This window comes from Manis pentadactyla, chromosome 4 (assembly GCF_030020395.1).
Source record: "Manis pentadactyla isolate mManPen7 chromosome 4, mManPen7.hap1, whole genome shotgun sequence".
In the NCBI taxonomy this organism is placed as follows: domain Eukaryota; kingdom Metazoa; phylum Chordata; class Mammalia; order Pholidota; family Manidae; genus Manis; species Manis pentadactyla.
In genome coordinates this window covers 120,345,926-120,487,552 of record NC_080022.1, presented here as the reverse complement: position 1 = coordinate 120,487,552, position 141,627 = coordinate 120,345,926, and the positions used below count along the sequence as shown (strand labels likewise).

The window sequence follows — 141,627 nt, the reverse complement described above, 5'->3', positions numbered from 1 at the left end:
GACCCTGCAGGCTGTGGTGGGGCAGTGGGAGGGCTGGTGGGCTTGGTTGGAGGGGGTGCCACAGGAGCCTGGGCTGGGGCTGGGGGCCGAGCCATGCGAGTCCAACGCTCCAACAGGCTGCGGTCATTGTCACTGAGCACCAGCCCAGCCAAGGGATCAGTGGAGGGGCCCCCAGAGGCCCCAGCCCCCCGCTCCTTGCGGCCCCGCTCCTGCCGCCGCCTCTCCCGCTCCTTGGCGCGCTCCTGCCGCCGCCGCCGCTTCTCCTCCCGCTCCCGCTGGCGCTCCTGGGCCGTCACTGGCTTTCGAGGCTCAGGGGCTTCCAGGGGGGCACTAGGGCCATCTGCAGCAAAGTCAGGCAGGGGGAAGGTAAGAGCCTGCAGCTCTGTCCAGGCCAGGATCCCCCATTTGCCACCCACTCCCTAGCCAGCCATTGCCTCCGCAAGGCACCTCTGAGCCGGCTCCGCAGGGACTTGAGCAGGGCGGCTTTGAGGGCAGCTTTGGTGTTGTCAGAGATGGCACCCTCCCTCTTTGGAGGAGCTGGTTCACTGGTCGGCGGGGGTAGCTGCAGGGTCAGATCAATGGTGTCAGGTGAAGGGCCAGGGCATGGGGGAGGGGCTGGTGGGGGTGATTCCATGACACAGTCTCCACTGGGAGCCCAGGGACTGGGCATCTCCACATCGGGGCAGCCAGGCTCACTGGCCACAGGCTGAAGGGAAGGCTGGAAGCGGATCTGCTGGCGGATGCCCTCACGCCGCGCATGGAAGTCCTCAATCTCAGCCACAATGGCCTCCTTAATGCGCTCCCGAGTGAGGGCTTCACGGTCAAAGGCGAAGTCAAAGGGTGGGGCACAGTCAGGCTCATCGTCAGGATCATGGTACTTGGCCAGGAAGGGGTGCCGAAGGGCAGCAGCTGCTGAGATGCGGGCACTGGGCTCAAAACGCAGCATGCGCCCCAGCAGTGACAGGGCCTGGCGGTCAGCACCTGGATACACTGTCTCCCAGGGCACAGGCTGGCGCGGAGGCAGGCTCTGGATGTACGCCCGCACCCTCTCAGCCCCCACAGCCTGAATCATAGCCGGCGATGGAGTACCCAGCACCATCATGATCAGCTGCAGCTGGTGCACATAATTTTTGCCTGGGAAGAGCTGGCGCCGGGCCAGCATCTCACCAAAGATGCAACCTACGGACCACAGGTCAATAGCCTGTGTGTACTCATGAAGTGAGAGCATGAGCTCGGGGGCGCGATACCAGCGTGTGGCCACATACTCAGTCATGAAGTATTGGTGCTCAGCAGGCGAGGTGCACAGGCCCCGGGCCATGCCAAAGTCACCGATCTTGAGCTCGCAGTTCTCATTCACCAACAGGTTGGAGGGCTTGAGGTCTCGGTGGATGACCTGAGCTGAGTGCATGTATTTCAGGCCCCGCAGCAGTTGGTACAGGAAGTAGCGCACGTGCTCCAGCGTGAGTGGCTGCGAGGAGTGAATGATCTGGTGCAGGTCACTCTCCATCAGGTCGAGAACAACATAGCTAGAAGGCGCAAGAGGAGAGAGGAAGGAGCAGGGGAGAGAGGTATGGGCTGTCTCAGTCATACTCCAGGTATTCACCAGGCCCTCCTGGCTCCAGACAGGTAATGGCCTTATATTCTGAGACTCGGTAGGGGCCAATGGCATGGTATGAAGATCTAGATTCTCTACCTTTCCCATGAACTTATTATGTAAAGTTAAATTACTTTCCTCTCCAAAGTTGCCTCATCAGGGAAAAGATAGGGGTTGGACTAAACCAGAGCTAGCCAACAGGTTTAGTTCTGGGGCCATCTCCATTGTTTGGTGGAGACTATGATAAAAATCGTGAAGGCCTATCCATTTTTTGTAGGAAAGTATTCTGTGATTGATTAACGTCTGCTGTAGAGAAGGGTACAGTTATAATACTAATGTCCTATGTCCCACATACCAAGATTCTATAAAATTGTAACATCTGTACTCTTCTTGAAGAATCACAGTTGTCCCTGGCAAAGCCCTAAGAGAGCACTGGTCCTGAAATCATGGGAATTTTCCCAGCCTGCCTTACATTAGGCTCAACTCCCCTTCCAGAACTTCACAATATCCTAACTCCACTTCCGTCTCCCATCCCTGCTCCTTACACAGATTTGAACTCGCCATAGGGCACTGTAGGTCTCAGGATGTCCTTGATGGCAATGATGTTGTCATGCTTGAAGTGTTTGAGGATCTTCAGCTCCCTGAGAGTCCGCTTGGCATTGGTCACCACATCAAAAGCATTAGGGATCTTCTTAATGGCCACCTGCTGGCCTGGGGAGCAGGGAAAGGCAGGTACCTTAGGGTGGCTGCTAAGTGGCACAAGAGCCCTTTCAACACCTCCCCTCTAGGATGCAAATAACAACAACAAGCACACATTAAGTACCTAATATGTGCTAGCCCTGTGCTAAACACTTAACATAATCAGATTTTCCCTGCCCATCTATCCTGCAGCATGTGCTAACAGCTCCAAGTTAAGACCGTGGCTCCACTGACTTGTTGGGGGTTGCACAGCTAGTCAGTGGTAAGGGTCTAGACTCTTGGTGCTTGTGCTCATTCTACCTCCCTTCACTTTCTCTCCATCTCAGACCTCACGCCTCCCACCACTAATCCTTCACACCAGTCTCTGGCTCCGGAATACCTTTTTCTTTTAGAAACCAAGGACAAGATCTCCATTCTGGCCTATCTGGGGCTGTCATTTTTCTAAGGAGAAAGTAGGCTGATGAGCTGGCAAAGCCACCACACCAGAGTCTCAGACGACTGTGTCCAACAAAGCCTGGTACCCAGACGGCACCTAACCAATACCTGTTGAGGTAAACGGAATTTACACCCCAGCTTTCCTTCCTGGCTGTTTGAGAGGCGCAGGTTTTTCACTGCGAACCGGGTTCCACCCCTGTGAGGGGTGCAGGATAGGGAATCTCACCGGTGAGGCGGCGGCGCGCAGACGACACCACCCCGTAGGCCCCATTGCCTATGGTCTCGATGATCTCGTACTCGTCCCCCACGTCGAAGGTCACATCGAAGGAGCGGGCTTTGAGCAAGGCCAGGTTCTTCGCTGCTACAGAGGCGGCTGTGTGGGCGGGCTCCGCCTTCGCCGGCCCGGGGGGCTCCCCAGAGCCGTCCTCGCCGTCTTCTTCCTTCAGGGGCTCGGCCATGGCGTCTGCGTGAAGCTGGTGAGGCCCCCCAAAAACAACTCCGCCCGGCCTCAGTTTCCCCTGGGAGGCTGGGGAGAGGAACCGGGAATTTCCAAATTCGCTTAAGCCCCCGGGGGCCGGGTAAGGAGCGAAAGCGGACGGCTGGCGCGCAGCAGCCGCCCCACAGCCGGGCTCGGGACCCGGCGCTCAGGTCCGAGCGGAACGCAGGGTCAGAGGTGGAGTAGGCGCCGCGAGGCGCGGTCCAGGAAGAAAGGGAGGGGCGGCGCGCTGCGCCCCTCTCGGTCAGCACTCACCCAGCGGCGTCTCACCCCGCCGCCTCCTCCAGGCTTCCGGAGGCCCCGCGCCCCCGGCCTTCAATCCCCAGGGCAGGGGGATTCCAAGTGCCGCTTGTTCACTCTTTCAACGCCGCCGCCACCACCTCCGCGCCGCGTTAAGCCCCGCCAGGCCCCCCGCCCCGCCTCCCAAGACCACGCTCCCTTCAGCATCTGGCCAATCGCTGGACGGCCTTTAGGGAGTTCCCACCCTTTCAGCTTGCTGCCTCCAATCCGAGCCCGCCTGTAGGAGAAGCCACGCCTCCTCACGCGCGCGCGCCGCTGTCCTGCTCGAGGGCGGGAGCCGCCCAAAGGGCTCTAAGGCCCTTCTCTGGGGTGCGCTCGGGACCAGGCACCTTCTTCTAACGCATGCGCCTTGGCAGTCCCGGGTGGCGGGTGAATGGAAGGAAACGCCCCCGTGCGTTGCGCGCGCGCGCATCCTTGCGCTGCTGTGTGTCGAGTCAAAGCAGGACCCGGGAGCTCGGAGGCTTTGACGTGCCTGGCGCTGTTACCTTGGCAGCTGGCTCACGAAATCCCCTCCTTTAGGCTCCTCTTCCCTTGCTAGTACCGATCGCCCAGGGTAGTGTGACCCGATTGGTCCCGGGAGCCCGTCATCCCTGAAGAGAGTGACCTGTCACGTCTGAGCACAGAGATCCTCGTTCCCCAGGATTCTAGAGCGTCCGACCTGAAGCCGTCACTGACTTCCGGTGACTGGTCCTTTCCTTTACAGCTTCTGGCGCCCCTAGGCCTCAGCTTGGAATTTTCTATCCGTGTGGTCGGTCTCTCCCACGACTAACCACACTTTGGGCTGTGGCGGAGCTGAGGGGGCAGCAGGCTATGCCTTCCAACCTCTACCCCTCTGCGGAGCCCTCGGGTCAGCTGAGCCCAGAGGGGTCAGAGCTTCCCCTGGAACACACGTACCCTGATCCACTCCAGCTCCTATAGTTCATTCATTCATTTATCAAATATTTATCCACCACCTCTCAAAGGCCTGGTGCTAGGGAGGTAGAGGTGACTCGGTGGGCAGTGTTAGCTGGAAGAAAAGGTTTTCAGCAGGGAGATCGAGGTAGGGCTATAAGGAGGAAGGTTTTGAGTTAGGACTGCAAAGATGACTGTGTTTCACCCAGGTGAGAAGTGAAGGAAGGGCCCCGGAGCTGGACAGAAACGCAGGCTCTGCAGGTTCTTCCTTTGCCCTGAATAATGACCGGTGTGTGGAACCCAGTTGTTTGAGTGCCAGATTGAGGGTTGCAAACTAGTGGCCAAAGAGTGGGTCCAGACTAGAATTTTGGTAAGTTTAAAACATTTTTTTAAAGTTTTTAATTTTTTTAAACATTTTTAAAATTTGTTTTGTTTATATCTCCCAATGTGGTGTTTTTGTTTTTAAACTTTTTACTAAAACATTTAAGTTCTACATAAGTGTACAGCTCAGTTTTCACAAACTTAATGCATCAGTGTATTGAATTAAGATGGGAAAAAAACATTACCAGCTTCTCCCAAGCTCCTTGCTTTTCTAGTAGTGACAGGTTCTTTTCTTCCTGTACTTTTTTTTTTTTTGCATTGAATTTTAAGAGGTATATTGGGATCCATATATTTAGAATGGTAGATACTGCATTCCAAAAAAAAATAAGAAAAAATACATTTAGGAGTTTCAGGTCTGCCCCAGGACAAGTAGCATCTAGTAATTCAACATATAAAGATATATGGGCCTCCTAAGTTAAGGTTAAACTGTAATTTTGTTTTTTATTTTCCTAACAGCATAGCAAAAAGCCAAATTACTGGTTACACGATTTGCATTGAACATTAATAAAGAAACCATACTCATGAAGAGGACATTTTCTGTCACTGAGGTCTGGAAATATTTCTTTGATGGCCTTTCTTTAGGTGATACAGTAAAAAATCTTTCCTAACTCTAAAGTGAGCAATACAAGGCCTGTGGTATCCCTCAGTGTAGGTAGAGGGCATACGAAAACACGACACATAAACACATCTTTTCAAAGAACGGAGTAGACAGCTATATGATGGGCAAGTCTGACTCAGGAATAAAGCACAAAATATGGGAAGAGACTTACAAACTGTGTATCCTTTAAGTACTTCTTCATAAATATTTCAACTAGGCTAGGTCTACAAGTCACAGATGTTCTCATTCAACATTCTCTGGCAAAAACTCCCAGATTCTCATTTGCTTATCAATCCACTATGAGCTGCTTTGCCTATACCCCCAGTAGGCCCTAACTCTGTTCTGAAAAAGTCATCAATTGCAGAGCTCCCCAGTTCATCACAGTCCGCACCATTCCCTAATGCCTCCCCAGCACAGTCCAAATATCAGATACCATTTATCATTGTATTCACACCACTGTTTTCTACATACTATTAAAAGCAGGAAAACTAAAGAGGCTGAAGGCCATGTATCTCAAAGAGAGAGAAAGAGAGACCAACCATATCTCTTTGTGGGAATGATGACTATCATACACATTACATACAAATGTTCAACTCTCTTGGCTTATGTCTCCTACCTGGCCACTGTGGGCATTTGAGTTCACAATTTCTGGTTTAGGCTACTGGGAGCCTCTGAAGAGTTTTGAGGAGGAAAATTCCCTTCAGAATTGCCTTCCCAAAAGAGTACTTTTGGCAAACAGCATTTTGTTTATCCATTCAACGAGACTGGAGGCAAGGAGGTGATTTTTGTGACAGTCCAGGTGAAAGCCACAATAGAATCTGGACTAGACAGTGGGAATACAGAACACGGATCTCAGAGAGGTATGTGGAGGGAGCTCAGTGCAGGAGGCAGGGGCGGCATCAGGGTTTTCTAGGTAGATGGTGGAGCTATCGCCAAGATGGGGACCCTGAAAGTGGAACAGTGTGGAGGTGAGTGATGAACTCTGTGGTGGGTGCTCTGAGGGTCCTTTAGTCACATCCCATGGCATGGTGGTCCCCATCTCTGATCCAAGCCTGAGGCCTCTGAGTTTCAAATCCTTAAGCCCATCATTCTGGGAGCATTGGGGTGCTCTCCATGTCCTACTCCTTCCAACAGCCTCCAGGACCCTTCTGTCAGTAGTCCCAGCAGAGGTTCAGGGCGGCCTCTCACTGGACAGGCTCAGCCAGGGAGGGAATTTGCTAACTGGTCAGACTTGAGTCACCCGTCTGCCTCTGGAAGGGGAGGGGATCCCAGCCCCAACCAAATACCTCAAACTGAGCAGCTGAGGGCAGTTTCCCCAAAGGAAACCTGGGCTTTAAGGAAGGTGGATGGATGCTGGGCCAGTAGGAATAGCAGATGCGCCCTGCCCTTCCACACCCTCTTCTGCCTGAGGAGTTTGAGGAGCACAGGGTGGATCTCCATCTGGGAAGCTACTATACCAATGTCATGACCTCCTCCAATCCCAACACCTTTTAGCCTTAAGAAGACATGCCGTGGGATCAGAAACCCCTGGGTTTGAATCCTGCTCTGGCCCACCATGGTCAAGGCATTCTTTATCATCTGTGCTATGTGCTGGGGTCTTAACTGGAAGCTTGCAGTTCTAGCCCACTCTTCACAGAGAGACCAGTTCTCATCCAGGCAGCTACTGTCCCTCATGATATAGGCCAAGGTGGTGCTCAGGCACTGGGGAGGCAGGAGATGGACACCCACCTGCGGAAGTTGGGGATGGACCTCTCAGTTGGGGCCTGTCTTGCCTAAGGGGGATTGCCCCAAGGCAAGTTCACTCTGGATTCAGTGAGACTAAATAACAATAATGGAACGTTAGGGATAAAAGGGTTTATACCAAGCTTTATTCTCATGGTGGCAGATCAAGTGCTGGAATCACATCTGTCTCTGGGTGGAACTCTTTATATATAGTCACACCAACAGTAATGGCTCATTGCTAATGGGTGTGTGAGCATTAGCCTGCCCAGTAGGCTAATTATTACTCCATCAAGTAGCTTAGTCAGGTGAGGAACTTTCATTATCCCTACAGGGCTGAAGCACAAGCATGTGTCAGCCAGGCAAAAGTCCAGCAGAAAGGCAGGAGGGAAGGAGGCAGAAGAGGTAGGTCTGACTGTGGAGGGCCCCAAGGCCATGGGGAGGGCCAGGACAGGACAACCCTGACCTCAATGTCTTCACGTATAAAGAGCATGTTCACACCTCCTGTCTCACAGGAGAGTTTCAGCCCCTGGCAAGTTCACTCTGGATTCAGTGAGACCAAGAAAGGGCAGCGGAATATTCTTGGGGTAAAAGGGTTTATACCCAGCTTTATTATCATGGCAGAAGGTCAAACAGTAGAATCACATCTGCATCCAGAAGTCTGCAAGTCATCTAAGTTGGACATCTAAGTTGGGGCCTGTCTTACCTGAGGGGAATTGCCCCCAGGCAAGTTCACTCTGGATTCGGTGAGACTAAATAACAAACCACCTCTGTCTCTGCCTCCACCCAGAGCACTGGGCAGAGTTCTTTATATAGTGACTCAGTCAATAATAGCTAATTGCCTACAGGTGTGGAAGCAGTGGCTTAGCAGTAGGCCGATTACTTCATCAAGTAGTTTAGGGTCAGGTGAGGATCCTGGCCATAGGAACTTCCATTTTCCCCACACTCCAACCCTCCAGGATTCTTACACAATCTACACACCCTCAATCTTCCCCAATGGTCCATGTTGGGAAAGCTGGAGCATTGCAACCAGATTCCACAACAGCAACAGAGGAAAACAACACAGAGATAATAACAAAAATTATGATAAAGGTAAAAAAATTATAATAATCCTCAAGCCTGAGGAGAACAATTGCCACCAACTGGTAATTCCAGCTGTATTCACACCAGTTCCACTCAGATGAGTTCATGACTTGCACTTTCTGTGGGAGAAATCAATCTTCTACAATGGTCCCTGTGCAAGAAAGCTGAAACCTTGTAACAAATAATAATAGTTGTCCTCAAGCCCACGGAGAATGATTGGCACCAAGTAGTCATCCCAGCTATATTCAAACTAGTCCAAGTTCATAATTTGCACTTTACATGGGAGGCCAGTATAGGTACTGATAGGGAAATCTGTGCACCCCAACAAGTAGCAGCTTTTTGCTAGGGTGGATTGGGTGCCCAATCCACAAAGGCATTAGAAGAGATTAACCTTAAGGGCAATAAGACATGTTTTAATGACACCAACACAGGAAAATCTTGTCCATCAGGTAAGATGCATGCAAGAGAGTGGTCCTGTGACAGGACAGTGGCAGGAAGGGGTGTCCTGTCTAGGTCTAATAAAAGTCTGTACCATACCTTTACCCCTCTCCCTGTGGGGGTTACTGAGGGGTCTGTATATAGTGCTACTGGACATGCATGCACTGACCATAATGATAAAACAAAACTCCTCCCTAAGATGCTCCTATCTTCTGTCTGTTTAGAATGTACTGTCATGGTCTTTGGGGGCCATTCTGCTGTTACTTCAGAAATACACAAGAGGCCAGCTTCCCCATCTCTGATCCAGACAGAACAAGTCCATCCCCCACTACATCCCAAAGATGCAGGAGCCAAGCTGACAGCGACTCTGAGGGCTTCTGCCAAAGCCAGGAGCCCAAATCCACCAGCTCAGCCTGAGTATAGGGGCGGAGCATAGAGTGCTCCATGACTTGGGGAGGGGCCTGCACCTCTCCCAAAGGAATCCGCAGTTACTGTGTCTTTATTTTCTTGACTACATCCAGGTGGGCTTTCAATAGAAGAGGGTCAGTGCCTCAGCACCACCCCTTCATTCTTCCCCGGCTCCTCCTCCATTTCCCAGGCTTTCTCTCCATTCCCCTGAGTGCCTCCTCTGTGCCTTTTCTACAGTGCTTCACGGCAATGCTAGCTCAGTCTACAACAGCTCTCTTACCTCAGTATTTTGCAGCTGGCATTCTTGTGCTGTCTCTTGCTGTGCTTCCCTCAGGAGTATGTCCTTCTCCACATCCTTTGCCTCCTTCAGAGCACCTGGCAGCACTGCTGTCTCATTCTGTAAGGAAAGTTTTACCTCCTCCACTAGACCTCGCAGCTCATGTTTTCAGACTGCCTCTCCTTGTGCTTTTTTCAGGGGGTATGTCCTTCTCTCTCACAGCTTTTACCTCTTCCACAGTGCCTCACGGCAATACCATTTCATTTTTCAACAAATCTTTTACTTCATGGCATCTTGTAGCTCATGTTCTTGTGCTGCCTCCTTTCATATCAACACAATTTCATTCTTCAATGAATCCACAGCACTTTGCAGCTCACATTCTCATGCTGCCATTTCTTGTGTCTCTCCCAGGAGCATGTTCTTCTCAGCTGTAGCCTTTTTTAATACTGTGAGAAAAAATCAACCCATGGTTCCCGCTGCCTCCCAGGCAATCTTTTTCTCAAAGGACCTCCTTGTTATGCTGAGGGCCAGACACCTCTACTGCCTCAGGTGTCACCTCCACCTTCCCCCAGTCCTGGGGGCATGGCCCAGTCCTCTAGGAGGCAAGCCATCTCAGACCATGTGCCCACTGGGGAACACTTGAATGTCTCCCATTCACAGGGGCAGCCTGCTGAAACACCCCTCCCATGAGGGCAGCCTGTTCCATTCTTCAATCTACAGTGAATCCTACTGACTACACCAACTACCACACCTAAGGATTTCACCCCCAGGCAAGTTCGCTTATGGATTCAGTGAGACCAAGAAATGGCAGTGGAACATTCTTGGGATAAAAGCATTTATACCCAGCTTTATTCTCATGGTGGTAGGTTGAGCACTAGGATCCCATCTGCATCCAGCAGTCTGCAGGTCCATAATCCACCCCCATCTCTGCCTCCACCCCTGCCCAGAGCACTGAATAGAGCTCTCTATATAGTGACTCAGTCAATAATAGCTCATTGCCTATAGGTGTGGAAGCAGTAGCCTAGCAGTAGGCCAATTACATCATCAAGTAGTTTAAGGTCAGGTGAGGATCCTGGCCATAGGAACTTCCATTTTCCCTACACCGCCCTAGCTGAGTTTTATGGATTCAAAAAATGATAGGAAAGCACCTGGCACAGAGCTTGGCCCTTCAGAGGTGCTGTCATTGCTGGTCACGACTGTCATTAGTGCAGTCATTGTCATGGTTCACAGCTGAGAAAATGAGCTCAGTGGGGGAGAGGGAGTGAGTGACCAAGGCCAAAAAGCATGGATGTAGGAGTGTGGGGACAGGCTGCCTCTGCCTCCGGGACTCCTGTACCCAGTTTCCATTCTTTGCACGCAGACACACCTCTCTGCCTAATATTGAAAGCTTTGAGTAATCTGGTTCAGTCACTCAGTGAGTGGCTGGGAGCCCATGTGACCAGGGCCCAGCTAACACCTATACCTACAGAGGCTAGTGGGAGCTGCTCCTGAGGCCCCACTCTTTCAAGGACAGGCAGTTGTTGGTCTGTGGGACCTCCTCCCCCTCTCCGTCCCTGCTTTCCTCAGCCAGCCCTCCTGCTCCTGGAGCCACCTATGGACAGGGTGGCCTGTGGACATTGCAGACAGAATGTCCTTCCCAAGAAGGAGCCAGTTTAGCAGATGAAACTGTTATGAATATGGCCTGCTCTCAATAGGTGTCAGTGTGCAGGCTGGTGAGGGGATTTTGAGAACTCCCTCCCTGAGATCAGAGAACCCTCCATGGAGGTAAAGACTGAGGTGTGACCTAGGCTGGTGACCTTAGAAACCTCAGCCCTCTCTGAACCTCAGTTTCCTCTTCTGTGTAATGAGGCTAGTGATCTGTTCCCCCAGCACACAGGGAGTCTCCCCAGGGATGAAAACTGGGAGTTGATCTAAATTATAACATTCCAGGCCTGATTTGAACATGGATTCTGGTGTTAACTGCACAAATGGCAGGTGCTGGGAGTGAGCAGAACTGTGAGCAGGCTAGAGGGAGGTGCCTAAGGTAAGAATTGGGGGAAAAGCAAGGCAAGCCAGGGCAGCTCATTCTCTCAGCCTTTATCCTGGAAGTTAAGATTGCATCAGGATGCAAGGAACAGAAACCCACTAACTATGAAGATTTATTCTTTTTTCCATCACAAGACATCCAAAGGGCTTTATTGACCTTGATTTAGTGCCTCAATAATACTTGTCAGGGACTAAGGCTCTACCTTTTTGCTTTGCCACCATCCTCATGACATTTTGCCTGTCTTAATTCGTGACCACAAGATGACTGCTGCACTCCAGCCATCACATTCATGCTCCACTCAGGAGAAAAGAGAGAGAAAGACATGGTGCTACATCTGTCCCTCATTATCACAAGAGCAAATGATAGCCCCCAACAGATGTTTACAACTTCTTGGTAGCCCCCAACAGACATTTATAGCTCCTTAGACAGAACTATATAACAAGGCCACCCCAGCTGCAAGGAAGGCTCAGAAATCAAGTGCTTGGATAGGCATGTGCAGCCCCCCAAACCAGGGTTTATTAGAAAGGAAGAAGTGGAGAACAGATATTGAGTACATAGCTCCCAGGTGAAAGGAACAAAGCCAGATCTAATGTTCAAGAGGGCAGGTGGGAGCCACCCTAGAGCCCACGACTAAGATGAGCCTCTCCAAGGGGACCCTTGGCAGTGATAGGTGGAGATCAGGGGGGCAGGCCAAAGCTGCCAGCCTACAGTGGGGGGCTAGATATCCCTACTCAGGGTCCATGGTCTCCCCAGTGCAACCACCCTCATCTCTTCCAGCCCTGGGGGTCCCATCCTCTTTCTAAAAGGTAGAAGGCACCAAGGCCTCACTTGGCCTGAGCCTAGTGTCTCCCAGGTGACAAGCAGTAATGGCCATGGGTGGGTGTGAGGCAGGGGCTGGCTGGCAGCTTTGGCCTGCCCCCCTGATCTCCACCTATCACTGCCAAGCCCGAGAGGCCATACACTGTGACACATGTGCACACTGGCAGTTACATGGCCGTGTCCACATGTGCACACAGTCTGCTTAGGTTCACAGAAACACAGACACGCTCATACCCACACGGGGAGGGTCTCACAAGGTACAGGGACACTACTATACACATACATGCACAGGGATTCAGGGACACACAGACAGCACTATTACATTCACTCTTACCTTCATACCTGCACAGAGGTTTGCATGGCCAGGGGCGCACATACACACAAGGACACACACTGGGACACACCCTCTGGGAACACACACATGCAAGGACACACACACATGCACACCCCTTTGTTCTTCCAATCCTTCTACTTGGTCTGTTACTGACTCAGCACACAGTGTCCAGGACAAGCTGCCTCTATCCCCATACGTTGTAAGGAAAATAGGAACATGTTCTGCCTGAAGTGCCTTGCATGCCAGACATCAGATGAGCAATGCTTAACCCAGCCAGGAAAGGCCTGCATGGGGGGCGGGGCTTACATACTCCCCAGCTCTGGAAGCAGAGAGGGGGCTGATCAGCAACCAGGCAGTGTGGCTGGACTGCAGGACACAGGACAGGGCAGAGCTGGACCTCAGTTCAGCCAATATTTGCATGCCAGCATCCCTGCAGGAAAAGGGCTACCCCAAGACCAGCCTGTGTGTTGAGAGGTTTTGGTGGCAGGGAGAGCAGAAGCCTGCAGGGAAGTCGCTGTCCCTGGCTTGCAGAGACCTGGGTGGGTGGGCTGACCTCGTGGCCAGATGCCTTCAGCTTAGGGCCATTTGCAGTTTCTCAGCACCTCTCCTCTTCACCCCTGCTTCTGCCAGCGGGCACACCCAAGCTGATCACAGATCTTGGGGTGGGGGTGGGGTTGGTCACATCTGTCACTGTGCCTGGAGTTCCACAGTAGTCACTGCAATCATGTGTCATCTCAAGAGAACTCTATAGTGGGCAAACACAGAGGCAGACAGTCCCCATCCCAGAATGTTCCTGAGACCGGCCTGTGCTTGCCCTGGGTCTGGGATGGAAAATTGTATCTTTTCTGTCCTCAGAAAGATCGACACAGGATGGATGTCCTCAGGGTTGCCAACCTTAGGGCCACATGCCCCTCCCGAGTCCCCTCCTCCTGGTCTTCTGCCCCTGTCTGGCCTGCCGGTGTCTAGAAGCTCAGCCTGGGCCCCTGTCCTCTCCTCACCTTGCTCCTCCCTGAGGGCTGCATTGACACTTTTAGCCCTGCTCCAGCCCAGCCTCTCCCCTGAGCTCCAGATCCAGCACCCAGGGCTCCCCAGGCATCTCCCGCAGACACCGGCAAGCCCTCCCATTCCTGTGACTAATACTGCACACACCCATTCCCCTCCCTTCCCCTCAATGCAGCCAATGGCACCTTTGTCCAGGCCAGGTGCCCAGGAGTCACGTGTGACCCCTCCCTCTCCCTCACCTTCACCCTCACCGTCACCCCCACAACTGATGTACCGCTTCCAATACAGGCCCAAATCCAAAACTTTAGTCACTCCTATGACAATACTGAGCACCTACTGTGTGCCTGACTGTGGGGACTCAGCAGTGAACAAAGCAGATGCGAATCTCTGCACTGGAGGAGCTCAGATTTTGGTTGGGAGAGAGCAACAAATAAATTGACTCAGTTGCATAGTGTCTTTGAAGGTGATTAGCGCCATGCAGGAAAATAAAGCAGGGGCTGGAGGCGGGAAGTGCTGATGCGGAGAGGTGGTTATGACTTTAAGTAGCATGGTCAGGGAAGGCTGACACAGATGGTGACAATGGAGCAAGGACTGGAAGGAGGAGAGGGAGTGAGCCCTGTGCAGACATGAGGGAAGAGCATTCCTGGCAGAGGAAACAGCAAGTGCCAAAGCCCTGAGGCAGGGGTGGGCCTGGCCTGCGTGTGAAACTGTGAGGAAGCTGGAGCTGCGGCACAGCAAGGAGGGGAGGCGGGGCAGGAGAAGTATCATTTTTACCACTGGCTAGTCCCAGCCATTGTCATTTCTCGCCTGGGCTGTTGCAGTCGCCTCCTGCTGTCCCCTTCGCTCCTTCTCTTGCTCCTGGAACCCATTCTGTGCACAGCAGCCTGAGGGCTCTTTCGAAAAACACAGATCAGCTTGCGCCCCTGCAATGCCTCCCCACTCCTAGGAATAAAGGGAGATAGAGGGGGTGGCGGTGGCGAAGGGTGCGGCCTCTCCAAGGCCTGCAGCCGAGTCCAGGGTGTGGCGGCAGTGGCAGCTCGCCTGGTTTCCTGTGAGGTCACCCCTTTCACCGTCTGTGACCTGCCCCCTGCCCAGCTTCCTCACAGATCTGCTGGGCAGGGCTGGAGGAAATGGCCAAGGGGGGGTGCAGGTCCAGGGGCAGCTAGGGTGTGGTCTGGGCAGGGGGCTGCTGGTAGGGATCCGGCCCTGAGCACCCCCGGGGGAGGAAATGGCCAGGGGGGCGGCACCCTCTGGGGACTGGAACAGAGCCTTCCAGAAGCAGTCGTGGTCCTCCACCCTCCCCATCCTAGTCCCTGTAGGCATGGTTGTCAGATAAACTACACGATGCCCAGTTAAGTTTAAATTTCCAATAAACAACGAATCGTTCTTTAGGTATGGATGTTCCAAATACTGAGCGCATCTTGTATTGTCATCTGCTAAATATGGCGCCCTACTTGGATGGCCACGTCTGCCTCGACCCTGGGCTCCCGGCTCTCTCCAGCCCCACAGTCCCTTCCCCACGCAGTGCCAGGGCCCCTCACCTCCTTCCTCAGCTCGAAATCCTCCAGCCATTCTGAGCTCTGGTGGCCTGGCCTGGCACTCTCTAAACCCATCTCCTATGCCCTGTGGTATTCTGGCAAAGTGGCATTTGCCAATTTCCTGGTGTAACCACTGCATCTATGGCTGATTTCAAGCTACCAATCCCTGAAGGCAGAGTTGTGCAAAATTGTCTCTCGTGAGTCAGTGCAAGCCAGGCTGGTCCGCCTCTCGCTCTCCGCAGGCCATCTCCGTGTGTGATTCATCCCTCCACTTCTTTCTGGACTTTGCTCAAAATCTCCTCCTCAGAGGGGACATCTCGGAAACCCCCATCACTCTCAAGTCCTTTATCCTGCTTTACTCTTTGCTTCATAGCTCTTAGCACTGTTTTGAATTATTTTGAACATCTGTTTTCTTGTTTGTCTCTCACCGCAATGTCAACTCATTGAGGGCAGGGGCTCTGTCTGTCTTGTTTTCAATTTTTTCCCAAGCACCTAACAGAGTGGCTTCTTAGCAAATACCTGTTGAGTGAAAGATAACTCTGGGCTCAGCAGCTTGGCTCACGTGACCTTGAAGTTCATGTTTTATGCTTTGTCAAAGCAACCTGATATGCCTACAGCAGTCCCACCTGAGCAGCTCGTTCCTTATGCCCCCACTGAGGCCACCCCCTGCAGGAGCCAGCCAGACACAGGGATTCTATTCCTGCTCTATCCCCCTTGCTGTGCAACATTGGTGAGGCTCTGTCCATCTCTGGGCCTCTGGTTTTGTCCTCTGTAAGGGAGCCATTAACTCCGACCTCCTGGGTTATTGTGCGGGCCGTGTGGCTGGCCGGCTGGGACAGCACTCTACAATGTCTGCAGCCCCTGAGTGCAGCACCAGGAACTCCACCCACCCTGCCATTTCTCCGAGGGGAAAATAACTTGTAGTTGTTAGAAAGAAACACCCTAGAACTATCAAAAGTACTTGTAATTAGCGATACAAGATGTAAAAATATAAACAGTGATCCTTTTTTTACATGTTAAGATGTAATTTTATATGCTATGATGTAAAAACATAACTCACAGGGTTTTGGGGTTTTTTCCCCTTTCAAGTCATTTAACCTCAATAATCTGTCAAAAAGAGTCAATAAACAAATATCAAATTACATTTTGGGGGTTTATTCTGTCACCCCATTTTTAAAAATTGCAAATTTTCACCAAGTAGAAAAGAGCACTGAAGAAGCCACTTAGCCATGCATCCTCCACTTAGAGGGGTCCCTCCACCGAGTGGAGGCCTTTGCACGGCTTTGTCTCATCCAGGATACTTCGTTTCTTTTGTTTTGAATCATGTGTCCAGTGTCCCTTTTCCCAGCCTTGGTGACTTCAGTCCATTTAAAAATTACGTCACTCTAAAGTCTCCTAGTTCTCAACAGCATCTCTTCCCAGAGAGCCTCTCCCAGTACCACCTGGCCCCTTTCTCCCTTCCCTTCACTCCTTGTCTCTCTCCTGGGCTGGAATTCCGGAGAGACTGGGAGGGGTGATGTCTCTGAGGGGGAAAATATCCCCACCTGTCCAGGACCATGGAGAGGGACCAGCACCTGCTGTCCCTCCCACAAGCGGGTCAGGCCACCCCTGCGCCACCACGGGACCCAGAGCTGAGGGCTTAAACATCAACAGCCACAAATGGGCTTCCTTTGACCTACACAGTGTCATCTTAAAACACCCAAGATGAAATTACTACATATGGAGATTTCCCAGCTGTCTTTTAAGAAGCAAAAGTTCAGACAACTGTGGACCCCAACACCTACAACCAGGGCTGATTCTCTGCGGGCACGTGGCAGGTGTCCATGAGGATTGTGGGGCATACATTTTGGTCACATTTGATCATATTCTGATTAGATTGGTCCGTGTCCTGCCACATGAGTTATTCAATATTTTAAATGCCACCACCGCCCTCCAGTTGCCTGGAGCTAAGTACACTCTATTCTTCCCTTGATTATTGCCATGCTTAACTGTTGTGCTTTTTCTTAAAGCAAAAAAATACTCCTGGTAGCCATGTCTTCCAACAGAGGAAGACAACAAAAGCTGGATGTGGAGATGTGCTTGTTAAGATCAGTAGAAGAAAGCATGGTTCTTCATGGCAGGGAAGAATTAGCTAACTCACCACGCACTGTAACTGCCTAACCTGTCCTGTGGAGGCTGGAAAAATAAATTCCCATGTTCCCAGCCTCCCTTGCAGCTAGAAGTTGTCCTGTGACTCAGTTCTGGTTAATGGGTTTTGGATGAGATCAGCAATGTGTATAGGATGTCCCATCCTACATAAAGTCTTGCTGGGAATCCCCTTGTCTTCTCCCACCTTCTTCTCTCTAGAACATGGCACTAGACCTGGAGCTGAATAAGCTATCCTGTGGTCATGAGGAAAAAGCCACATACAAAGAAGGTGGTGTGGGAAGACAGAGGGAACCTGGATCCCTGATGGCACAGTCAAGCCACCCAGTCAGTTCTGGATGGTCTTGATGTTTGAGATAAATGACCCTTATGTATTTAAGCCCCAAATGCAACCTAACTGCCACACCATGTGCCCAACATGTGAACTCCTGGTATGCTTCACTTATCTGCCTGGATTTGGCTGACATTGAGTTTGTGTCCACTGGATTAATGATGAAAGTTTTTTAAATACCTACAGTGTTTCCCAGAATTTGGCCAGCAATTTTTCTATCTACAAGTAAGCTGAACTCCAATTACATTCTCATCTTCTTGGTGGAGACTGTTGCTACCAATTGCTGAGCCCTGCTAGGTAGTGTTGTCAGGCAATCTAATCTGAGGAGATCTCACTACACAATGAGACCTCAACCTGGGAGACGGTTCTTGACTCTGACCAAGGAAGAATTTGTGAACAGGTTTGATGAGTGTAGGTAAGGAAGGAATTCATTAAAGCAAGAGTGGTAAGAAGGGTGACAGCCATGCAGGCAGCAGAGAGAGCAAGGAAGAACATAGGGAGGGAAGGGAAGTTCATTGAATGCCTGCTTGGCATAGGACAGATCCCTTGCCAACTCCTAAAGCCAGGGTCACCTGGCACCCTGTGTCCCTTGAATCTGCATGGTTTGGGAACTAAGCTCCTACAGCCCCAGGATTTGGGGGAGCTGCAGAGCATTAGGTGGAGTGAGATGATGTTCTGAGAACTTCCCAAAGTAGAGAGACCTTTGGGCAGGCTACCAAAGAGCATAACTGTACAGCTGCCATCCTGTCTGGGTCACCAAGGTGATGGAAACCTCCAAAGCCAAATCAGAGATCTCAGCAGCCCTTCCCTACTTGTCTGAAGCAGAAGAGGGAGAGGGAAGACTTGTGCTTAAGTCTAGAGACCTGAATGAAGTAACAGAGTAACAAAGGAGCTTGGGTAGGCTTGGAAGAGCATGAAGACAAAACATAAGTTGAACAGCAACAAGGCTTTATTTAAGGCAAAGTACACACTCAAAGATAGGGGAGTGCGGTTGAGAGAAGGTGCACTTAAAGGCTTCAGATTTGACTTTTTAAGGATTTCAAGAATGGGATGAATGGCCAAGGGAATGTAGGCTGTTGTGTGGCTGCCTGATGTCCATCCCTGGTGAGAGACATTAACATAATCAGCTCTCCAGATATTCTGTAAGATAAACTTAACACAAGGAATTTATTGATCCTGTTCTTCTCCAAGATACTGGTTGTCCTCAAGCAGTGAGAACATATCATTTAGGACTACTTGCCCTGCCTTAAGTTAGGGTCAGTTGCTAGCTGATCACCATAAAGTATGTTAGGAATCTTACCTCCTAACTCCTGGTTTTTAAAATGGGATCTTACTTAAGATGGGGTCCCTCCTGTTCTTACTATACTATTTATATTTAGGCATTTTTCATCATAGGCAGGAAAAATTAATCATGACGCTTGTCCCATGTCCCTGCTCTACTTCAGTAGGAGTTTATGGTACCCATTTTCCTGGCAACTGAGACGCAGAAGTTAGGCACTCAGCCCAAGGTCACGGAGTTAGTGAAGGGCAGAGACTGGATTGGAATGCAGGGCTGTCTGACTCACTTCTATACAATTCCCTCTGCTGATTAACTCCTGGAAGAAACTGCTCCAGGCACTTCCTCCCTTGAACCTCAGAGTTAAAGAGAGCACACTTGCTCAAGGCCAGTTTGGAGACACCAGGGATTCCCCAGCTCTTCAAATGACTTAAAGGGAGAATGAGACAGTCCAGGCATTGCCTTCTCACTAATGTAGACGCTGAGGCCCAGAGTAAGGCAATGACGTGCCCAGTATCACACTGAAATGGGAGATGGACTGGAGATGGAAACCGAGGGCTCTGCACCGTACCTTGGGCTCTGCACCAGACTCAGATCTGCCTATTTTATTGGGCTGGTGGAGGCCAGGGTTCCTGAGTCTCCTCCTTCTCCCCAGCTCTAGCCTCTGGCTGGAACCTGAGAGTTCTGCCCTAGCCCATAAGGCCCCAGGGCCCCCCACCAAGTGCCCCTCAAAGACCTGCACTCCCTTGTTTACTTACTCGTGCTGTCACTTGACAAGCATTCAGTCAGTGTCTCCGATGTGCCCACCTTCCACGGGGTTCCTGAGTATGGGCAGGCAGAATGAGTCAGACCACAGCCTCTTTGTGGTAGGACTGTGACTGGGGGGCTGAGGGGCCCAGAGCAGGCCTCTGGACTAACACAGGGGTCAGAAAAAAGCAGTGGGGACAAGGGGACATTTATCTGGATCTTGAAATCCAGTAAGAAGCCTTCAGGCAGAAAAGGTGGAAGGGATGTTCCAGGTGTGGAGAAACAGCATGTGCAAAGACAGTGTGATGTACTGACTGCCACTGAATTGTACACTTAGAATTGGTTAGTTTTAGGTTATGTGAATTATGCCTCAATAAGAAGTAAGTACACAAAATTTTTAAGAAGGTACGTGTGCAAGCATTGTGAACGTAGTTTTGCCCTTTTTTAGAAATCAAGATGGAGTCACATTTGTCAGACAATCAAAAGGGGGTGGGGTGGACCTTGTGCAGACAGGGCCAAACACATCCTCCCTCTAATGCAGACTTGAACTTTAAACTATGTTAACCCAGTGTCTCAAGGACCAACGTGACTGAATTCTGCTGACTGCGATCTTGTGGCTTTTCAAAATACCAGCCACAGACTATAACCTCGTAGTTCTAAGATTCCCCCTATCAATCCTTAATTAGCAGCAGCATCACTTTTCACAAACAACTTACATGATTCCTTAACCTTGCAGTTTTTGCCTTTATATGCTTCCTCCAATTTGTCACCGGATGGAACACAATTCAAGTGCACCCTGCATCTTTGCCTACCAGGCTGCAGCCCTGACAAGCCCTGAATAAAACACTGTCTGGTTAGCCTGACCAGAATCTTCACTTCTTAGTGGGCAGCATCCAGGACTGGAGCTGAGGGGCAGGAGGAGGCAGGGCAGCTGCCAGAGGTTCCAGAGGGACCCAACAGGTCACAGAGGGCTTTGTCATTGCATCACTTGAGAAACCCAGCCTTGGGCCTGGCCTGGGCCCCACTGCACAGGGAGCCACAGGCCAACTGGTGTGGCTGCCCTGCCCCCCAACCCCGCTGAAGAGCTGAGAGGCTGAGCTGGAGCACAGACAGTCGGGGTTGTGAGAGGAACAATTGGGGGACTTGGAGTCACCAAGACCCTGATTCGAATCCAGCTCTGCTTCCCACACACTGTGGATTTGGGAAGTCACTGTAAGTCCGGGGAGAGGAAATCCTGGGGCAAAATACTTTTAAACACCAAAATCAGTCAAAGGGAGAAATTAAGTTTAAAACCTGTTTATTGATTACAAACTGGAGTCCAGGGCCATCTCTCTCCTCTGCTCCTGAAGAAGCCAGCAAGCAAGCTAGCCCAATATACTCTATTTGCCACCTGACAAGAGGTATTGGCCCCCTTACTATTGTCCCATGTTGCTACAGAACTCGGTGTAAGTCCCTCTCAGAGCACACAAGGCACTCCTTCCAGGCTCTGCTGACTTCTTCAAAGGTCAATGGCAAGCTGCACTGACAGATGACAGCCCACATTGTCTTTTGCCCCACATGCAACAAACGCTGGTGCAGCCATTGGGCCACATCAGAGGCAGGCTTTCCTTGTAGCCAGCACACCTGGGCCAGTGCGTCTGCTTCATTGTTCCCTGGGGATGCCAAAGGCAAATGGCCAGTCACATAATGTATGGTAACTGCCTCAGTCTGACCAGAGGCCCATAGGTCTTGCCACAACTCTTGCCCCCAAAGGGGCCGGTGACCAACCATCCAGTTGGCATGGAACCATGTCAGTAGCCACAGGGTCAAGCCCCAATAGACAGCCCAGCTGTCAGTGCAGACAGCTATGGGGGAGGGTTCCTGGGTGATCAGGAGCCACACTGCCTGCAACTCAGCCCATTGGCTGCTCTTCCCCTCTCCATCCTCCATCCGTATTGTCTCAGTCTTAGGATGGAAAGCCACAGCCCTCCACGTTGGGGGCTGCCCATGACTGGAGCCATCTGTGTACCAAGCATCTTAAGGTATAGGGGCTTTTCCTCCTAATAAGGAGTCTCGGTTATCAAGGGCTGAAAAGCAAGTTCTTCCTGCTTCCCACTGGTATAGCTCACTGGTGCCAATAATCATTGGAGTTCTCCATTTGAGGGGCTAGCAGAGAGGGTGCTGCACTGCTGTAAATATGCACCCCATTTGGCTAGTGTAGGTGTCTGTGCTACACCACTCCATGGCCTTTGGGTCCAGTCTCGCACCCACCCTGCAATGGAATAGGTGGTTATTACCTTGGTCAGAGCTGTTCCAGTGATGGGCTCTGTAGCCAGCAAGGTGCGGTACACAGCAGCCAGTTGCTTCTCCATCAAGGTGTACTGGACCTCTGCTCCTTTCCTTAGTTGTGACCAGAATCCAATAGGTCTGCGTGTCCGTTCAAGCTGCTGCCAAAGACTCCATCCATAACCATCTTTGGTTACATGAATATCCAGCTCACAGGGCCTTGATGAGTCCGTTACATTCAAGGCCTGTACAGCCTTGACTGCCTGCTTGGCAGCAGTAAAAGCAGCTGCACATGTCTCATCCCAGTCCCACCTGATGCCCTTTCATACTAACTGGTATAAGAGCTTCAGAATTTGTGCCAAGTTCGGGATAAACACTGTCCAGTAGCTCTAAAGACCCTAAAGCTCTTGTAATCTGCCACAGTTTTAGGGGTGGGGAAAGCCTGGACCTTGTCTGTAACTGCTTCAGGAATAATTTTAGTTTTACCCAACCAGACAACCCCAAGGAATTTCACAGACAAAGCAGGTCCCTGAAACTTGGTGCTTCTAAAAACTGCCCCTTCTAAATCTGCAGAGAATCAGATGTGAGCATAATATCATCAATGCAGTTATACAACTGCAAGGTTTGCGGTTTCCTCCATGTGGCCAAGTCCTGGGCTACAGGTCCATGACAGATGGTGAGACTGTGGAGATATTCCTGTGAAAGAACAGTGAATGTCCACTGCCGGCCTTCCCATGTGAAGGCAAACTGTTCCTGGCTTTCCTGTGCTATGTCAATAGAAAGGAAAGCATTAGCAAGGTCTACTATGTAATGATATGTTCCCAGTTCATGGCTGAGGGTGTCCTTTGCATGTCTGCTATAGAGAGGACAGCAGCATGCAAAGGTGGTGTGACTTTATTCAATTCCCTGTAGTCTACAGTCATACACCAGGAGCCGTCTGACTTTCTCACTGGCCACACTGGGGAATTAAAAGGACTATGAGTGGGCTTTATGATGCCCACCCTCTCCAACTCCTGTAGAGTTTCTCCGATTTCCTTGTGACCCCCAGGTAATTTATACTGCTTAATATTTGTCACCCACTGAGGTACAGGCAGAGCTACAGGTGGGTGCTTAGCATATCCCCTCAGAACTGCCTTTACCACACGTACCCTTGGTCTGACCTCACCTGCAGTGGTCTGTAACCACAGGCCCTGCAGGATATTTACTCCCAAAATATATTCAGGGATGGGAGAAATGTACACAGTATACTGCTTTGGGGGCAAACGCCCTATCGCCAGAGGGATTTGGGCTTTCTTCACTCTAATTCCCTTCCCCCCATAGCCATCTATCACAGCAGGGGTCCTGGGAAAATGCTCAGGGTTGCCATGAATCAGAGAACACTCAGCTCCTGTGTCCACCAGCGCCAGGACACGTTGTACATTCACAGGAGACCAATGAATTGCTAATTCTACATGTGGCCTCTGTCCTCACCATGTCCCCCAAGGTGGGGACTTTGAACCCCCCTCAGCTGAACCATGATGCCCAATCATCCTCCTGTGGGGGTGAGGGCCCAGGCGAATCCTGAGTGCTGTCTCCCATGAAGTTTTACAAGGACACAGGCCTGGCATGAGGCCTTGACTCTGGTTTCCTGGACCTCACTGGCTGGAACTGCTGCTCTGGCTTTAATTGGTGCCACAGTTCTAAGATTCTATTGGGCTTCCCATTGAGTTTTTCTTTCACTACCCCAGCCTTTATCAAATCAACCCACATCTGGGTCCTCGAGACCTTCCCAGGGCCCTTTGCACCTCTCCTTTCAGTCATGGCCCATACTTCCCTCTGTGCCCTTGTTGTTTCAACCTCACCCAGACCTGCTAAAGTACGAGTAGCCTCTCTTATGGGTTGCCTAGGTGGGGAGCAAGAGTATTCACTAGGGACCCAAAGAGAGATGTGGGAGCTGTATGCAGCACCAGGTTTCTCATTCCTACAGTGAACACCTCCTCATCAGGGCCCTGGGGGTCCATATTATAGATGATATTTTTCATACCCAGTTCCCACAGTACCTGTTGGAGCTCTGCATATGTTTTCCAACTACTGGGGAAATATAGTAAATCACCCTGATCAGGCCAAACTATCCTGATGGCAGCCGTCAGTTATTCCAGGAGTGTCTGATTCCCTGAGGTGAGACAGGCATCTGCAACAGCTGCCGGAGGGAAGGGTGAGTCGTCAGGGAAGCCATTCTGCTCATCTCTGTACCTGACACAACAATGTTTTCCACCCCCATATCCCAGAGATGTAAAAGCCATGTAGGCAGAGATGCCAATGGCCTCTGCCTATACCAGACGCTCATGTCCACCAGCTCATCCTGGGTATAGGGGCAGAGCATGGAGTGCTCCCCAACCTGGGGAGGGGGCTGCTCCTCCCCCTGAGGAGCCCGCAGTTGTTTTGTTTTTATTTTCTTAATTAGAGCTGTGTGGGCCTTTAAAACAGGAGAAGATGGTACCTCCAGTGGTGGCCTGGGTAGCAGATCCACCAACGGCCCCGCCTCCTCCTCTTCTCCCTCGGGCTTCTCCACCAACAGCTCCTCCACCATTTCCAGGGCTGAGGGCACTACTCTTTCCTCCCCTGACCCCCACGGCCTCCTGCAACGCGGCTTTTCCTGCTGCCTCCCCCATCACAGCTGCTAAGGAATCTTCTAGGAGCGTGACCTGCCTTTTCAGTAACTGTCTCTCCTCTTTAACAGCATCCCATACGTTATCGCCCAGCTCCTCCAAGTGATACTGAAGTGTGTCTCTCTCCTGCCTGAGTCCCGCGATAATCTTTTCTCCTGTATGACATTTTCCACTATCTCCATGAAAAGAGACCCTACAATGCCAGCCACTACATGGCTCCCTAAGGTCTCCAAGCAGTCTTTCAACTCACAGAGGGCTAATTCTGCAGCTTCCGGGGTTTCCACCCTTCCCCAGTTCTGGGGAAGGCCCCACCCCTCTAGGAGGTACTTTCCTAGACCAATTCCCCACTAGGGGTTCCCAAGTTGGAAGCCCCACAGTTGGGGGGATAATAACAGGTGAAGCGGCACCCTCTGCCACTGCATCCACTGGGGCCTCCCCACCATCCACAGGAGCAGCCCTCCCAAAGGTCACACCCATTATGACAGTTTTCAGGTTCAGAGGCACCCTGCCAACCGCCGCCAGATGTAAGTCCAGATAGAGGAAATCCCAGGGCTAAATAACTCTAAAAACTGAAATCAGTCAAAGGGGGAAATAAAGTTTAAAATTCATTTATTGCTTACAAACTGCAGTCCAGGGCCTGCTCTCTCCTCTGCTCCTGAAGAAGTAAGCAAACCAGCAAGCCGGCCCCTCCCTTTAACCTCTCAGGTTCAGACACACTGCACATCAGTGCCTGCGGAGATACCTTTCACCTCTAAACTGACTGTCCTGACCTGAGGGTCAGCCTGTCAGAGGGCTCCCAGTGTGCCAGGCCCCCCTGCCAGCCCACGTGAACTGCTGTTGGGATTTCAGCTAGCCAATGAGGCCCAGAGATGCCCCTTCCACACAGTCCCTCTTTTTTTTTTTTTTTTTGTAGATAATTATTTTTTAATTGAAGGGTAGTTGACACACAGTATTACATTACATTAGTTTCAGGTGTACAACATAGTGATTCAACATTTATATACATGACAATTCTAGGTACCAGCTATCACCATACCAAGCTGTTACAATATCTTGACTATATTCATTACATCCCGGTTACTTATTATTTTACCATTGGAAGTGTGTACTTTTTTTTTTTTTTTGGGAGGGCATCTCTCATATTTATTGATCAAATGGTTGTTAACAACAATAAAATTCTGTATAGGGGAGTCAATGCTCAATGCACAATCATTAATCCACCCCAAGCCTAATTTTCGTCAGTCTCCAGTCTTCTGAAGCATAACGAACAAGTTCTTACATGGAGAACAAATTCTTACATAGTGAATAAGTTCTTACATGGTGAACAGTACAAGGGCAGCCATCACAGAAACCTTCGGTTTTGCTCATGCATTATGAACTATAAACAGTCAGTTCAAATATGAATATTCATTTGATTTTATACTTGATTTATATGTGGATACCACATTTCTCTCTTTATTATTATTATTTTTAATAAAATGCTGAAGTGGTAGGTAGATAAAAGATAAAGGTAGAAAACATAGTTTAGTGTTGTAAGAGAGCAAATGTAGATGATCAAGTGTGTGCCTGTAGACTATGTGTTAATCCAAGCTAGACAAGGGCAATAAACATCCATGTATGCAGAATATTTCTCTCAGAATGGGAGGGGTGAGGTTCTAAGCCTCACCTCTGTTGATCCCCAATTTCTCACCTGATGACCCCCCTGCGACTGTGCCTGTCTTAGGTTGTTCCTCCCTTGAGGAATCTTACCCGTCTCTGGCTAACCAGTCATCTTCCGGGGCCATACAGGGAAATGTAAAGTTGGTAAGTGAGAGAGAAGCCTTATTGTTTGAAATGGTTAGCTTTTTATTTCTTTGCATATTTATGCCCTGTAGCTTCTATGCCCAGCATTTGTCTTGAGGTATCTTTACCACTTGGAAGAATTATGATACTCCGTAAATTTGATATGAGGCACAAACTCTATTTAAGGGTTGTAATTAGGAAGGAAGAAGAAAAGCTATAGAAGTAGCAAGCGGCAGAAAACATGGGAAGATTGATTATTTCTTTGACATATCTTCTTGTAGAGTAACTTCAGCATGTATAGGTTTTAAGCTACTACTTAAATTGCACACACACATTAACATAATAGGAGTATAGTTACATAACCAAAGCATACCTGTAATTACCAGCCATCTCCAGTGAAACCAAGAAAACCAGTTAGGCACCTTAGGCATTTGTGAAAACTTATCTATGATATGGTGGATATTGTCCAACTGAACTTGAACAGTCTGAGAGAAATCAGACAAATTAAAACAACCCATTCCTGGGGAATGTTCACATCCCTTATGTTCTTTTAACAGTAAATAGTCTGTAGTTGTAAGATTTTGGAGTGCTACAATTTGCCCTTCTCCTAATTCTCGATTGAGTTCCAACAGTATAGATCCAGTCAAATTTGTTGTTTTACTGTATGCACAGGCCAGCTTAGATATCTCCCTCCTCATTCCCATGGCAAGTCCAGGAACTGGTGGGATGAGTGCATCTACAGCTGTAGCAGTGCGTGGATCTTTGTTGGGGTTTTTTGATGATCATCTTCTGGCATGAGTCTTCCAGAGAGTGCTGATGTTCGAAGTTGTTTTTCATATCGTATCTTAGTTCATTTTCGGGGTAGCCCAATTAGACTTTGATCCTCTGTATAAACACAAACAGACCCTTTGCCTACACTTTTATATGCCCTTTACACTCTTGTGTAGAACTCATTGGAGGATACCACACAGGAACTGCCCTTTTTTTTTTTTTTGATATCACTAATCTACACTTACATGATTAATATTATGTTTACTAGGCTCTCCCCTATACCAGGTACCCCCTATAAACCCCTTTACAGTCACTGTCCATCAGCATAGCAAAATGTTGTAGAATCCCTACTTGCCTTCTCTGTGTTGTACAGCCCTCCCTTTTCTCCTACCCCCCCATGCATGCTAATCTTAATACCCCCCTATTTCTCCCCCCCTTAACCCTCCCTACCCACCCATCCTCCCCAGTCCCTTTCCCTTTGGTACCTGTTAGTCCATTCTTGAGTTCTGTGATTCTGCTGCTGTTTTGTTCCTTCAGTTTTTTCTTTGTTCTTATATTCCACAGATGAGTGAAATCATTTGGTATTTCTCTTTCTCTGCTTGGCTTGTTTCACTGAGCATAATACCCTCCAGCTCCATTCATGTTGCTGCAAATGGTTGGATTTGCCCTTTTCTTATGGCTGAGTAGTATTCCATTGTGTATATGTACCACATCTTCTTTATCCATTCATCTATCGATGGACATTTAGGTTGCTTCCAATTCTTGGCTATTGTAAATAGTGCTGCGATAAACATAGGGGTGCACTGATCTTTCTCATACTTGATTGCTGCATTCTTAGGGTAAATTCCTAGGAGTGCAATTCCGGGGTCAAATGGTAAGTCTGTTTTGAGCATTTTGATGTACCTCCATACTGCTTTCCACAATGGTTGAACTAACTTACATTCCCACCAGCAGTGTAGGAGGGTTCCCCTTTCTCCACAGCCTCGCCAACATTTGTTGTTGTTTGTCTTTTGGATGGCAGCCATCCTTACTGGTGTGAGGTGATACCTCATTGTAGTTTTAATTTGCATTTCTCTGATAATTAGCGATGTGGAGCATCTTTTCATGTGTCTGTTGGCCATCTGTATTTCTTTTTTGGAGAACTGTTCAGTTCCTCTGCCCATTTTTTAATTGGGTTATTTGTTTTTTGTTTGTTGAGGCGTGTGAGCTCTTTATATATTCTGGACGTCAAGCCTTTATCAGATGTGTCATTTTCATATATATTCTCCCATACTGTAGGGTTCCTTTTTGTTCTATTGATGGTGTCTTTTGCTGTACAGAAGCTTTTCAGTTTAATATAGTCCCACTTGTTCATTTTTGCTGTTGTTTTCCTTGCCTGGGGAGATATGTTCAAGAAGAGGTCACTCATGTTTATGTCTAAGAGGTTTTTGCCTATGTTTTCTTCCTAGAGTTTAATGGTTTCATGACTTACATTCAGGTCTTTGATCCATTTTGAGTTTACTTTTGTATATGGGGTTAGACAATGGTCCAGTTTCATTCTCCTACATGTAGCTGTCCAGTTTTGCCAGCACCACCTGTTGAAGAGACTGTCATTTCACCATTGTATGTCCATGGCTCCTTTATCAAATATTAATTGACCATATATGTCTGGGTAAATGTCTGGATTCTCTAGTCTGTTCCATTGGTCTGTGGCTCTGCTCTTGTGCCAGTACCAAATTGTCTTGATTACTATGGCTTTATAGTAGAGCTTGAAGTTGGGGAGTGAGATCCCCCCTACTTTATTCTTCTTTCTCAGGATTGCTTTGGCTATTCGGGGTCTTTGGTGCTTCCATATGAATTTTTGAATTATTTGTTCCAGTTCATTGAAGAATGTTGCTGGTAGTTTCATAGGGATTGCATCAAATCTGTATATTGCTTTGGGCAGGATGGCCATTTTGACGATATTAATTCTTCCTAGCCACGAGCATGGGATGAGTTTCCATCTGTTAGTGTCCCCTTTAATTTCTCTTAAGAGTGACTTGTAGTTTTCAGAGTATAAGTCTTTCACTTCCTTGGTTAGGTTTATTCCTAGGTATTTTATTTTTTTTGATGCAATTGTGAGTGGAGTTGTTTTCCTGATTTCTCTTTCTGTTGGTTCATTGTTAGTGTATAGGAAAGCCACAGATTTCTGTGTGTTGATTTTGTATCCTGCAACTTTGCTGTATTCTGATATCAGTTCTAGTAGTTTTGGTGTGGAGTCTTTAGGGTTTTTTATGTACAGTATCATGTCATCTGCAAATAGTGACAGTTTAACTTCTTCTTTACCAATCTGGATTCCTTGTATTTCTTTGTTTTGTCTGATTGCTGAGGCTAGGACCTCCAGTACTATGTCAAATAACAGTGGAGAGAGTAGGCATCCCTGTCTAGTTCCCGATCTCAGAGGAAATGCTTTCAGCTTCTCGCTGTTCAGTATAATGTTGGCTGTGGGTTTATCATAGATGGCCTTTATTATGTTGAGGTACTTGCCCTCTATTCCCATTTTGCTGAGAGTTTTTAACATGAATGGATGTTGAACTTTGTCAAATGCTTTTTCAGCATCTATGGAGATGATCATGTGGTTTTTGTCTTTCTTTTTGTTGATGTGGTGGATGATGTTGATGGACTTTCGAATGTTGTACCATCCTTGCATCCCTGGGATGAATCCCACTTGGTCATGGTGTATGATCCTTTTGATGTATTTTTGAATTCGGTTTGCTAATATTTTGTTGAGTATTTTTGCATCTACGTTCATCAGGGATATTGGTCTGTAGTTTTCTTTTTTGGTGGTGTCTTTGCCTGGTTTTGGTATTAGGGTGATGTTAGCTTCATAGAATGAGTTTGGGAGTATCCCCTCCTCCTCTATTTTTTGGAAAACTCTAAGGAGAATGGGTATTATGTCTTCCCTGTAAGTCTGATAAAATTCCAAGTAAATCCATCTGGCCCGGGGGTTTTGTTCTTTGGTAGTTTTTTATTACCGCTTCAATTTCGTTGCTGGTAATTGGTCTGTTTAGATTCTCTGTTTCTTTCTGGGTCAATCATGGAAGGTTGTATTTTTCTAGGAAGTTGTCCATTTCTCCTAGGTTTCCCAGCTTGTTAGCATAAAGGTTTTCATAGTATTCTCTAATAATTCTTTGTATTTCTGTGGGGTCCTTCGTGATTTTTCCTTTCTCGTTTCTGATACTGTTGATTTGTGTTGCCTCTCTTTTCTTCTTAATAAGTCTGGCTAGAGGCTTATCTATTTTGTTTATTTTCTCGAAGAACCAGCTCTTGGTTTCATTGATTTTTGCTATTGTTTTATTCTTCTCAATTTTATTTATTTCTTCTCTGATCTTTATTATGTCCCTCCTTCTGCTGACCTTAGGCCTCATTTGTTCTTCTTTTTCCAATTTCGATAATTGTGACATTAGATCATTCATTTGGAATTGTTCTTCCTTTTTTAAATATGCTTGGATTGCTATATACTTTCCTCTTAAGACTGCTTTTGCTGTGTCCCACAGAAGTTGGGGCTTAGTGTTGTTGTTGTCATTTGTTTCCATATATTGCTGGATCTCCATTTTGATTTGGTCATTGATCCATTGATTATTTAGGAGCACGTTGTTAAGCCTCCATGTGTTTGTGAGCCTCTTTGCTTTATTTGTACAGTTTATTTCTAGTTTTATGCCTTTGTGGTCTGAAAAGTTGGTTGGTAGGATTTCAATCTTTTGGAATTTTCTGAGGCTCTTTTTGTGGCCTAGTATGTGGTCTATTCTGGAGAATGTTCCATGTGCACTTGAGAAGAATGTGTATCCTGTTGCTTTTGGATGTAGAGTTCTATAGATGTCTATTAGGTCCATCTGCTCTACTGTGTTGTTCAGTGCTTCCATGTCCTTACTTATTTTCTACCCAGTGGATCTACCCTTTGGGGTGAGTGGTGTGTTGAAGTCTCCTAGAATGAATGCATTGCAGTCTGTTTCCCCCTTTAGTTCTGTTAGTATTTGTTTCACATATGCTGGTGCTCCTGTGTTGGGTGTATATATATTTAGAATGGTTATATCCTCTTGTTGGACTGAGCCCTTTACCATTATGTAGTGTCCTTCTTTATCTCTTGTTACTTTCTTTGTTTTGAAGTCTATTTTGTCTGATATTAGTACTGCAACCCCTGCTTTCTTCTCACTGTTGTTTGCTTGAAATATGTTTTTCCATCCCTTGACTTTTAGTCTGTACATGTCTTTGGATTTGAGGTGAGTTTCTTGTAAGCAGCATATAGATGGATCTTGCTTTTTTATCCATTCTATTACTGTATGTCTTTTGATTGGTGCATTCAGCCCATTAACATTTAGGGTGACTATTGAAAGACATGTACTTATTGCCATTGCAGGCTTTAAATTTGTGGTTACCAAAGGTTCAAGGTTAGCCTCTTTAGTATCTTACTGCCTAACTTAGCTCGCTTATTGAGCTGTTATATACACTGTCTGGAGATTCTTTTCTTCTCTCCCTTCTTATTGCTCCTCCTCGATTCTTCATATGTTGGGTGTTTTGTGCTGTGCTCTTTCTAGGAGTGCTCCCATCTAGAGCAGTCCCTGTAAGATGTTCTGTAGAGGTGGTTTGTGGGAAGCAAATTCCCTCAGCTTTTGTTTGTCTGGGAATTGTTTAATCCCACCGTCATATTTGAATGATAGTCGTGCTGGATACAGTATCCTTGGTTCAAGGCCCTTCTGTTTCATTGTATTAAAGATATCATGCCATTCTCTTCTGGCCTGTAAGGTTTCTGTCGAGAAGTCTGATGTTAGCCTGATGGGTTTTCCTTTATAGGTGACCTTTTTCTCTCTAGCTGCCTTTAAAATTCTTTCTTTGTCCTTGATCTTTGCCATTTTAATTATTATGTGTCTTGGTGTTGTCCTCCTTGGATCCTTTCTGTTGGGGGTTCTATGTATTTCCGTGGTCTGTTTGATTATTTCCTCCCCCAGTTTGGGGAAGTTTTCAGCAATTATTTCTTCTAAGATACTTTCCATCTCTTTTCCTCTCTCTTCTTCTTCTGGAACCCCTATAATATGGATATTGTTCCTTTTGGATTGGTCACACAGTTCTCTTAACATTGTTTCATTCCTGGAGATCCTTTTATCTCTCTCTATGTCAGCTTCTATGCGTTCCTGTTCTCTGGTTTCAGTTCCATCAATGGCCTCTTGCATCCTATCCATTCTGCTTATAAACCCTTCCAGAGTTTGTTTCATTTCTGCAATCTCCTTTCTGGCATCTGTGATCTCCCTCCGGACTTCATCCCATTTCTCTTGCGTATTTCTCTGCATCTCTGTCAGCATGTTTATGATTCTTATTTTGAATTCTTTGTCAGGAAGACTGGTTAGGTCTGTCTCCTTCTCTGGTTTTGTCTCTGTGATCTTGGTTTGCCTGTAATTTTGCCTTTTCATGGTGATAGGAATAGTTTGCAGAGCTGGGACGAGTGACGCCTGGAAGAACTTCCCTTCTTGTTGGTTTGTGGCCCTCCTCTCCTGGGAGAACAGCGACCTCTAGTGGCTTGTGCTGGGCAGCTGCGCGCAGACAGGGTTTCTGCTTCCTGCCCGGCTGCTATGGAGTTTATCTCCGCTGTTGCTGTGGGTGTGGCCTGGTTCGGGCCTCTGCTCCAAAGTGGTGGAGTCGCGTTGGGGGGCGAGCGGCCCCCTTCACGATGCGCTGGGTTCTCTCAGGTGCAGATGTGGTCTGGATATTGTCCTGTGTCCTCTGGTCTTTATTCTAGGAAGGGTTGTCTTTGTTATATTTTCATAGATATATGTGGTTTTGGGAGGAGATTTCCGCTGCTCTACTCACGCCGCCATCTTGCACACAGTCCCTCCTAATGCCACTAGACTTGGTAAAGCTGGGCCTGGTCACCGTTCCACCCTCTTTGCGGCCTCCCATTCCACAGCAGGGAACTGGCTAATCTGCACCCCTGACAGCCACCCCAGAGCTTCTCACCCTTGGCGGAAAACCTGTTTAGGTCCTGTTTGAATGTGGGGCAGCCTTTGACACAATCACATTTTAAACTACTGGGAGCCCCCTGGTTATTTGATGATCACAAGCTTTTGTTGAAAGGACTGACTTTTGTATAAAACCGCCTCAAAAGCCACAAGGAGGAAAGAGTTGGACGAGAGTGGTGGACTGTGTGGGAGAAAGCTTTAACTGGGCAGAAAGCGGGCTGGTGGTGGGGTCAGAGGGCACGACAAAGGCACTGGGAGGGCAGACAACACCCCCGAGGCTTGTCTTGCATTCAGCCCCCACCCATATGGCCTCTCAGCCTCAGGCTCCCTGTCATAGGCATGAGCCCTGGCTGCCAGAGCCCCCTATCCCAGTCAGGTGTCTTTGTCCCCTTGCAGGGGTGGTCTGTGGTCAGGGCTGGCTGTGAGCACTCCATCTATCCTGCACAGGTGTCTGATGGGACCCCCTTACTTACGAGCTGGCATCTGGCTGCTGCTCAGTGTGATGACCAGGTTTCCTGCTTTGGGCCTGGCCTCCCTGAGGTCTATTATGCCTGTGCATCCCTGCATCCTTGATTTGGGATAAGGTCCCTAACGTCACTTTCAACACGTTGGCCAGGAGGTCCTCTTGGACTCGGCCCAAAACCAGGAAGAGGGCTCAGTGAGGGTTTCCGTCTGTGAAGTCCTGGGTGTGAATCCTGACTCAGTTACTCGTGTGCTGCTGTGACTGCTCCAGTCGTCCCCACCCTCTGAATCTGCTTCTTCTGTCGTGTAGTGGAGGTGCACCCAATTATGCGTTCATCCAACAAGCTATCACCAGGGCTCTCTGTGTGCCAGGCAACCAGAAGAGATTGGCACTGCCCCTGAGCTCCTGGCATCTCCTGGCTGTCTAGGGCAGCAGAGAGGCAAGCATTAGTCTGAGTCACAGCAGTAATAAATGTGCAAATAAAACCACAGTGAATGCTAAGAGGAACCCGATCGATGTGTTAATGTGACCTACTCAGGTGACCAGCGAGTCACTGTCATTTGAACAGTGACATGAGAGCCGTGGGTTCTGGCTGATTGAGATGCCAGGTGCTGCCCCTAGTGGGCCTCAGTTTCCCCGCTTCATACTGAGGCTTGCATTGAAGGATTGAGGTTCCTCTCAAATCTGTTTAATAAACTTTTGGGAGAGCCAGCGTCTCTAAAGCCACAAGGCAGCAATCCCTCGACCTGACACAGGAAGCTTCTCGGCCCCCCTGGGGATTCTGACCCTCCTCTAAGCTCGCGGCCTTTCCGCTTTAACCCGACCTGCCCGCACCCCATAGGCTCCGGCCGCCGTCCTCCCAGCAGCGCCACAGCGACATCGTGTGGCTTGAGGGCTTAACTGTACCACTTGGTTTCAGGGCCGCGCCTCCGCGGGCCGCGTGGGCACACACTCCCTGCGGGTGTGACTGGACAGGGCGGGAGAGCTGGGGCTACGCCGCGGTTAGACACTCCCACCACAGACTCTCCCCGCATCCCGGGGAAGAGGGTGGGATCGCGGAGCCCTGCCCCAAAGTCCCGCCCCTCCGACAGCCGCCGCTAGACTGCGCACGCGCGCCGCCGCCGCCGAGCACTTGCCTTCGCGAAGGCCCAGTTTCCAATAAATGTGTCCTGCACGCCACGCCGTCTGTTTCCAGGACAACCCCGGTGCCTCTTAGCAACTGTCTTAGCGCGGCTGTCTGGGTCCTTTCCTGGCGCCCCCAGTCCTGCCATGGCGGCCCCGGGTCCCAGTGTCTTCCTGCTTATGGTCAACGGGCAGGTGGAGAGCGCCCAGGTGAGTGGCCTTGGAACCCGCTGGGGACCGTCCCCCAGACTCCCGCGGAGGCCAGTCCCCCCACCTCGGGAGGCTTGTCATTCCTCCGAGCCTCTCTCCTCCGTTAGACGGGGTAGGGGAACCAGCATTTGAGAGGCTTGGCCCGAGGTTGCTGAGAATCCTCAGCCCCGGTGTGCGGCTGTGGGAACAGACCTTGAGAGGCTGAGCTAGTACCGAGGTCACATCAGCCAAGCCTGAGGCCCCTGGCCCGGGTCGTGTCCCCTCTGTTGAGTCACGGGCAGGATCCTAACGCGGGTGTAACGGGAGGAGCCGAGGCTCGACCGGCACCCAGGGCCCGGCGATTACGTCTGTGGCGGGAGTGTCCACCCGCGGCGTAGCCCCAGCCTCCCGCCCTGCCCAGGCACACCCGCAGGGACTGAGTCCGGAGCGTCTGCGCCGCTCCCGGTGCGCAGTGAGTACTCTGCACTCTGAATCCTCAGATCTTTGAACTTGGGTTAGAATGGAGATGACTTGTTTAATCTGGTCCAGCGATGATGGTCCAGGGAGTGTGTCCATCAGACGGAAGGGAACCCTACTGTCCATCCCACACGCTTTATAAGAACTGTTTGTTACGTGTGTATATAATTTTTTTTAAGTTCACCAAGTATTCACTGTGTGACAAACTCAGCACTGCTCATGCAAAATTCATGCCCCTGTGAAGTACATATTACTAGCACCCCCATTTTACAGATGTGAAAACTTGCCCAAAAGAAGTGGCAAAGCTGGGATTTGGACCAACGTCTGTCTGATGCCAAAGCTCTGCTGCTGGGCACTTTCTGGTTGTTGGACTTGGCATTTATTATCATACTGCTGTGAGGATTAACTGAGATGGTTTAAGTAAAGCCAGGGCCTCTTGGTAGGTGTCTGCTGCCTTCCTGTTTTCTTACTCCCACCCTGTCCACCTTTCCCTTGGCCTAGTGCCCGACTGTCTTGCCCTCTTCTGTTCTGCCTCATATGGGGCCCTCAGCTGGGCTGGGTCACCTGTGTCTGTGCTCTCAGCACCCACCCCATCCTAACTCTGCCTCCCCGTCTGCCCTGGGCCCCTCCCTGTCTTCAGTCCTCCACCTCCAGCCATGCTTCTGCCCCTGTGTCCTGTTAGCACTCTGCGTTCTCAGACCTTTCACTTCAGCACCATTCCCACAGACTTTCTCTGTGCCCACCTGTGAGCCAGGCACTGGGGACACAAAAAGGCATCAGACTTGTTCACTGCTCACAGTCAAATGGGGTTGGCAGAAATAAACAGAGGCAATCAATGCTTTGATAGAGGGAAGCACCACAACCTGCAGGAGCCAGGAGATAGCCCTTAAACAGCCTGGAGAGAAGGGCAGGCTCCCTGATGGGTAAGTTTTGAAGGATGTGCAGGAGTCTGCCAAGTGAAGGAATGGGAAGGGCATGCCAGAAGAGGCAGGGCTTGAGCAAAGCCCAGGGGCATAGCAGCCTAGGACTGTCCCTTGGACCCCCACATTTCAGGCCCAGCTCCTCTGCTGAATTCTTTGGCCTCATCCCCAGTTGTCTCATAGGTACCCCAGATGCCTCATATTCAGAATTCCTGTTGTCTGTCCCTGCCTGTTCAGCACGGAGGCCTCTGCATGAGGCCCTGTAAACAGAACCATGTGCTTATTTCCAGTTTCCTGAGTACGATGACCTCTACTGCAAGTACTGCTTTGTGTATGGCCAGGACTGGGCTCCCACAGCGGTAAGCTGGACTCCTGGGCCCTTTTTACTCCCAGCCTTCTTAACTCTTAGGGCTTCGGAAGGTGTCTGTCACACCCCTTCCCCACCAGCTTGGAACCAGCTGAGTTCAGGAGGGACCCAAACCTGACTGTGTTCCTGGTTAAGATGGAGTAGAGAACAAAGCCACCCCTGGGCTCCCCGGGCAAGGCTGTGCTCACTCACGTACCTTATCTCGGGAACTTGTCCATGGCGGCAAAGCGGAATTGTGGGCAGTGCAGGCAGGCCAGCCCCAAGAACCAGCCTGGGAGCAGCTGAGCTGTAGGCATTCTGGGCCAGTCTCCTCATTTGGCTTCTTGTCCTGTGGGGAGGGCTCTGGAGAGTCAGAGGGCAGAGCAGAAGCTCTCCTTCCCAGACTGCCCAGGGAACAGTGTCTCCACCAGCAGGGGACTTTGATGATGACTTTAGCCTGCAACCCCTTTCCTGTTTACAGAGCACTTGGTTTGATCTTCAACATGAGGAAATGGAGCTCAGGTTACTCAGCCTCTCTGAGCCTGTTTCCTCTTCTGTACAAGTGAGATGACAGTATTTATTTCCATTCACCTATGGACTGAATAACTGTTGATAGTCCTCTTGGGTGATGGGGAAACAGTGGTGAACAAAGCCAGACTCAACTCCCCATCTTCCTGGCCTGCACATCCTTGGGGGGGTGAGACAGACTTTAAACATTAGAATTGTAGCATGTTAGCTAGTAATAAATAGAAGCGAAAACAGTCAGAAAGGGATGTATGGAGGATAATAGAAGCTGTATATTCTTGCTAAGGTTCCCAGGAAGAGCTCACTGAGAGGTAACTTTGAGTAAAAACCTGAAGGAAGTGAGGGAACAAGCCATGTGGAAGAAGGTGCAAAGAACTTTCTAGGCAGAAGGAGTAGAGAAGGCACAGGCCCTTAGGCAGGAATGAGCCTGGCATGTTTGAGGAACAGCAAGGAGACCACTGTGGCCAGTGAACAGAATGAGCATGGGGGAGAGTGGTTGGGGATGAAGCAGGGGCTCGTGCAGGGGCCACGGGAGGTGAGGGTAAGGACCACGGCCTTCATGGAAGTGGAGCTCCCATTCAGTGAGAAGACTGTGGATAGAGCAGATATGGGCCTGGGCTGGCAGGGTTCCCACAAATGTCCAAGAGGACCTGCAGAGCAAGCAGTGAAGACAGCGACGCTGGTCTGGAGTTCAGAGATGAGGACCAGGCTAGAGGCACAAGTTGGGGAATCAACACACAGACTGCACTGGAAGCTTTTGAAACCAGCGAGGTCACAAGTGAGGCTGAGGGGTGTCCAAGGACTGAGCCTGGGGACACTCCTGCACAGAGGAGGAAGTGGCAAGCATGTCAGAGCAGGGGCCGTGGAGAGGAGGGAAGACCCAGAGATGCATATGGCATCCCAGAAACCAAGCAGAGGAAGCGTGGCAAGTGATCAGCTGTGTCCCATGCTGCTGGTGGGTCAAGTGCAATGAGGACAGAGAAATGACCCCAATAGGCAAAGCTGGGGTCACTAGGGTTACTTGACAGGAACACCCTGGTAGAGCAGGGGCCAGGAGTCAGATTGCAACGGGTCCATGAAAGCAAAGCAGAGGAGGAAGGGGAGCCAGTGAGCAGTGACAACTCTTTCAAGGTGCTTTGCTTGGAAGGGGAGCAAAGAGTGGGTTGATGGGTGGAGAAGCAGTAAGAGTCAAGAGAGTATCTTTTGTGATGCAGGAAACAACGCATGTTTGCTGAGGGGAGTGAGGTGGGTAAAACCAATGACGTGGGGACAGCAGCGTCCTGCTGCAGAGGCTCCCCCGGTCAGTCAGGAGGGCACGGGAACTCGTGCACAGTGGGAGATTGGCTCTTGAGGTTGTCAAGGTCAAATGAGATAAAACACTGGAGTACCTGGGAGCTCCATTATCTCTTAGTTCCCTTGGTGTGGAAGATAGGGTCTTGGCAGAACATAGTGAAGAGAACAGCAATCCAGCTGCCTGCTCAGATTATGGGAGGGGCGTGGCAGCCTGCAGCCTGAACACTAGCCGTCTCTGTCATTGTCTTCACAGGGTCTGGAGGAGGGCATTTCCCAGATCACATCCAAGAGCCAAGATGTGCGGCAAGCGCTGGTGTGGAACTTCCCCATCGACGTCACCTTCAAAAGCACCAACCCATATGGCTGTGAGTCTGCAGGGCCCCTGCAGGGCCGGGAATGGGGAGGTGCCCACAGGGCGATCTTGGCCTCCTGTCCACACTCAGATCCTCACTGCTCACCACCTAGGCCACCCGCTGTTTACTTCAACTTCTTCCTCTTCCCCATCCCAGTTCATCCACATGCCTGGCTTTGCACTTGGCCTTTTGGAAGTTCAGAGCTGGTCATTGAGGCCCAGCCTGAGCTCTGGGCTGGCTCCGTGCCTGTGAAAGGCAGAGCCTGGTGTCTGGGGCTGCCATGACCTGGCCTGGTGAGCTGACCCTGCAGTCTCCCAGCTCTCCATCACAGGTGTGCTCCAGTGAGGCTTAGACCACTGCTCCTCCTGGGAAAGTCCCTCTAGTCCCCTCTTTTGAGTCTTGGTCCATGCCATTCCCTTTGCCCAGGGCACCCTTCCCACCCCCTACCTCTGATCTCCTAACAAAGCCTTCCCTGCTTTCAGTATTTCCTTTCCACCTTGTCTGGTAGTTCTTGCTTACCCTCACTTAATAAATGCCTACTGTGTGCAAAGCCTGGGGTTTGGCTCCACAGGGGCTCTGAATGCCCTCCCTATGTGCACTTCTCCAAGTTTCTAAATCGTATCTGGTGGATAGATTTCTCTCTGTCTCTTTCCCCATAGTAGGAAACTGAGACTCAGCAAAACAAGGTCACTTGCCTTCAGCTTTACATCTCATAGCTGAGCATGGATTTGATTTTGGGTGCATCTGATTTCATAGTCTGGGCTTTCCTGTGGCACGTGGCCGGGAGCCAAGCTTACTGGGTGCAGAGCATCTGCTGTCCTGTCATTCGTGAGTGCAAACACTTCCATAGGCTTCCGGAATGGGGCAGTAGGTAATAAGACCAGCCTCCTCCTGCTGAGGATGGCTAGGAGAGGTGAATAAAATATTAAGAAGCAAAACAAAACACAATTTGAGGGCATCAGGAAGCTGGCAGAGTAGTGGAGATTTCCAGGCTAAGATCCAGGAGAAAAACAGAACCTTGAGATGTGATTCCAGTCACATTGCCTCTGGGAGTATTTGCTGATTTCAGCAGAGGATCAAGACTCTGACAGCCATTCTGGGCTGGGGGCACAGAACCAGGAAAACCTCTGCCCCCCGGGCTGAGCCCTTGAAGTGCTGTGCCCTTGAGGAAGGGAAGAAGGGAGTCAGACTAATGCTCCCAGGGCTGCAGCCTTGCTCCTGAGCTTTCCAGGCCTGGGACACAGTCGTAAGCCTCCCAAACAAATATTCACAGACTGAATCTAGCAGGATATAGAAAGGATAATATATCATAAGCAAGTGGGGTTTATCCCAGAAATACAAAGCTTGTATATTGCCTAAACTCAACCAATGCAATGCACTGCATTAAAGAGAAGGAAAGTTATGATCATCCCCATAAATGAAGAAAATGTGATAGAATTCAAATCCATTCATAGTAGTGAATTAAGAGTAGAGGGAACTTTCTTAATCTGATAAAGGCTGCCTATAAAAAGCTTAGAGCAAGCATCACCTGGGAAGTTCCCTGTGAGAACAGGATGTTTATCGCCACCAGCACTGTACAATAAAAAGAGTGCGTTAGAAAGGAAGAACAAGACTGCCTTATTCACAGGTGATGCAATTACATATGTGGAATTTTCAAAATAATGTACAGGTAAATTACTAGAATTAATAAATTGGCATGAATGCCAGATGTAAGATCAATATACAAAAACCAGTTGGCTTTCTATATGAAAATAGAATATTTATGTATCCTAATCTGTATAAAAAGTAGAGTGATTTTTAAAATAAATTATTTACAATAATCTTAATATGTAACTTGTTCTACTAGACATCAAGCTTTAACTATAAAGCACAATAAGTGTGGTCTGGGCCCAAGGCCAGACAAACGGATCCATGGAGGGCCCTAAGATGGACCTATGCTTATGTAGACAATTGATTTGTGACAAAAGGTGCTGCAGAGCAGGTGGGAGGGAGGGTCATTTCAAGAAGCTGGGATGGGGTAGTCAGATACACACGGGGACAATGAACCTGACCCCTCCTTCGTGCCACGTGTACACAAAAAGTCAGTGCCAGGTGGTTGTGTAAGTGCAAGTGTGAAAAGCAAAATAATGAAGCTTCAGAAAGTTGGCAGGGGAGATGGAGCCATGACATCAGAGAAGGGAAGACTTTAGGACTCCTTAAAGGACAAGATCAGATTTGACCATATTAAAATGAAGGGCTTCTGTTCATCAAAAGATGACATTAGGACAGAAAAGACAAGACACAGAACACACACACACACATACACTACAAATCAGTGAGAAAGACTCAAGGAGGCACTTCACAAAAGACAAAGTGACCAAGAAATAGGACAAGTCCTCAACTTTATTTAAGGAAGAAAAATGACAATTAAGGAAAATGCAGATTAAAGCTATGGTTATCTGCCACCTTCCACTCACCAGAATAGCTCAAATCAGAAAGATTGGGAATGCCAGGCTTTGAGGGGGAGCAGAGGACAGGGATGAAGCTCGCACTCTGGTGGGAGTGTGGGGGTCTGACCCCTGTGGAAACAGCTTGGTGTCATCTTCTGAAACTGAGTGTGTGCTTAGCTGTGCACTTCCCTTCGTGGGTGTGTGCCCAACACAAATGTGTGTGCATGTGTGACAAGAGCTTGTCCAAGACTAGCAGAGAGCTCACAGCCTCACCATCTGTGAGAGCCCCCTGAGAAGAAACACCCATATGCTGTTGGCACTGGAGTGAACCACATTTTTGTGGTCTATCCAGAGGTAGAATATAACCAGCATTAGAAAGGAGCAGACCCTTGTACATGATGAAATCTGAAAGGGTCTCACAAACATGTTGAATTAAGCTGGATACAAAAATATACATACTATTTGATTCCACGTATATAAAGTTAAAACAGATGGGTAAAATGGTGAAAACACAAAGTACCATGTGTGAACTGCACATTCTGGTGGTGAACCCTTACAGGAAAGAAGGGGTTTCATAAAATTGGAATAGTGGTTACCTTTGTGGGGGTTGGGTGGTGATGGGAAGGGTCCAAACCTCTCCCTAAAACTGAGCACTCACCCTGCCTCTGGTGCTATTCCACGTGGCTTAGAGATGAGAAAGTGAGGGGCACGGAGGTGGGGTCACTGCCCACGGCTGTCTGGGGGATGCAGGATCAGAGCTTGGCAGGCTGCTTCCTGATCCCTCCCTGCCACTCCTGTCACCAAGGGCAGTGGTTACTCCCCTTCCCTTGGAGAACCAGCATACCAACCCAAGTGAAAGAACCTAACATACCTTGATGTTAGCAGGGAACAGGTGTAACTGCTGGTATTTTAAAGGAAGGTGCAAGGAAGGCCTTTGCTTTACATCTGATTTCTCTCATAGATACGCCAAAACCAGCCCCTCTCTGGCCCATGAGCCCCTGCAGTACGTGCTTGACAGCCTCCATCCGAAAGGAAGCTGCCTGGGCCGGCCCTGCGCTCCTTTCACAGCGGCCTCCTCCCAGAAGCACTTCCTGCATTTGTCAGATTACAGAATCGGAGCAGTCTCCTGGCTCTGTGACTGCCCAGGTGTCCAGGCCGAAAAAGGGCCTGGCCAGCACGTTCTTGTTCCCTGCTGTCTCCACCTGTTCTCCAGATTCCAGGTCAGCAAGAGACCTTGGAGCAGAGGGAGTCCCACGTCCACTCCTACCCTCCGTCAAGACTGCCACCCCTTCGAGTGCCACCCTCCCTGTTCTCTGCCCCCCACCTTCCCTTGTGTTTCCCCACCTGCTGACCACTGCCTGTCTTATCCTCCCCAAGGGCCACAGATTGTGCTCAGCGTGTACGGACCGGACATGTTCGGGAATGATGTGGTCCGAGGCTACGGGGCAGTGCATGTGCCTTTCTCACCTGGCAGGTAGGTCCTCCTTCTGACCTACTTCCAGGGCTGGGCCATGCTGGCTTTTCCTGGGACAGACTTCCCCTCTAGGCTAGGAATGCACTGGGGTCCCCAAGGGCCTGGGCAGCCCAGCTTGGAAGCTAGGGGTGCAGCCCATGTTTGGGAGGAGACCTATGTGGGTGAGGCTAATTCTGCCTCCCAAACAGGTTGGCTGGGGTTGGGAGAGTGTCAGGACCCAACAGGGAACCCTGGGCATCATGAGAGGACACTGGGCCCAGCTAGAGAGTTCCTGGGCAGGTGGGGTCTGCAGTTCAGACAGTCAGTCCATTCCTTCATTTCTTCCCTCCCTCAGTGTCCTTCGAGCTTTCACTGACACCCGTTCTGTGTCTGGCTCTGCTGGCATCAGAGGACACAGATGTGTCAGACATGTGCGACTGCATGGGCCCTCCTCAGGACCCCCCAGTGTAGTAGACACAGATGGAGAGACAAAACTCTCTTTCATTAAGCACAGTGCAAGGGTACAGACAAGGGCATTCTGGGGTGCAGAGGAGGGCCAGGGTCAGCTGCCCTTGAAGGACCAGGAATTTGCCTGGAGAAGGTGGGAGAGGGACAGGGTGTGTGTGCACAGTGCTGTGGGAGGGCTGCTGCTGAGACAGAGGGCTAGGTGCCTGGGGTGTGGGGGAGAGGAGGGGCAGGAGGCGGGCAGGACACAGGCTCTGAGGGCAGGACTGGGGCAGGTGCCCACGGGGTGGGGGAGGTGCAGGGAACTGTCAGAGTTCCTGGAGGAAGAGCTTCCAAACTGGGCCTTGCTGGCAGAGCCTTTGGACTTCTGGAAGACAAGGGCTCTCGGGCAGTGTGAGCTGGGACCCCAGGCCAGCTTTTTACAAACCTTGGCATCCTCCTGGTGCTTGGAAACAAACAAGACTCTCATGGGACTCTGGGTTCTGCAAGTGGTGTCCCCTCGACCCCGCCCCAGGCACAGTGGGCACAGTCAGCGGGGCTGGGCTGGTGGGCCACCGCTCTCATGGTGCTCCTCTCATGGGAGGCTCGGAGAGCTCCTGCACTTCCTGTTACTCAGCACATCTGTCTGAAAATATCTGTTTCAGGCACAAAAAGACCATCCCCATGTTTGTCCCAGAATCCACGTCTAAATTGCAGAAGTTTACAAGGTGAGTTTTCTACCCATCACCCATCACCTCTTCTGACCTTGGTGGTCAAAGTGGGGGAGGGATGCCACATTCCACCACTGCCTGGGCCAGGTCACCTTGCCAGACTTCAAACTGCTGTCTTTTGGGGACAAATGGAAACAGTTCTATGGGATTGCTGAGGGTCACTGAGCTCCCTTCAGCCACTGTTCCAGCTGCATAAGGTCGTAAGCCTTTACCCTGTGCCCTGTGAGAAGTCTTTATGTCAGAGCAGAGGAAAAACCTCATTAGATGGGAAATGCTCGTGATATAATACGCCATTAAAAAGTAGTGTACAAGAAGATACAGCAGTTAGAGCCAAACAATGTAAAACAGCACTAACCCTGGTAGGTGACACCTATCAGTCATGAACGCTTTAGCCTCCTCGAGGAGGTGACATCTGAGCAGAGACTAGAGCGGAGGTAGGGGCTGTGGGGGAGGCCTGGGGGGCATAGCGACAGCATGTGCGAGGCCCTGAGGAGAGTGGGCTTGGTGTGGTAGGGGCAGCAAGGAGGGGGGTACGGCTCATACATGGTGAGCAAGGGGGCACGTGGCTGGGGACACAGCAGACAGGCCAGAGGTGCTTGTGATGAGGGAAAGCAAGCCCAGGCCTCTTGCCCCTGACCATGTCCAGGTGGGAGCTTGGAGGGCAGTTCGGTCAACAGCATCCTCCCAGACGTGGGGCCCATGGAGGCCACCATGTAACAGCCCCCTTTTCTCAGCCGGTTATTTCTGGGCCAAAAACTGTGTCAGCAGGGCACGCCCCACCGAGGCTCTAGGGAAGCATACATCCTCCCCACTCCAGGCTTCTGGTGGCAGCCGCTGCCCTGGGCCCGTGGCCACATCACTGGAGTCTCTGCCCCTGTGGCCACAGGTCCTCCTCCCAGTGTGTGTCACGTCTCCCTCCGCCTGGCTCATGAGGACACTTGTGGTGGCATGGAGGCCTTTCCTAGGATACTAGTAGGCCCTACGTTCTCCTGTCCTCTCTGCCACTTGCCTCCCTCCTGCCTTGGTTCCTCCAGCCCCCTGGGTCCTTGCCCGCCTCCGGCCCTTGCCTGGAACGCCAGGCTGGGGCAGCTGTGTGTGTGAGCACCCGAGGCGGGCCGGGCGCGTGGGCCTGCCTCCCACGCCTGTGTCCTCACAGCAACCCGTGAGGTGGGTGCCGTTGAAGCCCCACTCCTGCGATGGAGAAACTGAAGTGCAGAGGCGGTGACGCCACCCTCCAGCCACAGCTGGGACCCTGGGACCGCAGTCCTCCCTCCAACTGGGGGTCCGTGAGCCCTCCCGCGGGTCCGCACGCCTCACACGGCTGGGCGGGGCGGCAGGCAGGTCCCGGCCCCGGGCCGCCCCCTGGAGCCACCGGCTCCGGGCGTGCGGCCGAGGGAAGCCAAACCCAGCCGCGGCCATGCAGGGCCCTGCCCCTGGGCCGCCCCAACTTCCCTCCGGGGGAGGGCGCCGGCGGCGGCGGGCCGAGGTGGCTATGCGGGGGCGGAGCCAGGCCCTCGAGGCCCTCCCGGCTCGGCTGCTGGGCCGGAAGGCAGGAACCTCGGGCGGCACCTTGCCCCCTCCTTCCCCGAGGCCGTCCTGAATGCCCGCACTGCCCGGCGTTCGCGTGGCGGAGCCTCCCCTGTGCGGGTCCCCAGAGCTCAGGCCCGGGAGGCGGCTCGGCACGAAGCCCGCGTCTGCCTGACCCACCCGACAGGGGATAGTGCTCCGCGTTAGTGTCCGGCTCGAGCGGGTGTGTCGGAGGCGAGGCTGCTGCTCCGGAAGGAGCTGCCCTGGCTGGGCTGCGGGGCCTGCAGCCGGGAGGGCTGGCGCGGCGCTGAGGCCGCGTCGGCAGCTGCACTGCTCCCCAGCGGTGCCTGGGGCGAAATGCCCGACTGCACTCAGCCTTTCACTCAGCAAGGGGGATTCAACCGAGTGAGGGGCAGGTAGACCGCGGGTGTGCCGGCGCCAGTGCTGAGCGCTGCCCCCTTACCAGAGCGACCAGGGAGCTAGGCGATCACGTCTGTCACTGCAGAGCAAGTACGGCCCTGGGGCAGGTGAATCCAAGAGCCGGAGGGTGGGTGTTTCACGTGCTAGTTGACAGAGTGTCCACAGTCCTGAGGTAGGCCACGATATTGTCCCCATTACAGTTGAGAAAAATCTGGGGTTCAGAGATGGGGAGTGACTCATCCTGGATGTCACACTACCAAGAGGGGCGTGATGAGCGCAGATCTGGCCCCTCTGCCCACCCCAAGGATGACTGCCGGACTCTGGGGGCGGGCCCTCCTTCCCAGCGAGGATTGCGGCGTCACACTTTCCCTGACCCCCTTCCCCTCTCCCCACCGCCCCTGCTGTCACCTTTCTGGAATTCCACCTGGGTTTAGGCAGTGCCCCCCACCCCACCACAGATGCCCTCCGGGGTGCCCAGCCACACCTTTCATGGGCAGAGGGAAGGTTCCACCCTGGGCTGGCCCTGGGGAGGGGTTGGAGTTGGGTTGCTGGTTCTTGAAGCAAGGAGAGAGCCTACATCCAGGATCTGAGGTATAGCCAGGCGGGGGCCTGCTCACCTGTGTTCTCCTGTCTTCCCAGCTGGTTCTTGGGGCGGCGGCCGGAGTACACAGACCCCAGGGTGGTGGCTCAGGGTGAAGGACGGGAAGGTAAATCTTGATCCCCCACCCACCCCTATCTCACAGCAGGTTGGAGCCTGGCAGGGACTAGGTAGGCCCTCAGGAAGCCACCGGGGTGGATGCTGGGGACCTGCCAGGCATGCAGAGCGGGTACTATGGGAGCTGGGTCCAGGAAATTCCCCAGAGCACCTCCCAGCTGCAGGTCTGGTGGGAGCACAGGGTGTGCCCGTACATCCCCACTGCAGCCCCTTCACCCCCCATGAAGGGCACAGACCAGGCACTCCTGTCCCGGTTTTACACTGAGAATGCTGAGGCTGAGAGATTCCCAAAGCAGCCTGGATCTGTCCCTGCTCCAGCCTAGCTGATGCTGCCCTTCTGTCTGCAGTGACCCGTGTCCTCTCCCAAGGCTTTGTCACTCTCCTCTTCAACGTGGTGACCAAGGACATGAGGAAGCTGGGCTATGACACTGGGCCTCCAGACACACAATGTGTCCTGGGGCCCAGCCCGCCTCAGGGCCTCCCCCAGTGAAGGCATCAGGCTCCTGCAGCTGTGCAGGCCCAGCACCTCTCAGATGACACAGGGCCATCCTTCTGCCCAGTTGGCCATGGATCCCTCTGCCTGAGCAGCCTCAAGGCGGGTGAGGGGTGGGGATATTTTTACGTAATAAAGTGTCGCCTTTTCACAGAGCCCAGGCCTGGGCTGCCTTCTCTCCCCTGTAGCACCTCCCCCATGAGAGCTGGCTCACAGCCCTTCCCAAGCTCGGCCTGGGCCCACCATCCCAGCGCTGCCTAGGGCATGGAAGCTCCAGGAGAGGCACACCAGGATGCCAGCTGGGAGGTGACCTTTGATTCAGTGCTGGTTCTGCCACTCATGGCGGTGACGGGGGTGACATTCTTTCTGTGTGTCAGCATGCTCATCCCTGAAACAGTGTGTCCTCCACTGGGGACGTGTTGGGAGCTCAGTAGACTTGCCTGCTCAGTGCCTGGCACTTGTGCCAGCTGTGCTCCATGACCACCAGCCTCCCTTGGCAGGAAGGAGAATCCTTTTAGGAGCTGCACAGAGAGGCCTCCCCCTGACCTGCCTCCCTTGCCTGCCTCCACCTCCACAGCCCAGAGGACAGGCCTGAAAACCTCCCAGGTGGGAAGATGCTGGAATCCCAGCATTCTGGTCTCACAGCAGGAGAGGAAGGTGAGCCCCTTGGCCAGCACCCTGCACTAGGGGAGCTGAGCCCTTTTCTCTTGGCACTGCTGTGGCAGACCCACCTCCCAGCCTGCCCTAAGTTGGAGGCTGGCCTACCACAGTGTGGCATCTGCTACCCCCCACTTCCCACCCTCCTCCGCAGCTGCTGCTGAACCTCCGGCTGGGACACAGAGCTTGCCCAGTCTCCCCCTAAGCCTGGACACCACCCTCAGCAGATTTAAGGGAAGCTACAAGGTGCTCCCAGCCTGAAGACCACCAGGCTGGCCACTACACAGCTCCAGCTGTAGATGGAACCTGCCCCGGTAATGCGTGGTCTGCCCTTCATCTCACTGACTTCTCTCAGCACCGGAAGTTTACGCTGCTCAGGCAGTCCTGGCTCTTGCCTCCAGCTTTCTGTGCACTCAGGAATTCGTGGTCTGTGTCATCAGCAAAATTCCTAGGACTCCGACCCTCTTCTCTGAATGCAAAGTCCCCTCCACCTCTTGCCCTTAGTGAAACCCACCTTGTCATCCCCTGCAGCCCTGCTAAGCAGCATCTTTTTGCCCCCACACTCCATGTGCCTTGGGCCCAGAGCTGTTTGTGTCTTGTCCCTTTGCACTCCCTCCTTCCCCATTCAGTGCCCACAAAAGTGACACCTGGCTTGGTCTCTAGCTCTTGGCAACATCAGTGTCTGCATGGATGACCCTTCCCACCACTTGAACTCTTAGTCTCCTCCCTTTCAATGACCTTGACCTGTGCCCCTCAACTGCCCCACTCCTTCCCAGGGTCACAGCTGTTTCTGGTTACCTGTGCCTGAGCGTCCCTCTCCCAGATGGCTTCCTCCCTGCATGTGGTGCCTTTCCCCTGGTCCCCACACCAAACGGCCTTCACGCCCTCCCGGACCTCCAAGCCACCTCCTTTCCTCCCCTCTGCCCAGTGAGGAATGCACAGGCATCACTTCTGTGCACTTGATCCTCACATGCCCTCAACTGCTGCGCCCTTGTCCCTTTTTGTACCCTGCCATGCAGCCCCGGCCCTCAGACGCTAGCCATCGCCTGTTTGCGGCCCCATTGCAGCCCTCTCCTGCGGTCCTTCAGGAAGCGCCCTCACACCGCCCCTTGGCCCCCCACACCGCAGCTGGGCACTCACGAGGGGCGTCCCACGCAGGCCCTCGGCTCCCCTGGGGCCGCCCCCATGGCCCCACCAGGCCTCCATGCCCTGAGGTTGCCTCTCCCCCTCATTCTGGCTCCTTGAGGGGCTGAATCTTCCATCCGCCTCCTCACTGTCACTGCCCAGAAACACTGTCACCCCGTGTGTAAACCTCAGGGTCTGTCAGCACCTCTGACTTAGTGGCTCACTCTCTTCCTATTATATTCGATTTCCTAATTTTAAAAAATTTTAAACATTTTATTAAACTAGAACATGTTTCTATGTTTGAACACAGAAAAGTTGAAATAATGTTACAGTGATGCCTTGGCGCCCTGGTGCCTCATCCCAGTCAAGGCAAAGAAAATGAGCTCTGGCAGTGCGGGGGTGTGGTCAACCTGGGGCTGGGGAGCAGGGTGGGGCCCCGTGAGCACCTCCACGAAGGACAGTCAAGATGCACAGCCCCAAGTTCACCCCTCCCCTGCTGTGCACTCCGTCCTCCGCGGCGAGGCCACCAGACCACATCCTTTTTCTCCTGGCCTTGAAGGGAGACTGCATTTCCCAGCCCCCTGTGCACAGGTGGGTCCATGTGAGTTGTTCCGGCTAAAGAAGGGTGGGATGGAAGAATGCGCTTATTAGAGGTCTGACCCATTTAAAACCTCTCATGAGCAACTTTCTCATTCTTCCTTTTCCACGGCCCCCTTGACCACGTTTTGAAGATGGCACATCATTAGGGAGAGATGCCCGGGTCACTGAGCACCCACCTTGGGCATTTTGTGAGCAAGTAACTTTGTGTTCTGCCACGAGAGGCTGGGGATTATGTTCCTGCAGAGCCTATCCTAACTAATTCAGGGCTGGGTTTCTGCTATAACCAAAAAACCCAAACCAAAAAGGAATGAACGTGGCCCTGGCTTAGGAGTTGGGCAGCAAGCAGGAAGCATGCAGGCGAAAGGCTGGACAGGACAGCCCTGTTATATGAACACAAAATGAGGTACACTTGTGTTAGCGTGGTACGCAGCCAGCAGCTCCAGAGGAAGACAGATGACAGGGCACGTGGCTGCATTTAGAAAGCTAGCACAGTGAAAAGATGAGCTCAGCAAAGAACTGGCCCATTTGCAAGCAGAGGTGAAATAAAGAGGATCCAAACATTTTTGGCATTGAACAGTTGGAAAAGGAAACTTTTTAGAACTCAGCTGGTAAGAGGTAAGAATGAAACATGCTTTGAGCAAAAAGTCCTGGTAAAACTCAATTTGGATAACTCAGCCTTCTGGTAAGTATCAGAGAAAAGGAGTGGTGCTCCCAACATTATCTCAAATGGCCTTAATAGTAGCTACATTAAGCTGAAAGCATGGGGCGCGGTGAGGGTTCAGCAAAGCAATAAAGCAGGCTTATGTCTAGGAAGTTCCATGCGTGTGCTTCAGTGATCTATTGCTGTTTACCAACTACCTCCGAAACATTGTGGCTTAAACCACCGCCATATATGATCCCTCCAGATTTTACAGGTGACTCACTAGGGGCCCAGGATGCCTCCCTTATGGGAGGGAATGAGTATGAAAGGGGTCTGTGTATGAAAGGAAGAGTATTTGGTGACCAGAGGGCTCGCTGACTAGCCCTGTGTTAATCCATTTCTCACCCCCTGGGGTGCAAAGGGAGCCTGTGTTTCCCATTCCCCTGCCCCTAGATGGAGCCATGGGGCCAGTTCTGGCATTGGGACACAAGTGGAAGCCATGCACTGCCTGGCCTGGCCCCTCAGATATCTCGCACACAGCTCCCTATGCTCACTAGTTCCCTTCCGTGGTAACCCGCAGGGCTGTACGAAGGTGGCAGCATCAAGAGAAGGCAGCTGGGATCTCCGATCACTGCTCAGAGGGGCCTGAGCAGGCACTGGACTCCGTGAGAAATAAACCTGCTTCGTTAAGCCACCAAGTCGTGGAGAGTTGTTACGGCAGTGTAGCCTCGGGCACCCTGCTCTAGCAAACCTCCCCCTGCTGAGTGCTACTTCCCCCCCAACCCCAGTGGACCCCAGGAGGCCAGGGCTTCAGCACAGACAGAGGATGGGTGTGCAGGGCAGCCTCAGGGCTGAGGTGGGAGCTGAAGCCCGCACCTGAGGGCAAGCCGCATGCCCACTGCCCCCTTACTGCTGTCCCACCCAGGTCCTGGCCTTTGCCATACTCTCCTACCATCAGGACACCTCCTGCATCTCTGCCTGGAAAGGGGTTTCTCCTTCAGTTAGTGCACCTCCTCTGAACACAGGTCCTGAGAAGGGACGGGCCCTCTGTCCCATCAGCTATACCACAGTAAAGTGCACGAGCCACCCAAGAACTATCTCGAATGACCAGGTTGTCTGGGCAGCTCCTCAAGGAACAGCCCTCTGGGCACAGGCATAGAAGAGGAAGCAGAGGCGGGCAGGCACTGAAGACGCGGCCTGGAACTGGCATGCTGTCATTGTCCCTCATTCTAAGCATCTCGTGGCTATGCCCAAAGTCCACCGATGAAGTGCCACCAACGACCCCACCAATGACAAGGCCACAGTGAGAGGTAAAGGACTGCCACCACCTCCTGTGGGGCAGGACTGATAGGGTGGGGGAAGGACACAGAAACAGCATCATGATACAAATGATAAATTATATTCATATAGTAAATAAGTATCAATAGTCAACACAAGTTCAAAACCAGCCACCAAGCCTTGGCACTGAGGAAATGGCTGGGTGACACCCCCTACCACAGTGCCCATGAAGAGGGCGCACGAGGCATGTGTACAACACGCATGGCAGCAGCCCATGGCTTCATGGTCAGTGCAGCAGGCAACAGGGACAGAGCTGGGGGCCAGGCCTGTGTGTGGAAGTGGGGCGGGGATCTTCTCAGCCTTGGTGGCCCCGTGGCTGTAATGTTGGGAGTCAAAGTCATGTCAGGAAAGGCTCTTGACTGTTCGAAAATAAACCACTGACCCAGTAGTTGAGTTTGGCCTACCCAGTGAAAGGGCCCGGACCACACCACGTGAGTGGAGGCACCTCCCCGGGGAAGCACCACTCCAGGCAGAAGAGGCCAGACTCGGCCACCTTCAGTGACCTAAGCCCAGGGTCCGCCCCATGTCTCCAGTTCAGGCCGAGGCATGGCCAGTCAGGTGCCTGGGCTGGAGGGCAGCTCCCAGAGCAGCACAGGTGAGCTCTTTTAAACAGGAAATGGAGCAGCCTGACAGGGCAGGTCTAGCTCAGCCGGCGTGCCTCCTGGCATTTCTCCATCTCTCCAGAGCCCAGTGCTAAGGGTCATACCCGGACCTGGGAGGGGCGGAGGGGCTCCCAAGAGGCTGGCTGCCCTCTGAGCTGGAGTTGAGACGTCCACAGAGGGAACGCCCGGCCCTCCACGAAAGCAGACAGGCACCAGCTTCAGGTGAATGCCCCCCACTGTAGGGACGCCAGTCCTCTCTGGTGACTTGACAGTTTTTTATAGTGGTGGGTGTGGTGAGGAGAGCAGGAGGTTGGAGAGGGAGGCAGTAATAGTGCATGTTTATTAACAATCTATTCTGTGTGAGAATGTTTTTTTTCCTCTCCAAAGAGATGAGTATTTTTAAGTCTGCAACGTGTCTGGAGTTGGTGGCTGAGTGGGCCAGGGATCCCCCAGGGAGCCGCAGGCACAGAAGCACTGCCGCTCCCCAGCGCCCACCATCTCCGTGCTATCCCCACCTTCCCCGTGCTATCCCCACCTTCCCCTGAGAGTGGATTAGGACAGAGGAAGTCAGACACACGGCTCCAGCCATCTCGTCCATTCCAGATGCCCACTGTAAACGAGGTCCTTGTAATCCGTGCCTGCCTACACTTACAAAACGGAATTAGCTGGTAAAAACTAGTGCATCACATTCATACATTAGGTTTTTTTTTACTTTCCTGATATTGGTATATCAGTAAGAAAAATAGCCTCTTTCTTAGCATCTGGCCAAAAGGGCTGAAGGTCAATCAGTTTGGTAATTCACCAAAAAAGGGAGCTAAAGGAGGGAAAAGGCAACTGGAGGCTAGGATGTTTTGTTCTGTTGGAGTTTTTTTTACATAAACATCATCTTTTATGTGTAATCAAATTCCCATATTTTTCCCTATAAAGAATTTGCTTTAGTTTTTCCATAAGGCATTGTTTTTGTCTCTTCCTATTTAAATTTTCTTACAGTTAAAACCATAAATAAGAGGATTTAAACCACTAACATGATACTTGCCAACATCTTAATTCAGCCAGACCTGGTAAATTCTATCAAAACTAGACAGTTAAATAAGAACCATGTTATAAAAATATTAGCCAAAAAAAAACTATTAGGTAATTCTGCAAACTCAAATATGAAACTGTACTAAACAAAATATGTGCAAACATATACAAGCATAGAGCCACATGGCAAGGTTTATGCTCAGATTAGTTTAAAGCTTGCTCTAGTGGATTTAATTCAGGAGTTGTTCCACGGTGCTGGTATTTACTTTTAACTCACACATGAGTCAAGGAAAAATAAAATATGCACAACCACTTCCCCAAAAGGTCAGTGTCTCGTGGGGCCGGTGCTTCACTCTGTGCATACCAGGGACCACCTGGGGGTGTTGCCAGAGTATGGGGGGAGGGGGCATCCCAAGTGCTGGGCTAAGCAGTGTCCCAGAGACCCTGGGGCTGAGGCTGGGGTAAGGGCAACACCCCGACAGCCAACCAGCCTCCACAGGAGCCGGGCCCTTGCACCAGTAAGCAGTGAGGGGAGCCGGGCCCTTGCACAGGAGGCAGTGAGGGGAGCTGGGCCCTTGCACAGGAAGCAATGAGGGGAGCCGGGCCCTTGCACCGGGAGGCAGTGAGGGGAGTCAGGCCCTTGCACTGGGATGCAGTGAGGGGAGCTGGGCCCTTGCACGGGAGGCAGTGAGGGCAGCTGGCTGGGCTGGTGAGCGGGCAGCCTCAGGGCACAGAGACGGAGTGCTGAGTCCTCTGGCTCAGCACACCCGCTCAGGTCTGAGGGCTGAGGCTGGGAAGACAACCCTTTTATCAGGAAACTGAACTGGAAAACCGCAACACCCACCCCCAACCCTCAGACACCATTCCATGAGTGACAAGTCCCTGCTTGGCGTCCTCAGGCACAGGCATCTGGGCATTTGCTCTGTGGCGGGTCCCAGGCCCCGGCACTAGAGAAGGAAAGGGTTGGTTGTGCCGGTGACCTGCGCAGCGGACGGGGGGAGGCCCACAGTGCCCACCATGTTCACTGGGGCGGGGCCCAGTGGTGTCAGGGAGGAACTGCCGGCCCCCAGAGCTGCGTGTGGGGCTGTGGAGGTCATGGAGGGCTCCACACCTGGGCTGGGCCCAAAAGACGAGCTGGTTCCCAGAACTGGGCTCCCCCGCAGCTGGTTCAGCGTCAGCGGCTGGGGCTGGTTCACCTGGAAGGGGTTGACAGGGGCTGAGGCTGTGGCTGCACCTGGGGAGAGAGCAGGAGGGGTGGTGGCTACAGTCAGAACACCATCAGTCCCCGAGTCCACGGACAGAAGCACATGTCCTCAGGCAGCCTGTCATTTTGGGACCAGCTGTGCCTCAGAGCCCAGAAGTGCACCAGCCCCCACATGACAGACACACCTGTGTCTGGATGGATGAGGAGACTGAGGCTGTGAGAAGCCAGGTGACTTGACCAGAGTCACAAAGCCTGAATAAGGCAGTGCCAGGAAGGTGCGAGGCCCATGGGGCTCCAGCTCCTACTCAGGGGAGTAGGAGGACCCCAGAACTCCCTCAGCAACAAGCAGCAGCATTTCTCCCATATGCGGTTTGCTGAGCTCTGTGACCACAGGTGCCTGGGAGAAAGAACAGCAGAGGGGAGGCCAGAACTGCAGAATGTGGCCTGAGAATGGCCGCCCCCATGCTGCCCCGGGACCCAAGAGCTGGCATGGCAAAGGCTCTGAGAAGTCCTGCAGTCAAGAAGCAGATGCAGCTTTGTCTTATCCAATGTTTCCAGAATTTATCTCATTATCAGAAAGCTTTTCCCTGTCAGCAAAAACATCTACTGCTACTGTCCCCCCAAAACAAGGGAGCCGCCAGCACTGAGTCTCTCAAGCAGCCCAGCCTCCAGCACAACGGCTGCCGGGTAAGGGGCACCCCAGTAAGGGGCACTCCCACAGGTCACCACCAGGAGACGCTGCCACTCCCCACACCACACTGCGGGGAGGCCCTGCAGAGGGCACACCTGACATTATCAACCCTCCTGGCAACTCCGGGAGCGGGGCTTGGGCCAGTTAGAGCTGAGTGAACTCTCCCAAGTAGCAGGAGCCCTCCGGGGTCAGGAAGAGTTTGTCTTGGGACAAACCAGGCTGGCTGAGGAACCTGGGTTCTGATCCAGCTCTGCACAGGGAGCAGGGAGCCACAGAGCCACCCTGCTCAGGGCAACCACATCCTGACCCATGTCAGGCCCACAGGGTTGGGTGGCACTCTGCAAACCCCACTTCTCTGGGGTCCTCAACCTCAGCCCTGCTAAGTCCTCTGTAGGGCCCCCTAAGGACTGCAGCCCGACCTTCAGAACCTGTCGTCTTGGGGCAGGTCTGAGCTGGAACACCTTGAATGTGACATATTTCTGCCCTTGGGAAGCCCAAGGCCTTGCTGGCAAATCTGTGGGAAAGGAGGGAGGCTTCCTGGAGGAAGAGGGTTCTGTTGGCTGGTGCTGAAACAGGCGAATACAATTTTTCACTGGAAAAGGTGGGAGAGCCTCTGGGCAGGGGGAGCAGAATGTGTGTCTGAGGAATGCCAGGAGCTGGGCACAGCTGAGGTCTGAGTCTGAGCACTGGGGAAGAGAAAGGACGGCAGGGCCGGCCACAGAGGCCTGGACACTTAAGAAAGCGTTGGGGGCTTGTCCTGCCGCCTACATGGAGCTGTTGAGGGTGGAGAGCAGGCCTTTAGACAGAGCCCATGGGCAGGTGGTTAGGTAGAGGGGTGAGGCAAGGTTCCCAGCCTGCAAGAGCCGACCGCAGCACTCAGGGTGGAGTGAGGGTCCTGGGGTCCCTGGGGCTTGGCCTCCCCCAAAATGGGGGTGTTGGGCAGCAAACCCCAGCTCTCCCTCACCCCTGCACTGCTCCTTCCAGCTGACCCAAAAGCGGTGCTCACTTGAGGGCAGCATGTTGGGGGCAGCGCCTGTTCAGTGGTCTCTCCTGAGACCACCCACCTTTTGATACCTGAACAGCCACCTCAGGCCCTGCCTCATAAGGGCCTGGAGAGGGGCAAGTGCTGGCTCCCTTCCCTCCAGCACAGCACCCAGGTGCAGGAGATGGCAGGAAGAGATGCCCCAAGAGGTGCAGGAGAGGCCCCACGCCCTTCTCAGGAAGAGCAGCCAGCCAGAGGAAGGCCCAGGAAGCGAGCATACCTGGTGCCAGGAAAGGGTTGAGGGACTGGGCTGGTGGGGCTGGCCTGGTCACCAGCGAGTCCAGGTTCACCAGGGCCGCATTGGGGCCCAGGAAGGACTCGGGTGTTTTCCGGGTGCTGCTGGGCTTGCTGGAGGTGACAGTCAGAGGCTGAGACTCAAAGGGGTCGGGGCTTGTAGTTCCATTGTTCTGGGACAGTGGGGAGGCCGCTGCCTCGGCTACAAGACAAGGACACACACAGCTTAGTGAGCAGGGAGAGCAGGGCCCCAAGACTGGAACAACCACTGCCACCAACCCCAGGGGTGTCCAGAGCAGAACACGAACATCCCCTGGACACGTGACTCCCCATGGAAACTGCATGGCTATGCAGAGGACGAGGAAGTTCACCACAGTGCTGTTTCCAACAGCCCTAGACTGGAGACAGCCAACCACAGGGCAGGTCACAGAACCCATGTCCACATAACCAGGCCCAGCGGGCAGCGACAGAAGCTGTACCACAATGCCAAGTAAGAAGGGCATGTGACTGTGACCACCAGTGCACACAGCTCAGCCTCCTCAGCAGTGAGATGCTCCTGTGGGTTGTGGGCAAGGCATGGGTCATTCATATTTTTAATGGTTTCATTTTCTAAATTTTCCATGACAAACATGAATAAGAAAAGAAAGCAAATTATTTTTACCAATTCAGCCAACAGAGGTTGTGCTGAGACAGGCTGGTGGGAATGTGGTTGCTCTGCCAAGATATAATAACATGGCAATGGGTAACACACTGGTTCTTAAAAGTGGTTATGCTCGCCATCAGTAATCCCATTTCTAAGAATCCAGTCTCATGAAATAATGCAAAATGTGAACAGGGATTTAAGCACAAAGATGTTCACCAGAGCATTATTTACTTTAGCAAAACTAGAAATCAACCTTAAATGTCCTCCCCAAAATTAAAGATTAAAAAATTACTGAACAATATACTGAACAATACAAAGAGATACTACATAGATATGAAGTATTTTCTAAAGACTTTTAATGTCATGAGAAAATGTTTTCAATCTGTTATCTCATAAAAGGGGGAAGGGAGACAGGATTCAGCTCTGTCTGATAGAAAGAGCTGAACAGAAAAACTCTATGTAAGAGTTCAGAAAAAGTACTGAGGGAAAGATAGTGGCTGAGGGCAGGGACAATGATGATAGATGATTTTCATTTTCTTCTATAAACCTTTCCAAATTTGCAATTGGAATACTTCTAGAATTAATAGTAAATATTTTGCAAGCCCACTGAAGGATGGGCTCATGTAACAAAGCCACCTGCCTTCTTACTGAGGCGCAGAGGGGTGGGCAAGGACACTTAGGTTATACTTGGCCTGTGGAGGAGACACATGGAATCTTGTTGTTTTTAATGCAGCAAAGCATGTTTTAAGAAGCAGCATGTTTTAAGTTGCCTCTGTTCCCCAGAGCTGAGAGGGGCCAAAGGGGTTCTCAGGGTGCCAGGCTGCTCATACCTTAAGACGAGGGCCAGCCAGGACTATGGTTGTAGCTGGGGGAAGAGGAGTAGGAGGTAAGAAGGAGGAGATGACAGGGACACATGGAGGGCACGGGGAGGGAATGGGGAGAAGCCACAAAGGGACAGAGAAAGGAGACAAGTTGCTCTATGTGGCTGGGAGGTGTGGCCCAGACGGACAGAGGCTGCCTGGCTCTGTCCCCAGCTCCACTCGGGGGTGAAGGTGCACCAGGCTTCCCTCCTCTGCCCCTCCAGGCCCAGTCTCTCTGTACCCTACCCTGTTCCCCTCCCAGCCCAGGGGCACACAGGGGAGGAGCTGGGTGGGAGGACTGATTGTGGGTCTCCTGGACAGGGGCTCTTGATGGGGACTGGGCAGGGACCACAGCCTTGGTGATGAGGTGGGGCAGGTATGTCCAGTCTGTGCCTAAGCCAGACTGTCCAGAAAAGGTGGCATCTTTGAGGAGTGGGCGAATGGACATGATGGCTCAGTCAACACTGGACCAAGGGGGCCACAGCAGCGGCTTTGGCAGGCAGCCATGAGGCCCAGGGGCAGGAAACACTTGGTCCGACAGGACAAGACAGTGAAAGAAAAACTCCACCACACGACGTTTCACTGCTGGTGTGTGAATTCCTGCAATTAGACCCTTATCACTCCCAAGATTAAAACACAAAATGCGTGAAGTTGTTAAGTTTTGAAAGCTGATTTCTGCAGTAACTGGGCTGGCCAACTGCTCAGAACATTATGGAAACGAATACCACCTTTACATACCTGTTTTTTTTGAAGTTCGGAGGTTGTCGAATTCAGAAAAGTCATCTTGAATTGTACCATTCAAATTGCTGAAGAGGTCGAAGGCCCCTGGTGGACACACAAAGCCAGTAACCGTGGGTGCACCATGACCTTTCTGTGCTCCCGCCTCCCCAGTATAACCTGGAGTGGCCTGGCAATAGGCAGGGGTACAGATCTCTGCCCCACCTCAGGGTCACCTGGTGGGCTGGGAGGGGACTGGAGGGGGCCAGGCCAAGGACCCTGGCCTCCCCCAGCACAGCCCTGCCACCACTCCCACCCCCACCCCAAAGAGAAGGAGGGGCCATGGTGGGGGAGACGCAGCTCCTTCTGGAAGGGGTGCAGGGGCTGGCGAGTCCCATGGGCTCTCTCCTCAGTTGCCTCAAGGCTCTGGGGACAACAGCTGTGGGGGAGGACAGCAAGTGCATACAAACCCCTAGGCCCATGGCAGAGTGAGATCTCACCAGAGGCGGGCACAGGCTTGCTGGCTGCGGCTGAGGCTGCAGCCCAGGCATCAGCTGTTTTCCCGGCACCGGAGGCAGGCTGAGGCGGCGCTGACCAGGGGTCTGAGCTCTTGGAGACAGGCTGTGTGCTGGCTCCAGTGGGCACTCCCCAGGGGTCAACAGAGGCAGCTGGCTTGGCACCTGAAGGAAGGCAGGATAGGTTTAGAGATGCTCTCACAAAGTTCTAGGCAGCTAGGGTACAAAGACAAGGGCCACTGTGGACCAGGTGAGCTACACCGGGGTCTGTGCCAACAAACAGTGCTGTTCCACACCAACAAAGCTGGACAGAAGAAAGCCCAGGGCTGAGAGTGGAAGTCCCTGATGGCTCTCAGCCCTGGGCAGCATGCTGGGCCTGGCTGGGACAGTCCACCAAGAAGGTCCCACAGAGGCAATAGCTGAGACCTTTGCAAATTCCCACCACACGTGATATTGCAAAGGCTCCCCGGGCGAAATCCAAGCCCATCTCCCCACAGAATCCACAGGCTTTTTCCTCAGACAAGAGCTGCCCTGGCAGCAGCTGCCCCAGCCTCAGGCCCTGGCAGCATCCCCTCTCCACCTGCTTTGAGTGGTTTCTGCTTTTGACATAAGAGTGAATGAAACAGGCGAGTTCAGCATAAAGAAACCAATGCCTATGTACTTACCTCCCTGCTTAATAAATAAAATGTTTTCAAACATGAGTGATAGATTTAGTGGGTCACGCTGGTTTTAAAGGATAGAACAGAAAACACCTGAGTGCATCTAACATAAGGCGTTGATCCTGTTGTGCGAATCTCATCTGTTAGCATGTAGATACACATGCATCTGGATGTACACACGGCCACATCCTGTATCTCCTCTCTTGGGGCCTTCCAGGGACCAGTGTGTGCCTCCCGCAGTGGCCCACCTCCCACCAATCACCATGGATTTCGTGTTAGCTCCTGTCTTGGTTTTCCTTCTGGTTTTACCGAACAGAGGTACCTTTAAACAATGTGCTGGTTAGCTGTGCTTTCTGACTCCATATAAGAGCAAACACACTGTATACCTTCCTTAGCAGCTGGCTTGGTTGGCTCTGCATTACCTGGGAGACTCCTGTGTGCTGTGCAACGTGGTCCACTCCATGGGGGCAAGCCACAGTCGACTGGTCTGTAGGGGGTGCTGGTGCGAGTTCAGTTTTGTTGTGCCACTAGGTCTGGCTGCACCTCCGGGTGCTCACTCTTGCGCGACAGCTGCAGGCCAGCGGGCCTTCCCTTCAGAGGCCTGCCAGGTCAGGCTCCACAGGGCAGGGGCCACCGGACCTGCTCCATTGCTCACTACTGCTGGGCACTCTCTCACTTTCCCATGTGCGCCAGGCCGGTGGGGATATGATGTAATCTGACCGTTTTGATTTGCATATCCTTGTTCCCTAATAAACATGTATGTGTATCTTGTCATGTTTGCAGGGCCTCCGTGGTAGCTCTCCTATAAAGTGCCTGTTCTAGTCTTCACCTTTCTTTGGGGTTACCCTTTTCTTATTGATTAGAGAGTTCTTTCCAGGTTCTGAATACTGATTCTTTTACTTGTGTTACAAAGACAAAAAACTGTCTCCCAATTTGTGGCCTTTCTTTGCATTCTCCTTCAGGTATCTTTTGATAAACAGAAAAGTTATTAAGTAGAACATATCAGTTTTCCTTTGTAATTTGTGCTTTTCATGACATTTAGGAAATCCTTCCCTATATCCAGGCCTCAAAGCTCTTCTACGGTGACATCTAAAAGACTTAGTTTGCCTTTCACGTTTGTTTAGCTTATTAGATCCATTAGTAAAAGATTTTTGTATATGACATAAAACAAGGAATTGATCTCAGGTCTTCTACATAAATGCTGGAGTGCCCCAGCACCACCCTGTCCCCACCCTCTAGCAGATGCCAGGGCTTCATGGACTCAGCACCTAGCTCTCTGTTCTGTGTCACTGACCCATTTCCGTTTCCTCTGTGGATTATCTTCTCAGATGTCACTGTGATGATAAATTCCAACCTTAATCTTATTCTTCAGAAGTGTCTTGGCTACTCCAGGCCCTTTGCTCTTGCATATTCACTTTAAAATCATCTTGTTAAAACATCAACTAAGACCTGGTCAGGATTTTGAACAGAACAGCACTGAATCAGATCAATTTGAGGAAAACTGTTATCACTATAATGCAAGTCTTCCAAATCGAAATCGCAGGACAGCTCTCCATTTCCTAAAGTTGTCTTTAATATCTTTCAGTGAAAAATAACCTTTATTGTTTTAGCCTTTCTTTCCATAAGGGATTTATGCAACTCTTATAAAATGTATTCCCAGGGACTGGTGCATTTAAAATTTTTCATTTTCTATTTATTGTATGCAGAAAAACAATTTAATTTTGTATAATTATTTTTGTATCCAGCAGTCTTACTAAATTCTTTTAAGAATTAAAATACATCCTAATAATTTATTCTTATAATAATTCTAACAACTCTTAATCCTAATAAACTCATTTGGAGAAGCCATTTTATGTTGTGTGTACATGACCGTATCACTTGCAAACAATGGCTTAGCTCTTTTTGGTCCCTACACATTTCCTCTGCTTTTCCTGTCTTGCTGCCCATCTGGGGCCACCAGTCCACATAAGCAGGACTGTGGATAGTCTGTGTCCTTGTCCTGCTCTTTACAGGACCGATTTTCAGTGTTTTACAGTAAATGGTACCATTTACAATTATAGACATTTTCCTTTTAGAAGCCCTTGATCAGGTCACAAAAGTTCCCCATTATTCAAGTTCGCTAACTTTTGCAACAAAAGGCTGATTAATTTTATCATCCTGTTTCTGCCTCTATCAAAATGCTGACATGATTTTTCTCTTTTGGTCTGTAATATGATCCATTAATACATGTTCTTCTCGTGACTTGGTCCTTGCAAACAAAACATTTTTCATACTGTACTATATCATTTTTATTTTTCTCATTTTGGTTTTGTGATTCTTTGCTATGGGTTTTGCACCTACATTCATAGAGACTGGCCTGACCTGTCTGTTCTCACTTTATCCATCCTGCCTGGTTTTGGTGCTGAGGTTACACTAGCCTCATAAAATGAGCAGAAATACTCCCTAATGTCCTACCCTCTGAAGGAGTTTGTATAAAGGTGGAATTGTTTCTTGAATGGTGTTAGAATTTGCCAGGAAAGCCATCTGGGTGGATTGGGGAAAGGGCTTTTTAGGTTTTAGTGGTATTAAGAAATTGGCTCGATTTCTTTGATCATAGGGCAATTTTACTTATGGGTTTCCTATTGTTCTTCAGTCAGTTCACTAAGATTCCTTTTTGAATTTATTCATTTTATCTAAGTTTTCAGACTTGTCAGCATAGAGCTGATGTAACAGCCCCTTATACTCTGAAATCTTGGCAGCCTCGGCAGTCATGCTGTTTGATGCCTCATACTGTTTTGCCTTTTCTCATTATTTTTTAAAATTAATCTTGTCAGAGACTTGTTTATTTTACTACTCTTCAGGGGTATTTATACGTTTGTGTTCTAATGCATTAATTTGTTCTGATCCTTATCAGTTCATTCTTTCCAACTTGGGTGTAACGCTATTCTAACCTCTAATGTTACCTGATTCATTCTGCACCTTTCTTCTTTACTAATGTAAACATTTAAAGCTATCAATCTCCCTCTTACTAGGTAGGCTTCAGTTGCCTTACAGATTGTTTTGAAAATACTTACATTATCATGTGGTTCTAAATATTTCTGATTTTCAGTATACTTTCTTCTTTGGCTCAAGAATTTGGAAGTGTTTTTTAAAATGTCAAGTATCTGGAGTTTCTCTGGTTACCTTTTTATTACTGACTTTTAACTTGAGTATATTGTGGTCAGAAAATATGTTCTATGTGATCCCAACTCTCTGAAATGTGTTGGTCAATTTTTCTAAGTATTCTGACTGAGAAGAACGTGTATTGTCCAATTGCTGGGAATGACACACCATTTCACAAGCTTATGAATCGTGCTGCTCAAATTTTGTTATATTCTTATTACTTTTTGTGAAAGAAGAAATATATTTTGGTCTCTGCCCCAAGCTCCTGGCACAGAGCCCCTAAGACCCTTGTAATTTCCAAAGCGATAAGAGCACTAGGAGTACCTTTTGTTCTATTATTTGTCTTTGACCCTGTCCCTGACACAGGGCTCCTAAAACCCTTATAAATTCCAACGCGCTAAGAACACCAGGACTATCTTTAGTTCCAATGTAGTGTCTCTGGGTGGCTACAGGATGGGGGCTGGTCACCAGAAAGACCAAACCATGATCAGAAGCTTGGAATTTTCTGTGACCTGGAAATGTCATTAATTCACCTTCATCCTTGAAGACTATCTTCACTGAATATAGAATTCTGGAGGGTAACAAGATTTTTGTTGTTTCAAAACTTAAAATATATTTCACTGTCATTCTTGGAACAAAGATGATTTCACTAGGAAGGCAATTCTAGGTTGACAGTGTTTTCCTTTCAGTGCATCATTCCACTGTCCCCTGGGGTCTGCCATCATTATTGGGAAGTCAGCTGTCAGTTCGCTGCTCCTTTGTCATGGATTGCCTGTCCCCTGTGGGTTTATTTGAGATGTCTTTGATGTTCTGCAGGTTTCTGCCAATGTGTCTAGGTGGGGATTTCTTTTAGCAGCCTGCTTATGATTCACTAGTTTCCTGCATCTGAGAGGTAACACCTTGCAACAATTCTTGAAAATCCGAGTCATAATCTTTTCAAACATTAAGTCTTCTGGAACTCCAAACAGGTGTATTAGAAGGTCTCATTCCGCCTCAGTGCTTCCCCAGCCACACTGGCCTCCCCAATGCTCCCCAAACACATCAAAGGGCATGTCCTCCACCTGCTGCCTCTCAGTCTCCAAGTCCCTCCCTCTTTTCCCTTCCCCTAGTGCCTTCCCTGACTCCTCCAGAATCCTTCACTCAGCTTTCTTCTACTGCAATTAACATACAGCTCCATAACTACTCCTCTTCCCGCCTGAGAACTCACTCGGAGTGAGAGCTCTCTCTTCCCTGCCCTGGGAACGAGAGCCGTGCCTGCAGCAGCCCGGCTGAGCCCTAAGGCTCAGAGAGGGCAGAGGAGGGGTGGCGACTGCCAGTCCTAGAGAAGACCAGGGATGCTCCCTGAGCCCCCAACTCTGTGCCCCTCCGAAGAGCCCCAGCAGCAGTGTGCGGGGATGGGGGTGTGGGCAGGAGGTTCCTGGGCTTTCAGAAAGACGTGAACCCTCTGCTAGGCATTCTCCCATGCTGGCTTCATCCTCCTGGCATCTGAGGCACTCAGCGGCTTCAGAGTGGGCCCTTCAAGACCGAGCCAGCTGCGAGCTGGTCGGCCTTTCACCTTTGGGCAGGTTAGCTGGCAGTGGACAGGGAAGGGGAGGAGAGCACCGCTCTTGCTACTCCTCGGGCCTGCCACCTCAAATGCAACTAGGTGTGAGCCGGCAACAGGCCGGGGCAGACTCTGACCCGCACGCCTCATTAATCCCCTGGACACACAGGCTACTTACTCATGACCTGTCAACTCCTGTGTGGGTTTGGGTTTTCTCCTGTTGTCCTCCTACCCACAACCATCCAGAGGTCTCCAGAAAGACCCATCTCCCTTCCAAAGCTGCTCTGATCTTTCACTCCTGGCCTTCCCAGCACCTCAAGCAGCCACCTCCCCATTACTGGACCCACTCTCCCCAGGCACCCCTGCTGGACATGACAAAGGGCACAGCCCTGCCACAATCACACAGCAGGGATGGGCCCTCGCTCTGTGCCCAGCACAGTGCCTCACAGAACCTCGGTTCTCTATCCTAACTGGAGGGAAGTGACGTGATGGAAACTACATTAGGGACAGAGCCGGACTGCAAATCAGAAGAGCTGTGTCGTCAGAACTGCTTGCGATGCAGTGCAGAGGACACGGGGTTTGGTCCACAGGAAGGCATGGGGCCAGGCGCCTGGCTGCTTCCGGCTCCCTAGGGAGCCCAGGGAAGTTAGCACATCTTCCTAGCCTGTCCTGCTCACGAGCAACCATGAGAGCTGAACAAGCTCACAGCAGGTCCACGTCCCCCATCACCGACCTGCGTGTGCAGGACACAGCCTGAGAGGCTCTTGCCCCTTCCCCCGCAGACCCGAGAGCTCCCCCCTTGCCGATGGGACAGCTACTGGCCTTTCCTCTCTGCCTCTGTCGGGACAGTCTTGTGTCCAGTGCCCAGCCCCGTTCTCCCTGAAGCATAGCCTGACTGTCCTTGGAAAAACTGTTGTTCCGCTCGTTCCCAGTCTGTCTGAGTGGGACTGTCCTTGCTCTGGCGACAGGGGAGGGTTTTCACCAGCTGGAGTCAACTGTGAAGTCCCCCAGTCCCAGGCCCCCACCCCCAAATCGCAGAATGGTACAGGAGCTACAGAGAAATCCTCTCCATCCCCTAGATTGTGGACTGGGACAACCAGGTCCAAGGCACCAGGACCCTGAGCTCATGAGCCTAGAGGGAGAGGGGAAGGCCCGCTGGTTAGAGGAGCAGAGGATCTGGGTTTTGGTGATAATCTCTGAGCTACTACATCAAGCTGGCCTGGATGCAGAGACACCTGCTTCCACTGAAGCTGTTAGCAAGGCAGCATCCTGACCAGACTACACACTCGGCGGACAGGGGCACAGGTCCTGCTGAGAAGACATGGGCCCAACCTGCAGCGCCCATGTCATCTCACCACACAATCACCCACTCCAAACCCAGCTGAGCCCCTCACAAGGCACTCACCCCCTGCTCCTGCTCGTGTCAGAATGTCCTCCCACTCCCTCAGAGGAGCAGCTCAAGGAATGGAGCCTGGCCCATGGAAGATGCCCAACAGCTAACTGGGGACTGAAGGGAAGCAATGAAGGATCAAGGGAACCATAGAGCCTCAGGTCTGGAAGGGGCTTTGCAGTTTATCTGCAGTTTAACTCCATGAGGCATTTCTGCATACTGAAGTTCAGTGACTTCTTCCAGGTACACGTTTGATTCGGGTGCTATAAACACATGTAGTAAGAGCTGCCCCTCATCTCTGACACTATACACAGAATTTTCAAGCATCTTAGATTTAGCAGGACTTCCCTCACCATGCAGTTCAGGGAGAAACAGACCAGCAGTTGTTTTCAACTGTGGCTGTCCTTAGGAATCTCTCGGGGGATGTTAGCAAAATACTGATGTTGTCGCTCCCTCCCTGCCCTCTTATAGATTCTGGCAAGGGCCTGGGCATTTGGATTTTCAGAAGCTCCCTAAGTGACCAGAACGGGCATCCAGGATGTCTGAGAGCTCCTGAGCTCCTGGAGCACTCAGGCCCCTGGCCAGGCCTCCTCAGAAGTGGGCACACCGTCTGATGGCCCAGCTTGGACACACCAGCCCGACCGGCTGGACACCCGGAGGAACAGGCCCTGCCTCCCACAGACAGGTGGTCCTTGGGGCCACCTCACTCTGCCTGAATAACATCCGTCTGGCATTCACCAAGCACAAGCCCAGGTCCTGCCTCTGAGATAGAAATGTGGACACAGGCAACCGCACGTAGCATGGGGGGTGGTCACAGGCAGCCAGTGACCACGGGATGGTCAGTCAGTCCTGAGGACAAGGTGATCCTGTCTCCTTAAGCACAGACATCTGAGCCACGCTTTCAAGAATAAGCAGGAGTCTACTACACAGATAACAGGACACGGTATAAAGCAAGGATCAGACATGTAAGGGAATCCAGGCTGCCCTGCCAAGCAGAGGCAAGTCTCAGAACTCTCCTCAGCCCGCCTGCCAGCCCCGGGCCTAGGGTGTTGCACTCCTGCCCCCACATGGGCAAGCCCATCAGTGACTGCACACACATCATGTGTGCCAAAATATTTGCTCTTCCATCTAAACATCTCAGGCAATGAGGGTCTAAACACACCAGTTTTCCCCCAAAGTGATAAACGTGTATTGCTAAGATTTAAAACCAAGTACACTTGATCCCTGAATAACCACAGGTGTAAACTATGCAGGTCCACTTATCCACAGATTTTTAAAAATATATTGGAAAATATTTTTGAGCTTTGCAACAATTTGCAAAAATGTTTTCTCTAGCTTACTTTAAGAATACGGTATGTAATACATATAACATACAGAACACATTAATTGACTGCTTATGTTATCCGTAGGGCTTCCTGTCAACAGTAGACTGTTAGCAGTTAGGTTTTGGGGGAATCAAAAGTTATATATGAATTTCTGACTGTGGGAGTTTGTGTCTCTAATCCCCGCATTGTTCAAGGGTCAACTGTATTTGCAACATTTCGGGGGAGCTCATGGATGCAACTGTATTTGCAACATTTTGGGGGGAGCTCATGGATGCTAGGACATGAAGGTATATAAACTGCACGCATTTTAATGCTTTCTCTAAGAGCCAGCCATCACCCTGGGCTCATGGGCAAGGCATCCATGGAGCGCCCCACTGCTGTGCAGCTCAGCCCTGAAACTGTTGGACAGCCTCTTCTGACACCTCCCATTATTTCCCGTGGGCCGTTTCTCCTGTAGAAATCTGCTGAAACAACAAAACAGCAGCACAGCCAAGAACTTTAACAATCAGCACCTATATGATGCACAATGTTGAAATGAGCAAGCTTTGGCTGAAAAGAACCCCTTGCTCCTGACCACCATGGACAAAGCTTATATGTGGAGTGAAAGATATTCTTGGTCAAACCCTGGCCACCCACAATCAGCCAGACGAGCATGGATAAGATACTCAGCCTAGAAGAGATTTGTGAGGTTTCCATTCTGCAGGCGGCGGTTGGGGACCTATGTGTGTAATGGACACTGCTTTCTGCTCTACCGTGCACCGCGAGTCACAGGAGGCCATATACTTTGGCACCTTACTGTCTTCAAACCTCACTTGGGGGCAGATAATGGTACCTCCACCTTTCCCCGGGTGCTGGCAGCTCACATAAGCTAGGCCATGGGAAAACAGGCAGCTGGGGACTGGGTCCAGCAGGCCCGCTGTGAACACCTGCTGAGGGTGTGACTTCTGGGACCCCGCACTCTGCTCTCCTCTATGAATGGACAGTAGATTCACTGCAAGGCTCCTCTGTGTCCACGTCCTCGGCAGAGCTGCACTGCACACCCAATAAATAAACGCTTGTTGAAAACTCAAGTGAATGAGAGGAAAGGGAGATGGAAGCCAGGGTGGAAAGATGGAGCAGCTTCCGGCCTCCTGCTCTGTGGGCTCATTCACAGGGAGCATGCGTCCTTCCCCAAGCCCGGCTCATCCCCAGCCTCACATATGAATATTTATGTGCACAGGGAGGCAGTCCCATTATGGGGTCACAGAACTGGGCTGTTACGGGGTCACCAAGAAAGCAGCACCACCACCTGCTGCCACTGGGGCAGAAGATGGCCTCTGTCCCACCCAGGCAGCAGGCGGGTGGGCAGAGGGCCCTCGCTGGCCAAGGCCTTCTGAGTCACGGGGCTGTGGGCCCTTCTCATCCCAGGTGGCTGCTGTGTGTGTCTGGGACAGAGGAGGAAGGGCCCCGCTGACCTGGAGGCTCCAAGCTCCCCTCCTGTCGTCCCTTGGTGCCTCCTCCCAAGGCCACTTGGCCAGGCTGACCCCAGAGCTGCTTGGAAAGAACCTGTAATGGCAGGGCTGGCTACAAACAGTGGCTTTCAAAATTGCATTTCTTTCATCCAGAGAGTGCCATTATCAGTGCTTGGGGAGAGACTCCCTCATCTTTCTAACTTATAAACATGTTTCAGGTGGTGGGCAGGTGGGGTGGCCCTGAAAAATGTGCACTAGCTGGTTTTATTAGATGACGACTGGTGAATCCGACACCACATCTTGTTCTGAAACTACATCTTGGAAGATGGAAGCAAAAGCACTATTACCGTCCTCCAGTGAGCCCAGGAGCTGGTGTCAAGGCACCTCCTGCAGTGCCACTGAGAGCAGAGGGCTGGAACTGCACACCCACCGTGTATCAATGGGCTGCTGGGGAACGTGGCCCAGCCCCCACTGTCCCACAGGAGTCACACTGGGTAATGTGGTCCAGCCCCACACTATCCCACTGGGGCCATCATGCTTAGTTTCTAATGATGCCTGGAAAAGCTCACCATATAGTACAAATGGAAACATCTATATATATTTATACAATTGTAATTACAATATGACCTCAAGTGTATAAAAACGTAAGTGCCCAGAAAAAAACAGGAAGTAGACAAGCTAACATTTTAATGCTGGTTATCTCTTGATGCTGGGATTTGAGATGACTTCCAAGACATGTATGGCCACAGAAGGTCTTTGAAGCAATCCAGGATGGCCTGGAGATTCCAAGACGAGGTGCCATATGTGCTGAGCCTGCCCCTAACTTGCTGTGTGACCCCAGAGGAATGAACTGTCTCTCTGGGCTTTGGCAACCTGTTTTGTCCCCAAGTTACCACAAAAATGCCAACCTGCATCAGAACCAAGGAGAGGGCCCTGGGTTGGGCAAGTGCAGGAAATGGCAAGCAGGCAGTCCACAAAGCACATGGAGGCCACCTGCAGAGATATCTTGATTAGCTCTAACCATGCTCTTAATTGTTTAATTCATTGTCAACATTTAAAAATTAATACTTTTAAAAATTCAGGTTTCAATCTTCTCTTTAAAAACTGGATTCATAGTAGCCAAAAAGCCAAATGCCTCACAAAATGTGCTGTATCTATGAAATGGAATCTTATTCAGCCATAAAAAGGAATGAAGTATGAATACATGTTACCACACGGATGAACTTTGAAACCATTATGCTGAGGGAAAGAAGCCAGCCACAAAGGCTGCATGTTGAATGATTCCCTTACATGGATGAAATGTCCAGAACAGGCAAATCCAGAGACAGAAAGCAGACGGTGGATGCCAGGGGCTGGAGGCGGGGCAACAGGGAGTGACTGCTTAATGGGAATGGAAATGTCCTGGGATTAGTAATAATGGCTGCACAATATTGGGAATGGCTAAGAATCACTGAACAGTCCACTTTAAAATGGTTAAGAGGGTGAATTTTATGTTATGCGCATTTCATCTTGATTAAAAATGATTAGAATAGCGGACCTGTGTCGGCAGCAATCCCATGTGATCTCAACTACTGCTAGGCATAGCTGCCTCCTAGTTTAGGCTGCCTGCAGGAGGGTGAACCCCAGCCACTGGAGGTGGTCCTGTCCTACCCACCAGGAGACCACACAGCTCCCTGTGAGGTCAGGTCTCTGGCCCAGTCAAGACACTCGGCCCCACTTCATGTACTCAACTCCTCAGCCTCTCATAAGCCAAGCTCTCCTGGGAGCCCCCTGCCTCTTCATGGCCTGGCCACCTCCTGCTCTTCCTTAAAGATTCCCTCAAGATGCCTATCTCTTATCCGTCCACTAGACTCCTGAGCTAAGCCCTGGCCCAGGATGCTCTCCAGTAACCAGCATGGAGGCCCGGCCAGCACAGTGCAGCTCCTAGCCTGCTGCTCTTGTGCCCACACCTGCCCACGACCATGAGGGTGGGACCACTGACTGTTCTTGTCTGGGTCTCTACCTGGCAGGACAGGACGTGGCATACAGTACACTTCAGCAATCACCCAGGGAGCCAAGCTGAATACAAGAGATGGTTTTAGTTTGGGGAAACAGAGACCCCAGGAGATATAGGCAAACTGTCACAAAAGATAACAATTCAAAGCTCCTAGACAGAAGCCCCACAGATCAGCCATGGCTGTCAGGGTTCAGAGGATCCAGAGGGGGCCTCCAGGAGCAGCAGGCTGGGTGGGAAGCCTTTGTGAAGTCTGCAGGCCAAGTCCTGTGTTCAGTGATTAGGAAACCCATGTGTCCAAGATTTCTACCCAAATTAGATCAATTGTGTCACACTCATGTTTCAAATCTATCAAATACTCTTACACTTGGCATTAAACAGAACTTTAAACTATTCACTAGCCTGATAAACCAATTTATGCTACTTTAAACAAATAAAAATTACAGCAAATGCGTCCCCTTTCCATTAAGTCATGTGAGGCACATCATAATTTCCAGCTAAACAGCAACTTGATTAAGATGTTTCATGCTGTGCATTATAGTTTCTTAACTTGGGGCTGGGGCAATCCTGAGGCTGAGAGCTGACGTGTGTCCCAGAGAAGGGACAGGCCATTTCAATGTGTGTGGGAGGCAGAAAGGAAGTCAGTTTTCCCTCTACCAAAGCAGAAAACCATTCAAAACAGAATACTGTACACCCACCACCACAGACCAGACTCACTCCCACCCCTACCAGGTGACAGGGCAAGAGGCTCTGCCCTTTCCACCCCCGCCCCCACAGACAGGCATGGGAGACGAATGAGGAGGTCTTTACCGAACGACGGCCAGGGATCTGACGTGCTGGCTGGGGCTGCCAGCCGACCCCATGGGTTGGTCTGGTTAGCTGAGGCTGGCCGGCGCCGGGGCTCTGCTTTCTGGGCAACAGGCCCTGAGCTGGGGAGGGTGTCCATTAAATCCAACAAAGTGGTCTGCTGTGGGTGGGAGCCATGCTTTGAAGACAAAGAGAAGGGGACAGGTTTTACTTTGCAAAAGTTACAGTAAATATCAATGTGTCAGTCATAAATACTGTCAGTGCCTCTTATGAGTAGAGGCCTCCTGGGAGGAGCCCAGAGGAACTTGGAAGATGAGCCTCCCATCTCCTGCGCCTTCCTGCCCACCCCCAGCACCTCCTCCGAGGACAGCCACACCGAGCTACCCTGAGCTACCTGCCTGCCTGCCTGCCCTGGGCCAAACGCCCCGCCTCCTCTCAAACATTCCTCAGGCCTTTCCAGGATAATGCCGGCTCTGGGGGGCTGTGGCCTCCCTCCAGAGTGCTGTCCCCCAACACATCCTGCCTCCCAGCTGCCAGCGAGCATTCAGGGCCCTCACCTGAGCTCACAGCTGCTGTCAGGGACCTTGTGGCACTGTGTCACAGAGGCACTGGAGCCCCTGGCCCTGTGGTGGGAGGGGTCTGTCTCCTGACTGGACAAACTCTTCAGGACCACAGCCACGTCTGGTCACCCGCAGGTCCCAAGCAGGGGCTCCCCTGTGGCAGGAAACTGCTCCAGAGCACCTGGCCCTTGGCTTGTGTGACAGTGGCCATGCCCGCACAGGGAGGGCAGTTTACACTTGCTTACAGAGGAGGGGACTGAGGCACAGGCCAGCAGAAGCTGCCCGGCAGGACCCAGCCTCTCTCAGGTGGTCTTGGGAGGCCCAGTGTTGGCAGACGAGGAGGTGCTCTCAGTTACGTTCAAACCTCACTCCTGCTTATCGCAGGCCCCAGGATAATTTGTTGAATAAAGAGAGAAAATGGCACGTTATGGGCACTCACCAAATGTCACATGCACATGGCAGGGCAGGTTTGTGACACTTCGGCAACAGCCACAGGACAGTCTCAAACATTTCCCTTCCCAGGGAAGCACTTACCTCTTTCTTTTTTGGAACTTTGGCCGTGTCTCTCCGGCTTTCTTCCAGGGCCATCTGCAATCTGAGGTCATCGCCCCGCCTCAGGCGTTCTTCCTGAAGAGGACACGGGGATGTGAAGCTGATGGGGGGCCGCTATGACATCGCTCACCAGGATCGAGTGCAGCCGGCCAGGGGCAGGAAGTGTGACACTGAATTACACCTCATTTCAAAGGAAGATCTCAAAACAGCTCATAAAACGGTTACTCTTCCATCCCAGAACACACCCCACTTGCCTACACTGTGTGGCTTCCCTGGTTTGGGGGTCTCACAGGGAGACTGGGACACAGGTCCCCTGGGGAAAGGGAGCACTTATTTTAAAATATTTTTCTCTAAGATGAAACTGGCTTTATAATTCTTTCTAATTATAGAAGTGATATGTCTCCTTATGAAACAAAAACCCAAGAATTATAGAGATGAAAATCACATATCATTCCACCTCCTACTGTGTAAGCTTCTAAAAATGACTATGTATTCATTTATTCATTATTTATTTATTGTATTTATTTCTATGAGTTCTAACAAATGATGCATTATATTTAATTTGTATTTAATTAAGGCAAAGTCCCCATAGGCAAAAGACTGGTTCATCTTAGCTTCTATAATATAACGAATATAAATAAATATATTCACTATATTTTATTTATTATGTATATGATGTCACAGATGAGTTATTAACTAAAATGGGACCATCCATCTGCACCCGGTATTTCTGCACCATCTTCCAGGGCCATCAGTGATAGAGGCTGGCATCCACAGGGGCAGATTTAATGGCTGTCTGCCTCCTCCTGTAGACAGAGAGGCCATCACTGAGGCTGTGTGCCACTGCTGAGCTTCCGGACATTTCTGGTTACAGCAATACAAATCACAGTGGGACAAACACCTGTGTACTTCGTCTGACTATCTCTATCATTTGTTTCCGGACACCACTTTTAAGTGAGAGGAGGCCTTGGGCCGCCTGACTCCCTCTACCCTTATTCACCCAAGGCCGGTGAGGACAGACCTGAGAGCTGTGAGCAAAGGGGTGTTAACTCTGAAAGGCCATTTCAGCAGTCCTTTTCCCTCCTCCACTTTAAAGTAAAGCATGCTGACTAGAAAAAACAGGAACTGAAAAAGAATTAAAACTACACATATTTCCGCCATCTCAATTTGAGCCCTCTTATTTCCTGGAGCATTTCCTTCTAGCCCTTTGTTGTTGTTCAGATGCTCTTAATCTATCTTACCAAATTGCCTTCCCAGAGGGCTAAGCCCTATTGTGCGCCCACACGCCTTTCTTCGAGGGAGGCTGTGGACACTCAGCTCATTCAAAAAGAGCTCATGACACTAGGCCCTGTGTGCATTAGTGTTTCTGGGAAGAACGTTTGACTGGTTTGTTCCTTGACAACGAAAACCTTTCCTAAATGCAACTCTGCATGGGGCGCCTCCCTGATGGGGGCAGCGGGAGGTTAAGAACATCTCGGGAAGCACTCTGGACACACCGAGGACAGGGCGCGTGTGTCCTCGCCCTCCCTGTGATCCACACCCACCCCAACCGCCACACAGGGCTGACTGCGGTGGCAGACCAGCCCAAGCACTGACCTGCTCAGCCACCTCTCTGCTCATGGCCAGAGCCAGCTGCAGCTGAAGCTCCTCTTCTCCGCTGGTCTGGGGCCGGGCCTGCTCCAGCTCGGAGGGCACTCTCGGGGATGTGGCTGTGGGGAGGCAAAGTCACCACACAGGGACAGGCTACTGCTCAGCAGCTACCTGGGCAAGCTACCACTCCCCTTTCACCCCACAAGGGCTGGCAGGAGCCCTGCAATATGGGCATTTTGTTGGGAAGGTCTGCAAATATTTCAAGGTTAAAATCAAGTCAGTCAAATGTGGTTTCACAGCTACATAAGCCATGTAGAAATGACCAAACACACCTTCGGGTGCAAGCCCAGTGGTCAGGCCACACGAGGAGTGGAACCTCGCTCTTCAATGCACAGCTTGAAAGTGAGGAACTGATTTCTAAAAAGAGCGAGAGTATAGTCTTGAAAAGCTGGATCAAAGAAAATCATTCAAACAAGCACAGAGCATCTGTGGATGAAGACTTCCCCTTGAGACTCCCACATTTAAGAATCTCACTCTGAGGTGGTAAGGATCATGGAAAAATAAAGCCCAATGTTTCTCTGTTAACCCTGAGAATTTTAATTTTTTCAGTAAAGCTATACATTGACTTGAAAAAAATCACCTATGCAGACATTTTTTTTTTGGTAAGTACTTAGCTACTTTAAACAACTGTAAGCAGCTCCTGGAAAGACAATGTTCTTTGAAGGGATGAGATATGAATTCCTAGCTGATGCACCAAATCTCCAGGAAGGGAGTGTTTACCCATTCACACTGTAAGCCAGGCAGGGCCTCACATGGCCATCAGAGAATCTAGGTGCCTCCAGAAGTCAGATGGAAAGCTTTGAAGCACGTGCCTGGGAGCAAGCTTGCCTCTGCCCCACCCGGAGAGGGTCAACAGCTTCTCGGAAATTACTCAAAGCAAGGGCTGCCAGCTCAAAGAGGCCCCTGCCTCAGACAGTGCTGTGCTCTACCCTCCTGCTGAGCCTTTGTGCATGCTGGGCCCTTCGTACCCAACTCCTCGGTTCCAAAGCTCAGCTTCCAGCCCTGGTCCTCCAGACTGCTGTCCCCACTGGGGTGCAGTCAGTGGCCCCCACCCCCAGCTCTCACACCCCCACCTGCAGTTTGGCAGGTTATGCCAGAAGGTATGCTCCTTGGAAAGGTCCCCGGCCCATCTTTCAACCATTACATCCACTCCCAGAGTTTGGCAGAGCAGCTGGCAAATACCACTGAATGGATGCCTGTGTGCATCATTCATTCACAGATGAATGGATGGATGGATGGATGGATGGACGGACGGACGGATGGAGAATGTCATGGTGTCCGCTTACTTTTTTCATTACACCCATTCTAGCAAACCCAACCTGCCAGAACTCACTCACCCACATGCTACTTCTGCCTAAAGCTCCAATTGACATTTGCCTTTTAGGCTCGGACTCTCTGGGAGAAAATAAAAGGTCAGGAACGATTCCTGACAGATGAGGTTTGTAGTTCGCTGGTCTTTGGCTACTGTGAGTAAACAGGAAAAGAAAGCTATAGACAGTTAGGGTCATGGTGATAATCCACAGAAGAACCAGGCAAGGCAAGGCGGGGCAGGGGGCTGCTCTGGGCAGAGGGCAGGAGGCTGTGAGCAGCATTGCTCTGTCACCCAATTTCAAGCACACACACGAAACACAGCTTAAGGGTGCATCTGGAATAATTCTGTGGCGTGAAGCACAGTGTGTTTGCTATGATTTACTGTCAATCAAAAAACCAGCAGTGGGGGGAAAAAGCCTTCCTATCTACTCTAAGCTACACGGGCAAGTCGGAGTTCAAAAAAGTGCTGTAGTTATAAAAACACAAATAAACTTTTCTAAATAAAACCAAGCTAAATCCCAGCCTAGCGCATCACTGTTATATTTTCCAAAGTAATTCTTTAAAAATAAAGCAAGACATAATGAAATGTCCTCAAGTTAATCTTAAAATTTGCTTTATTAACACACCAAGACAAAAGTGTATTTTTTATTGGTTTTGTTCCCAAACTTCACATTTGCCAATCACAGTGCTTACTTAGGTTTGGGCTTTCTTGTACTCTAGAGGCAAAGACTTCGTAATCCAGAGTGGTGGAAACAACAGAAGCCAGACGGTTCTGGGGACTCTCCTCAACTGAATGCAGCTCCCCGCCCAGGTCACTAACCGCTCAGGCTGCCCCTTTCCAGCCTTCCCTGGTAAAGAATCTCTGAGGCTTGCTTCACAAAACCCCCAGTTTATAACAAACACAGCATATCTGATACCCTCCCTTTACCACCAAATGGGAATTGTGAGTGAACAAAGGAGAATACCTCACACTCACCCCACACCCCAGAAAGTGCTCTGAAAAACGAGCCCCATCTTGGCAAGGAAAGCTGCCACTTGGCTGCGCTGCCACAGGGCCTGATTCAGCCCAGTCCGCGATGAATGGCATAGGGCTCTGAACAGGACCTTCTGGAGAGATGAGGCCTCCCTTGTCCTCTGAGCCTTTCAGCACATCTGCAAGGCCAGCCTGGCTTCAAATGCAAATGGACATGTTTATGCCTATCATAACTGATGCTTCAGAATAATGCAGAGCCAGCACATACGGAAATAGCTTACCACATCAGCATGGAAATTAAAGACAACGGGTATTCCCCTAAATGCTGTGGTTTTCATAAATGGATATACAGCTCTCAGTTCTGCAGATGCAGAATTCACAGTCACCAGCCCTGAGTATCAGCTGAGCTGCACACAGCAGCCTCAGCTGTGAGGGAGGATTCCAGCAGAGACGGTCTTGCCTTAGTGACAGCGTTCCGGCCCAACAAAGAGCCTCTTGTGCCCATGCACAGGGCAGTAAACACAGATGTACTTGTCAAGCGGGCCTGAATGGACCCTTATGGCCACCTGAGCCTGGTCTGTCTCCTCTGAGGTGTGAAAGCCCATGGCTCACGGAGACCCACGGAAGAGCCTTGATGGGCCAGCCTCTTTCTCAGCCAGCCACCTCTGGAGGGAGCCAAGCCAGTCCCTCAGGAGCACCAACCGCATCATCACCTTTCTCCTACCCCAAGACATCTTTTTGCCTAGGGAGCCACCCGGAAGAGCTCAAAGCCTTCACTTGCCATGGCTGAGAATTATAAACATGGGCAGGCCTCGTTTTGTCCTTCCTGGGTTGTGCACAAGTGTTCCTGGGTGACTGTGGGGATGCCCAGAGCTTATTTTTAAGTACTTCAGCATAAAAGGAAGAGAGAGCACTCCTCTCATCCTGCCTCTATTCCTCTCCCTAGGGGAAACAGCTGTTTGACATTTTCTTGTGCTTCTACCCAGAAAAACTTCCTGACACACTCTGTACAGATGCACGTGGTATGCTTTTCTAACATTTACCCACAGGGAGCCGCATCTGTTCCTGGCTGTGTGTGCCTTGGCCTGACCTAGGCTCGGTGGTTTCAACACGAGAGGCAGCCCAGCACGGAGGGTGGTTCCAAATGCCTGGGCTAGGATCTGGGCCCTGCCACTTCTCAATGCATAACTGGCCTGAGTAGGTAATTCTCTGCACCTAGGTTTTTTCATCTGCAGAATGAAGAGAGCACCTGCCTCCCAGGGTTACTGTGAGGATTAAATGAGTTACTAATACATGAAGAGCACTTAGACCAGCACCTGGCACACGACACTTGTAGAACATGAACCCTCAGTTTAGAACCTCCAACTTACAAGAGCTGTGGATTAGAGGTGAAGTGACTTGCCCAAGGTCACCCAGCCAGTAAGAGATGAAGGCTGACCCTTCAGGCATTGCTCTTTATTAGCACTCTTCTCACAGAGGAGGTAACTATGGCCCAGAGATGCTAAATGACTCGCTCCCAGCTGGCAGAAGAACTCAAAGCCAAGCCTTAGAGCCAAATCCCAGGCTTGCTTCCAGCACCTCAGGGGTGCTCTGGGGCCCCAGTCCTTCACACTCACGCACACACCAGCACTTCTCTGGGCCTGAGGGAGGTCTCTGTCTTCCAGAGCTTGTGTTCTACGAGGAGGACAATGCACATGTAAATAAAGCAGGGGTGGCAGTGCCAGGGCAGGAGAGAGTTTGCTCTGTGTGTTCAGGGCATGCCTGTCTGAGACCCTGGAAGAGAGGCCTGGAGGGAGGCAGCAGCAAGCAACGCAGGCAGAGAGCAGGTGGGAGCTCCACTTATGGGATGGAGGGCCTGAGTTCTGAGGCTGGTGTGGCAGAGGAGGCACTTGGAGGCCATGGTGGAAGAACCGCAGTGGTTCCAGAAGCCTCAGGCAGGCTTTGGGAGGGTCTAGGTGACATAATCTGACTGGGCCAGGGAGCAATGGTGGGAGCTTGGGTCAAGGTGATAGCTTCGAAGGAGCTGGGAAGTGGTGGATTCTGGATACACTTAACTGATTTTCTATTAGACCTCGAAATGTTCCTGGAGATCCAGCCCAAGGCTACAGGAGATCATCGGTGGCCCTGGCTCACACCTCACACCATGAGCAGGTATGATGTGTGCAGAACTGGGTCCTCTCCAAGAAGATATGTTGCCTGATACCTGGTACCTCAGAATGTGACCATATTTGGAAATAGAGTCCTTGTAGATACAATTAGTTAAAATGAGCAAGGTGAAGCACCTGGAGCAGGGTGGGCCCTAAATCCTATACAAATAGTGTCCTTCCAAGGGGAGAAGAAATGCGAGCACAGACACATGAGGGGAGGGTGTACATGATGACAGCAGAGGCCGGAGTTCTGCAGCTGCTGAGCGGAGCAACACTGAGAGTCACTGGCCCCCACCAGATGCTGGGAAAAGGCAAGGAAGGATTCCCCTCTACAGGTCTCAGGGGAGCACAGCCCTGCTGACACCTTGATTTTGGACTTCAAGCCTCCAGAAGGGTGAGGCAGTTCATTTCTGTAGTTTTAAGCTGCCTGGTTTGTGGCACTTTGTTGCAGCAGCCATGGGAGGCTACCAGGCCAAAGCCTTTCCTGGTATGCACCTTGGTGCCCTCCCACCCACCCCTGCACACACTGCTGTGGGCATCCTTATCGTGCTGGGCCCTGGGTCCCACTCCACCCCCCAAGGCTGGCCCCCTGGCCCAGCCCCTGGGGCACCAGGCCTCCACTCCACTAGCAGAACCCACCAGCTCTCACCTGGCTTCAGACTGTACTCTCCCTCTCTCTTCCTCAAACGGGGAAGAGAAACTCATCCTCATCTGAAGGGTCAGCTCCAATGCCACCTTCCTAAACATGTCATCCCAGATCATGCCACTAGGATGCTCCACAGGGCAGGGCTCCATGATCACCCCTGCCCTGCCTCCAGCACCTGGAGCAAGGCCAGGCACACTATGATCACTTGGAGGGGGTCAGCTGAGTGGGCCCCTCACAGCCTTCGTCTGTCCCTTCACAACCAGCACTTGATGCATTTACACTGTTAACCTGTGTGCAGCAGGCCATCTCCCCAGCGTGACCTAACCAAAGGCTCTACACAGGCAGGGGGCCACATCAGCTTTAATATGGGCACAGAGCAGGAGTTCAAATGCCTGTCTGCTTATTTTCAAGCTTAGTTTTCAGTGAAAACTAACAATGGCTGTGACTCACACACTCGTCTCCACCATGAGATACTGGTGCTGTCGCCTCAGACTACAGACATGTACACTGAAACCAGGGAGGAAGGAGGCAGAGCCGCAGACCGAGATGCAGGAGGGTGGTGCAGATACAAAGGCATCCCTTCTATTTGTCTGCATGTTTCAAACCTATCCTGTCTGAAATAAAAGAGCAAGTTAGTGCTTTTATCTTCAGACTACAGATTTAACTCTCTCCACCAGCTTGTGAGGTAGGAAGCAAGGGTTTGTCCAAAACATTAAGCAACCTTTCCTCATTGCTGTTTTCCCAGGGGTTCCTGCCACTTTGCCCCACGTGAAAGTCACCCTTTGGGTGGAGCACTGGGGAGAGACCATAGCAGCTGGAAGCCACCGACAGCTCCCCAGGCAGGAGTGCAAGGCAGGGGAGGAGCTAAGCGCACCGGTCCCAGTAGAGGTGAGTGAACACTGTCAACCAAACTTGTGTGCAGCCAATGGGGTAAGAGGCGTGAACTTCAACAAAGATGTGATTTACCACTTTTTAAATTCAATCATAAATTTAAAATAAAGAAGTTAAATGCCATAGTAGTTTCTTAAAGTAATACTTATAAGCAGAAACCTCACTTTTAAAATAAGTTCTGATAGTAATTTTCATCTTTAAATTAGTAATAATCTTTACAAAATTTTAGTAGCCATTTTGGGCTCAATGGCTATCAACTGAGCCCTGTCAGCCACAGCTGGGGCACTGCAAATGGGTTGAATATGGAAAGCATTTGAGATGTTTCAAGAGACAGAATGATGTTCATATACTTTGCCATTAATCTCACTTCTGGGAATTCTACATTGAAGAACTAATCTAAAGAATCCTTTAAAAAGCAAGCTCTCTGCACAAAGAAGTTTACTAGAATGTACTTACACTGGCGAGAACATGAAAATGACCGACCACAGGATGACAACCTCATGGAGCACTGCCTTTGCACAAGGCAGGTGTGCAATGCATATATAGCAAAGGTAATTTACACAGGAACCCAGGACAGAGTGCTGTCCTCATCCCCCTTTTAGACTAAAAGACATAAACTTGCAGAAGTTAAGTAACCTACCAAGGTTTAACCTTTAAAACTGAATGTAACTGTGCAGTGACATGGAAAATGCACAAAGAAAGTTAGGTGGAAGACATCTGACTGTGTAACCGTATTATTTGCAGGGCAACCCCGTGGCCACTGCATGGGGCCCCACGCTCACTCATCCTGTCCCGCCATGCACAGGGTTAGAACAGCTCAAGGCTCACAGAAGCTCTAAGCCTCCTGCCTATCCTCCTCCCAGGCACTACGTGACATACTGAAGACACGTGTGCTTCTCCTGAACTGGATGCCCAGCAAGGCAAGTCCTCAGCTGCTGATTCCAAGCCCCTCCCTCACTGCTCAGTGCCAGCCCTAGGGCACACATGCTTATAAAATGCATGGGTGAACAAACTAACATTTTTAAAATGTGCTTTGAAATGTCATGTGCTTATGAATGACATTTCAATGCTGTGTAACACCATTCTATTATCTGCATAATATAAAACATTAGATTCACTCTGCTTTCATGGAACACTATTCAGACCTGTGACCCAGATCTGCCAGTAACAGCTGCCGTTTGAGGATGTGGGTCTTGATCTAGCCTTCAGTTCCTCTCTGGATTAAGAACCTGCTTGCTTTGCACACAGAAAGATGGTCACAACCAAGCTGTACAGCTGACAGCTCCAAACCTCCTGTGCTCAGAGGCCAGCCTTGGGCCCTGGCACTGAAAACAATTGGGCTGTTCAGTGTGAACATCAGGCCAGGATGAGTTAGGAACCTTCACGCAGGGGAATGCTGAATGCAGCTTCTTCTCTCATGAAACAAAAAGCAGGGATGCAAAGTTGCATTTACAATGTAAATGGCAACCCTGGAGAAGAAGGTGCTTAGAGAAAAAGTCCAGAGGAAATACACCAATATTTGAGCAGCTGTTTTTGTGCAGAATTAAGGGGATACTTCTTTTTACATCTTCCACGCTGTCAGGAGTGGACACGGTTACTGTCATAATGGAAACACTAGCAGCGTTTCTTAGTGATCCACCCTCACTTACTGTTGGTAACTAGAGAAGTGAGCCACCGAGCGAACGTGTCTGAAGTGTGCTGGCTATTCCAATGACAGCTGCACTAAGCCTGCCCTTGGCAGTGGCAGGAGACTAATTCAATTGGTAATATCAATTTGAGCAGCTGAAAGTTGGAGCATCAGAACTTTCTGAAAGGGCACTGCTACAGTCATGCATGGAAGGGAGAGGGAAGGAGTAGCCTTCAACTAAACAGACCTGCACCAAGCTGACCACGCAGCAGCAGGCCCTGGGGGCCTCAGCTAGGCAGCCAGGCCAGCCCAGGGGCTCTGCCGTGGTCCAGGCTTTGGGACACCGTGCACATTTTAAAGCCCCAGACAGCCAGGAGAGCAGGTAGCTTAGGGAAAAGAGAAGAGTAAGCTGGTGAAATGAGGAACAGCACTTTATTATGAAGTAAAAACTAGCAACTATGAATCACACTGCTGTTACACTCAAATGTAAGGCATCAAAAAAGTATGCAAAATATGTAAAAATTTCTGGGGAAGCCCACAAAACGTATTTTCAAAAATGCTTATGCCTGGGGCAAATACCAACAGAGATGAGCATATCACATAAAAATACCACTTGAAAGGGAAAGAAAGAGAAAAGGGGAGGGAGAGAGGGAAGGAAAGAAGGGTGAATCACAGTTTATTTAGCATTCGTTTGCTCAGTACGCGTTCACTGAACACTTCTGGGTTAGGCACTGTGCACTGAGCACAGACAGGCTCCTGTCACAGAGTGTTTCACTGAAGGGAGACAGAAAATAATGTAAATGGTAATTTCAGATAGTGAAAATAAAACAGAATAACATGATATATAGAGATTATACATAAATTACATTGTTTATTCTCCCATATCAAGAGAAATATATCTTTGAGCCCTTATTTTTATTTGTAGAATTATTAAATGCCCCTCTGAAGTTAATTGTTTGAAGCTAGCCAAACTGAGCAGCTGTGAATCAGATAGGGTCACAGCTATGGGACTGTGTATTGGACTTGACTTAATCCCCCTTTCCCTTCTTCATACTATACTTATTAATAGTTTACAGACAATAGTCTGTTTACCCATACTACAAAGGATGCTTCAAAGACAAATGAACAGATAGAAATATTGTATTCATAATTCAATTTTCAATGGCACAAATCAGCATACATCATTAACTAATAATCCCCAATCAACAATTTTGATAGCTGTGTTTCAGTCTTATTCTCTCCTACAATCAGGGCATTCATTGCTAGGGCCAGCAATGGTCTGGGTCCCCATTAAGCAACAGTTTAAATAGGCTTCCTGATTTTAATAACCATGAAAGTAAGAGAAAAGCGTTCCATGAAAAGGACTATACAACCTTAAAAGTGCAATAGATGCACTCTATATTCATCTACTTTGTAGAACAATTTAAAAACTACTTTTTAATTGGAAAGTAGAAGAACGAGAGTTCTAGAAAACCTGGGTTCAAATTCTGACTTCACCACTTGACTGAGTGGTTCTGGGTGAGTGAATCCATCCCAGTGTCCTTATTAACAACACCTGCCTGCCTACCTCCTCGGACAAGTGGAAGAAGCAGGGCTCCTTCTCAGGGAGAACAGAGGAGGGCAGCCACAGGGGGTGGTCAGCCTTTTGCTGGCTCTGGTAACTGCCAACTTCAGCAACTCAGCCAGCCAACAGCCTCACTGCAGCACATTCAGAGCCCACCAAGGACCCCAGCCCCTGTGGCAAGAATGAGCTTCTAAATTTAAATGTAACTAAATAGGTCACAATTATTAATTAGTTACATTTGTTATGCTTTTTCTCTGTTTGACTCTGTCTTGTAAAATAAACTGGTTATTTTTTTCGTGAAAAAAAAAAAAAGAATGATTTAGTGTCTGACCCTTGCACAAATGTGTCGATAAAACTGCCACCTCCAAGGGTCTGCTAGCATTACTAACCAGCTTCCTCTGTGACTCTACTTTCCATTTGAAGAGTGGATCTCTTACTCTCTCCAGAGTAAGCTAATGCTGACAGCCCAGCACCCACTCTTACCCCTGGGGCTCCTGCCTGTCTGTCTGCCAAAGACACAGGGGTCCCAGGACTTACAAAAGACCTTTGCTCCGGCAAAATGGGGTGTCAAATCAATCCCATCTTCTACCAAATTCCTAGTCCAGCCCCCTCAGAAAACAATCTGCCCAAAGCCAGGTGGAGGCCCCCGAGGGCTGGGAACATTTCCCGACCAGCTGGCTGTGCCTGGTCTTCCCTGGCAAGGGGAATCACCTAGCTGGCAGCCACAACCGCCTGGACCTGGCCGTGTCCCCCACCCAGTTCCTGGGCAGTGTCACTTAGCCCTGAACCTTGGAGCTTCGCTCCCCTCCACTTCCCACGCTCTCAGGCCTCAACCCTGGCTCCTGCCAGGTCCACATCCCAGGAGGGCTTCTGAGGAACATGCTGGGTTAATTTTTTTTTTAAAGCAAAATATTTTCCTATACCCTCAAGTTTTCAAAAATAGACCTATGTAGGACTCCCTTTCTTGGATGCCTAATTCTAACTAAAATGTTCTCTGCTGTGTGCACACGTATGCACACACGCTCCAGCTCCACTCCCAGTCTGGATGGCAGGGCTGGGGCCACAGCAACTATGGTTTACCCCTGCGGCACCAGCTTCTCTGGAGAGTCTCAGGAGGGCCTGCTGCCTCCAGGGTCTTCCCAAACACACACGGGGAACGGTGCACATGGAAGCTTTCAGATTCTTCCTGACAAGTTTAAGAATAGCTGATCATTACGGAAGGAGTGAGACAGCCATGCCATCCCCTCCACTCCCTGAGAGACCCCAAGCTCCCCTGGATTCATGCCAGGCCATCAGGGCGCAGGGCTCGGGGCACTGCCCAAGAAGACCTGTACAGGCTGGTCTGAGGCCCTGCTCCTGTACAGTGAGCACCTGGCCTCCCTGGACCACTGCTGGACCCTGGACTCTTGCCCAGTGACTAAAGGAGAAGCTGTCCTCTTCAGTGCTAGTGGTTGAGAAGCTCAGAGTGAACTTTGGATCCACATCCAGCAGTTCTACGTGACCCTGGCCTTATGTCTCACCCTTATTTTCCCTCTGCCCCAATATCTTCTGGTATCTATTTAATCCTCTGGTACTGCACATGTTTTATAAGCCAACTCCAATTCTTCCAAGAGTGAAGCAAGGCAAATAAATAAAATGCTTGGTCATAATCTCTTGGTGAATCACTGCCAATGGCCTGGGGTGGAGCCCTGCATGAGGTGCTCCAGCTGAAAGGGGCGGCCAGCCTGAAGGGAGCCCCAAATCCCCTGGAAGCACCCACCCCACACCACGATGGCCACTCTGTGCCAGCCAAAGCACTGAAGCCGTCTCAGTGCCTACTGAGACAGCCAGGGGACCTGGCCGAGGGGGAGGCACCCACTGTGCAAGGCACACCGCTGCCCACTCGGTTCTGGGCTCCAGGACTCACCCTGGGGAAGCAGGGCAATGAGGACCATTCTTTGCCTTCTTTGCCTCCCTCCATTTCCTGTTCTTCCACAAACAGGTATGCTGACAGTTGACCTCCCACCCTGAAACCCAAGGTGCCAAGCCACATGGGGCAGGTCTGTGCTACAGCAAGGCACGCGCAGCTCTGGCACTGGAGACGGGAAGCTCAGCAAAGGGAGCCAAGCACACACTCCAGGCAATCCTTCCTTCTCTCCCAGCCCCTCCACGGAAGCCAGCCCCTGTGCAGAGATGCGGTGCCCTGACCTTGGAGCATCCACGTCGACAGCAGCAATCTCTACACCAGGCCCTGCCTGACAAAACAGGGATGGCCCTCTCAAGACCCTGAGTCACCTTTGATGGGGGCTCTCACTGCCCCAAGAACTTCTGCAATTTCTCCACAACCTGCTGAATGTTGAGGCTGGCCCTACATAATGTAGGAAGGTGGACAGAGGCCTGGGTTGGAGTAACAGATGGCCGTTCACACCCGGCTCCATCCAAGCCAGCTGCTCTGTGTGGTCTCAGGCAAACCCCAACCCCTCAGTCTGAGGCTTCCTGAGCCCCACAGCTTGGCCCGCACCCAGCAGTCCTGAGTACCAACTATGTGACAGGATAACGTAGGCAACAAATGCAGGTGAGCCAAGGGCCCAGCCTTGGGTGGGGAGGGCAGCCAGAGCACCAGGAATTACAAAACCATGAGGCAAACATGAGTGTCAGGTGAGGCCAAGGAGCAGAAGGCATCTCCAGTCCAGAATTCCCTCCCAAGCCCTAGACTTCTCAAACCTTCTCCACACCTCCACCTGCATGTCTACCAGACGCTTTGGCATACCCTGCCTCCTCCACTTAGCCTGGCTCCCCTCCAGGCCACCCTCACATAGGGGAGGGCAGCTCCATCTCCCAGGGGCTCAGCTGACCCTCCTCAGAGCTTTCTGGGCCTCCCTCAGCCCACCCAGCCCTCGAGGAAGTCCTGTGGTGTTCCTTAAGGGCCACCCGCCCTCCAAGCCCATCAGCTGTGGTGATGCCCTCGCCAACCCACATCAGGGCTGCCTTGGCCCATACACAACCAAAGGTCCTAAGCTTTCTCATCTGTCGAGGCCCTCATTGGTTCCAAGCCCTCCCCCACCTCCCCTAAGTAAAAGCCAAAGGGCTTCCTGTACCACTCAGCGTGTGGTCCGTGACAGGATTAGCACGGTGAAGTACTCAGGAACTTCTACAGCAGTCTGACACTGCTACAACATCCAAACACTGACACAAGCACATCCATCTCAGATGGGCTAGCGATTGAAACAAGTGCCCCCTGCCAGAGGCGGTCTGAGAGACACCCCGTTCCTTCCCGGGCCTGCACCTTCCCCAGGCCCCGTGCCTTCTCCAGGCCCACTCTCTTCCGCCCTCTCGCCTGCCCTCCCCTGCCACTCTCCCTGGCTCGGCTCTGGCACACCGGCACCTTCCTGTTCCGCAGACACCCTGAGCACAGTCCCACCTCAGTGTGCCTCACTGCTGCTCCTGGCCTGTCTGGAATGCTGCTCTAGCCATTTACACAGCTCACTCCCAGAGGCTTGCCCCAACACCCTCAGCACTGCAAAACACCCTTTCCTACCCATACTCAGCTGGGCCATTTCTAGGTTTTCTTTGCTGTTTTCCAGAGCACTCATCATGTAACATGCTGTATCTTATATTTATTGTCTTTCTCCCCAGAGGTAGGGGCAGGAGGCTCTCCTTGCTCTTAGTACAGGGCCTGGCACGCTGTGGGAATTCCACAGGCACTTGCTGAGTGCACAAGGGAATGTGGGAGCCAGAGAGCAGGTGGGGCCAGCTACACAGAGAACCCAGGACACATCAGCAGACCTGAGTTGGCAGACGGCGGCCGAGGACCACCACGGGACAGAGTTGTCTGCCATGTCACAGGCGCTGGGCTGGGCCCTGCAGGGACCCCTGGGATCCAGATGAGCTTTCTGTGACCCAGGACCCAGGCCATCTTTTATACAGGTGGAGGATGGATAAGAATGGGGGAGGATAACAGCAAGGGAACCAATCAGAAAGCTAGTGCTGAACTGAGGCGGTGGAACTATAGAGATGAAGCGCAAAATTTGAGAGGTTTCTAAGGTCAGATCTACAAATGTAGTGGGTGGTGAGAGGGAGGCAGGAAGACCAGGGATGATCACACAGGTATGGCACATGAAAGGAAGCTCTCCTCAAACACCATCATGATTACCGTGGGTCAGACAGCAGCCAGAGCTGGGACACCTCTTACCTTGCCCACTCTCCCGTCAGCTGTGGTGATGCCCTCGCCAACCCACTCTCAGCAGTCTGCCCCTCTCCTCCCCTGCCCTGAGTCTGCACCCGTGCCCCTCAGGCCTTCTCTCTGCAGGGTCTGGGACCCTAAGTGTGTCCCTCACAGCTGTCTCCCGAGTCATAGCTTGCATTTCACGAGACAATTTTTTGAATGCTGGCATCTGTCTGGCATCATTGCTGGATTCCAAGCCAGTCTGTTCAAAGCAAATCCGCCACTGTGCATACATTAAGCACGTACTTTATGCCCACCACTGTGTTACATGATAAGAAAAAACAGAGAGGAGCCATGGGATGGGGTCCTGCCCCCTGACAGTCCCCCAGGACAGAGAGGTGTGAGATATGGAGAGGAATGCACACACTAAACGGTTAAGGAAGGACACCACAGAACATCTGTTTGCCCGAAACTCACCTGAGGCATGAGAAAACACAAAAAGAAAACAAAAAGCAACAACAAAAACCCAAGTCATTTTTATCCTTAATTTCTACTAGAAATGACGGAGCAGAGGACCCACATGTGCTGTATACCTTGAGCAACATGCCAGATGTGTATGTTCAGGGGAGCCACCCACATGGAGGGAACTGGACAGGCAAAGGTGCAGAGGGGCCCCAGGCCTGGCCTGGAGGAGCAGGGGTCTGGTACTGGTCACAGCGGGAGGAAGCAGCCAGGGTAGCTGAGGGCAGCAGCCTGACTTTAATAAGCAAATGTCCTGCAAACCCAACCTGCCACCCGAGGAGAGCTGGAGGGCCAGGTGAATACATAGTTAACCGTGGAGATGCAAAACAGACCTTACCAGTTACTGAATGGGCAGAAGCTGGGAAAAACAAAGGGGACTTCCCAGCGTTCTAGGGAACTCTGGGAGCCTGCTGGGAACTGCGCCCAAAGATCTGGTGGGAGAAACTGGTGTGTAATTCAAGTGCCCATTAATGTGCTTTGACCTTTTGCATTCTCTGGAGTGCAAAGCCAGTCCTTATAAAATCCTGTATAAACTGTTAGGAAAAGACAGGGGCATGAAGGAAAATATCCCCAAGCTCAATGTAGTGATCACGCACAAATATCCAAGTCAGACAAGAATGTTAATGAGGCGTGCGTGAGCAGGAACTGTCTCCAGGGCTGCATAAAGGCCGGCCCTAGCTGGGAAGCCTCACAAAGACTCTGCATTGGTGCCCCTTCCAGTAAGAGCAGGAGAGAATAGACCGCTTTCTTCTCTGCACCAGAGCCCCACTTGGGACTGAAGGTAGATTAGACTGAGAACATTTTCTCATAGGAAACAGTGAAAATATGTTCTCAGTTTACCTGAAACAGTTGTAGACTCTGAACAGGATACATTATTAATTAGTCAAAAGAGAAGCCCCATTTTTAGTTACTCATTGAATGAGGTATCTTCAAACACTGTGGCCTAGAATTGACAGTACAGCTAACTCTCTGTTTGCCACGGTAATGGGGACTTCAGGAAGGATGGCAGTTAACTGAGAAATGAAAACAATTGCATTTTCTCCTCAGCAAGGCCTGAACCACTGCATCAAGGATGATGGCTTCCAGTGCTACCAAGGGTGCTCAGAGCTGCTCGACACTGTGAGGTTTAAACCACACCTCTGGCTCAACAAGCCAAGTCTGGCCCCACCACGCCTGGGTCTGGCAGACAGCAGAGCCCCTTCCAATTTTTCAGGGCTTGGGGATGCAGGGAGGGCATGAACGATCACCCCTGCCATCCCCAAACAGCAGCACCCCAATTAAGCCTTCAGCTTAACTTCCAGCATGTGACGTGCGGTGGTGTGAGGGAAGCATGGCCAGGCCATAAGCTCCTAAGAAGAGAGCAAGAGAGGGGCCTGGGTCTGCTGGAGGTGGGACTGCAAGGCCCAAAAGGAGACAGGGAGAGAGTTGGCTGTACTGACAGGCCAAGCACACCCCCAGCAAACTGCCCGGGATTTCTAGGAAGGAGAAAAGCAAACCGCCATCCCACCTCGGGCTCTACGGCCACAAGTGAGGCAGGGCTGGGACCAGTCACCATTTGGGTGGGAAGCCAGCCCCAGGTGCAGCAGGAAGGGGTGGCGCTGGCTCAGCAGCTGCATCTCCTCACTCTGACCCAGCGGGGCCCCAGCACGGTGCTGGGGACACAACGAGGTCTCAGGTGCTGTCAGGCAGGGACACACACACACAGAGAGAAACATGCCATTAGAGGGAGAGGGAGCAGCAGAGGGGCGAGCCAAGGCCAACGCCTGACACGCCTGGAGGCAGTGAACAGCCTGCTGACCACATACTAACCCTCAACATGCAGCTCAAGCTCAAAGTCTGAGGGAAACAGCAACTTAAGAGCTGGGATCATGGCAGCATCAGTCCACCCAGCAGAAGGCTGGCAGGACTTGTGACTGGAGGCCCAATCCACACCCACAGGCTCCTGCACCCTAAGCATCTCTCCCTTGCACCTGGACGGTCTCACAAACTACTGACGAAATGGGGTGCTATTTCAGCTCCTGACTTTGTATTCTCTGGCTTTTGAGAATAATGACTGCAAAAGGCATGTGGAGAGCAGAGCAGTTCCCCATGGCCACAGCCACTTCCCGAAGAGGAAGCCAAGGCAACGTGAGACCAGCTCAACCCACAGGGGGCCTTTCTCCGGGATGGAGAGTGAGAGGCTCCTTGAGAGAAACAAGGAGCTTCACTTTTAAAGGGCAATCCTCCTTTCTGGCTCGGCCTGTCCCAAAGGGAGGCCTCTGGAGATACCCATTATATTTATTCAAGTAGTTTCAAAGGTCACAACCTCTGCCTAAGCAGAGTAGTTCAAACTAAGTTGGGAAGTGACAATAACTAGAAATGGGACAAGAAACAATTAACCTACCTCTCCATTCTTGATAAAAATTTAGAATTCCTAGAGGCAGGAAGTTTGACTTTAATATGCAAATCTTCCATTGGACACCTTTCTAAAAATGCTACTGGAGGTGGTACAATGTCAAACTGCCACCTCCAGAAGCAGGAAACATGAGTAACTGGCCTAGTAACCATTGACTAAGCAAGGGTTGACAGGAGACTGTCAAATACAAACAATTTTCTTAAAAAAGGTTTTCTGTTTTGCTGACAGTTACTGATTCCAAAAAGGAGTGTGGAGACCTGCACTTTTGTTTTCACAGTCAGAGGATGTAATTTCTACATCCCTCACCTCCATCACCAATGGCCTCCCAAGGCCATCTGTCCTGACACCATGCCCTGCAACAGCAGGGGACCCTTTCAGTGAACAGCCATGATGCCAAGGAGGCTCACACAGACCAGCTTCCTTCAGGCCCTGAACTCCACTTCTGTTCCCTGAAATCTCTTCTGAACGTTGAGCAAATACCCAGAATGATCCGACATGCAAAATGAGGGAAGAGCTGCCCATCCCCAACGCAGCACAACCCGGCCATGCAACCAAAGCACCAAGAGCTCTCATCCACCTCTGGGAAAGGAGGCCTGGTTCACGCTAACCCCTGTGGAGGTTTGTGCCTTCTCCCTCTAAGCGACACAGAGACGTACTACCCCACCCCCACCCGACCCCGACACTGACGTAGAATAACACACTGAGCCAGTCAGGAGACCTGCGGCCCAGCCTAGTCATTAGAAAAACATTTAATATGAGATTAAAGAAACAAGATTACCAAGAAAGGGCACTCATTTCCTCCCACCTACCGATCCAGTCCACTCTTCACGGTGTGCAGCAGGCAATCCCTTTGCTCCAGCCCTTCCCTGAGGAGGAGCAGGCAACGCCTGCCTGTGTGCCCACCTTTTCCTGGAGGGCTGGCCCTGCCACATGTGCTCAATCACAGCACAGAGCAGCAGCAGGTCCCCTGAGCCAGAGCAGCCAAGGGATGGAAAGCAGACCAAGGGCACTGTTGTCTGTGCTACTGAAAGCTGAGAATGGAGGACAGGTGCAAGCTCTCGCTTAGCCCAGGGTGCCCACCCTGCCTGCCGCCCCGCGCACTCTCCGTGACGTGGGGCAGGGAGCACGGCCACTACTCACAGCCATGGTAGGAGGCAGGCGACCCCCCAGCCTTGCCATACTCCTGCTCCGAGTAGCTGGTGGAGAGGTTGGGCTGGCTGGAGCCACGGCCAAAGGTGATCTGGTTGCTGCCCATGCCGGTGGTGACCTGGGCCATGCGCTCTTTGGTTTTGAGAGCCTGGGCCCTCTCAGCCTTCAGCCGCTCCTCGTCCTTGAGGAGGGCCACCAGCTGCTTTGACTTCTCACGCACGTTGATGCCCTGGTCCTTGCCGTCGCGGTCAATGTACTGGAAGTCCTTCAGGGTCTGGATGGTGAAGATGTTCTCGCGGCACTGCTGGGCCACCCGCTCGGAGCCCGTCTTGATAAGGTAGTCCAGCAGCGTCAGCGCCTTGTACACATGTCGCCAGTTCTTGCCGTGGTCGTTGAGCCGCTTCCACACCATGCTCATGATCTCCGAGAAGGCCACCACGTTGTAGGTCAGGTCTGCGATCTCAGTCATCAGAGAGCTGGACGGGCCCCATGGGTCATTGGAGGTGGCCTCCCGGACTTTTATTTCAGCTTCTGAGTAATTGTTCACAATGTTTTTCATCTGCCGTCTGATAGACGAAGTCGTCATTTTTATTCTCTGTTACAAATATAAAGCCCTTCAAAGAGAGAAGCTTTCCTGTTCTGGGCAAGCTTAAGCCCTGCAAAGGTTCAGTCTCCGTAACAGATCTGCAGCAGGACCCCTGACTGTCATTTCTCCCACTGGAGCCTGAGGTCTGAGAAGCCAGAAGGCATGACCTAGGGAAGAAAGAACACTCACTGTGCCCGGAGCTCCTCAGGAAGGCAGGAGGCTCTGGCTCATATGCGTCTGTGAACAGCAGGGACTGGGGAGCGGCGGGGGTGGGGGATGAGTGGATGCACTCCTGCCTCCCTAGGATGAAAGACATTCCATCTTTCTTTCAAAACTATGGTAAGAGCAGTATTACAAGTGAATAATGAAGAAAATCTAAAGTCAAGTTTAAGCCTTTGGGAAAAAAGAAGTAAACATGGTGACTCTTGTTCTGTTTTCAAAGCACTTACACTGGACGGCTCTCCTGTATCTTCATGACACAGGAAAAGCTGGCCACAGAGGCAGCATAGCACAGGGGATGCCTGTCCTGACAGAGTCAAAATTATCTGTAGGAATAAGAAAGCTCTGGGAGTCCCTTAACCCCCAAATGCCGCTCTGCATCTTTAAAGCTGCTCCCCATTTGGCTTTTGCGGCAAGTTAGAATGGCGGTTCTAACTGCTCCATGAGCATCACTTTTCTCTTGACCTTTTATAAAGGTTCCCAACTACTCTTCTAGACACGGCTAAGGCCCTCTGCTGGGCTTCCAATGTCTCCAGCATTTGCCCAGAGCTAATACAGCTGTAAAAGTAAACTAGTTCTACCCCAATCCCCTCATTTAACACAGGAGAAAATGGAAGTCCGGGGTTACACATTAATGGGTCCACCCAGCCCTATGCTACAAACACTCCCACCCCCTCTTTCCAGAGAAGGGCATTTCCTGAGCTAGAGCGAGGCCCACGGCCCCGACAGGGGGCTCTGGGGCACGACCTTGGTCTTGTTCACCAGTGAGCACCCAGCACCTGGCACTGTATCTGACCTGGATGTAAACACTGTTGAATAAATTCATGGAACAGATTAAAACCAGTGCGCCTGTCCTCAGAAAAGGCCAGTCTAGCAGGGGATAGAGGTGGACAAAGGAGATCTGAGGACACAAAGCAAGAACAACCAACTCAGCTGGCCCTTGGGGGCCTTCAAAGGCAGGCCTGGGAAGGACTTTCTGCCAAATCGCTCCCAGCGTATCAAGGATGAGGAGGCTGCCAGACCAAGGCATGAGTTTCCTCTAGCAGTCTCAACCTGCAAGGCATCTATCAGCGGTCTCTCTGAAATATTTAGACTTTGAAGGAAAAAGCTGATATAATATGTGTCAGTCAGAAAAATATATAGTCTACATAATCTGAATGGCTGCCCGCCATTTTCTTAAAGCTTGGACAAGAGCAGCTTTCAGAAGCTGGTGAGGAGGTGGAGATCTGAGGATGAGAGATTCCTGTAGGAGAAACTATGTTCAAGGCCAACTGGGTTGTACTCCTCACCTGAACTTTGCAGCCGTGATGCGTGAGGGGCTGCAGGGCCACAGCAGTGCCAGCAGGAGCCCGAGGCACTCCCAGGCTGCTCCAGCTTTTACTGGGGACTTCTGGGGCTCTGTTGCACTTGTCATGTGGATCTCAGACCTCATTTTCCCCATTTTAAAACCTCTCCCCATCAACCTCAGGATTGGGCTGTAAACACTCTCCCCTCCCAGCAAACATCTGCCGGGTGCCAACTCCTAAAAGTCCAGCCCTGAACACACACCATCCTGAAGAACAATTACGTTATTTCTAGATCCCGAGTTTTGTTCTTACTCTTTTTTGAATGGTTTGCATGCTCCACTTTCCAAATGTTCCTCCTCATTTTGCCATTTCCAGTTTGCTGAGCCTGAAATAATATACATGCAAAAGCAACTCAAACAGGATCATTTGTTACCTTGGGAGTTCTTCACTCGAGCCTAGGGAACTGCGGTCAGCTCACTGGACTAAACATCCAATCACTTATTAAGGACTTCCAGCCCAGATATGAGGGACAGTGGATGGCAGAGAGACAGGGTACTGTCCAAGCCAGAGGGAAAAATAAACCTTGTTAAAGGTCTAGACCAAGACAGCACCCCACCCCCAAAAAGTGGAAAGACTCCTTTTCATAAACTAAAGCCAAAGGGACAGATGTCATTAGAACATCACTAACTAGAAATCCAATTCTATCACTAGGTACTACTTAGAACTATTTTATGATAAGTGATGAACGAAGCATTGAGTTTGTACAATTCTGTTATGACTTTAAATATTTTTGCATGGAGACAGCAAAATGACTTTGAGTTGGGATTTACTGTTGAAGGCAAACAATCTTTCTGTGCCTACCAAGCGGGCTGGAAGAGGAGCCATAAGGCATCACCAATTTCCCTGGATGAGATGCTTGGGGCTCCCAATGCCCACAACACCGACCACACCTCACTCCAGTCCCAGCCCTGAAAAGCCTGTTTTGAAATTGTATTAATAAAAATCATTTTATTAAGAATCAGAGTTTCTGATGCACAAGACAATCACTCGTATGCACACTGAATTGATAAAATCCAACCAACAGCACAAAGTCAGACATACCAGCCAGCCTGTGTAAGTGTCACTCTGGACAGCACACACTTCTGTCAGGCCTTCCGAAATGCCCTGGGAGCTCTGCAGACACCATGCGAAAGCCACAGTCTACTTGGCATGGGAAGGGACACTTAGTTCTCAGTGCTCGGGAAGATTCTTTGAACCGAGTAATATTTCATTTCCATCCTGGAAATGGAATCTGTTGTTTCTGCCTGTGCAACATCCATATCCCCTTGCCTTGGAAAGAGCCCCAGTCTTCTGTGGGGGAAGTGGTCAGAGCAGGCCCGGCCCAGGCCCAGCCAATCAAAGCACCATGGGCCCCCAGCCAGAGCAGGGGCAGGGTGACAATTCAGACTGGACTGCCTGGAGACCTCGCTGGATGGGCCCTCATACTGGGAAAGCAGCAGGGCTGCTGAGCAGCTAGAAGCCACCGCAGGGCCAGGGTTTACCTAAGTCTGCAGCCAACACTGAAGAAAGCAAGGAGCCAAGGGAAGGATGAGAAAGACAGAACATCACTTGAGCATCTGGATCCACCTGTGCCATAGCCATTTAGTCCCTGAGCTTTATCAGCGGCACAAGCGAGCGTGGTCATCCGTAACCTACAGCAACATGCGCTCCTGTCACGCACAGTAGCAAGCCCTGTGCAACGAGCACTCAGAGGAAAGCTGCAACACCGGAACAGCAGGCGTGCGGTGGTGGGACACAGGCAGCGGTGCAGACACACCAGCCGGGCTCTCCTCACTCACCCGATCATGGCCTCTTGCCAGAGAGGCTCCTCACCCCTCAAAATGCAGTACCCCCAAGGTCTGGGTTCATCACTATTTTTCAAGTGGCTTATGATGGGGACCATAAAGTAACAACTGGATCACCATGCTTACAGGGGACAGGACTGGGGAGAAACATTCTGGCATATTTGAAAATACAACCAGAATTCAAAAGACAGTGGAGACTAGAAATAGACTGCAAATGGCAAATAGAACAAAACTAAACAAACAAACAAAATATTTCAAGTCAGTCTAGAGTGATGCCCTGAGAGGCAAGAAAAATTCCATAAAAATGTGCTCCAAGGGTTTGCGGGACTGGGTGGGGAAATGCCTTTAAAATATAGATCCGGATCACGGGAGAGAGAAGAGGCTTTTCAGGGCTGCAGTAGCTCAGGTGGGCTCCTGGTCACGCCCATGTGCCTCTGGCCTTGTCCTTCTTGATGCCAGGTGGGCTGGTGGGAAGTGGGGGGCTGGGAAGACCCTCACTTGTCCATGCAGTCTATACCAAATCCCTAAGGGGATTTTGGCAGCAGCTTCTGAGTGATCAGGGATCATGACCAACTATGAGCAAATAGTAACCACTGTCTCTCCCTCCCCCACAAACATAACTGTCATGGGTCAATCCAGTCACAGTCAATATTACTGAGTGGACTGACCTGAAAACCTTCCCCCAGATGGCAGCCCAGCTCTCTGTAGCTGGCAGCCTCCTGTCACATGCCATGTGCTTCATATTTCTCAAGGCAGGTGACAGGGACAGCTGTAGGAGAGAGCAGCCACCTGTCCTGTAGCGTTCCACCAGTGTGGCCCACTGACCGTTTATACCAGAATCTCCCGGGGAGACTGTCCAAAACTCCAGACACACAGTGCCTCTGGGTGGCACTGAGGGGGTGCAACACTCTTACCATGCTCCCATAGTGATTCCCAGGCTTACTGAAGCATGCACCATGGTGTCACTGAATGACATACATCAGCACTCAGTTTGTGAAATCCTCTGAAGCCTTGATTAGTAGTCAGATTTAGTTGTCCTGTGCGGACAGTCCCTGAGGGAGGAAAATTTCCATCTTTCTACTGGGGAAAAGGGGACCACGACAATTAAAGGAGGCTCTGTCAGCAGGGGGCTAAGCACACAGCTCACATGACCCAACCGAGCTGACTCTCCCGAAGACAAGGGTCCAGTTAGGACAATATGGACAGTGCCACATTCTTTTCCACAGTAATCATTTCAGCCTAAAGAGAAAGGACTATTATGACTCTGCATCAGCCAACCTAGCAATAAGAGCCTAACAACTACTGTGCGCGTTAAGGGGAGAAATGAAAGGAAAACACTAATCCTTTACTTGACACACACCAGAAAAACTGAGATTCAGTCAAAAAGTGTTCTCTTTACTAACTGAATGTGGGCATCTATATTCCAATGACTTTTAGGGCTAAATAAATCAAATCCTGTTATCAGTATGCAAAAAGTGGGCCTACATTCAGAGGTTCTTGAGGGAAAAAAAACATTTTACACTTGACTTCTAGATGATAAAGCAGGCCAAGTTAAACTGTCCATGCACTCTCCTGTTTCTCTTCTGGGAGAGGAAGAACCCCATGGGAGTTTCAGTTAAGCAGGTAGGAAGGACCCCCCCACCCCATGCTGGACAACGCCACTCTTCACACAAGGCAGGAGGTCCTCCTGCAAACAGCCACCTGTGCAGCTTCTCCCAGGACCCGACAGCCACTGGAACAAGCACAGGGACCTCAAATTAGGTATCAGACAGCCTCCTATGAGTATGTGTCCTTAATTTTTCTAAAAGCGAAACTAGCGAAACTAAGTACTAAAACACACATGAAGAATTTAATTTTCTTTACCAATGTGCCCTGACCTTTTAGTCTCTGGGAAGAACAGCCTGTGGGTCCAGACTACATAGGTGTTGAAATACAGTCATTTTTAAAGATTCTGTGAAACAAGGACCAGGGTCAGGAACCTGGTGCTGGCCATTCCGGCTGTAGCCTGGCCATCCGATGCAGTCACTAAATCTCACTCCCCTGATCTAGGAAATGCGGTGTGGTGAGCTGCACCTCTCTTACAGGTTTGGGGATCAAACACCCTGACAACTGGACCAATGGGATGCATAAACATGCCATAAAGGAAAAATAATTCTTTAATGCCCACGCACCCCTCAAAGTAGTTTTGCAAATGACCAATCATGGACATTATACCAAAGACCATACCAAAAAGCAAACGTGGTGTGGTAGGGCACACACAGTCAGGAGACAGGAAACCAGGGACCTAAGTCCAGAGTTGTGATCACCATGGCACCACGTCAGCCAGTGACCAGGCTCCTCCCTTCTAAGATGATGGGTAGACCAGACGCTTTCCCCAAATCCTTCAGTTCCCAAAACTCTCTTTCTCACAAATGGCTCAATCCCCTACCGTCTCCAGTATCACAAGGAGCCCATGCTTCTGACCAGCCCTGGCCACAGGCCACTGACCAAGGAGCCACAAGCCTATTGGCAGTTGTTTCTCTTTGCCTGTGGGGCAACATGGGGCAGAGGCACGGCTTCCTGTGGGCTTCCCTCAGAGCCCTTCCCTCCTCCAAAGAAGGCAGCTTATGTGTGACCCCTGGACTTGAGAGTTACCATTTCTAACAAGTTGTGGCTCTGCTACCAGGACACTAACTAATGACAGGTGGCAATGCCACCCAGAGACGGGGAACCACAGAAGGGGGCACTGGATGGTCTGACACACCCACCCCACCCCATGAGGCAGGCCCAGCCATGGCTTACAGATTGATCAGTACAATTTTCCAGCCTGAGATATTTTTTTTAAATGTAGAGCTACATGGGAAAATTTAGAATTCCCATGATTTCATGCTTAATTTAGACTGGGCTGGTCACAGTGGTGGCACTGAACACCGAGCTGTCGCTATCTCCTGAGGAGCCAGCATGAGAGTGGGAGCAAAGGGAGGGCGAGCTGCAGACGCCCTTGGCCAGGGCCCCGCGGACATGATTTCAGGCTCAGCGGTGATCAAACACTCTCCTCAAAGGAGCTCAAGATGCTGCCAAGGGGATCCTTGCAGGTAACAACAGGTGTTTCCACACTGTGCTAGCACAAATCCAAAGCCATGAGAAAAATGCGTGGTTTGCTCACCTGTGCCCTTAAACCAGCAGTTCTGGAAGGTCATGTAAGACTCTCCTCATACCGACTGTGGAGGAATGAGGCAGATTTCTGTGAGCAGCTGAGGGAGTTACTTCCATGGACTTCCGGTAGTGATGGCTGGTGTCCGCCAACCCTCACAGGCTGGCCCTCGGTCCCCATCTCTCTACCCCAAGCAGCACAGGGGTAAGGCAGAGCCCCAGGGACCATGGAACAGGCTCACCTTGGCAAAAGCTCAAAGGATAAGCCAAATTATCCTAAAACTGGGCTCTGTAGCACCCTGGGGAAGGACAAGACTTGAAGTGTAACTCGTGCCACCCATGTGCTAAACTCTCTTTTCCCATCACTTTCCTTATTACTGGAACAATCTGCTCACTGTCACTTCAGAGAAACCCATGTTCCAAGCTGGCCCCCACCACAGCCTCTACCCACCTGGCTTTTTCTTGTCATTTACATCTTAAACATCTCCCTGATCCACCAGTCAGCCACTCTATCAAGGCAGCAGCTTTATTTTTCAGCAGAGCCAGCCTCTCAATTGAACATCACTTTGTCTATGTACCTGCTGATCTGAGTATCTCCCAGGCCCCCACGCCCTCTGTGGAAGCAGGGCTCTGCCTGTCTTCACAGCTGTCTCTTCTCTGCCTAGAACAGAGCCTGGCACACAGTGAACACTGAGTAGATGAACACAGGGGCAAAAACTAAAAATTTTAAACATTATCCCTAATCCTGCCCACTCAGAGACCACCAAGTTACCACCTGGGGGCCACTCTCCTAACTCCTGTCTCCCTTTGGTCTCTTGTCACTGAAATTAAAGCCAGCTGCTCCACCCTGCATTCTGACTTATCTGCGCAATAACAAACTGCCTGCGGATATAAGCTGTCACCACCGCTGCTCAAGGAATGTTCACCACATAAATGAACAGCCACCTGGGCCCCACAGGGCAGCGTACCTGCCCCGGGGCAGAGACCGCTGATGCCCCCACAGCCTGGGCTTGGGAGCAAAGCCAGCCACCTTCAGGCAGCATGCAAGAGCCAAAATGGACACTTCTCATTCTGACCACATGGATCTACACCCTGCCTTTCCAGTGATGATCTGAGGCAAGTCAATGAGCTTTCCTGAAGTTCTATTTCAACACCCGTCAAAAGGAGGTATTGACAGCTGCTGCTCAGGGTTGCTGTGAGGAGGTGCCTACACAGGGACTGGTAATAATAGGTGTAAAAAATAAAAATAGCTGCTTCCTCTCCCCAGCAGCACCCAGGTTAAGTATGTTTATAAAAATGTTTCTCAGTACGTCCCTGAGGGCAACTCAAAAAGAACTTCCAAGGGAGGAGATGAAAGCCTTACAGATGCCTCTCTATGACAAATGTGCAGGGTGGAAACTGCCTGCCGGCTTGCTAGGTAGTATTGCCTACCAGCCCCTCTTCCCAGACCATACATACAACCTGCCACACACAGCCACTAGTTCCATCTCTTCTTTGCAGCTGGCATTTCCAGAAGAGTCTCCATTGTGCTAACTCTTTGATCCTAGTCATCATAATAGGATAGACTTAACAACAGTAAGAGAAACTAAAAGAGGCTCTCTAACTAGAAGATAGCAAATATTAAGTCCTGACTACATGCCAGGCATGTTCTAAGAACTTCATACATGTCTACTCATTGACTCTTCATAACAGTCATAGGGGGAGTTACTATTCTCCTCATTTTACAGAGGAGGAAGTTGAGGTTAATAAGCTACATTGCCTGCAGGTGGCAGTACCAGGATTTGACCCCAGGCCTCTGGTCCCATTCTCTTAAGCCCTATTCCTATTCCATCTGGCTTCAGACAAATCCAATGCTCAAAGCTCTGAAAACAATGAACTTTTCCTTCTGAATTGGCAGACCTAGAAAGGTCCCTCTTGCCTAGATGTTTTAAGAGGCCAGAAGACGGCAGAGAAGCAACTGTTTTCCTAGCCTCTGTTCAGCAGCCCATAGGGGGTCCTCTCCCCAGCCAGCTCACCAAGTCAAGGGAGCAGAAACAAAGGTGGTGGGGCTGCAAGGGCCTCTGGACTACCCCGTGTGTGGACACAGAGGCCAGAGCGATTGAATGCTGTACTGGGATTGGCCCTGGCATCCCAGCTCCTTCCAGTGCAGCCAACCAAAGGAAAAGATTTGAATGCTCTTCAAAGAAAGTTTCACTTTAAAATGTGTAGGTCCTACAAATCACTCAGGGTAGGAATCTGAAATACTACAGAGACTCCAAAAGGATGTTTTAAGATGTGTTCTTCAGAAGTCACACTCTTAAGAAACTATGTCTCTTTGGTTATAACTGGGTCTTCTACTCAATCAGTCACATCATCTTTAAAAACCTAAGAAGTATGTATTATTTCCTTTGAAATAGCTGTCATCTGAAATATCACTCAGAAAAAAAATGGGCCTCAATGCTGAAAGGTAAACTTCCTTTTTTGGTACAGAAGAAAAGTATTATTTCCCTCCTTCCTCCTCTGCCGGAGACATTCCTAGTGTTTTGTTTACTCTGCAACACTGACTGGACACATTTGGAGGAAATGTTCCTTCTAACTCTTAAATGTCAGCGTCTGCCCCAGAAAAGGCAGATGCCAGCCCTGCTGTCTTCTTGCTACTCCTGTTAAGTTTTATTACATCCTATTGGGTGCATATAAAATAAGGGCAAACCACATGTGAGGCACAAACAAAACAAGCCCCTGTGATCCCACGGCCCCTCAAGGCCTGAAGCATGTCCACAGTGCCCACCCACAGGGCCCTTCCTCTCCCCACATCCTCTGCCTCAGGCAAACAGCTCTGGCTCTGGGTTCTTCGGTCTCTTGCTTTTTAAAAAAAAATTTTTTACCACAAGTGTTGTAAAACCAAACAATATACAGTCTTCCACAGCTTGCTTTTGTCATTCACTATTACATTTCCGTCGTCCATGTTGCCACATCTAGCTAGCTGTGGGCCATCCATTTTCACTGTGAAATATCTGACTAAGTCTGTATTTGACAGCTTCCCCACTCCCTGTCCTGTCAGTGGACATCTGGATTACTTCCAGATCTCGCCATCATGAACAGGGCTGTGTGTGCATGCTGTCTCCTGGGACACAGGTACCAAGATCTTCTAGAGTATGCTCTGAGGAGCAGATCCCATTACACAGCACACAAATGTTCCCTGCAGCATATTTTTTAACTACCTTTGCTGTCCTGTTTTATAACATCATTTTATCACTACAGAGCAAAGATGGACTAATGGTTTAGTTGATGCTAAATTCAACAAGTACCTTTCACACACTCACTGCATGTGAAGAACAAGGCCAATAGGCACAGGGAGTTAGGGAAGCACCCAGACACAGCTTCCAGGCTGGCTGGAGGTGCGACAACCCCGCACAGGACAACAAAGGCAGATTCCAAGCTGGGAGCTCCTTGCGGCTCACAGATTGGGACATTGGGATGGGCTGTGGTACACAAGTGCCTCTGAGGCAAGGGCACTGGAGAATAGAGCTGAGCACAGGGAGAAGGGAAAGGAGCAGTGGAGTACGGGAGACAGCATGTGTGTGGGAGTGCAGGGCCTTTGGGGGCGATGCAGGCTGGCCCAGGCTGCACCCCAAAGGCCTCCCTCAGCAAACGAAGACGTCTGGACTGGCCAACTTTGGTTATTCACCTTCAAAACTGTTACCATATCCTCCAAATAATATTAATAATAACATGTGACTATGAACACAGAGGACTTACTATGTGCCAGGTACTGTCTTAGGAATCATCTCACTCAATTCTTACTACAAGTGACAGTACTGTTTGTTTAATATTTTCATTAAATCAATTTACTTTTAAACTCAAACACCCAATTTAGGGAATAATATAGGTAGCACTGCTATGGCATCTGGGGTGGGGGCAGTGTCTTTCTCCTTGTTTTGTTTTTATTGAGATACAATCACATAGCATAAAATTCACCATTTTAAAAGATAATTGACACATATAATTCGGCATACCCACAGCAGAGCGCACTCAGCACCTCTCTCTCACCCGAGCATTCTCATCGCCCCAGAAAGAGCCCCTGTGCTTGTCTGCGGCCACTCTCCATGGCTCTCTCCCCCAGCCTCTACTTTCTATCTCTATGGATTTGCCGATTCTGGACATTTTACACAAATGGAATCATACAGTATGTGGCCTTTTGTTTCCAATTTCTTTCATTTAGCACATTTTTTTAGAGGTTTACGCATGGTGCATGATGTATTGCTGCCTCACACCTTTCTACGGCTGAATAATCTGCCACTGCATGGACAGACCACCTTCCATCTTATCCACCTCAGTGGCTGGAGGACAGCGGGGTTGTTTCCATTTTTTGGTGGCTATTATGAATAACGCTGCTGTGAATATCTGTGTACAAGGTTTTATGCTGACATGCTTTCAGCTCTCCTGGGTACAAGTGAGGAGTGGAACTGCTGGGTCATATAACAGTAACTCTATGTTCAGCTTTTGAGGAACTATCAAAGTACTATGGTATTTTTAAGATAAAGACCTAGTAAAATGAATACTGTTCAACTGCATACCACTTAAGATTATTTTAGGAAATACTGCTGAAGACAAAGCTACTGAAATTGGTTTTGTTTTGTTTGAGAGCAGAGGAGTGACACTGTCAACACAGTATCTCCAGAATCCTGATCAAGCTGCAATAGGGGAAGAGGAGCATGACAGAAACAGGAAGCCCACTTGGAAGAGACCAGGCCTACATCTGGGTACAGCAGAGGAATAGGAAAGGGCAGGAGATGGACATGAACACAGAGCATGACAGTCAGGCCCTGACAAACAACTGTCAGTGTGGGGTGACATGCTGGGAGTGGGATAGCCAGGAGGACAGAGTACCCTTAGCAGCATGCAAAGTGGGGAGGGTGTGCAGGCTGCAGGAGAAGGAAGACGCAAAATAGGTAGTTTCATTTCAGATAAATGTAGCTGGAGGTGCTGGCAGGACAGGCATGGAGAACAGAGCTGGTCAGGTGGCAGCTGGCACCTGGGCCTGGGGAGGGGCACTGGGCCACACGCTCCTCTGGGGAGAGCGGGTGAGAGGACCTGGTGAGGGCAGAGGAGGACAGGGATAAGGGTGCAAGTCAGAAGGAGTGGCCATGGGGCAAAGTCCAGAAGGGCCAGGAGCGGGGGCAGGAGACGGAAGAGAATCACCCAGTGCACGGGAGGGGAGGGCAGAGAGGTTTCGGGGAGTGACACTCAGTGAAAGAGACAGAGAAAGTCCAGAGGATGCAGGGAGAATGGTGCACTGGGTGCTGTGCACAGCAGTGGGCAGACTAGGAGAGCTGTGCCTTCTCCTAATGACATCAATTAATGGCTCACACACCCTTAAAGGGGAGGCCACATGGAACCTCCAAGATCTACTGCATCATGGCCAGTACCTCTGGGGCGCGACACCTTCCCCAGTCTTAGGGCAAAACTGAATCCACCATCCCCCCCAACTCTCCACCTGCCCCCAATTCCTCTTCCCTCTAGGGATCCTCTGCTGGAGGATCCACCACCTGCTGCTTGGCTGGCCAAGCCAGAGGCCTCAGAGCTTGCCTGGGCTTCCGGCTCTCCCTCCCCTTCTCCCTCCTTCCTCCCATGACCTCTGGGCTGCATACTCCCAGGGGACAGAGGCCCCGACTATCTCCACACTGCTGCCTGCCTCAGAGCCTGGCGCAGTGCCTAGTACACATCTGCCGCAGGAATGAATGACTCCACAGGGCACTGAGTCCAACTCCCACCTGCTGGCGCGCTCCCTCCCCCCGGGTCTCTGCTCCTGTCCATACCCTCACCAAACTGCCAAATCAAGGACCTGCAAATTCTTTTAGGGAACATAACATGGCCTATCAATATTCTTGTAGCTTAAAAACAGCTTGGCAGAGTGAAGAGATGGCTGCTCTTCCCACCATTTTTTTAGCTTCCTCACTGAATCTGTCTTCTCCTCTGGCAAATGGAAACGGTGGCCTGTGGGATACCACAAGATAAGGGACATGGAAGAGCTGTGAACTGAGGTGAAAGGCTTTACTTCTGCTATGATTTCTCCATTTGCCCATGCTTTTCAGGCCTCACTGGTCCCCTCACTGGCCAGCTCCAAAGAAAAGCAAAATGGGAGCAAGCTGACATCTGGGGATGACAGTACTTCTGAGTCAATTTCACACTAAATTTAACAAGCAGAAATCTGCATACCATATAATTTTTTAATTCTTAAAAGATTGTAAGTATGCTGCCAAATGTTAAAACACAAAAGCCAAGAAGAAATTCAAGTTATCTTCCTCTTGGTTTTATCTTCATTAGCCAAACGCTTTTGTTCAAACAATGTTTACAATGCCATTGTCCTGCTTTGTTTAGAAAAATAATAAAGGGGTGTGTTTCCAGTGCTACTGACTTAAGCGCATACGCAAATCTGCCCAGCTTCTCCAATACCTAGAAAACATTCTAATTTAGAAATTCGTTTGTGCCAAAGACTGAGGAAGAACTGTTTACATGTCTCAGAAATTCACCAGCCACGTCAGTGCCCCCAATTCCTCCTCCTCCAGTCATGGGAGTTGGAGGGGGAAGATAACCAGGCCGTGAGAATGGGGCCGTCCTTCAGCACATTTATGCTTCACAAAGAAAACATGACCCAAAGGCCTGGGGAAGGCCAGGCCTGTCCCCTGATCACAGGTACAGCTATGGCTGATCAGAGTCACCAAGGTGAGTGCCTACTAGGTGCTAAAATTCTATAAGGGAGGCACTTCACAGGTGAAAAGAGAGAGTGTAAGTAACTCAAAGTAAGCCACAGGGCTGGAGCGAAGTCTGCTGGAGGCACCACGCCTCCTGTGAAAGCTTCACATTACCTCCACAAGGCTGCCCTCTCCTCTGCAAAATCATCACACACTTTCAAGCTCTTCATAAGATTCAAGGCTTTCCCACCAACCAGCTTTCAAGGTTGACCATTTAATCCCAGTAATGTTTACCCAGGCACTTCTATTTTAGGAATGAATCCTTTCCAGACTGACCTGTCCATGAAGAATCACTCTCTCGGGCTCCAGGAATGCCCGTTTCTCCTCTCCATGGTAATTCCTTCTCTTCACCGAGTCCTTCCAGGTCCTCTCCTCTGGGCCTGCAGCAGAGTTGCACGTCCCCACCCGGGAAGTCAGCCATGGCACTGGCCAGTAAACTGTGATAGAAGGGTGTGTGAAACTGTCTGTGGAGCACTTTAAAAGGCAGTATGTAACTGTCCACTTCCCCATATGGCGATCATGGAGGAAGCCTGTGCAAAACAGAGCCCCCTTATCTACCCAAGAGAAAGGAAAATGTGCCCACACACAAACGTGTACCAGTGTTCACAGCAGCCAAAAGGTGAGAACAGCTTCATCCATTAACAGAAGAAGAGGGCAATAAAGTGTGGTGTGGCCATACAGTGGAATGTTATTCAGCCCGAACAAGGAATGAAGTGTGCTACCACATGAGGGACTTTTTTTTTTTTTTGTAGATAATTATTTTTTATTGAAGGGTAGTTGACACACAGTATTACATTAGTTTCAGGTGTACAACACAGTGTTTCAACATTTATATACATGATAATTCTAGGTACCAGCTATCACCATACCAAGTTGTTACAATATTTTGACTATATTCCTTATGCTATACATTACATCCCAGTTACTTATTTATTTTACAATTGGAAGTGTGTACTTTTTTGTGTGTGTGTGTGAGGGCACCTCTCATATTTATTGATCAAATGGTTGTTAACAACAATAAAATTCTGTATAGGGGAGTCAATGCTCAATGCACAATCATTAATCCACCCCAAGCCTAATTTTCGTCAGTCTCTAATCTTCTGAAGCATAACGAACAAGTTCTTACATAGAGAACAAATTCTTACATAGTGAATAAGTTACATGGTGAACAGTATAAGGGCAGTCATCACAGAAACTTTCGGTTTTGCTCATGCATTATAAACTATAAACAGTCAGTTCAAATATGAATACTCATTTGATTTTTATACTTGATTTATATGTGGATACCACATTTCTCTCTTTATTGTTATTATTTTTAATAAAATGCTGAAGTGGTAGGTAGATACAAGATAAAGGTAGAAAACATAGTTTAGTGTTGTAAGAGAGCAAATGTAGATGATCAGGTGTGTGCCTGTAGACTATGTGTTAATCCAAGCTAGACAAGGGCAATAAAACATCCACGTATGCAGAAGATTTCTCTCAGAACAGGGGGGGTGAGGTTCTAAGCCTCACCTCTGTTGATCCCCAATTTCTCACCTGATGGCCCCCCTGCGACTGTGCCTGTCTTAGGTTGTTCCTCCCTTGAGGAATCTTACCTGTCTCTGGCTAACCAGTCACGCATGATGGACTTTTGAAAACATGCTGAGTTAAAGAAGCCAGACACAAAAGCCACATATTGTATGATTCCACTTACATGAAATGTCCAAAGCAGACAAATCCACAGACAGAGAGGAGACTGACAGCTGCCAGAGGCTGAGGGAAGATGGGGAGGGAGGTGCCTGCCTAACAGCTATGAGGTTTTTCTGGGGTGGTGAAATGTTCTAAAGTACGATCAGGTGGATGGCCGTAGAGCTCTAAATATACTGAGAACTACTGAACTGCGTACTTCAAATTAGTGAACTTCACTGAAAGGTATGTAAATTATATCCACGAAGCCATTAGTAACAACCAAAAGAAGATGGCGCCTCCATCAGCCTGGGTCCGTGAATGCCTAAAATGACCACACACACACTGGACAGGCAGGTTGTTTTCACAGCATCTAGTAGCCCATCCCCATAGAGACCCAAACACTTGCACACTATTGTATGTTCATGGTGAAAACATGTCTGTAACCAATTACCTTAAAATCCTGAAAGAAAGCCAACACTGTGGTTCTGTCCCAGTAAGGACCAAACTCTGCCCCGAGGCCACAGTCTGAATATTTCAAGCACAGGAGATGGGGATAGTGGTACTTAAAGAATCTGGCTAGATCGGAGTAATTCGTAGCCTGAAAAAATATTTACAATTCATAACACAATGAACTAATCTTCCAAAAATATAAAGAGCTCACAGGAACTGAAAAATAAACCACCAATAATCCAAGAGAAAAATGGGAAAAGAATTGTCAACAGAAAAATATAAACAGTCCATAAACACACAACATGGTCAGCTCCCACTTCAGAAAAATTGCAAAACTGAAACTATACTGAGATGCTCTTTATACCTGTCAGGCTGGCAAAAATCCAAGCATTTCACTAACTCTTCCAATGGTAAGGCTAGGGGGAAACAGGCACTCAGACTTGCTAGTGGGACTGCAAAATGGAACAACCATTTTGTAGAGGGCAATTTGGCAAAATCTATCAAAATTACAAATGTGTTTACCCTCTGACCCAGCAATGTCCCTGGGGCCCACTACCCTGCAGATTCACCCACACAGGTGGTGAAGGACGCACAGGTAAGATTACTCCTTGCAGTCATGTTATGGAACAGCATGATGGAAACCCCCCATGTGCCTGTGTACAGGGGATGGGACTTAAAACAAAACAAAAGGAACAACTTCACAATACTACATAGCTGAAAGAGAGAATGACATTGATGCTCCATGAACTGGCATGGAAAATTTTCTAGGTGTGTGCTCTTTTATTTAACACAAAGGGAGAAATAAAAACATAAACTTGTGTTTGTTTTTCTGTATAAAGAAATGCTGGAAGGATATTCAGACTACTAAAAGGAATTCTTTATTAGGGACAAGGGGGAGTGGGGTGGATGAGGTCAGAGGTGAAGGGCAGTATTTCTCAGAGTATACTTTAGTATCATTTCAAAACTATGTGAATGTACTTCCTATTCAAAAGAGCACTTAAAAAAATATATCAAAGCCTTTGCCAACGGTGCAAGCACCTGTACACTAAAGTAGCACAGGCATGACCTGACCCCCTCCCTGCCCTGCAGCCTCTCAATCTGTTAGAGCTCCCCCGCCAGACAGCTGTGAAAGCTAGAGGGCAGGGACCACCAGACAGCACTGAGTCTGTGCCTTGCAGGTATGAACCCCTTGGGCTTCACACCTGGAAGACTGCAAATGGACCCTGGCGGCCTATTCCCTCACCCACTCTGCTTTCCAGCTGGTGCGAGCTGCCCATCTCCTAGCACTTTCCTGCACTGCCTTTAGACTCAGGCACCACCACCCACTTCCCATGTGGCCCTGAGCAGGTCTGTGTCTCAGATCATTGGTAGGAAGGTCAAGGAAGCCACAAGCAACAAGTACCTACTTGTACGGCCCATGTGTCCGCAGCACCTGCTACCTGCTGGGTAGCGGCACGGTGTGGGGGGAGGCAGATCCATCAGACACAACCCCTGCCTGCAAAGAGCTCACGTGACACAGCCCAGGGGAGCAGTGAAACAGATGAGACCCCTCATAACGGAAGCCTAAAAGATAGAGGCCAGGCATGCAGCATGCCGAGGGATGGCCGAAGTGAGTGAGCAGCAGGCTGAGCACACCCAAGCAGAAGGAGCATTAGGTACCCAGCTTGGCAAGTGAGGACGGGGGCAGGGAGAGGTGAGGTTGGAAGAGAAGACTGCAGGCCAGGCGGGGATGGGCCTGACGCCAGTGACAGAGAACCTGGATTCTTTCCCCAAGCCTCCCAGGTCCCTGATCTCAAGGACCATCTGTGAACACGCCTCCATCCATCTCCCTCCAGGCAGAGGTGGGCCTTTCCCCTGGAACCTACTCTCCTCACCATAAGACAGCAGAGCCAGCCTGGCCTGTTAAATTGGGGAATGGGGGAAGTGTAAAGAGGAAAAACAAAAGCTGCAAGTGAGAAGGCAAACCTTTAGCTCTCAAAGGTGTCATCTTCATTTGTCTGGAAATTTCCCTCTGAAGTGACTCAATGCTCAAAAGATGCCAAATCAGGGAGATGCTGTCCTCATATTCAATAAAAACAACAGAAAAACCATTATTTCCACATCATCTACTGAGAGAAACCTCAGGCTGATAATTCCAAACTATATTTCCATGAGCCTCACAGGGCAATTAAAAAAATAAAAATTCTCATTTCTAAGCAATTGGTTCAGGAGCCAATATGTTACAGAATGAGGGTTTTTCTTTTAAGGAAGGCATTGGTTTCTCATTTCCATGTTCTAAACCTATTTTCTTTTTTCTTCCAAATGAAAAAAAGAAAAATCTTTCATGGAAGCCTTTAGATTTCTAGTGAAAGGATTTCTCAGATATCCACTCATTGGTAGTGTAATGTAACACACGAGTGCAAACATGACGAGTCTGTACACCCTGTGCTAGACACTGCACACAGCAGCCTGTGGCCCTCCTGGGTGTGCAGTCTTATGAGAACTTTGCACTGGGTTTGGCCCGGAGCCCAGTCCATGGTTAACACCAATGGGCAGAGATCAGGGATCTTTTCCCAGCGAGGGAGGCCTGCTCACAGGGATTCATAAAAAACCCTAGACTGTCCACGTGCAGCATCAGCGTGAAGGATCCCAAAAGAAAACCACTAGACTTGGGCATCTACGTTCACCATTAAGTGACCCAGTTGATTTGCAGACCAACCAGCAATTTGGGTTGGATCAGGGTGAGCTGGTGAGCCTCAGGCAAACGCATTTCCTGAGGAACTGGCCTGTGTTACTCTCTGGAGACTCCTGAAAAGAGTGGCAATCAACCTGTGGTAAGAACATGCTGACACCTATTATCAACTTCTCATCCTCAGTCCAACCGACCTCACCAAAGGAAAAAGAAACAGGACCACAGCCAGCGTGAATGCTGCCCTCACTGACCAACACAGAACCAAAGCATTTTCCCACTGGGAAGGACCTGGATGTCATGTAGGCCTACATCTCATTTAAATCATGGATAGGGAAACCGCGGCCCAGAGCCCATTAAGTGACTGCCCAAGGAGAGGGCCACCCCACCCTGAAGTCTCTGAAGTACATGCTATTGGTCTTCAGATCCACTGTCCAGCCCTGATATCCTCCCCCCCACCGGACCAGTTCTGCCACCACACTCCCTCTCAGCACCAGCAGCCTCCCCTGAGCCAGGGTCTGCTCCTCCCTCACCCATAGCCACCTGGTTAGTAAGCAAAGCCTCTCCCCAGAAGAGTTCCCTCCTGACCTCTCAGAGCTTCTGGGGGCTGCCAATTCCACCACCTATGTCAAGGGAGGAAGGGGCAAATCACAAGGGTGGCTGACCCCTTCTCAGAGGCCTTCAAGGGAAGCTCTGTGCCATCCCATTACTGTCACACAGGCCACAAAGACCCCAGAGAACTAAACAAACAATTTGGAGAAAAAAAACATACTACTAACAGTGACCACAATGACAAGGCTATAGGTCAAGTTCTAGTTTGGCCCTTCCTACATGTATGAACTTTCCAATTTTCTACCATGACCATTTAAAGGCATCCTAAATATTCTCCATGAGCTGCAGTACAAAAAAAGAAAATCAGCCTGGTAATACTATACTGCAGATAGTCTGTTCGGTAGAACTGACTTTAACATGGTCCTTAGAAACTGATAATCACATGGCGAAGAAAAAAAGATTTTTGTTCAAAGGCAAAGTAACAAAATGAAAACAATCTGGATTTGTTTGGGGTTTTTTTGATGGGGAGGATAATGGGTTTGATTTTGTTTGTTTTTCAGAAGCATTTGTTTCTCTTTCTTCAAATGTTAAAATCTATCCAACACCTTGCAGTCCGATTACACAGTGATTTATTGCGCTACATACCATTTTCTTCTGCCAATAAAATGCATTCTTCTAAATCAAGAAAGAGTGTGTTTTCTTTCATAATTTCTTGTTTCTCTTTAAAGAGGGGAGGGTGCTCTTTTTTTAATGCAGGAGGGATCAGATTAGTTGCAAAGAGCATGTTCAAATGTTCTCTTTATACACTGGGTCTTATCTGTGGTTACATTCTATAGCAAATGGTATTAAGAATAAATTAGGTCCCTAGCATGGGGTTGGGTCCTGACTGACCCAGACAACCTCGTACTACCACCAGGCAGACCTGAGATCTTCAGAGTAAAATCTCCAGTTGCTCCCCCCAAACCCAGCCTAGGAGTTGAGGCCTCTGTGGTTCTGGGCAAGAAGAGGAGCCCCTCAGAGCTCTGCCACCAGTTCCACTGGCAGGGAACCCACTGGAAGCTACATAATCCTCTTCGCTCAGCTTCTCTGGGCTCACACCACCATCCCTGGGGTTGGCTTTCTTCTCAGACTCTATTCTTTTTGTCTATTTCTCCTGCCTGGTTCTTAAAAATGTGAAATGCCCTAAAGCAGTGGTTCTTACTCCAGCTACATGTTCGAATCTCTGGGGTCTCTGGAATGATACCTAGGCTCAGGCCCCATTTCAGAACAATTAAAACACGGTAGTGGGGACCAAGCACTGGCACTTTTGAAAAGAATATCCCCAGGTGATTCTGATTTAAGTACAGTTAGACAAGATGAGAATCTCTGGCTTAGAGAAATCCAGGGGACAAAAAGCAAGGAAATGAAGAAACTCAGGCAACATGGAAATAAGAAACCAGAAAGCAAGGTCAGAACTCCAAGTGCAGGCCACGCCAGAGCTTCTTGGTGGCCAAAGCAAAGTGCACACACACTGTCGACAAGATAGGAATAAACCACATTCACAGTAAAAGACTTTCCTTGTCCTGGGGCCTGAGGGGAACACACGCCTCATGACCTCCAAAAGAGGACACAGCGTGAGAAAGATGACAGCATGCTCCCCAACAGCATAACCTTAACCACTTATGAAGCAGCACAGGGCTTCTTCTCACCCCGCACAGCAGATGTTGGGAAGGGCACCCACCAGCCAGCAGGGCTGCCTGCTAACCCCACACAGAAGTTAACTCCTAACAGAAACCCGTGTCTACACATAACATGCACTACCAAATCGACTTCATCTTCCGCCCTGATAACAATGTATCTAACCTGCCATCCTGAACTCCAACAAGCTGTCATGAAAACACAAGGACACAGACTCTACTTTACTGAGGAATATATAAAGGCACTGACTTGATATCCAGGAAAACAAGCTCTTCTTTCAGTGGCTCTCATTAACGCCAAGCCTGTCCCTGTAACTCGGGAGACGCTAAGTCCCAGAGACGCCAGGCATCTCCTCAGCACCAGTGCTCAGGAAGCTCCTGCAGAGCCTCAGACCCCACAGCTGTGGGACCTCAGGTCTGAGAAGAGCAGGGTTTGTCCCCAGATGGCAGCCTGTTAAGCAAACCCCACGACAACTGAAAACAAGCACCAACAGGGGAGGCTTCAAGCCCCTTACGTACTATGTACCATATGCTTTTCTGTTGTGTATATTGTACCTCAGTAGTAAGTTCTTTTTAAAGTGTGTGTGTTGAAATTACAGGGATCAAGAAGTAACCAACCTCCTATGCCCATATATACATGACAATTTCTTTTTGATCCAAGATGAATGGATAAACAAACTGGTTTATCCTTATATAGGAATATTATTCAGCCATAAAAAGGTGTGGATTATAGACACATGCCACCACATGGATGAACCTGGAAAACACCATGCTAAGCGAAAGCAGCTAGACTCAGAGAGACACCTAACTGTGTGACTCCACTTAGGTGACATGTCCAGCATAGGCAAGTCAAAGGCACAGAAAGCAGCTTAGTGGTGCCAAGGGCTGTGGGGTCAGACGAGTAGGGAGTCATTGCTCAATGGGTACAGGCTTCCTTTTGGGGTGATGAAAAAACCCTGGAACTAGTCAGTGGTGATGACTGCCCAACACTGTGAATGTACTTAACACACAAAATTTTTACACTTCAACATGGTTACCATGGTAAATTTCATGGATAAACAAATTGTGGTTCATCCTCATACAGGAATATTACTCAGCCATAAAAAGGATGTTACATGTATTTTACAATAAAAAAATTAAAATAACAAAACTCATTGCTTTGCCCTAATAGAAGTGCTAATAAAACTGACCCCATGTCAAGATTTTGTATAAAGATGATCCTTATCCCACAACTCAAAAAAATCAGCTTCAGCCCAAGAGCACATGAAAATCAGAATTAGGATGCCTTCCCTTAAAAATGAGTTTCTAGGAGTCCACCCCTGCAGTGATACAGACCAAAGCACTTATCAACAAAGGGCAGTCTGAGATTTTGAAATAATCCATGAGGGGAGTGGGAAGGAGCCATATAATCCTACCCGGGCAGGCAAGATAGGTACCTGGCCTGAAGTCAGACACCAATAGTCTATGGAGCTGGTCAGTTCGCCTATGGACAGTGCTACAGTGTTTGAATGAGAAGCCATGTAAAGGAACTTTGAGCCCTGTGGATATGCTAACACACATTGCTGCATCTCCTATACAACTGCATGTGCAAACCAAAGAAGATTATTGAAGCCAGGATGTGGCCAGCAGAGCAACATCCTGCTGCCAGCCCCACTGCATTAAGCCCTGGAGACACTGTTGAATGGACGTGTCCCTGGACGTTTCAACACATGGACTGGCGATGACTGGCCCTTCTGGCACCTTGGGGGAAAGGCCTGGAAGCTGGCTTCCTGTGTATTCCTGGAGTAACAAGAGTGCCCTCAAAGATCACAGTAGTTTACCCAAAATGTTCAGGAGGTTAAGAGCATCTTACAGGGAAGTGCTGTTTTATCTTTATGGCCAGTGCATGTACCTCCCACAGCCCTATATATTGACCCATCTGTAACTTTGACAGGAAGGAAGGTGAAAGTCTGGTACACTAGACCAGGAAGAGATCACATTCCTGCCACTGTTCTATCACAGGACCACTCTCTGGCATGCATCCTATCTGACGGACAAGATCTGCCTATGCTGGTGTCATTAAAACATGTATCTTAACACCCTTAAGGTTATTTTCTTCTACAGTCCTTGTTGCCTAGATACACCCCCTGGCTGCAGCTGCCATGTGATGATTGCTCTGAACTCTCTCTCTTCAGCTACTGCCTGCTGGAATGGCCAAGCTTTGAATTTAATCTGCAAAAGACTTTGAACCTAGCTGAATCCTCTGGCTTGAGGACCATCATTATTTTATTGCTCCAGTGTTTCAACCCCATTCTGGAAGAAGGGGAACAAACAGATTGTAAGGCAAGATTTCTGGAGGGGTGGCCTGTGGGTAAAATTGTAATATTTCCAGCATATCTCACCTGGCTTTAGTGTACTGCATATCAACAGGCATTCCTCAGGGGTGGAAAGTGGTAGTTCATCTCCGTATAAATGGGTAATTACCTGGGCAACTGAGGGTTTATCTGAACCTGAGAGGTTAGGGGGAGGTCTTGCTTGCTTCTGCCTGAGCAGGAAAGAGAAACAACCCTGGACCACAGTTTGTAAGCAATAAACAGGTTTTAAACTTTATTTCTCCCTTTGACTAATTTCGGTTTTTAGAGGTATTTTGCCCCAGGATTTCCTTTACACAGGCCCATCCACAAGAGGTCACACAAAGGGCTCCTCAGAAAACGACCAGACCCCATTTCAGACGCCAGGCAGTGGCACACAGAGATGTCAGGCCTTCCCTACACTACAAACCAATATACTGAATATGCTCTCTGGGCCCTGAGATGCCTACCCAAAATTCAACTGTCAGCTGGGGTCTGGAAACAAGGGGATCTTATACTGAAATACCTTTAATGGAGCCCTAGGACTCCCCACCAAGCAGACAGAGCTCCCCTCCAGACCAGAGCCCGAAGAAAGCAGGATGCTACCAGACCTTCCCCAGATGCAGTAGGTGGTCAACGCTGCAGTTGCCTATTCACTGTTTCTCCTCCTCCCTTTCCGAGAACTAGACTGGCAGGGAGAGGCAAGGCAGGTTTCACTCTCTCATTCCCCACTGTATTCCCCGTGGCTAAGGACGGGTGCAGCACAGAGTGCACACCTGATTAAAGCTTGCTGTGTGATCCTCACTTCTGATGGATTCTGCTCTTAAGTGCATTATAAAGGCTTGCCTCTCACAAATGCCAATGCAAAACATAAAATAGAAGGCACCAGAATGTACTAGTGTTGAGTGCCAAGAAAAGGAGAGGACAAGAGACAAGATGTTATGGTACAAACAATACCACCTAAAACAGCATCAGAGATGCTCTGGAATGCAGAACCTTGAGTCCCCCCTCTCCACACGACAGTGTGCACCAGACAGAGGGGCAGGCAGGACAAGAGTCTGGGGACAGAGGGGTGCTCAGGGGCAAGGAGGAAGGCAAAGAGCAGGGAGGTAGGCAAGCTCCACCACCCTGAACATGAGATGCTGCCATGGCTGGACTGTGTGTAAGGCCCTGGGTCCCCAGAGCAGGGGCCTGGTAATGAGAGAAATGAGTGGGCACAATGGGGGGGTGGAGGCTGTGGAGATGGCACCAACACTGGCACGGACCCACTGTTGCCAGGCAACAGTGCAGGCCCTCAGCTGCCAAGTGTTCTGATTTGTCAATGAAGCTCCAAGTCTGGATTGCTATGAAAGATCTCCTGACTTTCATGTTGGCAACTGTGGTAGACAGAGTAATGGTCACCCAAAGATGTCCACATCCTAATTCCAGTTTCCTGGCAAAGGGGAATTAAGGTGGCAGATAGGATTATGGTTTCTGATCAGCTGATCTGAAAATAGGGAGAGGATCCTGGATTATCCAGTGGGTTTTATGTAATCACAAGGGTCCTTAAAAGAGGAAGTGGGAGAGAAGATCGCTTGTCAGAGTGATGCAATGTGAGGACGGGACTTGCAACTGCTGGCTCTGCAAACAGAAGGGACTATGACTCCGGGAACACCAGCAGCCTCTAGAAGCTGGAAAAGCAAGGAAACAGATCCTCCCTGAGCCTCCAAGAAGGAACCACACCTGGCCATACCACAATTTGAGTCCACAGAGACCTGTGTGGACTTACAACCTATAGAATTGTGTTGTTTTAAGCCATTACATCTGTGGTAATTTGTTACAGCAGCCAGAGGAAACTAACAAGCAACCAGTTTTCATTTTAAAGAGGTACAGTGCAGCCCAGACAAAACACATCTGTATGCTGGATTAGGCCTATGGACCACTTCTGTCTAGTCTACACTGAGATTTGAGGGCTGAGACCACCTCCCAGCACAGAGCCTGGCACACAGCAGCTCTCTGACATGCATCCCAAGTTAATTTCTAGGTCTCTCACCTTTAGAACCTGGTCATAAAATTCCCTAGGGATCTCTGGAAAACAGCTGCTTGACTGTAAAGAGATGCACTGCCAAGGGACCTGCTAACCACAGCATGAGCACACTGCTTAGACATTACCTTGGGGCCTGAGAAGTTGGCTGGGAGTAGAGGATGGAAGGGCAAGAGACATTTTACAACTGTACCTTCTCATGCACAGAAAGAAGTGAGGGCTTTTCAGGTCCCTGGGGAAGCCTCCAGTCCTTCCCTCCCATTAACCTATGGGGCATTCTCCTGCTCACAGTGGCTCCCCAGCACCTACAGCAATGAGATCACTTAGAGTATTTTTTTTTAATAGCAGAGAAAGACTTTTCAAATGAGCTTTTTTGGTTCCCACACTCAGATCTGGACAGAGCTGTTCTGACTGGAGCTAGAGTACAGGACCCGGAGGCCTGCCACTCACCACCAAGAGTATGTGAAAACCACGTGGGGCTCAAATTGCACTAAGCTCTCGGCCTGTCCTGCCTGCTCAGCCTGCAACTGGCCTCAGCCACATGCCCCGCCCTTCCTGCCCCACACCCTCCTTGGGCAGTGCAAGCTTGACACTTCACCCTAAGGCCTTGGCACAGCACTGTTCCCACAGCCTAGAGTCCACAGTGTCTCCCAAGATTCTAGTTACATTTCCTCTGAAGCATTCTCTGATACCCAGGTTCATTCTCAGTGTCCAACACCCCTCTCTAAACTCTCTTCAGGGCTGCCATGCCCTGTCCCTATGTCAGGAGCCACTCTCTGCAGACCCAAAGCTGCTTGAGGGCAGGAACTTACATCCTCTCTATACTCCCAGCCTATTATGCATAATATATGATACTCAGTAAATAGTAAATAAAGACTGAATGAGTTAGACTGCAGACTTTTTCTGGAAATGTCATAAATTATGATATTGTGGTATGCATTAAATGTAAAATCTCACTTCCAATCTTTGATTTAAAAAGTTAATCTACCTAAATTAGGAATTCTAAATTACAACCATCTTTAATATAATTGCTTTAAGGAAATATAGTTTTAAATTTTGCAAGTAGTGTCTGCTGTAGTCATTACTGTTAGGGGTGAAGGAAGGAACAAGGCTCAGAGGCTTGAATGAACAGATCAGAACCTGCTGTGCCTGCTCCATATACCTGGCTAAAACTCAGGCTAAAGGAAAATTACCAAACAGGTGGCCTGGCCTCACCTTGTTCATGCTCTTTGCCAATGTGGCCACTTTTCAAAGGTGACTCAAAGGTAAACTTCAGCGGCCCAGGGACTCGCCTCTGCTCTCTCCCTCTGGCTCAATTCCACAAGCTCATCCACAGTTTACTGTAACTCAGGATGCCAGCACCCCACACTTCACTACTACAAAGACTTCTGGCTCTCTCTGGCTCCAATTTCCTCCTACCTTCTAATCCCTGACACTCCCAAAGGCTCCCTGAGCACACATTTCATCTCCGCAGCCCACACAAGCCAGCAGACTCATCTGGGGCACCTCTAAAAAAACTACTGGCTCCCCCTCCATGTTCTGGGGTGGGGCCCCATCACAGGAATTTTGAAAAGCTTTCCGGGCCATGTGATGTGCAGGTGCAGCCAAGGATAAGAACTGCAGGCTCATGCGGTGTCACATCCACACTTCCCTGCCAGCGCTGAGGCCCTGAGGCCCTTGCCTCTCCCAAACAGAAGGGACTAGCCTCCTTTCACCCTGACAACCCATCCTCGTGCGTCTCCAGAAATGTAACCTGTCCAGTTGCAAGCAGCAGCCTCATCAGATCGTCACCCAAAGGAGCTCTGCCATGGGGCCCCTTCCCAAACCCTTGAGCCCCTACTGCCAACCACCACCAAATCCCAAGGCCACCTCCATGCGACAGCAGCCGGCAGAGCTGCCTCTGGGGCTTGTGCCACACACATTCCACACACCCTGCACACACTGGGCCCCGGCCCAAGCCCACCCCAAGCTTGGCCTCCTGCTGTTCCCGCCATCTGAGATGTCTTCCCATCTGCTTTCTGTTCCCAGAAACTCTTCCCTGTCCTTTGAGGTCCAGCTCAAAGCCTACCTGCTCTCTGATGCTTTCCCTGACTCTTCTAGACTTTTCTCCTTTCTTGATATCCTGACAAAGAATCAAAATCATAGCTCAACAAACAGCCAGCTTCTAATTGTCTCACAAATACTAACTTTGTCTTTTCAATTAGGCTAAGTTCTTGGTGGCAAGGAACATGGCATTCCATTTACACCCATCATCTTAACTAGAGACCATGTGTTGCACACTTTCTGGGCTGACAATGACCTCAAACATTCTGCCCTATTGTCATGAAAATTGTCCTTCATTTGACGCCCACAATTCTACATCAACTGGACTGCCTCTCATAAAACAGCATAAAAATTATTTTTCTGATCATATGTTTCCCAAATATTTGGATCCAAAGTATAGTCATTATACCCAGGACAGCTCTGGGTATCAAACAGGCACTCAGGGAAGACTTGCTTTGACATCAAAATGTGACTTTTCAGTCTGTTGTTATTCCTTTCCTGCTATGAGGTTTTGGGGGTGGGCTGGGGGCAGATGTGGCAGACTTGGAATAGCAACTGTTAGCTCCGTGATTTATTAACCTCAGAGTCTTAAAGAGTTTACAAAATAACAAATTCAAGTCTAGACCTCCAGGGCCTCCCAAGAGCAGGCAGGTACCAACACAGCTGTTCACTGTTCCTAGGCTTGAGAGCTGTAGGCAATTCTCAAATCTTGGGAAAGGGATCACACCCAGCCTCCTCATACACTGCAAGACCAGAAAGATGACCCGTTTGCTGGAAGTCATGTATTAGCTGCCTACTGAGGAGTGAGATACTTTATATTTTTACTTACATGTAACTTTTTAAGACTATCAAGTTCCTCTGTATAAATGTGATCACATTTTAACAACAGCAGTACTGGACTATTTTTTAGTGCTTAATTCCCAGATGTCATTTTACAGAACCAATGTGCAAAGCTTCAGGATTAGAGTAAAAAGAAATGGCCTCTTTCCTCAAACAGCAATTTGGGCAATTATTTTAACACAACTTTGCAAACACAAAAACCTTTACCAGCCCACGTAGACTCCCTTCTTGCCAACCCAGCTGGGGTTCCCCCAAGCCCCAGGTCACTGTTATACACAAGAAGTCAATTTGGGGTCTTAGAATTCACTTCTGTGGCCCTGGACAGGGAGGTAAGGGGTTGTCATAGAAACAGCTTCATGAGGCTCCAAAACTGGACAGGCATGGATCTGAATTCGGTCCCACTGGCCACTATGTGGGTGCATGTGATCAAGCTTGGCCTCTCTGAGCTTCAGCTTGCTCATCTCTGAAATGCATAACTCCCAGAGTTGCTGTGAGGGTTCAGTGAGGCCATAGGAGCCCCTGGCATGGCCACAGAGTGAAGGAGTGGGAATAACATGGTTTTTTAATCTGATGCAGGTGGCAACAACAGCTGGGGGACTTAACTGGCTCTGTGGCCTGGGGCAGGTTCTGAACCCCTCTGAGCCTTAGTTTCACATAGGCAAAAGGAAATAGTGACAGGCTTACAGGATCATAGTAAAAACTAAATACTGTTCATAAAAGGAGTGGCATAGGGCCTAGCACACAGGAGACATTAAAAAACTATCAGAGCTCACACACACACCCATGTGCTTGGTATTGGTGAACAAGCTGATAATTACTACTACAGGATATTTTTTTCCAAACTCTAAACACCAAAGAATATTAAATCAATCTGAATTGTTGGAGGGAGGAGGAATGACCTCTATTAACCCCAGTGGCCAACCCTAATGGCCCTGTGAGAGTCTGCTCAGTACCCAGCCCCACTCCCCCTGCCCTTCCCCAGCTGCATTTCTAAAAAGCCTTGACAGTGAACATCTTGCTTGACGTGTGGGATTGAAGAAGCAGCTTTTCAAACAGAATCCTAGATTTACTGCCTCTTTGAGGACACTGATGTCTTACATTTTCTTTACTAAGGAAAACATCCTGACTAACCCACTAGTGATAATGCCCATGACCACAGTCCAAATTATAATCATGTAAGAACAAAGTGAAAACATCTTCTTGAGAAACTAAATTCCCTTCCCAAGTGTCATGCCATCATCTTCTGAACAACATCTTCAGAGGCACAAAGGAACTGCTGTTTTTGAGTGTCCCCTGCGCAGCCAGTAAGTGCTGACACCTTCCACGTCTTCTCATTCCATCCTCTGGGCCCCAGTTCCTGAATCTGGTCCCCAGAGCAGCAGTATCAGCAGCAGCTGGAAACTGGTTGAAAATGGATATTCTAAGGTCTCACCACAGACCCATCAGTAACTCTGGGGGTGGAGCCTGGCGATGTGTCCACCAGACTCTCTGGGCAATTCTGATGTGTACTGGTGTCTGAGAAGCACCATTACAGTCTGTGAAGTGGTTAGCATCAGCCCCACTTAAGAGATGAAGAAACTGAAGCTCAGTGAGGAGTGCCCAAAGTCGGCCAACCAGGAGGCCAATTTGTACCCACATCTGATTCCAAAGCTATTTGTCACATGGCCTTTGTAGCCAAACTGTCTATACCACTTGGTGCCCTCAGCCACTAAGCCAAGATGCAGTAATGACATTAGCTTAAGAGGGGTGGGAGTTGAGAGGAAGGACAAAGCCTGTACTCAGAAGTGATTTTATATGCTTTTAAATCCACGTCATGCATCAGCCCTAGATGGTCAGGCATCCCTCAGGATGAGCCTGCTTTTCCCTGTTCCATTTACCAGCCAGGTTGTCCTGAAAATACTGTCGGGAGTTCCTCTGTGCACCCAATGCCTAGCACTGCTTCGAAAAGAAAAAGAATTAAATTACCTGTCTGTCTCCAGAGGACTCAAAAGTGCAGCTTAGACACTCTGCCTAGACCAGAACCAACGGGAAGACACAAGGCAGGCTCCAGTCCCTGGGTATACTGGGAATGAGTCACCAGAAAGAATCCAGTGCATGTATACGAAGCATTTTAACAATGTCGCAGGTCTGGTTCAAACAAATCAGGCCTTCTTTTCTTTCTTTCTGTTTCTTAATCAAACCCTAAATCTACCACCTATCAGTTCAAGTGGTCCATTAAACTCTTGACATTCAAAGCACATTGCTCTCACAAATCCTAAAAAGACAGAAATCTCAATTACAATTCCCAACCTTCTAAATAAACTTGGTGGTGACTTCCAGATCACAAATTTGTCCTGTAATTTAAATGAGAACCCATTATACTGTGGGGATTTCTACAGATGGAATAGGAGGGACTCAGGCTTGGGAATTACACAGACCTAGGTCTGACTCCTGGCTATGCCAGTTTCTTAAAGGTTACTTAACCTCTCTGGGCTTCAGTTTTTCCACTCATAGGGTGGTAATCAGCATGTCATAGGTGGATGTAAAGACAAAATGAAACTGTTTACAAAAAAAAAAAGGTCTGCTGAAACAACTTTGTATTTCAAGGTGTCAGAACTTAACCAGTCAAAAATTTAACCGCCTGACAGGAACAGAGGACAGAAGTATGGTCAAACAAGGCCACACATGGGCTACTGAATATACTCAACCGCAGGTATAATTACCTCACCGTATCTGTTTTTCTAACTCAGTTTCTATTTTTAGACACCTTGAATGAGCTAATTAAGACCAAAGAAAATTTCATTGACGAACTTATCAGGAAGCCTGTCAATTTCCAAAAATCAATAGGTAGACATAAACAGTCATTTCAAAATGCATCTGACAAAAACAAAATGTGCTCTCTCCCACCCTCAACAATCTGTTAAATCACTCCGCAGTACTCAGTTCACTGTCAACTTGCAGGAGGGCTTTAAGCAAGTCTCTTCATCTCTATGAAACTCAGTTTCTCAAATGAGGAAGTATTTGGAATCCAACAGACCTGTTCGAATACCAACCGACCACTTACTGCTGCGTAACCTTGAGCACATAAGTCCCTGGGTCTCAGTTTCCTTATCTGCAAAAGGGGAATAATACCCACATGACTGACATATGACTCCTGGACTAACAGCACAGTTTGTGCAAAAGCAAGACAAGGGAAACAGTGGAGCCTGTGGGAGGGGATCAATAAAAGTTTGTTCCCCCACCCCCAGGCCTACTTAGTCACACCCCAGACCCTTACTGAGCACCTGCCATGTGTCAGAGACTGAGATGGGTACTGGAGAAGTAAAGAAAGGCAGGGCGGGTAGTTGATGGCCTCAAAGATGTCACAGAGCCACAAGACCCCTGATACTGAGACTATGCGGTAAGTGCTCTGATTGTTTGGGGTGCTAAGGCCTGGAGAGCAGAGATGAATGGGTCCAAACACTGGTAGAGCTGGCTGGCAAAAGTTGGCAGAAGAGGTTAGACTGAACCAAACACATGAATAGGAAGTTCAGCAAACAGGGAAGGGCGGGGAAACCAGATAATTTCTCATATCTTCCCCAACTTCATTCCCCAAGTCCAAGCCCTTTGATTTCTCCAAAGCAGGGTCACAAGGCACTCATGCCACAAATGACAACCAGCAGCCATCCACACCCCACCAATCTGACAGGAAGGTTCTGGTGAACAGTGAGAGCAGCTGCCAAAAAGCTTTGAAAAATGTAATGCGCTTCCCAAGAGCATGACAGGACAATCCCATCCATGAAAATCTCTTAGCATGATAATCCACAGAGAGCTGAAAGCTGCCCCGCCTCCTAATGAGGTCTTAAGAAAAAAAAAAGCTTACTCTTTTAGTTCGGGAAAAGCTAAGCCATTAAAACAAATCAGTCCTAGAAACTGATTTTCAACTACTAAACAGGACTCTTATCAGAATCCCAGCTCTGGAGAAATACACACCTTATTATGGAAGATAGTTAAAGAGTGATGGTGTTTCTACAGAGGATTTTTACAAGGGACTGGTCACTTTCAAGACTGCATATACCATGCTAAGTATCCTGACGTGAAAGTTTTACATTTTTCACACCTCACAAGAGTGCCTGGCATAACACACATTGCCTCCACAGAGCTAGCTCCCCATCTGCCAAGTTCAGGGTTTAGGGAGGCACGAAGCCTGCATAAACCAGGAGAGATCAGTACATCCCACAGGACAATCCAAACTTGCCCCTGGTCCAAGGGCTTGTGGGATGCAGTCTTGAATCATGCCTTAATTTACACTTTCTCCAACTCTTTTCACAGCCAGTTTCTTATTCAATGTTTACAAAAGAATAGCCTAGTAGACTGGTAAGGACAACTAACCCAACGTTAAAATTCAAGAAACAAGTAAGCTTTCAATATAAAAATAAAAACATAGATAAACAAAAGATGAGAAGATCTTGGTAGCTTCTGCAACATAACCACTTATTCCAAATACAATCACTGAACAAGTACCACTGAGAAACAACCTGAAGTCCCTTTTGATTTTCTTTAAATACAGATTAAAATTTAATTACCAGTGCAAACTCAATCACAGCTGTGCAGGATTCAGTACATGGTTTTGTCATCACTTATCATGTAGTATCTACAGCTACAAGACACACGTTTCTGCCAAATCGTCATTACCTTACATTAACTGAGGGAGAGGGGGTAATTAAAATTCACCTTTTCAATCATTTTAACCCCCAATTCCAATCCCTTCTTTCACAGGGCATTTTCTGGGGGTGGAAAAGAAGAACTCTACTTTTTTCTAATGTCTTCCACAAACCTCATTCTCCAAGTCCATGCCCTTTGATTTCTCCAAGCAGGATCACAACCCTGTTAACCCCCTGTTCCAATCCCTTCTTTCACAGGGCATTTTCCAGAGGTGGAAAAGAAGAACTCTACTTCACATCTTTCACTGCCCATTTTCTTGTGTAAATGTTAAAAATAGAGGAGGGAGGTAGTCGTGAGCATCTCCCTAAAAACAAATGTTTTAAAATGTCGTGAAGAGCGCCCTGGAGACCAAGCTTCTAGTTCCGGCAGTGACACAGTATCACTGCGTGACCTTGGGCAATTCACTGCACCTCTGGGCCCCAGTTTCCCCCATCTGAACCCTAATCGTGGTTACGCCCCATCCTCTCTTAAAGCACAGAGTTCAGATGTGTCCCAAGGGCAAAAGAGTAAGGGGCCCCCAAACGGAGTCCCTGGGACGAGGAATGGGCTTTTCACAGGCCCCTGCTCAGGTTTCTGAGGAGAGCAGGCTGCCCCACTCCCCCACCCCCGCAAAGCCACCGGGCCAGCTTCACATCACAAACAAAAACCTGTTGGCCGACTCCTCTAGGAAGAGCCAGCCTCTCCCAACGCGCTCGGCTCAGCGGGAGCCGCCCCAGGGGAGAGGAAGGGTCTCCTGGAGGAGGCCGGCCCCCACGCCCCCGTTCACCCACCCGGATCGGCCGAGCGCCCGGGCGGGGTCTCTGCCATCCCACGCGGAACAAAAGGCAGCTGGAGCCTGGCTTTGCCGCCCCCGTCCCCGCGGTGCTGTGGGGGTCGGGGGTGGGGAGGAGAAGGGGGTCCTGCTCCAGGCCAACGCTGAGGCGGACCGGCCGGGATCCTGGGCAGAGGGGACCCCTCCCGGACTCCTGGAGGAAACGGGAGCTGGGCTTTACAGCCGGCAGGAGGGAGAGCGGGCTCGGCTCCGGAGGAAAGGGGCGCCCGGCCCGCGGAGGGGAGGAAAGTGCTCTGGCAAGGAGGGGCGGGGTTGTTCCGAGCTGAAGGGTAGGCGGTGAGGGTCGGGAAGCGGCTGCGGGCCTGGGATGGGGGTAAGGGGAACCGCAGACACCGAGGATATAAAAGGAGGACCTCCAGTAGGGAAACGGGGGTCCTGGCGGCGGAAAGACTGATGCATACGGAGAAGGGGCCGCGGAGCAGCCCGAGGAGCGGGGCCTGCTGTAAAGAAAGGAGTCCCACCTGAGCCCGGGCGCCAGCTGGGGCAGCGGGGGTGCATGCTCTGGGGGGCTGGCCGGAGCGGAGCCGGCGCTCTGTTGGCGTCCGCGCCCGGTGCCCCGCTCCCGGCCCCCGAGCCCCGCGGTCCCGTCTCACCTCCGCTCCTCCGGGCCGGCCCGAGTGAGCGGCTGTGGCCGCCGGCAGCGCTGGGGTGGCGGGAGCGACCCGAGCCTGCGGAGCCGCCGCCGCCGCCGCCGCCGCCGCCACCGCCTTCAGCTCGGTTTGACACCCACACACCAGCCAACATGGCGGCCGAGAGAGGGTGCGCAGATGCGTGCGCGCGCCCGCCGGGCCCGCCCCTCCGGGCCCGCGAGGCCCCGCCCCCGCGCCGCCGGCCCGCCGCCTCCCCCAGGCAGCAGACGCCGGCGGACTGCGCGGCGCTCCTGCGGCACCCCGCGATCGCGCCCCAGTCCGCCAGACGCCCCCAAACCCCACGCACTTCGACCCGCAACCGCCGCTCACCCTGGCAAATGAACTTAACACGAAATTGTGGTCCATGCCCTCAAACAGAACCCCGCGCTCGGCAGCCTCGCCTCGGTCCCCCCAATTCCCCCAGACCCCACCCGCGTCCGGCAGTTCCACGCACACCTCACCATCCCCAGTAACCCGCACGGAGCCCTCTCGTACGCTAAAACTCGCATTCTTACACTTGCAATATGCACTTGAAAACATTATTCGGATAGAGGCTTCCTTCTGGAGGAGGAGCCTGGAAGGGGCGAGGGGCTGCTAAGGGCACTGGTCAGGGCTGGTTTCTTGAGCTGGGTCCTGGGTTCACACTTTTGTTCCCTTTGTGAGAGTTAGCTGATGGACACTTTAGATGTGTGTGCTTTTCCGTGTATGTGTTATACTTCAACAAAACACTCAAAAATTATTTTGAGAAGAAATGCATAGCCAAAGAAGAGATGCCAAAGGAGTCGTTAACTAAAATGGTAGATCCCTCGGCTCACCGTCATACTCGCATGAGGGCTTTACAGACACCCCACGTGCAGGCTGGTCTTTCACACTGCCTCGCACTCCCACGCAGCACCAGGAACCACCTCTCCCCTTTGGTTCAGCCAGCACCCACACGGCGCCTACTGTGCGCTGCTTATGCTACTGGCACCGAGGGAGACAAGGATAAAGCTGGAAGACAGGGAGACCTTCGAGAGGTTCTCAGGACCTCCCAGCTGACTACCTGCTCACGGCATGGGGGTCAGCAGACTCACAGTGAGGTCTGGGGTATGGATCAGGGCTTGCTCAGTAGGCAGACAGCACCATTCCTGTTGCCTGTGTTCCAGGGTGACCCAGGTGACATCAACACTATGCCCTCAACACCAGCTCTGGTTTCAGGGAAGCTGTATGCAGAAGTCTCATGCCACCCTCGCTTACTGAGTGACCCTAGGCAAATCACTGCACTTCTCTGAGCCTTGTCTTCCCCCACTTTATGAAGAAGCCCAGTGGAAGAAGACTCCCAAGCTGGAACCTAGACTTCCCTTCTCTGGCAAAAAAGGCGGAGGAAGAGGGCCAGGAAGGGGTGGGAAGAAAGAGGTGGGGAAGGAGGGAAGAGGAGAGACAGAGTGACACTAACACATTAGCAAACCCACAAGTCCAACTCTGATAATTTAGGTGCTAGATTCCCATCCCAATAGTCTGCCACCCCTCCCACTGCCCAGGGTCCCTTCTCCACCAGGGAATTGAAGTAAGCTTGTGGCAGGAATCTGAGCTCCCCTCTTTGAACTTGGTCCAACCCCATCCTGGAGAAGGCCCTCGACCAGCCCATCATTCCTTGCAAGCTGCTCCTCACTCTTCGCTGCGCCTTTTGGGAGACAGAACTTTAATGAAATTGTGGTGTTGTGCCCAGTTTCCTTGAGTCCCCCGTGTGGAGCCGCAGTCACCAGGCTCAGTCGTGAGATGCAAGAGCAAAATAGGTCTTTATTGCTAGCTCGAACTAGGGTCTTAGTGGCCCGTCAGAACACAGGACTCAGTCTGAGACCCTGAACAAAGTTCCCTTTTTGCTTTTATACTTTTGGAAAGTAATTAACAGTGTAGCAAAAAACAGGTAGGGGCTTTCCAAGGGGGGGGGAGGTTTATTGTGACCTTAGCTGATTGGCTGAGGAGGGTCAGGGTCTTGTTGCACAGGTTGCTGGGCATGGTTTCCGCAGGAATGGGCGTGGCTTGAGCGGGAAACTTCTTACTCAAGATGGAGGACACAGGACAAAATGGAGGTGGTCCAGTTGGCTAGGGGTCATGTAGGGGACATAGTTACTCAAGATGGAAGACAAAATGGAGGCGGGGGGTCATGTTAACCTTCCAGGGGTCCCACAGTGGCCCCTGCCCTCAAACAGTTTGCAGCTTCAGAGGAATTATGCCAGCACACAGTGGGGTCTTCAGCAGGCCTGAGTGCTTTACATAGATATCTACACCAGTGCTGCCCAGAACTTCCTGCAGTGATGAAATGTTCTCTAGTTGTACTGGCCACGTGTAAGCACTTGAAATGTGGCTAGTGAGACTGAGGAGCTGAAGTTTTAAGACCTTATTTAGGTTTAACGAATGAATTTAAATAACCACATGTGGCTAGATGATGCCACACTCAATAGCCCCAATCTAAAACCTCACAAGGTGAGTGTTCTTATTGACTGCATTTCTGACAAGAAATTGAGGTTTGGAGAGATCCCAGGGCTTGGTCACCAAGGCAGAATTTTCTGCATACAGAGCCCAATTCTGTCCCCACTCAGCTAGCAAGTCTGTGCAGCCAGAGAGAAAAGATGCAAGTTGTCTTTCTCTTTGGAAAGAGAACTGGATACAGATAAAGAGGTGATGAGCTAAGTACAACCCAGGAATTGAGTTGAAGAGCAGGAGATTGATCCAGGTTGGGAAGAGTGGGAGGGCCTCTTGAGACCAGAAGACCACCCCCCACTGTGCAAAGTCAGAGGGGACATTCCTACATTCTTCCAAGTCTTTTCTCCTTGCTGAATCGCATCACCCTCTCACCTTCCCTCTCAATTTTTCCTCATGATGAGCCCTGAAGGTCAGCAGTCCTGTTCTCATTTTACAGATGAGAAAACAGAGAAAGCACAGGGCAGTGCTGGGATTCAAACCTAGGTTCTGCTAAGTCCAGAGCATGTAAGCAGTCCTGCAGAGGAGGGAACAGGGTAAACTGGACGACGTACCCAAACCCAGAGCAATCCCAGGGCACATGGCTGGAGCAGACACACTCACCTGCCCTTCCTAGGGTTTGGAGGTTTGTTCCAGGTACATAATGAGGCAAAGTAACCACAGCTGGTCAGAGAGGTGGTTCGAAGCAGAAAGAGATGGCTGTGCAGGCCAGGGATGTTTCTGGGGTCAGGGAGGGAGGGCTTCAAAAGGAGAGACCCTTCAGGGAGAGAGAGATGGCAGATTGAGTGAAAAAAATTGCCTAGAAAGGTGGAGAAGGAGGTTCTGGGGCTCTTCACTGATGGTTTTGACTTTATATTCAAAACCATTTGTCCAGCAGAAAGATCCCTGTGCTAGAATCCAGAAACACCTAATTTATTCACTGATTTGCTCCTTGACCTTGGCCATGTCACTGTACACCCAGTTTCCTGATATGTGAAGTGGGAATAAAACCCCTTCCACTTTATATGATTGCACTGCAGTTCAGAATGAAAAGCCAGAGGAGGAAATGCTTTGGACATGGAATGCAGATGGGAGAGATTGCCCTTCCCCTGCAGCTCCAGGGGTGAGCCAATCAGAGCATCTCTCCCTAGTCATAGTGATTGGTTCAGGAATGGGTGCATGACCCAAGACAGGCCAATGAGACTGAAGCCCAAGATTTTTGTGGAAACTATTGGAAAAGAGAAGCTTCACTTCCCATTAGGTTGCTGAGCTAGTGGAGTGTAAACCTGGAGAAGCTCCACACTGGAATAGCCAGCCTGAGAATGAAGCCATCACAGAGAGAGGCAGAGATGAGAGAAAAAATAGATTTTTACTGTCATTATTTGAGCGCCTTGGGCCAGCCATAATTGAGGCTTTCACCCTGGACTTTTCAGCACACAAGCCAATACACGAGTGGAAACTATTTTCACAGAAAATCAATCTCAAACTAGCTTAAATGAACATTACACTCAATTGGCTAATTTAATTAAGAGCTCTAGAGTTAGGGCTTCAGGTACAGTATGATCAAGTTTCTCGCTCTATTTCTTTGACATATATCCCTTAGGCTAATCATTATTTTCCTTGACTGGTATCTTGACTGGCTATAACTTAGTTGATCCATGCCTCACATCTGTAGCCACACCACCCAGGCAGAAATGTCTCCTCCTAAACAGCAAACTAATACTTAAGGCTTTCTCTGGTTAGAAGAAGTTGGATTGCCTGCCCATCCCCAAACCACCTGTGGGAATTTGAGATGAGAAATTAGGGTGGTTGGCTTAGGCCCGTCAAGTCTCATCCCTGGAGTTGGGGTGCAGAGTTATGGGAGGGGAATGTGGGACCCCTGGAAGGTTAGCTTGACTCCCTGCCTCCATTTTGTGTCCTCCATCTTGAATAACTATGTCCCCTACATGACCCCCTGCCTCCATTTTGTGTCCTCCATCTTGAAATAACTATGTCCCCTACATGACCCCCTGCCTCCATTTTGTGTCCTCCATCTTGAAATAACTATGCCCCTACATGACCCCCTGCCTCCATTTTGTTCTGTGTCCTCCATCTTGAATAAGAAGTTTCCTGCTCAAGCCACGCCCAGCAACCTGTGCAACAAGACCCTGACCCTCCTCAGCCAATCAGCTATGGTCACAATAAACCACCCCCCTTGGAAAACCCCTACCTGTTAATTACTTTCCAAAAGTATAAAAGCAAAAAGGGAACTTTGTTCAGGGTCTCAGACTGAGTCCTGTGTTCTGACAGGCCACTGAGACCCTAGTTCGAGCTAGCAATAAAGACCTATTTTGCTCTTGCATCTTGCGACTGAGCCTGGTGACTGCAACTCCACACCGGGGACTCAAGGAAAGGGGGCACAACAGGGAATAGATGCTGGGGAGGTGTGTAGCAATAACCTCCCTTTCCTCCCTCAGCTAGTTAACTTGGTTTTCATCCCTCAGAACCCAGATTTCTGACAATAATGGTCATCAATCCCATTTCCAAACAGCTTTCATATAATTTCTTGATAGCTCCAGGCTTTTATGCTTGCAGCATTTACTAAATCAGTCAATAAACTGATAATTCTGCTTGGGCTATACATAATGCCTTTATTCCAAAGCTCTCAGCACACCTTATAAACAAGTTACAATGATTTCCATCAGGTTTCCTCCATAGGGCATTATGTGTAACTGTAAAGACATCCACTTACATATAGTCTCTGATCTTACAACACAACATCTCTGTCATTATTTGAGCACCTTGAGCCAGCCATAACTGAGGATGTTATTGACCGTTAACCTTCAGGCTTTGTCTCCAATCGCAGTGAAGGGTCCAAACAAGACAGGCCAGTTTGTAAATGTTTTCTTGAATCTACATGGACAAAACATCCTACATACATGCATTATTTTGGTAAACAGTCACCATCACCCTAGGAGAGAGGCACACTTGTCATCACTGTTTTATAGATGACCAAAGTAAGGCACAGAGAGGGGCCAGCTGAGAAGTGGCAGGGCTTAGCTTTCCACCCAAGTCTGTGGGAGTCTGTGGTGTCCTTCCTCAGAGCACTCTCCTCAGAGCTATGCATGGAACCTTGCTGCCAGAGACTTGCAGCTCAGCCTAAAGGTGCCACACCATCTTTCTGGCCTCACAAAAGCACTATGCTTTTCTTCTTCAGAAAATTCACATGCAAATTAGACACGCTCCACCTTCAAAAAGGTTTCAGCTTGGGTTAAAAGTTGAAGCATAATCACCCAGAGCTATAACACAAAGAAGTCTGCCCAAAAGAGTAGCATTTAAGCTGGGTTTTTAAGGATGGCTAATTATTGGCTATTCAGAGACAGGGGAAGAGCAAGGGGGTGGGGGACAGACTGAACAAATACCAGAAGGTGGGAAATCATGTAACAGTGGTGCAGTTTAGCTGGAATAGAGGATGCAGAGTAGACAGAACCAGGAGTGAATCTGGAGAGTGGTTGGACAGTGCTATGGATACACACATTTATGCATGCTCCTTCACTCTGGAGAGCAACCCTTCTCACTATCACTCCAGGGGCAGGCAGATCCCTGGCTGGCCAGTAAGAATGCTGCATCATCCTGGCCACAGTGATTGGTTCAGATATGGATATATGACCCAAGCCTAGCCAATAAAAGCTTTCTCCAGGATTTTTGGTTAAAACCCGTCAGGAAAGTTGCTGTCTCTGCTTCTGAGAACGTGGGCGGCAAGGACTGTGGAAGCCTGGAGCTGCCAGGAGCCAGCCCTCTTTGTCAACCTACAGAGATAATTCGTTTTTTATTGAATTATAATTGACATACAGTAGTTTCATATGTGCAAAATAATGATTCGATATTTCTATACATTACAAAATGATCACCACGACTGGTCTAGTTACCATCTGTCACTGTACAAAATTATTAAAATATTGACTATATTCACTATGTAATGTGCTATATATTACATCCCTATGACTTATTTATTTTATAACTGGAAGTTTGTACCTCTTAATCCCCCTCACCTATTTTTCCCATACTCCTACCCCCTCCCTTCTGGCAACCACCAGTTAGTTTTCTGTATCTATGAGCCTGTTTGTTTTGTTTTGTTTATTCATTTGTTTTGTTTTTTAGATTCCACATGTGAGATCATACAGTATTTATGTTTGACTTATTTCACTTAGTATGATACCCTAGAGTTCCATCCATGTTGTTTCAAATAATAGGATTTACTCCTTTGTATGACCGAGTAATATTCCTTTGTGTATATGTACTGCCTCCTCTTTATCCATTCATCTATTGATGGACACTTATGTTGCTTCCGTATCTTGCCCATTGTAAATAATGTTGCAATGAACACAGGGGTACATATACCTTTTTGAATTAGTGGTTCCATTTTCTTCAGATAAATACCCATAGAATTGCTGGGTTGTATGGTGGTCCTACGTTTATTTTTTTAAAGATACCTCCATACTGTTTTCCATAGTGGCTGCACCAATTTACATTCCTAGTGCACGAGGGTTCCCGTTTCTCCACAGCCTCACCAACGCTTGTTATTTCTTGTCTTTTTGATACAGGCCTTTCTGCAGGTATGAGGTGATGTCTCGTGATGGTTTTGATTTGCATTTCCCTTATTATTAGCAATGTGGGACATCTTTTCATGTGTCTGTGGTCCATCTGTATGTCTTCCTTGGAAAAATGTCTTTTCAAGTCCTCTGCCCATTTTTTAATTGGATTGTGTGGGGATTTTTTTGTTGTTGTGATTGGCTTGTATGAGTTATTTATATCATCTGGATATCACCCCCTTATCATTTACGAGTATCTCCTCACACTCAGTAGGGTTGCCTTTCGCTTTGTTCATAGTTTCCTTTGCCATGCAAAAGCTTTTTAGTTTGATGCAGTCCCATTTGTTTATTTTTGCTTTTGTGGCCCTTGCCTGAGATGAAAGATCCCAACAAATATTGCTGAACTGGTGAAATCTGAATAATGTCTGTTATTACACCAATGTTAGTATCTTAGTTTTGACAAGTGGACAAAGGTAATGTATGGTAACTAGGGCAAGTAGAGTGAAGGATACAGGGGAACTCTCTGGGCTGTTGGCTTTTTTTTTTCAACTTTTTGTAAATCAAAAATCATTTGAAACTTTTATGTAAACTTAAAATCATTCCCCAAAAAAGTTTTTAAAAAATTAATGCATGGAAAAAAGTTCAAACAGTACATCAAGAGTGAAAAATAAGTCTCCCTCCTGCTTTCCCCCAAAACCTGTGGTCCCCCTCCCTAGAGACAACCACTCTTGTAGTGGGACAGGCTTCTGTAGGTACCTGCAGGCTGGTGTATTATCTGCACACACACACACACACACACACACACACACACACACACATCCCACCTCTACACAAATGGTACCTCCCTTTGGGCACTGCATTGTGCTCTTTTGACTTAACAGTGTATCTCTTGGAGTTTCTTCCACAGCAGCATAAAGAGAAGGCCTCCTTCACACTGGCTTAGTGTATTTAACAAGCCTCCAATGAATGGCAGACATTATCTCCTGTTTTCTGTTTCCAGAAACAATGCTACATACAATGTGTGTCTTTGATGATATATGTCTTTGCAATCCTGTGCAAATTCAGCTGCAGATTCTTTATAGAGGTTTTTGAAGAACAATTCTCCCATCTTATCTGTAGGTTACTGTCTTGCCAATGGGTTTCAGCCCCGGGCAAGTTCACTATGGATTCAATGTGACCAAAGAAATGACAGTAGAACGTTCTTGGGGTGAAAGGGTTATACCCAACTTTATTTCCACAGTGGCAGGCCAATCACTAGAATTCCATCCATTCAGAGCTAGTCTGCATGCAGCAAGCCGGTCTCTGCCTCTGGGCCTCTCTGCCCGCACAGCCGTCCTCTGTCCTCAGCGCTGCCACCACCCCAGCCTCTGCTCTGCTCTCCTGCAGCCTTGCAGCTGTGCCACCATGTCGCGCAGAACACTGCGCAGAGCTCTTTTATATAGAGTCAATAACGACGCATTGCCCACATGTGTGTAGTGAGCTAACCAACCAGGGCCAGGTGAGAATCCTGGCCACAGGAACCTTCATTTTATCCAGAGTTACTATGAGGCTAGGTATCCCCAACCTACATTGGATTCTCAGACCCAAAGGTAGGATTTAAAGTTAACCTTGGCAAAATTACTTTTTGTTCATCCGGGGAGGGGAAGGGGTTGGGGGGGTCACGACCTGCCAGCCACAGGTGAGATCTCTGAGGATCTGGACGCTGTCAGCCAACATCCGAGCCACCTGGACAGGTCCTCCAGCAGATTAACAGGCCAGCATCTGTCCTCCTTTCTCAGACCACCCACAGTTGCCTCGGGTAGGTGGCCTTTCCAACCCTTGCCTTCGATTCTCTTGAGTGACTACAAATCCACTACATTTAAATTTCCTTCCACTTTTTTTAAGTTAACCAGAATCCATTTTCATTGCTCATGGCCAAAGAACCTTATATGATACTTTCTCCATCCCTGATTTAAGTTATACACAAGATCAATAAACAGCTGTGTGCACCCCGTGCCTCCATTCTGGTCACAGATAAGGGAATGCAACAAGACTGTTACAGTTGTGGCCATATTCTCCACCTTCTTGGTTATCAATTCAGCTCTGAATAAACATTTGTTAAAGTTGTGCTTAAATCTTAGTTTTACTCATCATTCATTCAGTGCTCTCCCAACCATATTTTGCATGTAATCAGAAACTGCTTTCTGCTTTATTCCTGAAAGACTGCTGTCTTTGAAGCAAAGAAGCAGAGACAGAAGACTTGTCATGGTGCTAGGACGGTGCCCCTTCCCAGTCACTCCTGGCCTGCATCACTCTTCTGTCAGCATCAGTTGATCATTTGGGGCAAAAAGTTCAAATCAAGACTGAGATGACAGTTGAGGGTGTGTGGTCCCCTCCAGTGCCAAGGGCATGAAACTGGAGATCATAAAGCCATTTGCAAATCCTAGCTTCTCCACTCATGAAGTGATTTCACCTGTTTGAGGACCTCAGTTTTCCAACCTGTCATATGGGGCCTATAACCCCAACACTACACCCATCATGAGTCACACGAGGGCAATGGGAGGAGGTGCCCAGGCTGCCTGATCACTCTGCTCCTCACTTTCCTGTTTCCAGATTCCTGATTCCCTACTGTCCTCCCTAGAAGAAAAGTAGGCGGGCTTGAGTTGACAGCCTGCAGCCTGGAGGATTCTAAGAGAGCCCAGAGCCGAGAACACTGAAAGAGCCAATGTGACAGTGCTGTGTGCGAAAGCACAGAGATTTGGAATGCCTGAAACCAGGCTGCAAGTTAGGACTCCGCAGCTGTGTGACCTTGAGCATGTCATTCAGCCTTTCTAAGCCTGTTTTCGAGATTATAAAATGGACAGGGTAGTCTACTTCAAATAGTACTAGGTAGGTCCAGATGACACAAGATATGGGGGTGCTGTGCAGCAAGGAAGTGTATCTGCATGCATGGGGCTCTGCGTGGCTGCTTCTGGGACCCACAAACCTGTCTGGCTCAGCAGGAATCAGGAGCACCCACCATGCTCACAGGGCTGGGCCCTGTCCAGAGTGTTCTCTTATGGAGGAGGAGCTCAGGCAGGGTGGTGGCTCATTTCACAGGGGAAAAAATGAAGCCCTAAGAGAACCCAGGATTTCTTGGAAAGGGGAAGGAATCAGATTTTCTGATATGTTGGGAAAATAGCTTGAATTCTTCCACTCTTTCACTTGGACGTTCTTCTCTTTGAGAGAACATGCCCATAATCTAGTCTCTTATAGGGGCTATATCTGTGATTGAAAATACAGGTCCTGGGGACAGGGAGGCTTGGGTTTGAATCCAGACTCAGTCACTTCCTAGCTCAGAGACCCAGGACAAGTCATTGCCCCTCTTTAAGCCTTGAGCTTCCTTACCTGTAAAATGGGACCAATAATACCTGCTCCAAGAGCCTGAGATGATAGATGGCAAGCATGCAGTCCAAGGCCTAGTGCAGAGTAGGCACTCATAAAGTCACAAGCCAGTGCTGTTGGAAGCATGCCCAGGGGGCTGGACTGGGTGCTGGAGGGGCCCTGGGCCAAGGCTGATAGAGTGGAGCATCAGGAACTACCAGTCTACTCTGAGACCATGACACCCATCTCCAGACCAGTTCTCCCTTCTGCCTTCTCCTCCTACTCACCTCGGCTCATGCATCCCACGCTGCAGCTCTGCTCTGAGCCCCTCCTGTGTAATGTAGGAGACCGGAGCTGAAGCAGGCTTTTCCCAGGGCCACCACACTGTGGTGGAGGCTGACCCAGACACAAGGCCCAGACCTGGGAGTCCTGAAGGAGGGCAGGAGGCTAGTGACTCCGAGAGGTAAAAGAATGCAAAGGTTGGGGCTATTTTAGCCAGAAAAATGAAAAAGATTTTTTAATTTCCCAAATCATTTCTTTTTTCTGCTTCTTTCTCTACTTCCTTCTTTCTTCCCTCCCTCCCTTCCTACCTCCTTTCCTTCCCTCCACTTCTTTCTTTAACCTAAGGGAAATACAAAATTGAGGACATAAAGCAAATATTATTATTAATTTTTAGAAGTGTGCTTATCTGAGAGACACTGAGCAGAAGGGTGAGAACAAGATTTCATATCCACCCTCCTTGTCTGAGCCACTGGATCCAAGCCTCTCACACACTCTTACAGAGGCAGGAAGGGTAAGTGGGCCAGCTGGGACCTGCCCAGCCAGACTGAGACCCTCCCTGGGCCCCTTCTCATCCCTGGCCTCAGGCTTCTCTGTGGTCATCCATTGAATAGATTAGGGAACTGAGCTCCGGAGTGGGGAAGGGCTTGTCCTTACCTGTTGGCACCCCCTCCCTCACGATCCCACACTGCAGGCCCACCAATCACCTGGGTGCCTTAGAGCCTATGTGTGCTCGCCTCTGAGCTTCCGTGTGTGCTGTTCCTTTGCCTGGAGCTCCCTCTCCACCCCTGGTTGAGAGCTAATAGGCTTTTGGATTCAGTTGGCATGAATGCAACTGAACCCAAAGAAGGCTCTGGGAGTCTTCTTTGGTAGCAGTGAGGTTTGCTCAAGGAATTTATGACTTTCACCTACTGCCGGATGGTTACAAGTTAGCTTCTGTTACCCTGTAGTCTGGCATGTCTTAAGGGAGGGCCAGGATTGGCCCGGACTTGTCTGTGTCTCCTACGCCTACAAGGTTCTGGCCACAGAGTTGACTAAAGGATGGAAGACAAGACAAGACATACATGGCGGAAGCCACTGTACAAGCCCCGGATTATCTGAATGCGGCCTGGTGGGAAGGAGCTTGTAGCTGCCTGTCCCTCACACAAACCGTGGATTCGGGGGCTGTGTTCAAGCTTCCTCATTGCAACCAGGGGGTCTGACCTGTGCTGGCAGGGGGTATGAGGAAGACCAAATGAGATCATGTCACCCCCTCCAAGCCCTCCAAGGGCTTTTCATTACTTTAGAACCAAGTCCACAGACCCTTCCATGGCTAGAAGGCTCTAGCCCTCATCCTTTCATCCACTGGTTCACCAAATCTTTGCTGAGCATCTACTGTGTGCCAGGCCCTCATTTCGGTTCAGAGGATCCCACCATAAACATGATCCCCCCTGCACACTGAGCCTCCCCACCACGGCCCCCTGGCTGTTCCCTCTGCCTGGAATGCCCTTCTTAGACACCCAGACGCTTGCTCCTCTATTGACTCCATTCTGTGTTGTGAGCGTCTCCCCTGACCACGAAGGTGATGCCCACCTCTCCTCCCCCAGCAGCCCTCTACCTCCTCCCTGCTCTGTATAGACTTCACAGCATCAATCACTACCTGGAGTGATGTTATACAGTGATTCTTTGCTCATGGTCTCCCTCCCCTCTGAGAGGGCAAGGGTTTCTGTCTGTCTTGCTCATGGTGGGATCCCCTGAACTGAGATCAGGGCCTGGCACACAGTAGATGCTCAGCAAAGATTTGGTGAACCAGTGGATAGATGAATGGCCCAGAGAAGTACACAGGACCATGCCCTCTGACTCCCAGGAATCCAGGTTCCTGCTGAAGGGTGGAGCCTAGGGCCTGAACTAGGAAGCATCCACCCACAGGGCAGATGGGCCAGGGAGCCAGCCGGCTGCTCAGGGCATGCAAGCTCTGGGAAAGGGATGGGCTGCTGGCTTCTGCTCTGCAGGGCTTATAGCTAGAGGGTGCCCTGCTCACTAGACACCAGCTCTGGCTTCACCTGGGAGCTCTCCAAGTTCCAAGCCCACCTCCTCACAGACCTCCAACTAGGGTGAGCTGCGGAATACACTTGTCTCAGCACTGGCCTCTCCTCCAGCACCCAAGGAGCCTGAGAGGCCTTGCCTGGGCCTCAAGCCACACAGTGGGTCAGGGCAGAGCCAGAGAGCAGTCCTGACCCTCACTGGCCTCACTGGGCTCATGGTCTCCAGAGCCAGCCTGGGTATCCCCTACACTGTCAGGGATTGAGTCTGGCAACTTGTAGCTGTGGCCAGGCCAAAGTGGCAGAGGCCCAGGCTGAAATCCAGCTGCCGCTGCAGAGACCACACGTTTCCCCAAAGCCTTGCAAGCCTGCTCTGTCAAGCAGCTCCCAGGGCCCATCACTGGCCACTCCTCAGCTCGGCCAGCCCCACCTGCACCGTGTGCAAACGTCACCAAACACACTTCTCTTTCTGAGCAAACAGAGGTCTTGGAGTTCCCTCACACTTGCTTACCCAACCTTCTTCCCTGTCTTCCTGCAAACTTGAGTCACAGCCACCCTGTCGGTGGGGACCCCAGGGATGAGTACTGACACCACCCCTTACCAAATGTGACACTTGGGTCAACCTCCAAGCCCTGTTGCACTTTGGGCTCGAATCTGTGAAGTGGGGGTTCCTGCCTCACCTGTGACTGCAAAGATCAGGCAGGTCTCAAGTCAACTCCTCCATGCAGGGCCACAGCACACAGTAGGTGCCTAATAATAACAGCGACGTCCACATGGAGCCCCCACAGCAGCCCACTCTTGAGTACTTCCCCATATGATCTCATCTGACCGTCACACCAACCCAGAGAGGAAGGCACCATCGTGATCCCATTTGATCAATGAGGAAACTGAGGTAAGATGTCGTGAGGTGACACAGCGAGTAGGTGCCAGACTGGAGATTTGGACCTGGAGTCTGTGCTCCTACCCTCCACAAATGGGGCTGTAAATTGCCCTTTTAGAGCCTGTCCTATGTGCAGCAGGGCTGGGCTCAGGATTAGAGCTCAGTCATTTGGAGACTTACTTGAATGCCTTCATTTTACAACCCCAGAAGCCCACCTAGAGCAGGGATTCAAGTGCACAGTTCTTTGTTTGGATGTGGTCCCAGGAATGCCTTTGAGGTGCATGGCGAAATGAGACAGGGAAAGGGAGGAGCCCATAGCTGTGGGCACCTGGCACAGCCCTTCTGCTGTGTGGTCCTGGGCCAGACCACCATCCCTCTCTGAACCTGAGATTCCTGTTCTATAAAATAGGGATGCCAGCCCCAGTCTCCCAGGAGATAAGGAGGGGAGGTCTCCAAGGGTCTGAGAAGGGTCCTATCTGCAATTCCAGCTCTAGCTCAAGCTCTGAGAAACAGAACATGCCCCAGCAAGGGCTGTCTGTGGGTGAAGAAGCCACAGGAGGCAGGCCCAGGGCCCAGGCTGTTACCACAGGGGCCCTGGAGAAACCACATCATGGTCGCCACAGCCTCCACCATCCCACAGCGATTTCCGCTACTGCCTCTCCCGGGGTTAGCGTCTCCTACCAACAGCTGGCTGTCCCCTCTGTCAGCACCTGCCCCTGGTGGCCTGGCAATGGCTGCTGCAGGGGAGGCTGGCAACTGTTCCCGGAGGGCGTGCGCCATGGGTCTACTTAAAAAGCCGAGGAGACTCCCTGTGCTAGGATGCAGTTCCCTGCATTCCAGGCTCAAACCCCAGCTCCACCACTTGTGACCTGGGGCAAGTCACTTCGTGTTCCTGACCCTCACTGGCTTCACTGGTCAAATGGAGCTGCCAGTCCACGGGGCCCCGATGGTCCCAAGCTCCTTGAGCAGCCTTCCTGCATCCGTCCAACGTCAAGCCTTTGCACCCGTTCCCCTGCCTCTGGGACTCCTTTCTACCCCTCCCTCTGCTTACACAGCCCCTGTTCATGCTTCAGCAGCCATTCTGATGCCCTCGTCGGGGAAGGGAAGCTTCTCACCAGCTCCCTCAGACCAGCACAGGGTCCCCTTCTCCTCCCCTCTTGGTACTCTTCCTCATTAGCTCTGAGCTCAGTCTGTGGGGCGGTATTTACTTCTTTGCCTTCCCCTCTGACTCCCGCACTGCAGGACCCATGGGAACACAAACTTATCTTGCCTCCTGCCCAAATCCCAGCGCCTAGCAGAGGGATTGGTACAAACTAGGTGCCCAGTAAATGCTTGTTGAACAAATGAATTACTGTCTGAAATACTTGTCCTTAGTTAACTCCTTGCTCTCCCAGTACAGACTTAAACGTCACCTTCCTCAGGCAGCCTTCTCTGATTGCTTCCTTGATTCCTCTTCTGGGTTTCCAGAAGCTGCCGAGCGTCTTTTCGCATCACAGCTGGCTTGCCTCCAGAGAGTAGCAGCCGGGTAACCAGGATCCCCGCCCCTCAACCTGCCTCGCCTGAGAGGGGTAGAGTTGGAGGAAGAGGGAGGGGGAGGCGCAGACCCCCTAGACAGCCGGCCCCGCCTCTGGCGGAGAAGTGCGCAAAGGCCAGGTGGCCGGAAGGAGGTGCAGGAGGGGCGCGCGGGCAGAGGGCTGCAGCTCCGGGCGCTGACGCCGGGCTCCGCGGCCTGCGGGGGGCGGGGGTCTGGTATTTCCTGAGGTCGCCCGGAAATGCTTGGGGCCGAAGCAGGGGCGGACCCGGAGTGGGACGGCTGGGGAGGGCCCCACGCGCCGCCTCGGGGCTCGCAGTCCCGTCCGCGGCCGCACAGCAGTGGGGCCTGGCCGTCAGAAATGAAACCCTCCCAGCAGGACGGTGCGCCGTTCAGTCCCACGACACAGAGGCGGCCGAAGCACGGACGGCCAGTGCGGCATGGTGCCTCCAGCATTTCTGCTGACCCTCGAGCCAGGGCCAGGCTGCCCCCTCCCCGCAGGTGCACCCGTCGGGGCTGTATCACCCACAAACCCCTTCCATGCCAGCATGTGGCCACTGCCCCTGGCAGGGTCCCTGGCAGGGCAGAGGGACGAGGAGACGAAGCAGGAAGGGAGGAGGCCGCCTGACCGACCCTGAGCACCAGACAGCACACCGCGGGCCTGCGGGGCCAGCACATGCCAGCACATTGCGCCGGTGCGTCCCGGCCCCCGCCCCATCCCTTGCCCCTTCCGGTGCCATCCCCTCCCTCCTTGACCCAAGGGCCAGACTACAGAAAGGCAGGCTTCTGGCGCTCCATCACAGAGGATAGACACTGTGGCCCCGGAGGGGCAGGAACACTCATTTGTTCACGCGCTCCATTGAGGAGTCAGTCCAACAGGCTGCACTCTGCCTACCTGAGCTCAGGTTCTGCCTGCGCTGCCTAGTAGCTGTAGGGACTTGGGACAAATTGCTTTGCTTCTCTGGGCCAAGTTCCGTCCCCTGTATGATGGGGATAAAACCTGGCCCGGCTTGGAGATTGGGATGAGAAATAAATTGATCTGTGTAAATCACTGTGCCTGGCACGTAGTATTGAGACAGGGACTGTGGACTAAGGCAGGTGAGGGCCTCCGGAGAAAAAGCAGAGCAAGATAATTAGTCAGAACAATGTAACAATGTGCAAGG

The 141,627-nt window shown here is 50.1% G+C and overlaps 3 protein-coding genes across 16 annotated transcripts in view; 1 reads left to right on the top strand and 2 right to left on the bottom strand.

The window, feature by feature from the left end:
- Positions 1-4,149, bottom strand: part of MAPK7 (mitogen-activated protein kinase 7) — a 5,525-nt gene extending 1,376 nt beyond the window's left edge. The window contains exons 1-5 of one of the 4 annotated variants that reach the window (XM_057500798.1): positions 4,010-4,149; positions 2,955-3,254; positions 2,140-2,305; positions 448-1,526; positions 1-340 (exon numbers count right to left, since the gene is read on the bottom strand). The exon at positions 1-340 is cut by the window's left edge and continues 292 nt beyond it. In XM_057500798.1, coding sequence (XP_057356781.1) covers positions 1-340; positions 448-1,526; positions 2,140-2,305; positions 2,955-3,186 — 1,817 coding nt within the window. In that variant the 5' untranslated portion in view covers positions 3,187-3,254; positions 4,010-4,149. Of the gene's footprint in view, positions 341-447; positions 1,527-2,139; positions 2,379-2,954; positions 3,943-4,009 lie in introns of those variants that run through there. The other 3 variants (XM_036931267.2, XM_057500799.1, XM_057500800.1) reach the window with 3 other exon arrangements.
- A 30,382-nt stretch (positions 4,150-34,531) lies between these two features.
- B9D1 (B9 domain containing 1) lies at positions 34,532-52,356 on the top strand. Of its 2 annotated transcripts, none has more exons than XR_008997141.1 (7): positions 34,532-34,767; positions 36,434-36,502; positions 38,561-38,672; positions 42,467-42,563; positions 43,652-43,714; positions 50,475-51,204; positions 52,222-52,356. XR_008997141.1 is itself a non-coding variant. In XM_036931281.2 (7 exons), exons 1-7 carry the CDS (start codon positions 34,705-34,707, stop codon positions 46,867-46,869), a joined length of 615 nt encoding a protein of 204 aa, XP_036787176.1. In that variant the 5' UTR covers positions 34,533-34,704; the 3' UTR covers positions 46,870-47,027. The 2 variants fall into 2 exon arrangements, 1 of the variants encoding a protein (XP_036787176.1); XM_036931281.2 differs by lacking the exons at positions 50,475-51,204; positions 52,222-52,356 and adding exons at positions 46,304-46,371; positions 46,727-47,027 and having other exon boundaries at positions 34,533-34,767.
- Positions 48,907-125,515, bottom strand: EPN2 (epsin 2). 10 transcript variants are annotated; one of them, XM_057500805.1, is made up of 12 exons: positions 125,363-125,507; positions 93,607-93,679; positions 91,195-91,956; positions 89,167-89,337; positions 86,574-86,576; positions 73,781-73,893; positions 72,167-72,259; positions 71,076-71,250; positions 58,749-58,928; positions 58,270-58,356; positions 56,015-56,230; positions 51,272-54,091 (listed from the first exon to the last, which is right to left on the bottom strand). In XM_057500805.1, the coding sequence occupies exons 3-12, from the start codon at positions 91,787-91,789 to the stop codon at positions 53,805-53,807; spliced, it is 1,920 nt and encodes a 639-aa protein (XP_057356788.1). In that variant the 5' UTR covers positions 91,790-91,956; positions 93,607-93,679; positions 125,363-125,507; the 3' UTR covers positions 51,272-53,804. The 10 variants fall into 10 exon arrangements, with proteins under 10 accessions (XP_036787170.2, XP_057356784.1, XP_036787171.2 ...); XM_036931275.2 differs by lacking the exons at positions 86,574-86,576; positions 89,167-89,337 and adding an exon at positions 48,907-49,269 and having other exon boundaries at positions 53,969-54,091; XM_057500801.1 differs by lacking the exons at positions 86,574-86,576; positions 89,167-89,337; positions 125,363-125,507 and adding exons at positions 48,907-49,269; positions 125,231-125,345 and having other exon boundaries at positions 53,969-54,091.
- Positions 125,516-141,627: the final 16,112 nt, after the last annotated feature.

Coding starts and splice junctions, on each gene's coding strand:
- B9D1 (XM_036931281.2), top strand. CDS start 34,705: ATGGCGGCCCCGGGTCCCAGTGTCTTCCTGCTTATGGTCAACGGGCAG. Junction 42,564..43,651: donor GTGCCTTTCTCACCTGGCAG/GTAGGTCCTCCT, acceptor TATCTGTTTCAG/GCACAAAAAGACCATCCCCA. Junction 43,715..46,303: donor AAATTGCAGAAGTTTACAAG/GTGAGTTTTCTA, acceptor CTGTCTTCCCAG/CTGGTTCTTGGGGCGGCGGC.
- EPN2 (XM_057500805.1), bottom strand. CDS start 91,789: ATGACGACTTCGTCTATCAGACGGCAGATGAAAAACATTGTGAACAAT. Junction 72,260..73,780: donor GCAGAGAGGTGGCTGAGCAG/GTCAGTGCTTGG, acceptor TGTCCTCTTCAG/GAAGAACGCCTGAGGCGGGG. Junction 58,357..58,748: donor CAAGCCTGTGCCCGCCTCTG/GTGAGATCTCAC, acceptor TGTGTCCACCAG/GGGCCTTCGACCTCTTCAGC.